At 41.2% G+C, this 121,896-nt stretch overlaps 1 long non-coding RNA gene and 1 other non-coding gene across 5 annotated transcripts; both read right to left on the bottom strand.

The window, feature by feature from the left end:
• Positions 1-15,562: 15,562 nt before the first annotated feature.
• Positions 15,563-114,820, bottom strand: LOC123612975 (uncharacterized). 4 transcript variants are annotated; one of them, XR_006720294.2, is made up of 6 exons: positions 114,551-114,820; positions 96,922-97,033; positions 55,627-56,666; positions 54,791-54,846; positions 16,719-16,839; positions 15,563-16,264 (listed from the first exon to the last, which is right to left on the bottom strand). It is a non-coding gene; the product is annotated as an uncharacterized LOC123612975 (long non-coding RNA). The 4 variants fall into 4 exon arrangements; XR_006720295.2 differs by having other exon boundaries at positions 15,563-16,161; XR_012510658.1 differs by lacking the exons at positions 15,563-16,264; positions 16,719-16,839 and having other exon boundaries at positions 54,744-54,846.
• Positions 96,630-96,702, bottom strand: TRNAG-ACC (transfer RNA glycine (anticodon ACC)). The gene has a single exon. It is a non-coding gene; the product is annotated as a tRNA-Gly (tRNA).
• Positions 114,821-121,896: the final 7,076 nt, after the last annotated feature.

Genomic DNA, 121,896 nt, shown 5'->3' with positions numbered 1-121,896 from the left:
GCCGGTGCCCCAGGTGAAGTGGCAGAATTGGTGCTGGGGACTCTTGGTCGCCCGGAGAGAAGCATGGGCCCCTGGTGGACCACAGCAGGAACAGGGGAAGCAGGCTCTGAGTCGCCTATTACAGCTGCCCCAATAGGAGGTTCCTGAAAGGGAGCTGAGAGTGCTAGATTAAAGGCTAAACAGAGAGAAGAGTGGAATTTTCCTCCTTTCCAGTTGGGGACTGTGGGAGGAGCCGTCTCACAGATGTCCCTCCTCCCTACTCATCAACACTAATGGGCCCCATCAGAGAAAACGGGGCAGCTGGGGCAGGATCCAGTGAGGGAGTCTAGTCTTGAGTTCTCTCTCTGCTCCCTTTGGGTGCCCTGAAGTTCTGGGACCCTGTGGAGGCACCTGCCAGAGTCAGTTAACAGCACTGCGGGTAAGTTTGCTCAGGTGTTGCTGTGGTGAGAATAAACAGACAGACCCTATAGCCAGAGGGCTCCTGGACAGACTGCCAGAGCCAGGATTCAGCAGGCCACAGCCACTGACACAGGGAGGGACCAGAGGAAGGGGACATCTGAAGACTGAATATCCCCCTAAAGATGCGAGGCTTGGTTACCTAGAGACTTCCGATTATTTAACGTAACAGAGTTTACAAGCAGATTGGTTTTTCAGAGGGGTAAATGTTTATGAGGAAGATCCAATAAGCTATAGAAAAATAGGGAAACTATATATTTTTGTACATTTGAGTGCAGTGTGATTTAATAGGCATCTCTACAATAGAAAAATTCATTTAAATAAATAATGATGTTTCTCGATAGCCAACAGCATGTAACGTGTTGTGCTAAATGCTTCAAAGGCTGGAAAGTTAGTCAGACAAGTGTTCTGTCTAGTCTTGGGCAAAGAAAAGGAGAGTCCAGGACTGAAGAGATGGCCGAACCCAGGTGTGGCTTGTTGAATGGAAGGCGTGGTTGATATGTAATGGTGTCCCACAAAGAGTGGGAAATGTAAGGCTGGAGCTCAGGAGAAAGGAGAGATGAAGACGTTGGGAGCCCATCCGCCTAGAGGTAATGACTAAAGCCACAGGATTTCCAAGAGAGTTGGAGAGCGAAAAGGGCTAAGGTTGCATTCATTCATCGATTCCACAAACCTGCACCGATCCCTTTTTGATGCAGGTGTAGCCATCAGTGTAAAGAAGGGTGTAGAGTCTGGAAATGGTCATGGGATTGCCCAAGGAAAGGTCTAGAATCTCACTGTGTTGTGCTTCTGTGTGGCAGAGACTACTTGGGCTGGCCAGTTCCCGAGTCCTTCTCTTCTTAAGCATCTGGCTGGACCACATTTTCCAGCCTCCATTGCACTAGATTGGCTATATGACCAAATTCTGGCCAGTGGCACCAGTGTTTGCAGTGTGGCCACCTCCAGACTAGACACCTATAAATGTCCTTCAGGCCCCTTTTATCTTCTGCATAAAAGCAAAATTGCTTTCTTTCCACAACTGCCAGCTTTGTAAAGAAGATACAAGGAGGAGCTGAGACTGAATAACTGTGTGGGGCAAAGTCCTCATCCGCCCCAACATGCAATGGATGTGAGGCCATGAGTGAGAAATACACTTATATTGTTGTTTTTTTTTTTTTTTTTAACATTTTTTAGTTGAGTTATAGTCATTTTACAGTGTTGTGTCAAATTCCAGTATAGAGCACAATTTTTCAGTTATACATGAACATACATGTATTAATTGTCACATTTTTTTTTTGCTGTGAGATACCACAAGACCTTTTATATATTTCCCTGTGCTATACAATATAATCTAGTTTTTCTATTCTACATATGCCTGTCAGTATCTACAAATTTCAAGCTCCCAGTCTATCCCCTCCCACCCTACTCCCCCCTGGCAACCACATGTTTGTATTCTATGTCTATGAGTCTGCTTCTATTTTGTATTTATGTTCTTTTTTTTTAGATTCTACATATGAACAATCTCATATGGTATTTTTTTTCTCTTTCTGGCTTAATTCACTCAGAATGACATTCTCCAGGGACACCCATGTTGCTGCAAATGGCATTATGTTGTCCTTTTTTGTGGCTGAATAGTATTCCATTGTATAAATATACCACCTCTTTATCCAGTCATCTGTTGATGGACATTCAGGCTGTTTCCATGTCTTGCCTACTGTAAACAGTGCTGCTATGGACACTGGGGTTCAGGTGTCTTTTTTAAGTAGGGTTACTTCTGGGTATATGCCCAGGAGCAGTATAACTGGGTCATATGGTCAGTCTATTCCTAGTCTTTTGAGGAATCTCCATACTGTTTTCACAGTGGCTGTACCAAACTGCATTCCCACAGCAGTGTAGGAGGGTTTCCTTTTCTCCACAGCCTCTCCGGTATTTGTCATTTGTGGACTTTTGAATGATGGCCATTCTGACTGGTGTGAGGTGATACTTCATTGTAGTTTTGATTTGCATTTCTCTGATAATTAGTGATACTGAGAATTTTTTCATGTGCCTATTGATCATTTGTATGTCTCCCTTGGAGAATTGCTTGTTTAGGTCTTCTGCCCATTTTTGGATTGGGTTGTTTGTTTTTTCTTAGTATGTTGTATGAGCTGCTTATATATTCTGGAGATCAAGTCTTTGTCAGTTTCATCATTAGCAAAAATTTTCTCGCATTCCGTAGGTTGTCTTTTTGTTTTACTTATGGTTCCCTTTGCTGTGCAGAAGCTTGTAAGTTTCATTAGGTCCCATTTGTTTATTCTTGCTTTTATTTCTATTGCTTGGGTAGACTGCCCTAGGAGAACATTTTTGAGATGTATGTGAGATAATGTTTTGCCTGTATTTTCTTCTAGGAGGTTTATTGTATCTTGTCTTAATGTTTAAGTCTTTGATCCATTTTGAGTTTATTTTTGTGTATGGTGTAAGGGAGTGTTCTAGCTTCATTGCTTTACATGCTGCTGTCCAGTTTTCCCAACACCATTTGCTGAAGAGACTGACTTTATTCTATTGTATATTCTTGCCTCCTTTGTCGAAGATTAGTTGACCAAAAGTTTGTGAGTTCATTTCTGGGCTCTCTGTTCTGTTCCATTGGTCCATATGTCTGTTTTTTAACCAATACCATGCTGTCTTGATTACAGTTGCTCTGTAGTATTGTCTGAAGTCTGGGAGAGTTATTCCTCCAGCCTCTTTCTTTTTCTTCAGTGATGCTTTGGCAATTCTAGGTCTTTTGTGGTTCCATATAAATTTTACTATGATTTGTTCTAGTTCTGTGAAATATTTCCTGGGTAATTTGATAGGGATTGCATTAAATCTGTAGATTGCCTTGGGCAGTATGACCATTTTAACAATATTGATTCTTCCAGTCCAGGAGCATGGGATATCTTTCCATTTTTTTAAGTCTTTAATTTCCTTCATCAGTGGTTTATAGTTTTCTGTGTATAAGTCTTTCACCTCCTTGGTTACATTTATTCCTAGGTATTTTATTACTTTGGGTGCTATTTTAAAGGGGATTGTTTCTTTACTTTCTTTTTCTGTTGATTCATCATTAGTGTAAAGAAATGCAACTGATTTTTGAACATTAATCTTGTAACCTGCTACCTTGCTGAAATCTTTGATCAGCTCTAGTAGCTTTTGTGTGGACCTTTTAGGGTTTTCTATATATAGTATCATGTCATCTGCATATAGTGACACTTTTACCTCTTCTTTTCCAATTTGGATCCCTTTTGTTTCTCTCTCTTGCCTGATTGCTATGGCTAGGACTTCCAGGACTATGTTGAATAGGAGTGGTGATAGTGGGCATCCTTGTCTTGTCCCAGATTTTGGTGGGAAGCTTTTGAGTTTTTTACTGTTGAATACTATGCTGGCTGTAGGTTTGTAATATATAGCTTTTATTATGTTGAGATATGTTCCCTCTATACCCACTTTGGTGAGAGTTTTTATCGTAAATGGGTGTTGAATTTTATCAAATGCTTTTTCTGCATCTATTGAGATGATCATGTGGTTTTTGTCCTTTCTCTTGTTGATGTGATGAAATACACTTATATTGTTACACCACTAGTGTTTAGGGGTTTCTGTTTCAGCAGCTAGTATTATTATTTGCCTAATAAATACAAACCAAGAGTGATCCAACTCCCTGGCTCACCCTAACCAAAACCCATGGAAGACTCGGGTAGCTACAAGAATGCCTGTTCATTCATTCAAATTGACTAGTAAGTGTCTCTGCCAAGCAGACCAGGAGTTTTCATGCTTGCAGGATCCCAGCCTGCTATGCTTGTCATCAGAGTACTTGGGAGCCAAACAGAATCCAAAGTCACTTAATCTGCTTGCCATGGGAGATCATGGCTCAAGGACTAGAAACACATGGGGTTCATACAATACATACTCTTGGTCTGTATGAGTTCCAGAAAGGAATGAGAACATTGTTTGGTAAGCATGAAGCCAGACACAGGCACTTAGATGAAATGAGGGTTTAATGGCAAAGAGCTAAGAGACTCTGAAGCATCCATCTCTTAAGAATGCTTTCCCAGTGTGACTACAAAGGTTTGAGGCCTGGTAACTAACATTCCCTATCAGTTCTTGGATAGGTCCTGCCACCCCTTTTTTCTTCTTTTTTATTCTTCCCTCAGATGCTTCTTTCCCACTTCAATCCCCATTGGAAGGACACATTCTCTCTCACTAGCTGTGTCCATACATTTAATCAGGACACCATTCTGTCACCTCTCGCTGTGTGTTCATTTTACAGTCCCCTAGATTGTGATTGAGGGGAGACAGCTGGAGAAACTTTTTCAGGCTTACCAGGAGGACCAACTCCTGGCACCATCTTAAATAGAGAGGAAGAAGGTGGGCACTTACCCTCCCAGGGATGACAGTCCAGTAGGGGACACCACAGGTAAGCACATACACACCCAGGTTACGATGCCGTTGTGATTAGTGAAACCATAGGAACAGGTACCAGGAATAGTTACAGCACAGAGGAACATGTGATGAGCTCTTCTTGGTTAATGAGCACAAGAGAAAATTAGGAAAGGTTTCCTGTAGGAGGCGATAACTGAACTGGAACAGTGACGGAGGTGTGTCAGGAAGGAGAAATACTACAACAAAGGAGCAGGCATAAAATGCTTGAGGTGTCCAGGAAACTGTACCAAATTCATTATTTGGTGGGTGAGGGAGAAGTTACAGTAACAAAGTACCGTAAAGTATGTGGCTTAACAGAAATACATTGTCTCACAGCTCTGGAGTCTAGACATCCGAGATCAGGGTGTTGGCAGGGTTGTTTCCTTCCGAGGGCCTCAAGGGAAGGATCCGTTCCAGGCCTCTCCTCTCACTTCTGGGGGTGTGCTGGTCGTCCTAGGGGCTCCTTGGATTGTGGAAGCACCACCCTGATCTCTCCCTTCATCTTCACATCACGTCCTCCCTGTGGACATCTGTGTGTCCGAACTTCTCCTTTGCAAGAGGGAGGGCACCAGTCATGTTGAATTAGGGCCCACACTCATGACCTTATTTTAACTTCATTATTTCTATAAAAACCCCATTTCCAAGTCAGCTCACATACTGAAGTTCTGGGGGGTTAGGAGTTAAAAATCTGAATTTTGGAGAGGGGGGCACAATCCAACCCATAACAACCTACATTTAAAGGACAGGTTAGAAAAGGAACAAGAAGGTAAGACAGGAAAAGAGCAGAAGAATGTGGTGTCAGGGAAGAGCAGGAGCAAAGCTGCTTGTTGTTCAGGGCAAATAAGTGGAGGCCCCAGATCCCAGCTCTGACCTGTATTCTTCACTTCTCTGAGCCTCGCTTTCTCTTCTGTAAGACAGAGGTGACACTACTTCCTCAGAGAGTAGCTGTGAGGAGTAAATGTGATGATGTACATAAACTCTTAGCGTATTACTATATATAAATATTACTATATCTTTAACATAGTGATATATATGGTATATATTTTGTATATATATAGTAGTATATAAATATTACTGTTTTACTATAAATAAAATAGCATTCAGTAATAAGTAAATAGTGGCATAAAAACTGGATTTAGTCACAATAGTGACATCTTCAGTGTGCACATGCCACATTATGCCATAGGGCTTCTAGACTGTCATCAGTTCACTCTCTACGTAGACAACATTATTTAAAAGCTGTCACCCTGGGAGGCTGTTCGTGTAGAGCTTGTCAAATTCTATATTTGCTTCATGTGACCAAAAACCTACAGGAATATAAAAGTGCTAAGAATGTGAATTGTGGCTGCAAAACAGGGACTTCAAAATGTTCCCCCTTGTACTTTTTGTGGAAATTGAACATCTGATTTGACACCTCCTGACTATTTTTCTCCAGGTTGTTTTGTTTTTAAAGTGGTAACTGATCTGCCCAGGAGAGCAAAACAAAAACCTGCCTTGCTCTGTGCATCTAGTTGAGGGGATATCCAAGAGGTAACTTCTTTTTCCTTCCACCAAAGAGATTCCAAGATCCTTCATTTGGCACAGAGACTGGGTTTTCTCGGTTGCAGTATGATAACTTGTTTAGATGCCACAAACGCTCTTTTGGACATGTGACTTCTGATGTTCATGGTATGCTCAAATGATGCTTAAAGCAAGCATCTACATCATGGCTTGTGGTGTTAGACCTGGAGAACTGAGTGGGTTTAATCTGATCTTTGAGGCTCTCCCAGCCTCCAGGCCCTGGCAGTATCGGTATTTTACAGGTATGATTAGTAAGCCCATTGAAAAGGAGCCTTGTTCCCTCTGGTGAAATCCACTGAAGCAATGTTTCTGAAAGACACAAAAGTTCTGAAACATGCGCATTGTCAAACACTTGTGAGATGAGGCACCCCATAAAATTTTCTTTTTTTTTTTTGCTTTCAAAGCAGCTTTATTTTCCTTCATCCCTAAATCTTTCTGTTGTGAGAGGAGAACCACCCTTCTGCTTTACTCATCCTCAGCTACTCCAAGCATATATACAGCAGCCTGTTTGGAAGGGAAAATTCCCAGGTGCTGCCAGTCCTCGCGAGTGACCCACCCACTGCTGCTGGCTTTAATGTGCAGAAAGGACCACGATGCTTGAAGAGAAGCCTCCACGCTGACCTCTTCAGCTGTGTGTCCGTGATGTTTGTTTGTTTCCTCTATCACTTGCTCTCTTCCTGTCACCCTACTCCTCCTGAGGCAGGTCCTCACCCCTCTTGCCTGGATTCCTGCAACAACCTTGGAATGGTCTCTCCTTCCCTACATCGACATCTTTGCTAAACTCTTAAGGCCCAGCCTTTACCTTGGGCTTCTGGACCCTCACTGGTGTCCATTGCCCTCAAAATAAAGTCCAAATATCCTCACATATCTTTCAAGGCCCTTCAAATCTGTTCCCAAACTATAGCCACATGCTGTTTCTTGAACCTTCCAAGCGCCATTTGCTCTTGCCAAGTGGAGCTGCATTTCCATGGGCACTTGTACCTTGGTGTGTGCTTCACTTCACTTATTCTCTTCCCTCTGAGTGGAATGCAGGCCTCCATTGCCCTCAGGGCTCCTCCTGCCTCCTCCTGGAAGCCTTCCTGTCAGTTCTACTTGGTAGGGGTCCCCCTGTGAATTCCCTTAGGACCGTCTCTCTGCCTCTCCTGGGCCTCATGTTGCTTTCTGCTTGATACTGTTCCTAAACATGCAGCAAGCCAAAATGCTGAGACCTGAGGTCTGCAGCAAAGGGAGGGTTTATTCACAAGGCAGCCAAGCAAAGAGATGGGGTAACAGGTCTCAGATCTGCCACCCCAAAATGCAAAGGGCTTGGGGCATTTATGAAACGAAGAGTAAAGCAGCAGGGTGATGTGAGGCTTGAGGGGGCATGGGGAGCATGGAGAAAGGTGACTAAGCCCCCTGCACATTAAAAAATGGAGGTGCTTAACATGATCTGAGGGTGGAGTTCTTGGCCCTCTGGTGTCAACGCATCACCAAGGGGACATTCACGCATGCCCAGTTGGAGGGTCATTGGCCCTATCCAGACTTAACTAGCTCAGCTTCACTAGACACAGTTGACTTCGAGTTCCTGGAAAACAACCTGGGCAGACATCTTACTGGTTAGGCTACATGCTGCTTAGAGAACATGCAAGTCTATTGTAGCAACAATTAAAAAGATGTTCATTGATAAAGGCAGGTGAAATGGACTGGACTGACGATTATCTAGGGTTTCACTACCATATTTACTTGTGCATCTCCTTGGCTCCCTCCTGGATTGTGAACTTCTTGAGAACAGAGGCATATCTGATTCATGCCCCCAAAGTGTCTGGCACAGCCTCTTACACACACGGCAAGCACCAAATAATGACTAAGAGTGACTGAATGCCAGGCAGTGGAACAGGCATGAGGGTGACGAAGACTTACAAGAGATTTTTCTGGTGTCTCAGCAAGTTTTTATATATTGTGGCTGAGTTTTCTCAAATGGAATTGATCTGGATACAGGAGTTTACTGGGCAAATTACTTTCATATGAATTAGACCTGCAGCTAATGGATAGAGTAAAAATCTCAAAACTCTTCATTGTGCATTGCCTACCCGGGTACAAGCTTCAACCACATTTTATAAGCAACACTGCCTGCCATGCAGATCTGCCAGATAATTTACCCCCCGTGACAGCCTTCTTGTGCTTTCTCTCATGTATTCTTAGCACAGTCCCCATGGTAATAGAACCTTACTCTGAAAGCAAGGCGGGTATGTGGGGGAGGAGAGGAGGTGAGCGGTGTTCTTCTGCCTGATTTGTCCTGCTGTTGCTTCACGTTCATCGCATGCATTTTTGTTTTGGTTTTGATAGGCTGAGTTTCTATTCAAGAGTTTTGTTATCTGGAAGTTCTGCTGAAGTGCATTTGAAGGTAGCTCAGAGCTCTTGGTGTTTGAGGCCCCAGAAATCTGCCCTGACTTGGGACCCTGTGATTTTTCCCATGGAAGGCAGGAAGGCCCCACTTAGTTTGTATTCCCTCCTGTGAACAGCTAGGTTTCCAGGAACAGAGTTGGCCAAGAAGAGCAGCAAAATGAAGCAAGCAGCCAGGGTTATGCATCTGTGCCTCTGTGAGTGTGTGTGTGTGTGTGTGTGTGTGTGTGTGTGTGTGTGTGTGTGTATGCGGGTGGATGGAGGGAGTACTAAGCAAGGATGAGACAGTGGGTGGTGACTTAACAGCTATGGGTGAAAAAAGGAAGAGCTACTGTCAGCTGATCCTGAAAAACATCTGGGGTCTAGGTGGTTCCCATCAACTCACACACATCACTCATAAAGTCAGAGTGGAATATGACCCTCAGCCACAACATCCCCAGACTGCGTATTTGACTTGTTGACTTTCTTTCTCTCTTCATGTTTATTTTGGCCTCTGATAGTCCTTATTACTTTCTCTCACTTGAATTAATAGTCCTGAAGATAGAAGAAAGATACACAGTTTAATTTGTGTACCCTTCCCTCTCCTGTCCTTGTTCTCTTTCTACCCATCTCCCAAACTTTAGGGCTCTTCTAGAAGAATTTCAGAATTTTCTCTGTGGTTTGGGTTCTGTGTCTCTTCTTTGCTTCTCTGAGAATCTCTTTTAAAATACTGAATTTCTGAGTCATTGATTATCAATTCACAATGAATATAGTATTCATGTTTCTTTCATAGAGAAAACACAAGGTGAGTAAAATCTAGGTAACCTGGAATCTCTGACACTTCTGATGTTCCCTTCACAGTGAGGCTGCTTAAACTCCTGCTTTGTCTGTTGGTGGTTGTTAAATGCTGGGAATTGAGCGCTTTGCCCTTCTCCCACTTCAAGATGCCCAGTGTCCTGAGATTGCTGCAGGCCCCATGGCACGGCCGTGTAGCATCTCCCACGACTCTCTCCTTGGGAGTACCCCATACTTCATACCGATTTTCTCTTCCATCTTCTCTTCTCTCCCAGTCTCAATGTTCTTGGATGTAGTTCCAACTCATTCAAGTTAACTGGATAGGTAGTCTGGTAAACTCATTCACAATCTGGTTATGATAACTAATGATGAGTTAAGGACTTCCCTTAAATATGTATATAAATCAAGGATCTTCACTTGTGTACTCCAAGTGATATATTCTGCCTGGACAAATTTGTGTGTATGAGCGCACATGAGGGGAGGGGCAGACAGAGAAACAGAGAGAGACAGACAGAAAGAAAGGGAAAAAGCAAGGGTCTTTTGGCATCCTTTAAATTGGACCATGTCCACCATTATGCCACTTAACTTCATAATCTGTCACGGGAAGGCACTGGGTGGTACGAATAGCGCCCTGAGTAGTGAACACAGTGAGGGAGTAAGAAAATGGTTAGAGACCCTTGGAACGAGTGGACAGTCTGAGGTGCCCACACCGATTCCCCCACCAGGTGCCTCCAAGTACACGCCTACTGACACCATGACCCCCTGGAGCCAGGGCAGTGGTAGAAAGGGCGCTTGTGAATCTGCTAAACACATACTCCTTTGCTAAGTTGGCAGCATGTGTGTCCTGTACATCATATGAAAGAATTAAGTTGTTCTTCAAAATTCAGTGGTGTTGCAAAGGACTTTGTCTTGTATGCTCATTACATTGTGAACATCCCACTGCCTTCTACGAAGGAAGCCATCAGTCAAGTTCTCTGCAAAGCTTATAAAAACCCATTTCATTCCAAATGGTGTGAAGCAAAATTTTCTTTTGCTAGTTTTGCTAGAAGTTTTGTAACTGAAGTCCTAAGCAACATCTCTGAGATTAATTACTGGCAGTGATGGAAGTGTGAGTGTGGCATTCTGTCTAGGTTATTTACAAAAACAGCTTTGTACATTTTTAAAACATGATAGCTAAAACTAAGCTAATGGTCTTAGCTTAAAATTAGAAGGCTGGAATTAACGATGCCTGTGGAGAAGACAGAGCTTATCACTCCCACATCTTCAACCTCAAGCACCTGGATCTCAACATTTTAAAATATAAGAGTAGACCAATGCCAAGCGATTCTTTCCTTTTGGTGTCATTTTTCACCAAAAAAAAAAAAATTTCTGATAGAAGTAACAACTATGTTAAAAAAAAATCCTTGAAAGTTAATTTTTTTCTAAGAATAATACCATATTTCATACAATTGATCTAGCATTTCAGAATTATTGCCCGGCAGACATCTTGTTTTGTCTTCACAAAACTGTCTAAGACAGATTTCCTCATCCCCATTTGACATCAAGGAAACAGTCACCAGGTAGTAAGGAAACTAATTCTAGAATCTAGATTTTTTGGATTCCCCATTTTGCATTACTTTTATTAGCTTATACAAGGAGGGAAAAGGAAACAGTAATAGCTGAAAAGTCCTAGCAGAGCTCCACGTTTCCTAGGTGTGGATACGATGTTACTGGTACTAATGAATAACTTAGGGGTTCAAATTCAAATTCTTTTTCTACTTTTAGGTAATTTTCTAGTCATAATTTTGGTAGTTTAACATAGTGATAAATAACTTTTTTAGTTCCTTTAATAAAGCAGCAAAATAAGTTATTTTAGCAAATAAACTTTTATGTAAATAAATGCCTCCCTATACTTTGGGGATTACTGGTTTATAGTAATTAAGCTGATTAAACTTGAGGTTACCTTAGCATTAGATTCTTCTTAAGATATATCAGTGTGTTAGAATGGCAGAACTGTGAACTCTGAAGTGGTAAGTTTGAGGCTTTTTGTTTTCTTCATTTTTGTTTACTTGGATATTCTTATTTTTATGATGGGAATGTATTGTACTTTTATAACAGGAAAATACTTTGATACCATTCTAGATAAGCAAAACTGGAAAAAAAGGAAAGAAGGTAGGAAGGAAGAGGGGGGAAGAAGAGAAAAAACAAGAGAAGACTCCAGCCCAGGCCAGAAGAGTGCTTCTGGGCCGCGGCGATCGTCTCTCTGTGATTGGTTATCCTGTTGAGGCTGTAAGGCCGCGGGTCACCCCCTTGTATGAAAGTGATATTTCCATGTGGAACAGGTGTTCCTCTGTTAGCCGTCTTGGGAAGAGGCTAGTTCTGGATCTGAAAAGCTCCATTTGGGGTCAAGTTAGGAGGTGTGGAACTGACCAGAGACGTCTGGTTGGGGGGAATTGTGTAGCCCCAGCTGCAGGGAAGAAAGAAGGCTGATGGTGACTTGGGTTGTTTGGACTCAGTCACCATATCTGTTAGCAACTGAAGGGGGGAACCCTCAGCTGGGCTAGAGGGAGGACGTAATCACTGCAGATGGGTGGTTCTGGAGAGCAGTGACATCATGAGGATGGTGGGCAGTGGGCACAGCGAGGTGGCAAGGTGAAATGCCAAACTGGAGGGTCTGGGAGCATGTTCCTGAGACAGCAGACTTGCCCGGAAACCCTGCCAGGAGACCCCCTCGAGGCAGCTAGTTCCTGGGAGCTAAGCCGGTAGGGATAGAGGGGTGGCTGACATCATAACAAGTTAGATAGAAAAACAAGACTGACATTTTCTCATGCCTCAGACTTGTGAGACCTGGGACGTTAAGTGGTAGGGTACTGGAGGCATGGGTAGAAAGAGTGGGTGAAAGGAAATGCATCAAAATGTGGAATGGAAAGAGATACATGTAAATTATTGAATTATGGGCAATTTCTTTTTTTTGTTGTTTTGTGTTTTTTTGTAATTTTCAAGTCATGTACAATTTCTGTGACAATTAAAAATAGTAGCATGTTATAAAAGTTATTTGTTGTGCTTGGTTTCAGCCCCAGGCACTGTTCAAACAAGGCATCAATGCCTCCTCTCCTAGGATTGCACTTATGGAATTATTATTATTTCCGCTTATGGACTCACTCCTTTGCCTGCTCTCAGATGCCTGCTTTCTAAACTGACATTCTGTAGGCTCCAGTTCCTTCAGAGCCTTCCTTTCCTCTTTCAGCAGAGAAGAACAAAGGAGACTAAATTGTACCGTATCAAAATACTCAGAAGAGGCAAAGCTGATTGTTATTTTGTAAAACAATCAGGAAGTAACTGTTGACCATACCCCTCAAGGCACCAAGAAACCTCTTAACTTGCACAGCATATTTTAAGGATTCAATAAATACTTGTTGATTGAACAATATAACCAATGAATACATTACTTCTCTAAGTAATTGCATGCTAGGTATTACTTAGAATTTAAATATTGACTCCTCTGTAATAGCTCTGTATTCCTAATATTTTTCAATACTATAGACTGAGGTTCACCAGAAGAGCTTCCTGAGAGACGTGTCATATTGTAGAATTATACTATTCAATATGGTAGCCACTAGTCATGTTAAGAATACATTAAGATGTGTTGTAAATGCAGAATACACACTGGATATTGAATTATCTTATTAATAATGTTTTTAAATTTCAGTTACATATTGAAATGATGGTCCTTTGGATCTAGTAGGTTAAGTGGACTATATTATTAAAATTAATTTCATTGGTTTCTTTTATTTTTTAAAATACAGCTACTAGAAATTTTTCAATTGCATATGTAGCTCATAATATTCCTATTGGACAGTGCTATAGTAACATAAACATTTTTAAAGAGGGGAGGATTTAGCACAGAGTTTTAATGTGATTTTATTGCAGTACTGAAAAATCTCTCTCATCCCTCTGTAGGCTGTAGGTTCTATTGTAAATCCTCATTTATTCTGCTGGTAATACAATGATTATTTGACAGTAGATAAGATTAGGCAGCAGTATAAAAGCAATGCCATACATATTAACTGCAGAACATGGAATAGGTTAGAAGTTCAGGGACTAAAAGTAAGAGTTTTCTTTAGAGGAACTGAATGGAGGGTAATAAGCCCATGGGAGTAGAGAACGCCAAGTATATGAACTGTTGTGATTCTCTGAATATATGTCCAGGAGAGTGGGATGGTTATTAAGAAAGATTATCGTGAGATGGTGCAGTGGAGTATTGTACTTTCAGGTGTGATTTCATCATTTGGTATCTTAAAATCTTACAGATCTGTTGTCAGACAAGATGAATCATCTGCACTTCTCAGAAATCCCAGCCTTAACCGACTGTCAAAACCCTGATAAAAATGAATGATATTTGCAGACTGCCAAAGAGAATACTAACCATCCATCTGATTACATTCTTGTCAACAACTGTGATACATTTGGATTTTATAAGCCCATTGCCTCATCCAGATGTCCTCACTTAACCATGGTTATATACCATGTTCTCAACTACTTTTAATCAAGAGTTGTTATAAGAAATGGCCATATGAAATATATGTGAAATGTTTTTATAAAACTGATACTGGCCATTGGATTTCTCAAAGTCTCAGTGATTAGGATCCTTATGAATAATTTGTCCTTGATTTTAGAACCTGTATAAAAAAGTTGTTCTCTCCTTAAAAACTCATCTTTCCTTCTACGAGACAAAGAAGTCCCATGACACTGTTCTTTTTGTCTTGGGTAATCATAAGCTCAGAATTAATTTAGTACTTAATTGTGGTAATAGTTTAATTTCTGGTTCTTGATAAAATTATCCTTCTCTAGCTCCTTTCTACTCCATTACTTCTATTTGAAATAACCTTGGTACCTAATTATAGAGGTGGCCCTTAGTGGGCTGGGGCTCATTCTCAACCACCCTGGCATGAAAAGTAGCCAGCACCCACCCCAGTCCAGCCACACATGATCCCAGGGGAAGCTTTCACTCTGTCCTCAGTTGGGGGTTCAGCCATGTGTTGATTTTTCTGATGAAATATGTAAGGGGTGTCAGAAGGCACAATAAGTAGAGATATAACATGTTAAGAGGATACCTGACTATATTCTAGCCTTAATTCAAGGTAAAGAATAAACAGCCCTTTTTTTTTTTTTTTTTTTAAAGAATGAAAGCCCTAAAACAAAACAAAACAAAACAAAATCTCTCTGAACTAGTGAGGGAAACAAGGAAGAATTCCAAAGTGAGACAGATGACAGTTATAAAACCATGAATTGAAAGTCCGGTTGTGTAATGAAGTTGTGCCTGATATTTTATACAGAATCCTTACTAGTCTACAAGGCCCTGTGTGATTGATTTCCTACCTGCCTCTCCAGCACCATCCTGCTAGTCTTCTGCTGCAGGCATTCTGATCTTTATGTTCCTCAACTGTGCCAACCTCATTTTTGCCTTAGAACCTTTGTACTAGCTGTGACTTCTACCTGAAGTACTCTCACTAGATCTTTATATGTCTGGCTCTTTGCACAAGTTTCAAGTCAAGTAACAATCAGAGACCTTTTGAGACCAACCCATTTGAAGAAGCCCCTGTACCTTTAATCCCTCTCTATCACTTCTCTTTGCTTTACTCATTGTCCTCATCACTATCTGAAACTACATTCATCCACGTCCCCTCTTTAGAATGAAAGTTACCTGACTAGAGATGTTGTTTGTCTTGTTCACATCTCTATCCTCAGGTCCCGTGACAGTGCCAGACACATAGAAGGTTCTCGATAAATATTTGTTAATCTACTTATTTACTCATCCATTAGTGTCTTAGGTTCCCCATGAAAAGACTTTCAGATGGATAGTTCAGTGACAAGAGGCTTTGGGATCAATATCTGTGGGCAGGGACGGATGTAAGACTGGACAGAGTGTTACCAAACATAAGTTTGTGTGCCCCATGCACAGTGAGGCAAAAAAATACCCAAACATTGGAGTTTGGAGCAAAGAACGGTTTATTGCTGTGCAGAGCAAGGATAACGGGTGGCTGGTGCCCCCCAAGCCCCCAAACTCCCTGAAGGGGATCAGCTGAACATTTTTAAAGGCCATCTGAGGGAGGGGCAGCTTAGGGTATGTGATCAGCTGTGCACAGTTCTCTGGTTGATGGTGCTCAGTCCTTAGGCGCCAGAAGGTATGGGGGCTGCATACTCATGATCATCAACTAGTTGATTTCTTCCACTTGGTGGTAGTTTTCAGCATCTGAAAAACTCAGGAAATAGGCATGAGACACTGTTATCTGGGTATGAAGAGAGGAGCTTCAGCAGAGGATATGGGAGAGGGGTCTGTCCCAGGAAGGCTCCGCAGGGTCTTGCTCAGTTGCAGGAGGGAGGAGAGAAACTGTGACTTAGTCACAACAGAGCTTTAGTCAGTCCCACAGGAAACTGGAGCTGGATGACCCTTCGGAGTTGTCCCACCTTGAGGCAAGAGGGCTGGGTCTTCATGCCTCTGAAAAGGGGATGAAACCTTGGGCCACTCAGCTCTCTTCAGTGAAGGCAGTCAATCCTCGGTATGAGGCTCAGCTGTGAGTAGTCAGCCACCAGTACTCTGTCCTGAAGGGGGAGAAGGAATTCGGGCTGCACAGCACTTCACCGCTACAGTGCATCACGTACTTTGAGCCAAGAATGGGCCTGGATGTGATGATCCAGCAGTGAACTAAAGGAACAAAAATCCTTGGTCTCACAGAGGCTGCATGCTGGTAGAGGAGTGAATCTGCCAATCTGTCAGTCTTTATGTACATTGTATCACAATGTTCTCCTCACTTTAACAGCACATCTTTTGAGTTGTAAACATGTGAAAGACCTTGATCCTAAAGGAGCATAATAAAGAGGCGAAAGCCCCTGAGTCCTTTGATAGATGCTAGCATAAGCTTGTCAGGGCTAAACTCCTTGATGCAGGGAAAGGTGCTAGGGCCACACTGCATCATGCTATCTTATTGAAGTTAAATTGAAAGAGGGGTTGCATGAGCTAATTAATCAATTAATTAATTAATAGTCATCAGGTGCCTTCTCTGTGCCAGCCACTGCCGTGAGATTTGAAGGAGACTGTAAGATTGGTTACCCCCACCCTATCCCACACCCAGCCCAGCACTCGGCCTCACAAGACTTACCTTCCAGTGGATGACATGGAGGGACAGAACAGCAACTGCAGTGGAATGGGATCGGAATTCAGGGGCAATGCAAGCACCCAAGAGGGCTCTGACGGGTGATTTGCTGGCAGAAGGCAGCTTCCTGGAGAAAGAAGCATCTAAGTTGGAACTTGAAAAATGGCTAGGAGTTATCCAAGAATAGAGAGTGAGAGGTGTTTTCTAGACTAGGGTGCAGGAACACGATGGCACTGAAATGACAGTTATTCAAAACCAGACTGTAGTCTGTGATGACTGGAACATAAAGGGTGAGGAGGGAAGGTGGCATGAGATGAGGCTGAAAATGTGGAGGGGTCAGATCATAAAAGGCCTTATCAACCTAGTTGTGGTGTATGAAGTTCACTAAAAGTTTCTCAGAAAAAAGAAAACTTCAGAATATTTTAGAAATAAAAGAGAAGAACTCCAAAGCTCAGGTCCACTGAAAATATGCGCATTCTATCTAGATAGATATAAAAATGAAAAGTTGGATAAAAGACAAATGAAAAGAAGGATAAAATATGGATTAAAAAGGTAGGTTATGTGTGTGGAAAGTCTCCATTTTGAATGAAAGGAAATGACGTTGTTAGTTTGTAGATTTTAGGTGGTGGTAGGACACCCATCTGGAGGTTAGTTCCACACCTTTACTTCTCTTAAAGTTCATTTCAAAACTCATTCATGCAGAATCTTCTTCTGTGTGGTGGCACAATGTTATTTTACCTCTTTCCTACATCAGCATTTATGGAATACTGGAGAAGAGGGTGTGGGTAGATAGTGGAAGATATAACTGAATGGGAATAGTACCTGCCACTCAGTAAGTGCTGTTTTTTTAAGCACTTTCTATGTGAATGACTGATACTAAATATCACGTGTTGTAGCAACAACAGTAAAAAAGATAAGCACATTCTCTGTTCTTAATAAACCTGATTCATGACATCACCTAAGTCAGAAAGGCAAAAAAGAAATTATCTGATCCTAGCATCTTATTTTCAAGATGAGCAGACTGAAGCATGGTGACATTAAATCAGTTGTCTGAGGTCACAAATGGGGCTGAACAGAAGCTCAGGCTACTTCATTCTTAACCCAGTGTCCTTTTCACCTCCCAGGCTAGCTCTCCCAATAACTAGTTGTACATGTGGACAAATGGCCATGCACATCTCTACCTGGGAGGTGCCAGAAGATAAAAGTTTGAGGTCTTCATTAAGGAAAGAGAGCACTTTGGGTGTTCTCTTGGGTAGTATTCAGAGGGAGCTGGGGACAACGGAGACGCAAAGCAAAGGGCTGATACAGTTTAGAAAGATGGAGGCTCTGGGTGGGGCAGGGCAGGCGTTTAATTTAGCTGAAGTCACAGGAAGCAGATGTTTGGAAATGAGAGACTATAAGGTACGCAGGAGGAAGTCCGTAGACAATCAAGCCAGAGATAAGCAATAAGGCTAAAAGAGAGTCTGTCCTGTCTGGGTCCCTCAGGCACTTCCTAATGTGTTAGGAAGTGATGCTTTCATTCTCCCATCAGAATTTATAACTTGACACGTGAAAAGGGTTCTACAGCCATGGCACTAAACATTTGCTTCTAGCAGGAGAGAAGGAGTCATGCGTTCACTGCCACGCTGCTATCACAAAGAGACCTGCTGCTTTTGTTTTGTTTGCCAAGAACCAGAGGCTGGCTTCACAATACCACTTGTAACTTGGCTACTGAGCACTCTTGTCTCTTACTATGAATACTCCTGTGAAAACTTTGCAGCTATTTTAGGTACTTTGAGTAGAGTGGCCTTTTGGATAATGCTGGGGCTTCTTGTATTCTTACAATGAACTGGTAGTGGCAACTTTCAGGGTGAAGTGCTTGCTAGTAATTAAATTCTGATGAACAGTTAAGAATGGAAGTATTCCCTGAGAGCAGAGCTCCACAGGGGTTAAGCGTGTGCTAGCGTTGCAAGTGTGACCAGTTGCACATTCATTTGGCAGACATCTCAGTCTCCATGACCACGAGGGAGCACACAAAAGGCATTGGCATTGAGGGACGCTATCAATGACATTGAATGTTGTCAACAAGCAATGGTCTCCCATCAGAGGGGAAATCCTGCGGCAATCCAAAATCATTCATCAACACACACATCAAAGCCAAAGGGAGAAAGTCATTTCCAAAGTGAGAATGTCTATTCTGTGTCGTTGTTCCCAGACAAAGCCCTTTCTTGTAACATACCAGATGACAAACGATGCAGCTGCTTCTATTGGACGCATGTACAAAACAGGCAAAGGGGAACAGTTGCTGCACATGCCATATGTAATCCCTCTCCCAATTGGCTCAAAGAACTGCTTTCTTTTTATGTGTCATAAATCAGATGACATGGGAAAGTCATTTAAAAAATAGTCCCTGCATGGTAATGAATATATTCAGTTGTCTTAGGAGGCCAAGTGTTGGTTTCAATTTAAAAAAAAATTATCACTGTTTTATATGTGGTGTTAGGAAAAGGGGTGGCATTTGAATGTGATTGCTGAGATTTGGAATTCCAGAAATATCAGGCATTTGAGTAACAATAGGTGAATAAGAGGTATAGAATCTACTGGTCCTTAATACTTTTTAGTAATACAGTAGTTGGAGATTCACCTCTCTGTCTCCCATTTTCTGGATGACAGTGATCATTCAGGTAAGATCCATAGATTGGAAGACCAAGGACCAGACAAGTTGTCTCTGCTCACCCTACATGCACCCTTGACATGCCCCAGGGTTCTCATGGCTTTATTACTAAGAATGAGCAATTCTTGGTTGCCATTATTTCTGGCTCTTCTAGGTCAGGGACACGTTCGTAATAAACCTCTACCCTGTAGCTCATGTGCCAAATTTGTATTAAATCAGCTCCATTAGGTTGTAATTCTAACAACTGGTTTTCTATCTGGTGCCTCTGTGCTTAGGTCCCTGTGTTCGTTGGCTGATTGTCAGTGAGTTCTCTGGGGACTGGGATTCAGTTTCACTCTCCTACTCATTTTAGAGGTAGGGAAACTTCCTCCATGTTCAGATTGCCTGACTGAAGCCCCACAACCTCCTGCTGGATCTCTTGAGGACCTCTGTCTGTGCTCTAATCCTTCCATCTCCTCTCTTTGCCAACCCTGTGGGGCTTCCTGGTCTCTGGGTCAGGCTCTGTCTAACCCAGTCCCCCCGCCATCCACCAAGCTACAGTTTCAGTGGCCAAGATTGTAGGACACAAATACTTCCTTTGTTTTAATTGTTATTCCTAAACATTCTTGAAGCTTTAGCTATCACCTTGCTACTTCCAGTGTTTATTTGTTCATTGGAAAACATTTAAGATTTCTATGTTTTGCCAGGCACTGAAGCTGGTACAAAAATAATAATAATAAGGCATGATTCTTTCCTTGAATTCACAGTCTAAGGTAACATTCTATATAATAATGCCTTACCTTTGTATAACACTTAAGTGTTCACAAAGAACTTTCATATATTATTTCTTGATCATTATGCATTAAGCAATAGATTAATTGACTTTCCATATTCAAGACCACAACTATTCCAAAGGAGTCGTGAAACTAACTTTCCCATGATGTAATTCACATTCACACTGGAGAGAAACCTTATAAAAGTAATGAATGTGGGAAAGCCTTCAGCCAGAATCATCACCTTTTTCAACATACAACGATTTATACAGGGGAGAAATGCTATAAATGTTTCACTGCCTGAGCAAACTGGTTTCTTGACCTATATTAGCTAGTGAATTTTTTTATTTAAAGAGGCCTCCATTCAGGGCCATTTGGGATTTTAATGCTAGGTTCATCTCTTTTAATGAGAGAATGTGCAATTTGTGCTTTTGAAATATGATATATATAAGTAGCTTAGCACAAAGTTGTCAAATTGCAGAAAGGTCGGTGGGATCACATGGTAATATTATTTTTTGCACATTTTGGTGAAAGCTGACACATGGTAAATATTCATTATTGTCAAATAAGGCATAGCTGTGCCTTTGGGAAGTGTGAAAACACCTAAAAATATTCTGTTGTCTATTTGGTCAACTGAAAAATGAACTGAGAATTGCAAGAAAAAGTTGTCAGTGCCATCCGGTGCCACATTAAGAAAGGTGTGATGGCAGTGTCACTTGATGGAGCTGCATTTTTTTTAACCCAGATACTCTAGGTTTTTATTTAATTTTGGATAATTTACTATAATTATAGGGTGAGTTCCTCACCAGCTGTGGGTTAGTGCCGTATATATATATATATAATCTCCTTAAGCTCAGCAGGTGGATGGTAAGAAGGAAAACAGTAACCTAGATCAAAACATCTACTGCATCTTGGCAACCTGGGGATGCTCAGACCTTTCAAGACAGCTTTGAAGTTGATTCTTCAGAAGCTCAAAAAAATATAATTGGCACCCGAATGGAACATTTATAAGAGCACCTGGGATTGTCAGTCATAATCATAAATTTCCATGTTGTTCTGATATGTATGTTCAAGTTCTAAATTTTGAGATCATCCAATAAATCAGTACAGAATTTTACTACTCCTTTCCAACTCTATCTTTAAAAATGGAGTTAGAAAATACTCGTGAAATAGCTTTTAACAAATACTTTAAAAGAAGAGGCATATTCAAAAGCATAAACTTTGGTAAAAGAATCAAGAATTCAGAGACTTAATACTGCCATTGTATCATAGGAGTTTCAGTGTAAAAATGTTCTCCCTTCCTGCCCCCGCCCCAAACGTAAAGCCGTTTCAAATGAGTGCATAGAGGTACGCTAACAGCACCAGAACGCTGTGCCTCATCACATGCAGCAGTTCTGTGCCGGAGTATGTGCCTGCCTGCACACAGCATTTTCCTAGGCACTGTTCTCTGTTCCCTTCTGTGTCATCATTCCAGTCTTCCGGGAAAAGGGTGAATTGAGGAAACTAATGGCTCATGGTTTCCAGCTATGTCGCAGCTGTTGAAAGTCATGTTAAAATATGTTGACTCCTTTAATCCTTCCGGAGACTGTGTCATGTTTATTCCCATTTTACCTGGAGGAGAACTGGAACTGAGCAAGTTCAAGTAGATTGCTCAAGACCACGCAGCTTATTATCAAAGCCCACACCTACCATGTCTGCCCCTCGGCGCTACTGCAGCCCAGGCGTATGCGGTGTTTGCAGTGCACAGACAGAGGAACTCAAGATAGTGAACTGACTAAAGACGTGCTGCCCTCGTGGAGCTTATGTTCTTTTGGAAAAGAGGGAAGAGGAAGGAAGGAAGAAAAGAAGTAAGGGAGGGAGGGAGGAAATGGTTTAAATAGTGATGTGTGCCCTGAGGAAAATGAAACAGGATATGTAAGTGAAGGTTAGGAATATGAGAAATATTAAACAGTAAAGACAGGGAGTGACAGCAGACAAGATGACCTTTGAACAGAGAGAGGGACCAAACACTCAAAGAATGGGGAGAAGAAAATCTTAGCTGAAGGACCAACAGGCCAAGGCACTGAGGCAGAAAACAACTTCATTTGTTTCAGGAACATAAACACAAGTGCAGAAATCCTACAAAATACTCAATAAATTGAATCCAGCAGGACATTAACAAATTAGTGTCAGGTCATGTAAAGATGTTTCCACATTATTACATCTATCAAGGTAACTCACTGAAGTAAACAAGGAAAACCAGGTGATTATATCAGGAAAGCTGAATAAAAAATTCAGTTGAATATAAAACCCATTCATGAGAAGGAAGGGGGACTAAAAGACTTTTAGGAACTAGAAACATAAGGAAATTTCCTTAACTTAATGTAGGATATCTACAGCAAACAGCTTTGGCAAACATCATACTTGGTGAAGAGGAAAATATTAGAGTCAGTTTAGTTTAAACAGCAGTGTCATCTCTCAGGATACTATCCAACATTGTCCTGATGATGGCTGTGGCCAACAAAATAAGGCAAAGGAAATGAGGCATAATTATTGGAAAGGAAAAGATGGAATTTGGCAGGTGATATGATTGTCTACCTTTAAAAATCTAAAACAATCAACTTACGTTCTATTACAACTTACAAATAGTTCATCAAAAAGGCAGGTTTGCAATCAACGTACAAAAAAGCAATAGCTTTTCTTTTTTATTGTTTTATTGTAAAAAGACTTAACATGAGATCTACCCCCTTAACAAATTTTTAAGTGTACAATACATTACCATTTACTGTAAGTACCGTTCTGCACAGCAGATCTCTAGAGCTTATTCGTTTTGCTTGACTGAAACTTCATGCCTGTTGATTGGTAACTCATTTTCCCCTCCCCTCAGCCCCTGGTCACCGCTATTCCATCCTTTGCTTCTCAGAATCTGACTGCTTGCTTTAAATACCTCGTGTAAGTGGAATCGTGCAGTATTTGTCTTTCTGTGATTGGCTTATTTCACTTAGCATAGTGTCTTCAAGGTTCATCCGTATTATTGCATATTGCAGAATTTCCTTATTTTTAAAGGCTGAAGAGTATTCCATTGTATGCATCTATCACATTTTCTTTATGCATTCATCTGCAGATGGACATTTATATTGTTTCCACGTGTTGGCTATTGTGAATAGTGCTGCAGTGAACATAGGGGTGTTCTATCCACCAGCAAGAACCATTAGAAAAGGTAATTTTTAAAAAACGATTTTGATCCATTATAGCCACAGCAACTAAAAAGTAGTCAAGAATAAACTTAACACATATACAGGAACTTTATAGAGAATAAATGCTTTATAGAGTATAAATGTATACTGAAGGAAGTAAAAGAAAATTTGGGTAAGTGGAGAAAGACTTATGAATTGTAAAGACCCAATAAAGATGAAAGTTTTCCCCAAATTTATCTTCAAATACAAAGCATTCCCAATCAAGATTTCCACAGTATTTCTCATAGAAGAGTATGTGTGCAAAATTGCCAAGAGGATTTTCAGAATATGATATTATAAAGTATAATAATGAAAACAATGTGATTTTGGCATAAAATTAGGTAAATAGAACCATGGAACAGACTAGAGGGTCCAGATGGATGCACATATATATAGCTATATAATTTTAGTGTAGGAACGATAGAGTTTTAACTCAGTTGGGAAGGGATGAACAGCTCAGTAATGATGTTGGGATAACTGATTATTCATTCACAAAAGTAAATTTCAATTCACACAAAAAAAGAACCATGTGTGAATATGTGCACACATGAACTGTACACATTTACCCTGAGAAGTACCTGTACATGGGCACAGGGAGGTTTACACAAGGAAATTCATTTCATGATCACTTTAATAATGAAATATCAGAAACAATGTTCATTCTTGATAGAATCATGAAACAAATTATGGCATATCCAAATACGGAATGTCATGAAGTAGATAAAAGAATGCAGTTCGTTCATATGTAATCACAGTGAAAGATCTCAGCGTCATGTTTTGGAGAGTAAAACACAAATTGTAGAAAATATCCAATATTATACCATTTATATAAATCAATTTAGAGAAATTATTCCACATAAAACTCTACTGGTTGATTATGTCTATATATGAATATGTATATACTATATATGTATCTCCATATATACATGTAAAGCAAGGGAAAATGTTTTAATAGATACAGATTATTACATATTATACAAATGCTTTTATTTTATATATTTTTAATATATAAGTATACACACATATATAAAATTGACTACAATGTTTTCTTTGGGGAGTGGACTGATCTGGGTTTTCAAGGCTACATGACAGAATATTACTTTGTGCTTGAAGTATTGTGTAAATATGTCGTATTATGTAAATATGTCATATTATGTTTTATTACATTTCCTAGGCAGAGTAATGTGATGAGTGGATCTTATCTATCTCAGATAAATCTGGAAATGAAAGATCAAAATATTGAGGGCTAATGAATGAAATGAGCTACAGAGGCTAAAATCCACCAATTTTCTGGTTAAATATTTTGGAAATATAAATGAGGGGTAAAAAGGAAAAATGAAAGGCTGATCATCTAACCATATTCCTGTAAAAGCCATAGCTTGCTTTAGCATAATTATTTACAATCTACTTTCCTATTTTATTAGGATATATGTTATTCTAATGTTTAAATAGAATGCTGGTTTCCATTTAAAGATGGAATCACACAAGTATACAGAAACATACTGCTTAGATGGATCACAGAAATATACAGATTGGTTATACAAATTTTTTTTGTTCTCAAGTGTCAACTAATGCTTCATCCAGTGCATAAGTTAGAGCATATTTGTTGACTGATTGGAACAGCATCTTTATGTTAATTTACAGAGTTAGGTTTCAAGAGTTATTTCCCCAACTACACAACTACTAGAGGGAAGAAGCTTGAACCTCCCCTCACCACCCCACCATCCCCAGGAGATGCATCAAAAAAATTCTGTATGCATTCTAAATGCATCCTGTAGAGTTCTCTTACTTGTATACTGTGGACTGCTTCATATAGTGATAACTGTACTTAAGAAATCCAGATGTCCTATTGAACGTTTGTATACTGTATAGATCTCATTATTAAACTCATCCACTCAGTGGAGGCATTTGTCAGATCTCCTGGTTAAGATCCGTGGAAGCTGATTTCTGAAAGGATAAGGAGTAAGAAAAATTGTAGCTCTGACATCCCAGGTAAATAACCTCCCGGCAGTTGAAAACCATTGAAGTTCTACTCTGAAATACAGACCTGTTCTGAAGACTTAACTACTAAATTGAGAAATGAACAAATACTGCAATATACTTAATCCTTCTCAAAAGACACCCAGTTTTACCAGTCGCCTTTGGATCTTGTAGGAAGAAGGCTTTAAAAAATTCAAGAAGTGCTTCTTGGTGTTAAATGAAAAATAATCCTGTAGCCTGCCTGCTGTGAACCATCTAGTTTGTTTTCTTGCAGTGAAACAGCAAGGGGGTATTTGTTTTCAAACAGATCTCTCTCTATTCTTGCCTTCAAGATATCAGATGCTTGGTTTATTTCCTTACCAATTTATTAGGTCATGAGAACTCTTTCTAAGACACCCCTCCCAAATCCTCACACTAAGTAGATAGAACAAACTGATTTAAAAAATTATTTTTAAATTTATATGATGTTTAAAGCTTACTTTCCATTTACAGTTATTACAAAATATTGGCTATATTCCCCATATTTTACAATACATCCTTGAGCCTATCTTACACCCAGTAGTTTGTACTTCCCACTCCTCCCACTCCATATTGCCCCTCCCCTCACTCCCCACTGGTAACCACTAGTTTGTCCTCTATATCTGTAAGTCTACATCTTTTTTGTTACATGAACTAGTTTGTTGTATTTTTTTAGATCCACATATAAGTGAGATCATGCAGTATTTGTCTTTCTCTGTCTGACATGTTTCACTTAGCATAATATCCTCCAAGACCATCTATGTTGCTGCAAATGGCAAATTTTCATTCTTTTTTATGGCTAAGTAGTATTCCATTGTGCATATACACCACATCTTCTTTATCCATTCATCTGTGGATGGACATTTAGGCTGCTTCCATATTTTGGCAATTGTAAATAATGCTGCTATGAACATTGGGATGCATGTATCTTTTCAAATTAGTGTTTTTGTTTCTTTTGGATATATGCCCAGAAGTGGAATTGCTGGATCATATTTTAAGTCTATTTTTAGTTTTTTGGGAAACCTCCATACTGTTTTCCACAGTGGCTGCACCAGTTTGCATTTCCACCAACAGTGTAGGAGGATTTCCTTTTCTCCACATCCTCACCAATATATGTTATTTGTGTTCTTTTTGATTATAACCATTCTGACAGTTATGAGGTGAAATCTCATTGTGGTTTTGATTTGCATTTCCCTGATGATTAGTGAATCTGAGCATCTTTTCTTGTGCCTGTTGGCCATCTGCATTTCCTCTTTGAAAAAATGTCTATTTAGTTCTTCTGTCTGTTTTTAATCAGGTTGTTTATGTTTTTGATGTTGAGTTGTATGAGCTGTTTATATATGTTGGATATTAATCCCTTATCGGTCATATCATTTGCAAATATCTTCTCCCATTCAGTAGGTTGTCTTTTTGTTTTGTCGATGGTTTCCTTGGCTGTGCAAAAGCTTTTAAATTTAATTAGGTCCCATTTGTTTATTTTTGCATTTATTTCCTTTACTTTAAGGATATGGAGCCAAAAAATATATTGCTGCAATTTATGTCAAAGAGTGTTCTGCCAATGTTTTCCTGTAGGAGTTTATAGTATCCGGTCTTACATTTAGGTAGGACAGTCTCATTTTTACCACATATATTTTCTGCCTTACTCATTGTCTAGCTTATTTTCAGGCAAATAGACTGAAGGTTTTGCAGCTCTTTTGTTATACAGAATCCCATGGGATACACTTTAGTTGCAGCTCTTAGCTCTGATGGTCCGAGCTTTAGGAATCTTTTGGCTGTCTTTTAAATTCTCCATTACAAAACTTTTGTTTCCCAACATCGTATATACAAAGGACAACTCTTGTCATTTCCACTTGAACTTTTAATAAGCATCAAAAGTAAAAATGTCAAGACCCAGAGCTCTTGCTTAACACCCTCTCCACCCATCAAGCTAGCTCCTCCAGCACTCCCCGTATTTGCAAAGCCCTCACCAGGATGGGGTCGGGTAACTCAGGTCAATATCCTCAGAGTCATTCTTGATCCTTCTCTTTCTTTCAAACCCCATGGGCAGTTATCAGGAAATCTTGTCATCAGAATATAATCAGGATATCATCCCTTCTCAACAGTTCCATGCTGGTCTGAGCCTCTGCTGCCTCTCAGCTGGGTCACTGACCTCCTCACTGGTCTCCCTGTTCTTTACCTTTTGGAATCTATGTTCCAAATAATTATTTGAAAGACTCTTTTAAAATGTAAACCTGATTGTGTCATTTCCCTGCTCAAATCCTTTCAATGGCTTCCCATGTCATCAAGAACAGAATCAGAAGTCTTCCTTTGGAAACTAAGATTTTGTATGACCTGGCTCCTGGCTTCTCTGCATCTTGAGTCTTTCTTCTCCTGATTCTCCCGCTCACTCATTCTGCTTCAGTGACACCCCTGACCTAAATTTCCCTCAAACAGAGGGAGCATAAGCATATTTCTGCCCCAGGGCTTTTGTACTTGCTACTCCCTGCCTGAATACTCTTCCTCCAGATATTCACATTGTTCACCTCTTCACCTTATTCAAATATTCCCTCCTCAGAGAGAACGTTTCTGGACACCATATCTAAAATGGGACAGCCCATCATTACTGTCTTGCTCTACTCTATTCCTTCCTATCCCCTAGGTTATATACTTTGTCTATTATCTCTCTTCCCTTCTAGATTGGAAGCTCTTTGAAAGCAGAGACCTCATTTGCCTTATTCACCATAGTGCCTAGAACAAGGCTCGGGATTGGCAGCATTTAGTAATATTAGTTAAAATGAATGAATTGTACACTTAAAATGGGTAAGTTTTACAATATATAAAGTATACCTCAGTAAAGCTTTAGAGGAAGAAAAAAAGATCCTCTATTTAAAAGTTGAGGAAAAAAATGGATTGAATGAATGACTGAAAGCAGTAGTTACCTTTAATTGACTATGTTTCCCAAAATAAAATAGAAAATATTAATCTACAGAAAGTAGTATTTCTAGTTGTATATAAATTATCTCACATACTCCTCTGAGGCAGGTACTATTACAGTCTCATGATGAGGAAGGTGTAGCTTAGAGAGTTTGTTTTAAGCCCATAGTTACAGCTATTGTAGGATAGTTCTTGGATTTGAACCCAGGCATTTCCAGAACGAATCCTTCTTAGGGTCTGAGATAAAAAGAAAAAAAAAAAAAAAGAAACAAAGAGGGGAGACTATAGCATGCATGCCTAGCATACACAAGGTCCTGGGTTCAATCCACAGTGCCTCTACTAAAAAATAAATAAACCTAATGAACCCAACAAGAAAATAAGTAAGTAAATAAAATACGAAAAAAAAAAGGACAAAAAAAAGTCAGTGAGATAGATGTCAAACTACCACTTTTTTTGTAAGTGGGGATCCCAGCATGTTTTTAACTCATTTTGTCTCCCTCAAAGGTGTTTCGAGTGCTTACTGTAAAGACATCTACTGAGCAATACTGTGAAGTTGATAGTACCATTGTATTTGAGATAAAAGGAGACTGAGTCACAGATGTTGTCCCTTGCCCCAGACTACCCAGAAATGTAGAAACGGGAGTAGAATAAAGGCCTCTTTTTTAACTTCACCTCAGCACACCACTTGTTAGCATATTGCAGTGGAATGTGGTAGAATTTGTATTATCCATTATGGTAGCTACTAGTCACATGTGGTTATTTAAATTTAAATTAATTAAAATGAAACCAAGTTATAAATTCAGTTCCTTGGTCACATTAGCAGCAACTTAAGTGATCAGTGAAGTTTCAGAGAGTAGCTGCTATGGTGACACCACAGATACTGAACCCTTCCCTCCTTGCAGATCATTCTACTGGACGGTGCTAGCTAGGTCCTTACTATACTATTGATGCTGAGAGAAAAGAAGAATTTGCACTAATCCTGGCTTTCCATCTGCAGTTGCACTGGGAAAGTATGTACCTTGTATTCTCAGGAGATATGGGATCATCTCATCCTAGTAGACACCCAGTTTATTGTTCCCCAATCTGGGCAGATTGTCAGAATTACAGGTGCCTGACCCATTAATTCTTAAAAGAACGTATAGTGCTTGGAAATGGATTATTAACTCCTAATCTGCTGTTATCGATCAATGAAAGGCTCAGAAAAGGTACACTGACCCCAGGTCCCTGTAGACATTAATTGCAATTCTCTTATTTTGTCATTGAAGCAGTTGAAGTCCACAGAGGTAAACTCTTCCAGAGTCTCCCAGTTACTGGCAGAGCTAAGAACAAAATACGCATTTCAGATTCCCTATCCAGTGTTCTCTTCTCTAAACCACGCTATTTTGTTGAGCATTTGTAATCTACCAGACCCTATCCTAGACTAAAATTAGGAAAGGAAGTTGGAGGGCAGCTTCTCCTTTACTCCTGCCTTTCCTTCTGCAATCATTAGAAAATGGAGGGGCTGTTGTTCTAAGGCTGTGTCAAAAGGAGCAGCCATGTGAGGCTCTCAAGACAGCTGGCCAACAGGATTACAGAGCCTCGCCTTGGATAATGAGGCTATGTCTCATGGCATACCTCACACAACTTGTTCCAGAATATATGTCTGCCGAGAGCACCTGCCACATGGCCCTTCCTCCATCAGCCCCTTCACGCAACCCAGAGCTCCTTTCCGCAGGAGTTCTAAATAAGTCAGTGCTGGGAAGCTTGAGAAACGTCCACAATTTTTGCCCACTAAGTCATAATGCAACAGCTGGGAGTAAAAATATAACCCCTGTCACTTTTCCAAACAGCATGAGACCTGGTCTGCAGGGGCCCGAGGAAGTTCTTGGGCATGTAATTCACAGCTGCCGCCTGGAGTAACATTTTCCCTCCTCGGGGTTTCAGGTGGGAGAAGGCGGGGATCTTTTTCAAGTGCTGCTTCTATTTCTTCTGCCCCTTCTGTCCATGCTCCATGGGCGTTTTCACCTCTAGTCATAAATGTTTATATGTGACTGGGTGTGAATGTCAGTAACTCTGGGAGCGTAACATCCTGACTACTTTTCCATTATTCCTAGAAGGAAGGCTGAGAATGAACCAAGTTCCTAGTTTGACATTCTTTTGTGCTTGCAAACCCCAGCTTGCCAAATTTGGTTGCCATTTCTTTTTTTAGCAGGATAATACAAAAGTCTGAATTTCCCATGCAGAGAAACAGCATTAACCAAAGGTGACGCCTATTTGAATTTCTTTCCCTAGCGTCCACTCTGTTGCCACTTCCGATTTGATTTCTCACATATAATGACTAATTAGAGGGTAAAATGGATTATGAGTTTCCTTAACACAAAGCAGAACTGAATAGTTAGCGGCAGAAATCCAAGAGCTGCCTGTGTTCATTTTTATCCTAGGAATCTGATGAACAGAAACAGGAGTGAATACGTTTTAAGTAAACAGCCCCAGTTCAGAAGGGACCTTGATGCAGGGAATGAAATAGAGCCTTGGTCCAACTGAGCTCTATAATCACCAAACCCGCCACCATCTGTCAGGGCTGGTCTCTCCCTCGGGCTCTGGCTCCCGGGGCCCAGCTGACAGACGGCATCATTAGCTGGCGCGTGCGCTAGGTCACCCCACTGAGACAGGTCACCTTGTGTCTTTGGGGGTGTTTTATTTCCCCCTGTTCCCAATTCTGAGCCCGAGAGAGGAAAATTGAATTTTAGTCTTAAGATTAAATGATGACAGTCTGCAATCTGTCATCTCCTTGCTGGTAGCCAAGTGGGTTTGCTAAATTAAAAAAGAAGGGGAAAAGATGAGCCACTGCCTCTTCTCTGGGATCAGAAGCAGGGGAACCCGGCCCACCTACAGTCCATTTAAATGCAAACACCTCCAAGATGCTTCTTGCCTTTACAGTGCTGTGTGGATTAATGAGTAAGCATGGAGATTTTGTATATTCTGACTAAAATGCAGTGGAAAGGAGAGAAACTGGCATGACTAGAGAATCAAAGAAAGAGACTTAAGTTGGTAAGTAGTGGCAGGGTTCGTGCAGGGATCCACTTAGAGCCATGGAGAGAAAATGAATGAAAGCTACCAGCATAAACTCTGCTCCCCACCCTCCTAACTTGTTTCAAATCAGTCATCTGTTTCAACACCTCATTCAGGTGCACAGACTTCCTGTCACAATTTTTTCGTATTTTTTTCCCTTAACCTATGCAATATCGTGAGCCCTGCTTTCTCTAGAGGCAGCTGTCAGTTGCTGATCTCCCCCACTGAAGGATGCTTCTGGCCATGACTTCTTGACCCTGGAGCTGAACTCATGTTTTTCTCTTTCTTATCTTGGTTTCTGAGAGCTTTCTCGTGAGTGACAGTGACCTAGTTCTGGACCTCACTAATTTAGGGAATTTCTGGCAAAAATTTTTTATTACTCTAATCTCAATGTAATCAATATTCTCTTCTGAGATAACTCAGTTACTTCTCTTCAAGAATACATGTTTTGGACAGGGGTATAATTATGAATTTAGCTGCATTTTAATTTGGAAGAAGAATAACTCTTAGAGCCCAGAGATGCACGATGGAGAATTTCTGAGATTTCACTCGTGTACAAAATTGGTGGAAATGTTGCTTTCATCCGGAAACTGATCCATACTGTCTACATAGTGAATCATCCCGCATAATGGATGGATATTAGTTTAAGGCTCTTAAAGCTTCTTAGATCATGGGTATTTTTTAGAAATATAACAAAACACAATGAGGACTTGGCTTTCTCTGCTATTTTCTCAGACAGGTGCTCAGCAACCCCGGAGGAAGTCATACAACAGTGCTGGCAGAGGCCTCTATAACTTGGTTTTTGAATCTCAGGTTTTACATCCTTGTACAGGTTCTAGTTCAGCTTCCTCCCTGTTGCCTCCCAATAGTTATTTCAGACCTTTAAGCAATGTGCTCAAATTGTCCCCTTTTGAAACTCCGTGTAATTATCAGTCAAATCCATTTCACCTTTAACCTGCCTTCACTCATCAAAGTCCTTTCAATTGTTGCTACAAAAGTCTTGCATGTCCTTCAGGCAGAACATAGTCTAAACAATACGTTTGCCCAGGTCGTTTTCTGAGAACTTGGAGTCAGCTTTGTCTAGTTGGAGCTGAGATGGTTAGGACTGGATAGGACCATCCACGCTTCAATTGGGCATGCGCAAGAGCACGGTTGGTGGCCTTTCAACGTCAGAGGACCAAAAACTACATCCTCAAATGGTGCTAAGCACCTCCGTGTTTGAACGTGCAGAGGCCTGGAGCTTAGTTCTGCCTGCACAGAACCACGATTACTGCACCTTCTTCCAATCACCTTTCCCTACGCTCCCCATGCTCCTCACGCTCCCCATACCTCAGACTGCCCTGCTGCTTCATTCCTCATCCTATAAACACCCCAGCCCCTTGCCTCCCAGGAGGTGGGTTGGGTGGGTTGGAGACTTTTCTCATCCTCTTGTTTGGGTGATTTGCAAAAATAAAAAATAAAAAACAAAAAACCACCTCTCTCTTCATTGCTGCCAACCTCGGGGTCTCAACATTTTCTTTGCTGTGCTTTAGGGAAAATGGACCTCCAGCTTTACTGAGAAATTAGAGAATTTCTAGGCATTTCTCAAAGCCCTACTCAAACATACAAGGGCTTCTCCTGTCCTCACCTCCTTCCAGCTCTTGGTGGGAGAAGTGACTCTACTTCTGTCTCACCCCGGCCTGCTTTCTTCAGACTGGGGTCTTGTTTTCTTCTGTTAGTCATAGTTCCTGCCAGTTTCCTCCTCCCAGTCTGTAAGTGTTTTCTATCTTTCCCATCTTAATTTCTACGTCTCCTGAAAAAAAATGAAGGCTTATGCTTGCTGTTTAGGCTTCCTTCACTCTCATGCACTTCTGTGATTCTCTACTGTGAATTTGACCTTCCTGAGACCCTCGGGCAAAGGCTATCACTGACCCTGGAATTTCAGAGTGGAAAGAGTTGGTGGGTAGAGGGTCTTCACTTTTCTGGGTCTGGTGAAGCTGCAGCCCGCTGAGACCTGTGTGGGTGCAGCTCCCTCTCTGAATCTCTGCTAGATGCGAAGAGGCAGTTCTGGGCTCAGATACCAACTCGGGCTTCTCAGGCTACGTATCTTTGGGAAGGTTACTTTTTTTAGCTACAAACCATTGCAGCTTTTTTGTCATTAAAGTTAAAGCTAACATGGGTGGACTTAAGATGAGCGGGGCAGGGGGCAGCGCTAATTCTTCGTATGCATTATCTTGTTGAATTCTTAAAGCAACTCTGTGAGATAGCCATTATTCTTCCCATGTTATAAATGAGGAAATGGAGGCACAGAGAGGTTAATCAATTTTCCCTTTTAATCACTCGGCTAGTAAGTGGTACAACTTTACTATTTCCGTCTCTTTTCTGTCTCCAAGCTCCTGTTACTCAGTTGTGTATGATATGAGCTCCTGTACCAGAAAGGCATTTTCTCATGAATATTGCCAACGATAAGCATTCCTTTTCTCTCCTCTTTCCGTGATTCCCTGTCTTAGTTAATGGATCAAATCCCCCTCTCCAGAAACCTGAGTCCGTCTAGATGCCTTTCTGTCCCTCATCCCTGCACTTCCTGATAGCCATCTCTCCTACAGTCTGCCTCCTTCACATTGCCCATGTCAGACTCTTCACCCCAGCTCAGAACTTTGCAACTGTTTGCAAGGTAAAAACTGTTGACAATGCCTGTCCTCATATTCCCAGAAAATTGGATCTTTGAGGTCTAAAATAGTAACTGAGCTAAGATCATTGCAGAAAAGATGATGACTATACATGCAAAATTAAGACAGTTTCACAGAGAATAGCAGCTAAACTAAATGGATGTGAAATTTTAAGAAACCCAAGTTTGTTACTATGGCAGAAATTAGTTAAATGAACGCTGGATTTAATAGGCCATGTGAGCTCTCTTCCTAGAGTTAATTCTTGATTGCCAGTTACTTTGGGCTTGAGGAATATTTAAGGCTAGATTCTGGTGTTTCATTTCTGTAGTAACAGCTTATAAAATTAAAGATGACAGCCCCACCCAATACCTGGCACACAGTAGGTTCTTGGTAAATGTGAATTTCTTTCCAGAGAATTCTCACCTAGCGCTTACTAGATGCCAAGCACTTTTCTAATGCTTTACACACGTTAACTAATTAAATCTTTACCATCATCTATTTCACTGTCAAGGAACAGATTTAGGGGCGCTGAGTTGCCCAAAGTCACAGTAGGTGGCATGGCTAGTATTTGAACCCAGGCAGTCTGGCAACTATTCACTCTTTTCTGTGACACTCCACTGCTTCTGTTATGTAGGCAAACCAGTTCTGAGAATTTAACATTGCATGCAAGTGAGTGAATTTTCAAGACAATAGAATTTAACATAATTTATCCTTTTCTGTTGGAACTGTTTTAAAATACATCACTTGTATTCCTCACACAGATACCGTATTTTCTGGTGTCAGAAGGTTATTAATGTGAACACCAAGTCTTCTGTTTTGCTTTCACTTTTTATTTTGCCCCACACAGGATGTCCCCATACTGAAAGTGTTGAGGAATTTTTCCTGCCATTTTGGTGGATTGGTTTCCTCTATCATCGTTGGTTCTCTATCACTGTTTGCTGCTTTCAGTTGCGTGAACCCAAAAACATCCTTCTCTCTTTGCAATCACTGGCTTTCAGTATGCTATTAGAATTACATCTAAAACAAAAGTAAATAGATCCTGGAGGCTGCTCTAAGACCTTCTGCTGTGAGTTCAGAACACAGGAGAGCATGCAGCTTATGACATCTATTTCAGATGCTCATGCATCACTTAGATGGCTTCTTGCTTATTTCCTTGGCTCTACTCCATGCCATCGAGATCAAGTCTGGAGGAGTGAGCTAATACATCCCACATCTTGAACATATTTTCTTAATAAAACAAGATAATAAACTACCACTGGTTACTTTGTATTCTCAACCAAATTACTAAATACCATGGCATTTGTGGCAAAAAAAAAATTAGCAGTTCATCTTCTAAATATTAATGCAAACATGATCAATTTGATTATTTAAAGCCTTGTCGCCATCGTCTGAGATCTGGGGCACGGTGGTTTTCCTTTAGGTTAATCGAGAAATTCTCCCCTGTGGCAAATGTTCTAACCACATGTGGTATTTGAGGGCTCAGGGTGGGGTGTGCTTTGTTTCTTAGCAAATATTTGGTGCCTGAGGGACACAATGGTGGTGATCTCTGGTGGGTACCATTTCTCATCCTTACACCTAAATCCTTATCAGGGAAGCCATGAGGTGTTTTCTTTTTGTCTTCCCCAACACTGAAGTTATTCCAAGCATTCTCAGATGGATAGAGTTTTTGTTCCTGGCTCATTCTAGTGGAAACAGAGGAGTCCTCCCTCTGGGCAGGGTTAGGGCCAGACTGAGAAGGAAGCTCTATCAGCTGCTATTTTCAGACCCAGCTGCGTCTGGGAGAGGGTGGCTGGATTCAAAACAAGGTATTTGTTTTTAACTATCCAATCTTCCCTAGGCTTTGGTACTGTTGCCTCTGTGACATCCCAAAGCATTCACATAGGGGAGGAAGCTCAACTGGGTACCACTAGGGAAATTCCACAGGGACAAATTGTTTCCATAGCTAATTTTTTTTTCCACATGGGCACCCAATGACTTGAAACAGGTTGTTCCTAATTCAGAGTGGGAGACTGTTCAGGGATGGAGAGATACTTGGTTCTCAGGTTGTAAATCTAACACTCAAAACTCTCTCTTTATTGATCTCATGCCTGCTGACTATCCTTCTATAAATTGAACTGAATAGCTCCCAAGTCCTTTTAGTTCATCAGTAATAAACACACCTATTAATCATGTGGTGAGTGAACTTCCAGACTGAGACTCCATCAGCTTATTAATTAACAAATTATGTTGAATTAAGAAAGGAGTGCTCATTTCAATTCCTCAACACTGTATACTTCCTTTCCTTTAACAACACCTGAAGTCTTGCCAAATTTGATAAATACATTATCAGATTCATTTTCTAACCAAATTTAACTAGTGTATTTCCAACCTCACTGTCATTTTGTGGAGCACATGCTCGAAGAGATGTTCAATTTTGACACTGAGTTACAGTCAAGGCAGTTTTCTGGTGGATGAACTATTAACATTCAAGATGAATGGAGTTCCCAGGAAACTTTCCAGATAAATAACAAATGCAACTGGGGCTTTCCAGAAGTGGCATCGTGGTCCGACTTATTACCCATCAACTGCCCCTGGTTTTATGTGTGATAGAACACAGACATGAAATCCAGACTGTTTTTGAGGTAGTTATCCAAACACCAGTAATCTCTAAAAATAGCAGTGACCATGTGTTAATAACCAATTAAGGCATCAGTCTGTGCTCATGGTCAGGTTATAACTTTGTCCTCAGTCAGCCTGGAGAACTGGGCTGTGTTTGAGTAACAACAGGAGGCAAAGATCCTGCTGCTGTGTGTGAGTGTGTATATATATATATACATATATATATTTTAGCAGCTGACTCTGGGTAACAAAATGAGTTTTTCTTACAAGGCCCCAGAATAGATAGCTGTCAGATTTCCCTTTGGTGGTAGTATCCGAATAAAGAGTGTGACTGGTCTATTACTCATAATATGGTAACTTTCTCATAAAGAGCAGTTGGCTTAAGAAAATCCCATTTTATAATAAACGAATAAAATTTTAAACTATTGCCCTAAAATTCTTTATTTTCTCCTCCCATGTTTGAGGTTTTTCTTCTCATATCCTCTCATTGACACACTTCTCCTTACCTTTCTTCAAGTTCCAAAGGAGACTTAATAAGGTGTTTAACTCTGCTTAGTCTTATGTCAATTGAGGTGTCACTTAAGGGTTTACTCCAGGGTGACCTGCCCAGTGCCTGCTTTGACTGTCCCCCTCTTGATAGAAGGGGAGAAACGGTTTGACTACAACTGAGGTAGGGGGTAAGAAGGGAACAAGAATTCCTCATTTCCTGCTCTCATGGACTACGTCCTACCATGGTCTCTTCTGAAAGACAAAAGAGGTGAAGGCAGGATGGAGGGAGAAAACAGATGAAAAATTGCTGCAGTATATTTAGGGATTTTTTGAAATTAGAACCTTCACCTCCATTAGCTCATTTGATTTCACAATAACCCTGCGAAGGATGATCATCCTTATTTTAAAGATGAAACTTGTGAGGCTCAAAGTCTAAGCAACTTGTGCAGGGACACCCAGCTCATAAGCTGCAGAGTCAGGATCTGAAACCAGGTCTGTGTGATCCAACATTCAGCTGCTTTCTACCATTCAATGCTGCATCTTCAGAGATGAGAGTGAGGGCAGATTCAGCTCTTGGAGGTGCTCTCCTCCCCATGGGGGTCTCCATGACTAACACAGAATCAACAAACTAGGAGCCAGGGTGTCAGTGAAAACCTTGGGTTCCTGGCTGCTACTTTCCTCTGTTGGGGGCAAAGCACTTCCCAACAGGGCACCTCTCTCCACCTAGAAGGTGTTAACATTCAGATAAGATATAAAGATGACTTTGCTCACTACCAAGAAGACATTTTTCATAAGCATTTTGGGGCCAAAAAAGAAAAAACCCTCCATGGTTAATCAGAATTGATTCAACCACAATTTTTAAGCTTGTGCATGAGACAACTGCTGATGTAATAATCACAAAATAAAAATCAGCTGCCATTCGTTGAGTGCAAGCTGTGTTCCAAGAACTCATTTCTAATGAATGCTAAGCACGCTAAGAGGTAGATATATCTCCATTTTACAGATGAGAAAACAGAGGCTCAGAGGAGTTAAGGAAATGCCCAAAGTCAAACAGCAAGAAGGTAGCTGAGAAGTAATTAGAAGCCAGGTCCGTGGGCACCCAAACCACAGGCTTTCTCCTCTGCCACAGCAGCCCCTTTCTGTGCCTGCCCGACTGGGAGGAATCTGTCAAACTTGCCTTGAAAGTCCATACCTGGAAGAAATCAAGTTCCCATTTGTGATTAAATTGAATAATTAAAGACCTTGTTTCATTCTTAACACTAGGTTTGTTTTGCAGTATTAATAAGCTTTCAGTGGCTGTCCATCATCTGAAATTAGACACCCAAATGCTTCTGTTGGAGATGTTGAGGCCTCCACAATCTGACCTCAGCCTGCTCTCCTGTCTTATCCCTGCCCACTCTTTCACTGAACTTCTGGTCCAGTGGTCATTTTCTTTACAAAACATGCCTACCCACTGCCAGCTTCTACCTGCCCTAAAAGTGGCCGCTTACCTTCCTTCTGAACCTGCTCAAATTTCACTTCCTAAATCATCTGGAAAATTCAGCCTGAAGGACTTACTTTCACCTTCTACTTTAATAATAATTATTGTCAGTATAGGTCATTTGCTAGTTAATGTGTATGACTTAGAGGCACGTCTAGTTCAGGGCCTGGATACACTAGTTAAAACTTAGAATGCTATTTAACTTTCTTTTTTGATCCCAGTTAGGAATCTTATCCTATACCCCGTCACACCACCCATGCAGCACAAAATCTAGTGCATGGCAGACAGCAACCGTGTTAGAGCTTGGGTGTGGTCTCTTTAACGACAGGCACCATAGCACAAGCCACTAAGGTGTGTTTCTTTGAGACTGTCAACAGTTAACAGAGAACCCTCTGCTGACCGACTGACCTGAATGAAAGTCAGTTATGTTATTGATTTAGTGCAAACTTTCACTTAACCTGAAAGGATAAGAATGAAAAGAAAGATGACAAGGGACAGAATATTAACCCTGAAGAACAAAAATGAAATTTGACTTGGAAATGAGTCCTTTTCTTCTTGTCTTATTTACATCACACCATTTTCACATCAGCCTCTACATCTTTGTGCAACTAAAAGGTTGGGGGTGGAGAATCCAATTTTGGATTAAAATAATTCCTTTAAACTTTGATAATTCTGATGAACTGCCTCCCTGAAAAAATATGTTACCTTCAGGAGCAGACAGGGGTAATCAGGTACCACGGGGAGGCTGTAACCATAAACAAATTGGGCTTGGTGCTGCTTCCTTTGTTCTTCTGCTTGTGAGTCAGCGGTGGGGGGCGGGGGGGATCATGTCTCCAGGGTGGTCACCTTACTTGCCTGTGACTCAATGACCCCAAAGTGCCTATTATCTTGGAAAAATGACTGAGGTAAGAACAGCAAACGCACCCAAAAAGAGTGGAAAAAAGTGTGTCCTTCCCAAAGACTGTTTATACATATCACGTTCCTTTCAGCCTCCTCCTCTAGAAAATGAGAGGCTAAGAGGCTTCATGGAAGAGAATGCTAATTATTATTACCTAAAGCAACAAATCTTTTGTGACAAGGGCCAAGCCTGTCAGATATGAAGACGAAAGCTCCGTATTTCAGTTTAGTACAAATTACTTTCCTGTTCCCTTTGACAAATGCCTCAATTTTCATCTCAAAGTTGCTCTTAGAACATGTAATTATCTGGTCTTGTTTACAGCAACAAAGGTCAGGTTCTTTAGCAGATATTAATAACCACTGTGCTAAGAGCATTCTTCCAGCTCACTCCACATGCTGAGCTTTGCCCCCATTTCAACCCGGTAAAATTATCATGGTGCCCATTCTGCACCCCACCAACTTTTTATGCCTGCATATTCATGGTAATAACCACTCTCAGCCAGATTTCCTCTTATTAAACCCAATCATTATGCATTAAAAAGATCAGCGTGTTCTATGAGGGTTAACAGAGTCTGAGTAATATAGAAAATTTATCTAATTGTTTTGAACCTCCCAAGGCTTGAGAGCCTTAAAGAGCATGACGAGTTATAGATGACTCAAAAGGATCATAGTGGCAGTGTCATTTCTGAGGTCAGGCCCAAGGTAGTAGCAAAGTGGAAGACTGACAGTTCTAAAGAAGAAAGCACAGTATAGCACCAAAATAATTTTGCCTCAACTATTTCGCTATTTAAGATCTAAAGTAAGGCCAGTTATTCAATTTTATACCTACTTTTATATTTATAAACCTGTTTTAATAGTCAACGTGATTCTAGACACTGTTCCAAGTATGAATTATTTAATGCTCATAGCAATCCTATGGTGTCAGTACTACTACTATTGTTCCCATTCTATATAGATGGAGAGAGTTAAGTTTCCTAGACCATACAGGTAATAAATGGTAGAAATGGGATTTGAACCAAGATATTCTGTATCTAGGAACTAAGGGCTTAATCACTACATGCTTCTGCCTTTCTAACTTAGCCCATGATTGCTGGATTAAAGCCAGAGGACTCCAGCAAGGAGAAAATTTTGGCCAAGTCTTATTTCCTTTTGGGCCCAGAATCCCTACCTAGGAGCACAATTTGTGATTTGTTCAGTATCTGAGACAAAGGTCAGCACTACTGAAAGCCTGGGAGGTCTGTTCTGGTCCCATCTTTAAGGGGAAAGTTAATTCTCTAAGGAAAGGGAAACAAAAGCTGTTTTATCACCTCACAACAACTCTATAAGGTAGAATTTATTGTACCTATTCCTCTTTTATAGATGAACAACTCAGAAAAGTTGGCTAAGCTGCCTGAGGCTATATAGTTAAGGAGACACACAAGAGAGGGTAAAACTCACTCCATTTTCTCTTGTCACTAAAGCAGCAGTGCCTAAAATGTTTTAATAAGTATTCCATGAAACAGTGACCCAAAAAAGGGAAGGTAGGAGGAAAAAGGAAGAAGTGGGCAAGGAAGGAAGGGGAAGCTCCTGTGTTCAAAAAAGTTTGGGAAACCCTTGACTAATCAAATATTATGTAGCTTTAACTTCAGGACTTCTCAGAGCCTTTAATATATGAATGTTCATTGTAAGCAAATAACATGAACTCCAATTCTTTTTTTTTTTCTTCTTTGCAAGACATCTTATGGTATATTTTTTGTTTTTTCAGAAATGCTGCTTTAGATAGTTGAAGACCTAGGCAAAATATGGTGCAGGAAATGTGCTTGTTTCATTATTGTCTTTAGGACAAAGACCCTGACATACATGTAGAACGGGAGCCCTAACCTAGTTGAGCTTGGATTTTTGTTACCAAGATTAGGTCAGAATCATAAAGTGTTTAGGACAAGGGTATACTGAAGCAAAGACTGTAAGACGAGACAAGCATCCTAAAATTCTGTCTTTAATTTGTATCTAATTTGTATTGCTGTGTACTTAGCTTCTCTTCCTTACTGTGGCTAACTACTTGTGCATCTTTGTTAATGTGACTGTGATTCTGCTTAAAACGCCCAAAAGGTTTTAAACCACTTCATGTCATGGATTATGCCCTATGTTTTTTCTGTCATTATGTTTACTATAGTGCTTCTCTGCCCAGAGTAAGCATGCATATAGTTAATTGACTGTCAGATGTTTTTTAATTTAAGTGATCCAGTAGAATTCTGTGATCAAATAATTCACGAATATGCTTATTTTTAGTCCTATAAAAATGCTTAATATGAATTCCCATTACTTCAGATTTGTGGAAATCTCTGCCACCAGCTGTAAATCAGAAGCTGGGTTTAAAAATTGCCCCATTCCTTGTCAACTCCAGTGTTTAAGCCCTGTTGGGACTCTGAACAATAATGTGCGACAGGTCTGAGATTTGGAAGTGGCTCCTCCACACCAGTTTGAAAATGAGTCAGTTTGTTCCCATATTTAGCCAATTGCCCGCCTTTTTGGTCTGCCTCTTCCCTTCATTCACTCTTTTATTCTCCTTATGTGTGTTTGGTCTTCCCACCTGGATTTCAAGCTCCTTTAAACCTAAAGACCATGAACTATCATCTGTGTACGCCTCTGTTCCAGTTTTATTGCTGTGTAACAATCTCATCCCTACACTTAGTGACTTAAGACAACAATCATTTCGTTACACTTTATGGCCTTATAAGTGTGGGGAGCACTTAGTACAGCAGCTCTGGCTTGGGGGTCTAGCATGCTGCTGTAGTCAGATGGTAGCTGGAGCTGGGACAGTGGGAGTGGGGACTGGAGCAGCTAGGGGCTGGCTGGCATCCATCAAACTTCATGTAGTCTCAGGGCTTCTCCTTGGGGTCTCTCCACATGAGCTGTTTTGGGCTTCTTCCCAGCATGGCAGCAAAACTGCTGACATGGCAGCTAAAAGCTTCACAAGAGAAAATTCCAGTGGGCAAGGTCAAGGCTGTCTCACCTGTTACGACCTAGCCTCACAACTTTGATTACTTCCACCATTCTCTGATCAGTAGAGTCACAGAAGCCCATCCAATTGCAAGGAGGAGGGAATATAGACCGCACTTCCCGATAGGAATGTTAAAGTTGCATTCTAGAAGGCCATGTGGGATAGAAGTTAATTTTGTGGTCAGCTTAGAAACACAATCTCCCACACCATCAGAATTTGATGTGGTGCTTTGCAAAAAGTGGGTACTCAGAAAGTGTTAAATTATTGAAATAAAAGGAATCTGCTTAAAAATGTGGTTTAAGTAAAAGACCAACCCAACAAACTTAATTAAAAAGGCTTGACTGCATACCCTGCCACTCTAGGAAACCAGTATGCTTGCAATTTCAAAAGCTTTAAGGAAAAGCTACCACTGAATGATGTAGCCTGCTAACAACTCTCTGTAGGCTGACTCTGGGTGGTATTATTTGTGAAGGAGTCTGTGTCCTTTTCTGTTTGATGTGTTTGTAGTGGATGTTGAGAGTAAGCTGATCTCTATTCTTCAGTCTGCCCCATGTTCCCAGATGTTTTCTAAAGCCCTACAGACCATGCTAATGGAGTTCACATGTGTTAAGTCTAGCTTTCATTGGCTCTGGAAATAGGAGAGTCAAATACTTCTGCAGAGATGAAGAGGTGATTTATTACAAAAGTGTATTCCCACTTTGGGAGAGAGACAACAGTGGTGTTTGTCAGCTAAGTCGTGGATGGCATCCAAAGAGATACCATTAAATAGACAAAACCTGTTCTACCCAGGACAGAACAGAGGCACAGGATTTTCTGCAGTAGAAGGAGTCGTGGAGATTCTCTGTGAACAATCTTAGTTAAGGAAGAGGAAATGAAGTTATTTGATGTGACTGAATTTGCAAAGCATGTTAGTGCTGCTTGGGCTCATGTTGTCCATGATGTTTTCCTAATAGTGAGTAAAACAATTTAAGGCTGGGGGAAAAAAAACATTCAAGGAAGACTGTTTGAATTTTGAAAACTGCCATTGTGGATTCCAGTGGTTTTCTAAGTGGCCTATGGAAGCAATCACTGTACAAGAAAAAGGCTCTCTGAGCTATGCTGGGCTAAAATATATACTAACGGGTTTTTTTTTTTTTAACTATGAGATGTCTTAGTGCCTTTAAGTTAACATGAAGGATGGTCAAGAAAGTATTTTTCAACTGCACCCTTTTGTTCAAAAGTACTTCTCAGGTCTGGTATATTATAGAAAAAGCTTTGAGAAACGCTGAAATCTCTTCCCCAGAAAGCTATAACATATCAAGATTTCAGTTTCAAAGGGTCCCACAGCCAAAATACGGGATAGAAGCTATGTAAGAGAGTCCCAGGTTCAAAATGATGTCCAAGAAGCCTTTGGTTAGAATCCCTTTCCGATGATATTTTGCCCATTCTTTTCCTTATGAGTGTAATGGATAAATCAACTAAATCTATAAAAGCACATCATGCATCCTGAATTAGATGAGTTACTTGGTAAAATATGTGTATTCTAGAGCTTAGTGTTACAGTCATTAGAAAGTTATAAACCGTTTAGAGATTCTGATCATAGAGTTAAAATTCCTCCTATTTTCTGAATTGTAGGACATAGTCCCTCTACTCAGGTAAAATCCAGACTCTCAGCGTTAGAAGACTGAACATTCAAAGGTGACCACAAAGCTCAATTGCATATAGAAATTTATCATTTTGCAGCAACACAAATTTGAACCTCATGTGCTGAGAGCCTGTGAGTATGAGCAGATCACTTAATTAGGCCGTGAGTCTTCCAGCCATCTATAGCTGAACACAGATTCTTTAGTATTTTATGTACAGTTGATTTTATATTTTATAGAGGGTATAGAGAAATCAGCTATGATTGCATTCAGCTGTGAGTTGCATAAACCGTTACAAAAATCATGGATTAGTTTTGCTCACATAACAAGGAGTCTGGAGGTAGTGAAACCATGGGTAACCATTAGTCAAATCCATTTCACCTGCCTTCACTAAGCAAGGTTGTTTTAATTATTCCTACAAAAGACTTGCATGTCCTCCAAGCTGCACTTAGTCTAAACAATAAGATGTTTGCCTCAGATGTTTTTCAAGAACTTGGAGTCAGATGTGTCTAATTCAAGCTGAACTGGTTAAGACTGGATAGTTGACCCTCCAACTGGGCATGCATGAGTGTCTGCTCAGTGACCTTTGACATCACAGGGTAGAGAACTCCACCCTCAGATGGTGCTAAGCGCCTCCGTGTTTGAACATGCAGAGGCCTGGAGCTTAGTTATGTCTGCGCAGAACCACAATGCCTGTGAGCATTGTGAAGTCAGGAATAGTTTCTTTTGCCTGTACATCCTTAGCACTACCACATAGTCTGGCTAAAATGGATATTCATGGATGTTATTCATTCAGTAGGTATTTATTGATCACCTGCTATTTGCCATGTTTTTTAGTAGGTGCCAGAGATGTAGCAATGACCAAGATAAATGAAGGTTTTCAGTATGGAACTGGTATTCTAGTGGGTAGAGATAGACAATAAGTAAGCAAACCAATAAATGAATAAGATACCATCAAACACAGAGATTAAGGTGTCAACCCTGGGAAAAGCATTTGCAATCTATACCATAAACACCACCTTAATGACCTTACTCTACATGGAGCTGTATACAAATCAGTAAGAAAAAGCCAGAAAAACTTTTCAATAAAAATTTGAGAAAGAAAAAAGAGGTTAGGTATCACTAGTTAGTTGTCTAAAATCTGGAAATTAAAACACAACTTACTAATGACTCTTCAGAGTCTTGTTATGGCTTTTAATAATAGTAGCCAGTGTGGTCAGAGCTTTGGGAAACCAGGCCTTCTCGCAGACTCGGAGGAAGTGAACATTGGTTTTACTTGTCTGGAGGGCCCCATGGCAAGATGTATCCAAATCTTAAAAGCAGTGCATATCTTTTTTGAGTCAAATGAAAACTGGAGGCTAAGAGTGTGGGCTGTGCCAGCCCACCTGGGCTGATGGAGGTGCCAGCTGGTCAGCCAGGGTTCCCTAATGGGGTTGGTCTCGGAGCTGAGTAGGCGTTACTTTGGCACTGTGGGGTCCGGGATGGGAAGTGCTGCAGGCAAAAGTGAAAAACGGAGTCTCTTCCAGGACAAAGAAGCAGGGTGCACATTAGGGACTATGATGAAGCCTGGAAATCGGAAAGTGAGGAGTCTGGAAGATTTGCAGACTTCTCTCTTGGGCAGCTGGCAGATGACAGCCATCTCCAAGACAGTAAATGAGGAAGAAGTCTCACCTAGGGTAATCAGGGGTTGCCAAGCCCTTTGGATTATGGCTCACTTAGGTGAGGTAAGATACCTGGAGGCCCGCCTTCCCCACCTAGTAGGCCTTGGTTTCTTCCATTTTTTTCTAAGTGTATTTAAAAAGTGAATTGCTAAGGCCAAAATGGGGCCATGAAAATGTTAGTACTTTTTATATGCTAATATTTTGCAAATTACCAGTTTCTGCAACAAACACCCGATTGTGCATGCACATTACAATGTCTGTAACCTCATGTAGACAGAACATCCAAAATCTACACCTGAGGTCATTCATGACTGGGAGACCCCAGCAAATGGCCCTCCTGCCTGCCTCCTCAGGACCCCCACTCACACCCACTCCAGGCCAGGCTCTGTTCTCAAACACAAGGATTCTTTCATTTCTATCTCACAAGTGTTCCTCTGCTAGAATTAAGTCCAAAGCAGCAATTTTCCTCTTTACTTCCCTTTCATTCAATTTAAAAGCTTGTGATTTCCTTGAACACTCCGTGCTGAAAGCTGGGATGCAGTCACTGAGAGGACTTACTTCCAACTTACTTTGACTCCTGGGGTGTTGTTCAAGGTCCCAGTCCAAAACCAAAGAGCGAGTTACATGGTTCCCACCTTTGGTGGTCCTTAGAGTTCTTTTTTTCCCCCTTAGCACTGGAAAACCACCAGTATAATTTAGTTTCTCAGCTGCTTCTAGTGGCTCAACAAATGTCATCAGGGCAAAAATAGCTCTGAGTGCTGTGCTCATCTCTCCAAGTCCCATTTCCTTCTGATAATTCCTCACCATCTTGTTTGTCATTTGATTTAAAAGAATTCTTTTCATATATATATATATATATATATATATATATATATCATTAGCCAGTAATCATGAGAAGAAGAGTATTTTGAGTTTTCTAATTCGACATTACCAAAATTTTATAGACATTCCTGTCTCCCCTTCCTCTCTAGAAAATGCTTATCCTTGTGAATGAAGGAGTCAAGCATCCTCCCACATTTTATCTTCTCCTGAAGCAGGGCTGCCAGCTTGCGATTACTTTATATGTAGTTTGTTACTGTTTGGGAAAGAGAATATAGCAGGTCATTGTAACTGCTCTTTCTGTGCTCATAATTCACTGTTTATTCAGTCAGTATTTATTAAGCATTTACCACATAACCAGATGATTTTTTAGGCATTCAGAATACAGGGTGTACAGGGCAGACCCACTTCCTGTCCTCATGGTATTTGTGAAGTAGAATAAAATAACAGTCCTTTCAATATATTTCTGGATGAATTCACTTAAGGTATATAGCTTAAAAATTGACATACTAATAGCCTTCCTAATAAGAGTTCTTAAAGCTAAGCAGTGTGAACCAATTTTTCCTGACTTAAGGAGAAAAGGAGTTGAGTGAATTGACATTAGGTAGCTCACAGAAGTGATGGGAAGGCTGGAGAGCCAGGTTCAGAATGGTGTAGGAACCAGGGGGCCAGGGCCAGTGCTCCTACCAGAGACATAACTCTGGAAATCTCCACAGCACAGCTTACCCTTGCTGCTGTCATTGACTGCATGAGCTGTTAGCTGCCACTCTTGACCATCAAGGCACATTCTCCCCTTCTGCCCATCTGTGTATGTGTTTGATGGAGCCTGGCTCATGTAGCCACCCCAGCCACGAGGGAGGCTGGGAAAGAAAGGGTCTGCTGTTTTCTGGCAGGTTCTATACTCATACACTGGCTGTGTATCCCAGTTAGGCCTATAAAACAAGGAACTCCCCAAATATAGTAAGGTAGTGAAGTTAATGGACGGCCCAAAATAATGGCAAATGCCTACTTCACTGCCACTTAGTAAAAGTGGATTCTCTACCAGACACTGTGTTTAGTACTTTGGATGCATCATTTTACATAATCTTCATGATAGATATACTCTTTATTTTTACAGATAAAGAAACTGAGGCGTAGAGAGTTAAATAACATTCCCGTGGTCCCATGGGCAGTATGTTTCAGAGCCGAGTTGCCATCCAGATCCGTCTGGCCACAGAGCCTAACCTAACCTGTTACCCTGTTACCCTGCCTTCTCCCTGCTGCCTCTCTCCTTGACTAGGTTTAGGCTGAGGGTCCCTTCTTGCCTAGTAGTGAGATACTAGGGCCATCATTAAAATAAACCTCATTGTATATGATGTTTAAAATTATCATTAAGATTCAGGAAGTCCCCTTCCAAATAATTTGTCAACATAATCCACTAATGTGCTAACTGTTGATTAGTGCAGACCAATTGTTGCATTACTGGCAACATAAATACTGTGTGTGTTACTCATTAAATCTTTTGAGATCCCATCTTCTTGGCTTGCTTAATGCCAGTAAGAAATGAATTTCCAGAAATGGCACTTTAATCCATGATATCATTCCTTCATTCCCAGCCAGGAGGATGTAACAGGAAAAGGAAGTGTGACCTAGGATAAAATATATGTATACAGAGGCACAGATGTGATACATTAAGGTATATCCCAGTTCTTTTCCCATCTAATCCTTTTTCAAGATAGCCCTTTAAACACTTGCTGAACGTAAGAGTCAAGAAAGGGTTATCTACTATTTAGGTGGCAACTATGAATAAACCAGATCTTATCCTGAGGGTTCTGAAAATGAAGTTGTCTTTATCGGTCTGGGCAATTTTACAACCAAAATGGAAAAATAAAGGCAGCTTTGAAAGCCATCTCAAAAAGTATGATAGGACAGAAACAAAGGTAGCAGGGAGGGAGATATCTCAAAGAACAGGACGTGCTGTGACAGCCAAGAGCGGAAGTTATAACCTGGGTGTCCTAACAGGGAAGGCAGGTGTTTGCGGCAGCTTTTCAGGTCTGTGGCTCTGTGAGACACAGAACCACGTGTCAGGTAACTCAGGCAGAACCAGAGAAAATAGGAAGAAGAAAATAGAATGAAATGAAAGATGTGAAATGGCAAAGGAAACTGACAGATGTGTGGGATAAGGTTCTCATCCAGGTGTCCACATTTTAAAGCACTTGCAGCATCATAAGTATATTACATGGTTTTATTGTGTGGCATTTTGATACTTTATTATACAATTTTAATGAGATTGTACACATAGAAATAGAGTTATATTGCCACAAGAACTTCAGTTTAGATATTTCTCACTTTTGAGAGTCTAGTGGCTCTCTGATCAATGCCCTAAGCATATTTGTGCATTGATTTCCCTAAGAAGGTGATTTGACTTTCCTGTCACTTTAGGATTTGTTCCAGAGGAACAGTGGCCCAGGGGAGTCACCACCACAAAATCTTGGGAGGAAGGGGTGTCTTCGAGAACAGAATTCACCACATAACGATTTTTGCCCAAAGAAACCCTCTTAAATGTTTATTGTGCAAGAACTTTTCTGGGCTCTGTTTCAAACTGAATTGGCCTGGATTTTCATGGGGTGCACTGACAAGTGTTTAAGGCTGGACGGTAAATCAGAATCTGTATCACCAGGGAAGCTGTTCAGCACAATGAACAGTGCTTCCCATCCCACCCCAGAGTGAGCATTTTTCCAAATACATGGTGCTAGTGAGTTAAAAGAGGTCACCTATTGAAACTTGAAGTCAATTAACACAAAAACAGGCCCATTCCCTTTGGCATTTTCCACACCCCTGTAGGACATGATGAAACATAACCGTACTATGACCAGGTATAAACTTTCTTTTTTGTCTGGATTAGTCTACCTTTGTCCTTGGCTTCCACAGCTCAGAAAACCTCTAGGTTTTTTTCTTGTGACTTTGTACCTTATGTAACCTGAACATCCTCGGGCTCCACCGAAAAGTGGATCCAAATGAAGTCATTTTAATATTCATGAAATTGGTTTTCTGCTTTTGCCCGGAGCTGCTGGTACAGGCAAATCAACTCCCCCCTCTGCTCTCCTCCCTCCTACCCATCACCGTGGAGTCTTGGAGTTCCCAAGTATCTCACATGTACTGTGACCAAGTTGGCACCTCTGGTCCCAGTGTGACGTGATTTTCCTTTTTCTTTCTTGGATCCCTCTTGTCTTCTTCCCATGAAGCCACTTAAGAACTCCTTTTTACTGCCAAGGTTAGTGATGCCCACTGCCACCAGCGATGTCCAGGCCAAAGGCATGAGTTCCTGTAGCTCCCAAAGACAGCATTCCCAATGTTTCAGGGTTTTGTCTGTTCATCAGGGTTTTGTCTTACCAAGTGCCCTGTCTTTGAGACACCATGCAAACACCTTCCCCATCCCTGGGCCATACTTTGCCTTTTGGGCCCCTAAGTGACACTACTTGGGCTGAGTATTTTGGAAAAGTCTTGATGAAACCAACTTCTTTAATTTTGACTAAAACTTCACTGAGCAGATTCAAAACCTGTCCAGGAGCCAAGACAGAGGAGAAAATTATTCTGCCCCTTCCACCGACCTCAGCCCTTCTCCATCAGGAGTCCTTCCAAGCAGGCTAACAAGAAAGACAAACATTCCTTTATTCTTTTCCTAGAAAGCGCAAATTGATGCATGTTCATTCATGCAGACTGAGTATCAGAGAGGTCATAAACCCTCCAGTTTCAGGAATCGCTGAGTTCTCGTTCCTAGTCTTAATTTAGCTGTGACATTCTGCTGTGATAGTCTGTTAACATAATTAAATATTTCTTAGCTTTTCCTGCTGGATTACCTTAAGAATTTATCAATTTTATTCTCTTCTCTCCTCACACAGTACCTAAAATAGTGTCTCACATCATTAGTAATTGAGTTGATAATGACCTTTCATGTGTAATCCTAGTAAATCCCAAGGGATGTGGCTCGGTCTCTTCACGGAGTCACATTCAAAGGAAACACAAGTCGGCCTGCCTAACTTGAGAATTTATTATCTTCACTATTGGGAAAGTACGAGAGTTTTGTATCCTGCATTTGCTCTCAGAAATTTCCCAGAAGGCCTATCTTGCTTATCATTCCTGCACATCAGAGCTCCACACCCACAGCAATTAGAAAAAACAAAAAAAATCAAACCTCTTCTACTCTGGTTTCTTGTCCCATCTAACCCACACTCCCAACTTGTGATACCTTGTTCTCGGCTCCCCTTCCTCCAGCCTCTCACTGTGAAAAGCCACCTGTGAAGTATGTTGCACTTCCCATTTTGGTCACTTTATAATGACAATCATCAACCTGGAGGGAAAAAAGGCTAGTTCAGGAGCTGACTTGGAAGTAAGCCTACGAGAATGATCAAGTAGTAATTTTTCCTTGTTACACAGGTAAGACAGCTTCTTTGCTTTTGTTTATTATTTTTAAAACAACTTGAACTGAAAAGTATTTCTTGATCTTTTTAGCAATTTTCTCTAAAGACAAAAAATTCTGACACAAAACATGAGTGGCTATAGAAGCCATTTTTCTGCAGTATTTTGACAAGCTATTTTTGTGGTACTTTTGCCCTTTTAAGCTCTTGTGAATTCAGTCAGCATAGAATTGTCAGAGGGAACCTGAGAACAAATTTTAAACACTACACTCGACTTGTGTTTAGAAGAACAATATAAAATGAAGAACAGGCCATCTGGATACTTTTCTTTGCACCCCTCTACACTATCCCTCTATTACTGTGATCATCTATTACTGCATTAAAAACAACAGCAACAACAACACTACAAAATTTACTGGCTTTAAATAACAGCCATTTTATGATCCCATAATTTTGGGTTGACTAGGTTCAGCGGGGCAGTTCTGCTTCATGGGATTTGGGTCAGGGATACAATTACCTGAGGATTTGACTGGTCTGTAGGGTCCACGTTGGTTCTCTGGCCTGTCTAGAACCTTGACAAGCATGATTCAAAGGTCAGTGCTTTCCATCTATCTTTTCTCCGTCTGAGCTGGGATACTCAGATAGCTGGGCATCTCTTTATCCCTCTGCTCAGTCTGAGGGTCTCTCCTGCTCTCTGTGTGGCTTTTCCAGCAGAATCCCCATGGAGACTCAGGGCTCCCCAAAGCACAGGAGCTGCCAGGCCTTCCTTAGACTGAGGTGCAGAACTCCACATTCTGTTGGTTGATAGGCAGGGCCAGTCCAGACATAATGTGGAAGGGAGTGAATACTAGAAGATGAAGTTAGGAGCCACTAGAAGATTAGGAACCATCTTTGGAGACTAGTTATCTCCACCACACACAATTCACTGGAACAATTCAGCGTCCCTTTTAATAGCAAACATTTTCTTCTATCACGATCTGCTTTAATCTGATATTCTTTTTTTCAGTTGAAAATTTCCCTGAAGTGTCCAGTAGTATAGCATTGGAGTCATTACATACATTTTTTTTTCTGAAATTATTAAAACTGTATGTGCTTTTCTGTAGAAACGCCCATATTCACTCTTTTAGGTGATTTAGACAATTAGAGGCCTGAAATTAAAGCTTAACTAACAATCAATAAACTCAACAACTCTCATAAAATAGAACTATGCGCTTAATCCTAAAGACACAGATCAGGGTTTCTCAGAGAATGTTCCATCGCATGTTGGTGCTACAGATTATAAATATTATATGGACAAGGATTTTGGAGGAAATGCTAGATTAAACAAAGTTAAGGTGATTTTTTTTTTAAAGAAGAAATTTGTTAGATCTTTAATATGCAAAGTGGGATAGAATATTTTGTCTCCTTAAGCTATCTGAATGTGAGACATTTTTATTTTATAACATCCTGAGGGACTAATGTTCCACCAAACACTATGGAGAGATGGTTCTCTTAAAGCACCATGTGCTGTGAAGATCACATTATGCCCAGTGCCTTTATTCTCCATACTTTGAAAAACATTTATTGGTGTGAAATATATCCTGAAAGCATGGGAGTTACATTCATTATAATGGCAGGTAACATTACTGAGCATTTACTGTGTACCACGTAATGTGCTGAGTACTTTATATCCACTTAGTAGTGCACCAAGTGTATTACACACATCATCCCCTTTAATCCTGATAGGTGCACAAAATGGATATTCTAATTATGATTTCCATTTTATAGATGAGGAAACTGAGTCATAAGAAAACACACCATTAAAAGGTAGAAAGATGATTTGAATCTGCTTACATGATTCCATGGTCCACGAGCTTAACTACAGCTCTATCTTACCTTCCCTTCTGTACATCAAATCCAGTTTTCAGCTCCTAAAATTAATGCTTCAGTTTACTTTGATTCCACAACTTCAGAGGAAACTAATTTATCAAACACAATGTGCCAGTCCTTACGCTTCTATACATATTTATTAGGTGGTTTAATCCTTACAATAACCATGGAGGAACAGTATTGAGCATTTTGTGAGGGGAGGGAATAATCTCCCTTGCTTTGATATTGAATGTTTTACCAACATGGGATTAGCATCCCATGAATCCCTTCAGATGGGTTCTTAAGAACTCAGTTCTGAAGCACAAACTATCATCCCTCGAATTCCTCTGAAATTTCCCATTACTTCAGTGAATTACCTAGAACATTCAAACTGACTTACACTTAAATTAACGCTTCCTCCAGCCCATTAAATATCTACTTGGAATCCTGGTGAAAATTATACAGAATAATCTGTTTGGAACCCATACTTATAAAATTTGATATCCAGGTGATAGTGTATATATTTCTTAATTATATGTAAATATAAAATAAATGAATGGAACTTAACAGTACAGCTTGGATGTCTACCTTTTTGCCCAGTGCCACTTCAGTATAGAAAAATAGCAAAATACCCATAGAAACATACTTTTGAAGTCATTTCAAAATGGGTACAATACTTCCATTTTAGGGTCATTAAACATGCGAAGGGCTTAGTATAGTGCCCGGCACACGAAAGGCACAAAGTGGATATTTGTTTGACTCCTTTCATCTGAGTCTGTGGTGAGCACGTAGGTGCATTCTCACCTGTGGTGGCATGAACCTATTCCAGTTGCTCTCTGTGAAGCCCTCTGCTTGAGGCCCTCTTTCCTAGAGAAGCAGTTCCACTGTCTGATTATGTGCCCATCAGAGCAATAGCCTGAAAGAGTCCCTCTTAGCAAAGCTTTTTCCTTAGCAAATGGCTGCTCCGTATCTGTTGGGTTATAACCAGTGTTAAGTCAGTCAGTTTTCCCCTGAAAGAATTGACCACGTTATCTTAAATTAATCTGCTTAATAATAATGTTAATAGCTAGTATTTAAAATAAATCTATATGCAAATCAGAAACAGACTCACAGACATAGAAACTAAACTTATGATGACCAAGGGGCAAGGAAGGAAGGGAGGGAGGGACAAATTAGGAGTATGGGATTGACAGATAACAAACTACTATACATGAAATAGATAAGTATCAAGGATTTACTGTATCACACAAGGAATTAGACCTACTATCTTGTAATAACCTATAATGAAATATAATCTGAAAAAAGTATAACTGATTCACTTCACTGTACACTTGAAACTAATGCCATATCTTAAATCAACCATACTTCAACAACAAAAAATTAGCTCTGCTTTGTATAATACTCATTATGAGCCAAGTACTGTGCAAGAGTTGGTTTAATCTTTACAGTCTTGTGAGAAAGGAAGCCTTGGACCCATTTTGCAGAACAGATCATGGAGGCTTAGAGATGTAAAATAACTTGTCCAAGGTTCCAAAGTTAGCACGTGGCAGAACCAGACTCTGAACAGTGTGGTGTGTCCATCAGAATCTAAAGCCTATGCTCTCCATCGCTTCTCTAAAATAATGATGTAAATAGCAATGGGGCATAATGAGAAACTAGCTTCTGTACTTTTTGTTTTCCAACAACTTGCATATTAATCAACAAACTGCATATTAATCTAAGTCACATGTTCCACTGAGTCTTGTTATATAAAAGCAATGACAGCAAAATAGAACTGGTCCTAGTAGAACTGTTTTCAAGACCGAGGAAAAGAAAGTCCTACGAGAATTTTCGATTATCTGAACATGTACAGAATCTTTTAGAAGAATACACTTAAAGCAAATTTTTGAAACTTGGTATGCCGGTTTTAAATTTTCAATTCCTGTATTCACTGGGCCTCTCCAGCATAGTGATAAGAGATAGTCCCCAGTTGACATCGCAGTTAAAAAGAACACCAAATGTTCTAATGTGAAATATTCAGTGCTGATTTATTTCTCCATTGGTGTTTGCTCTAATACCTGGTCATGTGGATCCATTTGGCCCATTTCCCTTGGGGCTTCAGTTAGCAAACTTCCTGAGGGGATGGAGGCAAAAAAACAAAAAATAACAATTTAGATTCCACAGATAAGTGACACATCACTGTTTATGAACTTTATGGCTTTAACAAAATAGAATCCAATGCCACTCCCTTTTATAGACCTGATTAACAAGAAATTTTCTCCAAGCAGATGGGTCATGAAGACTACTGCCCCTTGGAATCAGTTGTCTAACTGAGTTTAATATTTTCATTTGGTTTTCCACTGTTGTTATTATTTCCATTTTAGCTTATGCATTACAGCCATAGCATATGCCTCTGGGTATAAGAGGAAGGAAAAATTCAATTTTAGTGTTTGTCTTATTTGTACTTTACTTGAAGCAATTTGGTTTGCCACATGGAGTGAATAAAGCTGTCATGTTATTTTTTTTTTCCAAAAAGAACACAATAACTATAATGGACTATGCATTTTATTACTGAGCAGATTAATTTTTTTCTTCCATTGAATGACATAAAAGGGAGGATAATTTCAAACGGAATTGTGCCTGGTGAATTGTGATGTGATTTCCATGGCATATAACAGGTCCCAGCTTTTCTACCAGTGTTTTCCAAACACATGATCTTTTTAGACATACCTCGGAGATACTGTAGGTTCAGTTCCAGACTACCACAATAAAGCGAATGTCACAATAAAGTGAGTCACACATTTATTTTTAGTTTCCCAGTGCATATAAAAGTAATCTTTACAATATCTTGTAGTCTATTAACTGTGCAATTATGTTTTTAAAAAGTACATACCTTAATTTTAAAAATACTTACTGCTAAAAAATGCTAACTATCATCTAAGCCTTCAGTGAATCAATCTTTTTGCTGGTAGAGGGTCTTGTCTCGATGTTGATGGCTGCTGGCTGATTAGGGTAGTGGTTGCTGAAGGTTGGGGTGACTGGCAATTTCTTAACCTAACACAACAGTGAAGTTTGACATGTCAGTTGATTATTCCTCTCACAAATGATTTCTCTGCAGTATCATGCTTTTTGATAGCATTTTACCCAGAGTAGAACTTTCAAAATTGGGATCAGTCTTAAACCTTGCTGCTGCTTTATCAACTAAGCTAATGTTATGTTCTAAATCCTTTGTTACCATTTCAATAATCTTCACAGCATCTTCACCAGAAGTAGATTCCATCTCTGGAAATTTTTTTTTTTGTTCATTCATAAGAAGCAACTCCTCATCTGTTCAAGTTTTATCATGAGATGACAGTAATTCAGTCACATCTTCAGGCTCCACTTCTAATTCTAGTTCTCTTGCTATTTCTACCACATTCCACTTGCTACTTCCTCCACTGAAGTCTTGAACTCCTCAAAGTCATCCATGAGGGTGGGAATCAACTTCTTCTGAACTCCTGTTAACGTTGATATTTTGACCTCTTCCTGTGACACGTGAATGTTCTTAACAGTGTTTAGAATGGTGAATCCTTTCTAGAAGGTTTTCAATTGACTCTGCCCTGATCCATCAGAGGAATCACTACCTATGGTAGCTATAGCCTTAGGAAACATTTCTTAATAAGATTTGAAAGTCAAAATTACTCCTTGACACAAGGGGTGCAGGATGGATGTTGTGTTAGCAGGCATGAAAACAGCCTGAATCTTATTATACATCTCCATCAGAGCTCTTGGGTCACCACGTACATTGTCAGTAAACAGTAATATTTTGAAAAGAATCTCTTCTTCTGAGCAGTAGGTCTCAACAGTGAGCTTAAAATATTCAGTAACCATGTTGTCAACAGATGTGCTGTCCTCCAGGCTTTGTTCCATTGACAAAGCACAAGCAGAGTAGACTGAGCATAATTCCTAAGGGCCCTAGGATTTTAAAAACAATAAATGAGCATTAGCTTAAAGTCGCCAGCTCCATTAGCCCCTAACAAGAGAGTCAGCCTGTCCTATGAAGCTCTGAAGCCAGGCATTGACTTCTCCTCTCTAGCTATTAAAGTCGTAGGTGGCATCTCCTTCCAGCACGAGACTACTTTGTCTACACTGAAAATCTATAGCCAGCTTCCTTCATGATCTGAGCTAAATCTTCTGGAGAACTTGCTGCAGCTTCTACATTAGCACTGGCTGCTTCACTCTGCCCTTTGATGTTATGGAAATGGCTTCTTTCCTTAAATCTCAGGAACCAACCTCTGCTGGCTTCAGTCTTTTCTTCTGCAGCTTCCTCAACTCTCTTGGCTTCATAGAATTGAAGAGAGTGTGGGCCTTTCTCTAGCTTAGGTTTTGCTGTGAGGGAATGTTGACCACTACAACTTTCCCCAGATCATCAATAAGGCTCTTTCACTTTTATATCATTTGTGTTCACTGGAGTAGCACATTTAATTTCCTTCAGGAACTTTTCTTTTGCATTCACAACCAGGCTGTTTGGCTCAAGGTCTAGCTTTTGGCCTACCTTGGCTTTCAATATGCCTTCCTCACTGAGCCTAATCACATCTAGCTTTTGACCTAAAGTGAGAAACATGTGACTCTTCCTTTCACTTGAACACTTAGAGGCCATAGTAGGGTTATTAACTGGCCCAATTTTAATATTGCTGAGTCTTGAAACAGGGAGGCCCGAGGAGAGGAGGAGAGATAGGTTAATGGCAGGTTGGTGGAGCAGTCAGAACACACGCAACACTTACAGATTAAGCTTGCTGTCTTATGTGGGTGTGATTTGTTGTGCCCCCAAGCAATGACAATAGTAATATCAAAAAAATCACTGATCACAGGTCACCGTAACAAATATAATGAAATATTGCAAGAATTACCAAAATGTGATACAAAGACATAAAATAACCAAGTGCTATTGGAAAAATGGTGCCAATAGACTTGCTCAACAGAGGGTTGCCACAAACCACGATAAAACAAGGTTTGGCTGTACTTGGGATGCAATAAAAAGATGTTTTCTGGCTTATGTATACTAATATTCTGCAGGGCAAATGTAAATTAAAATACAACCTTTGACTCCTAGAAATTACTCTGTTAAATTTTCTGCTTTCTTCATTTCTTGGGGACTTGAATTGTCTCTTCCTTTTTCTCTTTTTACAGAGTCTCCGTTACATTCCCTGCTAACATCTAGCCATTGCCAAGTTCTTCTTTATGTGTTAGAGATCTTAGCTGTGTTCATACCAGGATTCGGACATGCCTGGCCCTGCCTGGAGGTTCACTGTGGTCGACCCTTCAGAGCTATGTTTGCATGAAGTACTGAAGATCTCCTTAGGAAATAGCTCATTAGAGGAGAGAGTGGAGGGCAATGTGTTTGTTTCAGGACAATGGGATAGGGTTGGAGGACAGGGCCATTTGAGCAAAGCATGATCATTCATTCCCTGTTTAGTCCCCTTGGAAGTAAGGGCTATGAATAAAAACTTTTCAGAGCTGTTTGACCAAAAATATCTTTATACAATGAGAGCACAAAGAAGCATTTTTGATAATGTAGGTCACAGATGGTAATAATAATAAACATTTATTGTACTCTTTGTAATCACAAAATACTTACCATATATAATCTTAATCAAACACATTACTATAATCATCACAGTGACCCTATGATAAGGTCATTTTTCCCCGTTTTATAGATAAGACAACTGAGGCTTAGAGAGAATGGCTATATATCTTGCCTGTGGACATGCAGCTAACAGGTGGCAGATCCAAGATTCTAACTCAGACCTCTCTGATTTTAAAATCTACACTCTTGACCACATTGCAGTATTGTCTTCCCCCAAGACAAACTGGAACACAAAACAAACTGTAGGCTGAGAAATCATTCATGTCAGCCTACATTTGCAGTGTAGGACAGGAGGCTAATGGGCATTGATGCCCGCTCAGTGTGGGGATCTGATGCCTTCTGGCCCAAATCAGAAGCCTCTGCTTGGTTTCTTGGCAACCTCTTAGCTGCTGAGTAAGACAGGAGGAAAGTGGCTCTCGGCAGATGTAGCCTAGATGACCTCTCTTAGAATACAAGTGAAGTTAACTCCTGGGTTTCCAGAATCATTAGGGGGAATGCCTCTTTTCCCCTAACTTCAATTATTACTCAAAATCTATTGCATAGTACTGGTCCTTTACAAAGTGAAAAAGTGCTCAATCACTAATCATATTGGGAACACTGACTCTGCACATGAGGCACAGACAAGGTCCTGGGGTCTTCAAAGATGACTAAGTTGTGGTTCACTGCTCTTAATTTCAGTCTCATGGAGGGAGACAGCAAGTATACAGCTCATCACACACAAGACACAGTAAAATGGCTAGATGGAGGCCAAGTAACAATGTCAGGGAGCTTTAGGCATGGAGTGCCGTTCCTGCATGAGGTTGTTGGAGAACAGGGGCAATGTTTTGGGTAGGCACTATTTCCCATGATTCTTCCTGGCTTTCCTACTCCGTCTCTTCAGTTATTTCATCCATCATGGGCTTTCTGTACAGATACTTCCTTTCTCCCCTTCCAAATCTTTTCTCAGACACCCACTGAAATTACTGAGCTCCTCGGAACCACCTTCAAATCAAGCTACTAACAGCACGTTTTTGCCAACCATTACACGTTAGGTCCATCTGTTGCCTAGTCTGCTCAGAAGAGTCCAAAATATTTCTAGATCTTTAACAATCTTGAAGTCACATGGGGGAGAGGCATTGAAACTTGTTAGAAAGACTGCAGGCTAAGGGCAAAGTGCTAAGATCAACTTTTATGTGCCCAGTTACCACCTTAGATGTCAACTATGCACCAGGGGATTCTTAATGAGTTATGGGAGAAAGAGCATCTTTGAAATAGTTTGGCCTTTTCTCTTTCCTTTACAACCTAGTGTCTATCCTACTCTACTGAATGAGCAGCTACAGAATGCAGAAGAGAACAGGAGCAGTAAGGGAAAACTTCCATGATAGAGCAGCAAACACAGACAAATCCTGGCTATCTCCACTACCTAACACATAGGACTAAATGAATATTTGCTGAGAGAGGGAGACTGAGTTTAAACATTAGACTTGGCTTACTCAGTGAACTCTAAGGTCCCTTCTTACAAGGATTTTTATGACTCAGGAAGGGGGAAAACTTAAATTTGAAAAACTACATTAAAGTCATCAGGTTGCATTGTTTCCTAACGCAACCTTCCTGTATACACAGATTGCTAAGCGATGTTATGGCCAACACTGCGATCAAGTAAGGGAGAACAGAATCTGGGCAACGGAAAGAATTTCAAAAGGCCATTTATTTTATCCCCAGTTGGCAACTAAATCATCCCATAAAAGGAGTAGGATAATATAATGGAAAGAGCACAGGCTGTGGAGCCAGACAGAGCTGGGTTTGAATTCCTGTTCTGCTGCTCACAGGCTGCATGTTTTCAAACAATCTAATAGCTTTGAGCCTCTGTTTCCTCTTTTATAAAATACAAACCAGAAGAAAATATCCTAGAGGGGTTTTATGTCTAGCACAGAATGACACATAGGAAGACCTCAAATTATGTTAATCCCATTTCTCCCCGCAAAGCTACATGCCCATGATTAAGTAATTGTTTTTTTAAAGGTATACCTCAGTTTCCCTTAGGATATCAGCATCTTATAAATCTGTAGTCTCTTAATTCTACAAATTTGGTAATTCTGGCCTTTACTTATTTTTTAAAATGTTTTACTTACTATTGGTTGAATGTCGATTGAAAAATAACACAACTGCCAAATCCCATTTGTACGATAAGCCGTCATAAACTCCAAGATCATTGTCAAGTCCCTTGTGTGTCTGTTGTTTAAAAAAAAAAAAACCAACCTTTGCTTTGCTTTATTTGTCAGAGGTTTTTGAAGAAAAGAATTTCTTAAACACTTAGAGTATCACTACGTCTTAAGCTGTGCTGAGACAGGCAGAACCTCAAACATTAATAGGAATTCTAACTATGGAAGAAATATATGAAAGCTGGAGTAAAAGAAAACAAGTATTATCTCCTTCTACTAAAATGAAGGTTAAACTCTCTCCAAAGACGTAAGTTTAAAATAGTTATAATGCAGCCAGTCAACTTGCAAGGTGACTGGAGACAGAGGGAGAATCTTTGCCTCTAATGAAAAGTGTTTAAAAATGGAGTAAAGTCTTCTAGACCGGGGACAAACACTTAGTTGTTGGTGATTCTCAGGGACCAGGGCCACACCTGGCGCCCAATACTAACCAGAAATCTCCATTAAGCCAAATTAAAATAACTTTATCACTTTCATTAAAAAATATACATATATAAGCCTATACAGCAGTACCTTTAAATAGAAAACCAGAGAATATAAAAGTTAACCTAATAATATTATTAGTGTAATTATTATTTGTAAAGTGGTCCTACTATTACCTTAAAAAATGTTTCCTTTTTAAAGCAAAGAATATCACTTTATTTTTTTAAAGCTGTTAAAAATATTTCAGAGGCTATTAGTTCAGGGTCATAAACCTATCTCTTTTCTGGCTCCAATTAAAAATACTCAAGATTTACAAAAAAATTGACTTGTCTCTGGAAAAGATTCATGCCCCTATGCTTCTGCCTTCAGTAGACAGAGTCATTCTACCATGTTGGCTCCAGAGGTGCCATTTCCTTTGGTGGCTGGCACCCATTCATATGTATCTAGCAATGCACAGATTTCATAAATGGGTGAGGGAAATGTATTGAAGACATAAAATAATCCAGATACTTCAAAGTCCTCTCTCGTGCAACTCGGTAAAAATGCCAGTAACCACCTTATGTGGTTGCAGTGCTGTGTAAGTGGGATAATGAATAGAAGTCATTCCACATTTGTCTGGGACATGGAAGGTAGTTAGCACCAAATTAATGTTCCTAGTGATCATAGGAGCAATAATAGTAAAGACAACCTATTCATCTGTCAGACAGGCCTAAGTTCAAACCCCCACTCAGTCACTTTACAGCTATGTAACTGGGGAAAAATTTTTTAATCTGTCTAAGCCTCAGCTTTTCCATTTACAAAACCTGGACACCTATGGGATGTATTTCAAAGCATTTTTGAACAGGTTGAAAAAGATAATCCATTAAAAGAATTTAGCACAATGTATGTTGCTTGGTATGTATTCATTAAATGCCTATTATTATCACCATAATCATTATTAATAGTAATTTTTTCTGTACTTTTCTCTAGGGAAAAATGGCTAGTAAATTATATATCAAGAAAAATACTCTGTAAAAACACTCTGTAACATTCTATCTCTGAATACTTCAGGTAGCATGGTACTATAATTCTTTTAAATTAATTTTTATTTTAATTTTTAATTGAAGTATAGTTGACTTACAATATTTAGTTTCAGGTGTACAGCACAGTGATTCAGTATTTTTACAGATTCTGTTTTACAGAGAGAAGAAAATGCAGCTGTAATCTGCAGACATGAATCAAGAGAGTGAGGGGAACATAAAATTCGAGGAAATTTTGCTTGACCAAAAACAAACCAGTGTTTGTATATTAGAACTAAACATTTAAATTCAAATTTTTGTTTTAATTTTTTCAAGTTAGAACATATTAAAAAGTATATAATTACATTATTTTATATATATGAGATAAAATATGTATTGTTATACATAGCCTCCTAGTTGATAATTGGATATTTTTATTTTTTATTTTATTGAAGTATAATCAGTTTACAATGTGTCAGTTTCTGGTGTACAGCATAATGTTTCAGTCATACATATACATGTATTCATTTTCATATTCTTTTTTATTATAGGTTACTGTAAGATATTGAATATAGTTCCCTATGCTATACACTAGAAACTCATTTGTCTATTTTATATATGGTAGTTGGTATCTGCAAATCTCAAACTCCCAATTTATCCCTTCCCGCCACCTCCTTACCCCACTGGTAACTGTAAGTTTGTTTTCTACGTCTGTGAATCTGATAATTGGATATTCGATAAACATTTTTGCTTCCTTTTTGTCTTGCTCTCCTGAAATACAGGTGTGAAAGTTTCTGATTCATTTACTGTAGCTCATTTCATCAAAAAAGCTAGAAATCCTTAAAAATGTAAATGTGTCCTTTGGACGGACTTCTCATTCTTTCTTTTTTCCTGGGGTATTATTGTGCTTTTCTAGTGACTTAGCCACCAAGGAATGATAAAAAGAATGATCTAGTTCAAAGATTTGTGGCTCATTATGGGCACTGAGGGACAAAGTTGAAGTAAAAGGTTACAAGGAGATTTGATTGTTCTTTGTGTTCTGAAACAGATGGGGATAAAGGCATACCTTGAAAAAAAAAACTGTATAGGAACAGAACCTTCCTTTGTAAGTTATGCAAAAAGCAGAGAGAATGTGCATTTACGAAAAAAATGTCTTCAGGATGTCAAGCATGGTTCCAATTGTGCCAAGAAAATGTGAAACAAAAGCTTTTTAAAAAAATACATGGACATTACATTTCTAGATGTTCGAGATCTATGAACCCAGGAATACATTTTTTTTTTCCCAAAGGTTTGGGATTAGAATGGGGCAGTTGCTCATTGTATTTTTTACCTGTGCCCATTGACCTGATCAAAGGTGGGACGACATGGATAAAACCATATACATATTTGTTCACTCACTGAACAGCTATTTACGGGACTCATTCCACATGTCAGAAATACAGCACTCAACAAGAGGAAGCCTTTACCTAGTTGAAAATCTAGTGGGTAGACAGAAGTTAAATAAAAATATATTAAATTATGATCATAGTAAGAGACACAAAATATAAGCAGGGGTGTGATCGAAGTGTCCAAATAGGATATTGGAGTGGTTTGGGATGGAAGGAGTGACATCAAGTTTGCATCTTGAAAGAAGAGTTAGGTAGGGGAAGTGAGGGGACACGACCAATGGCAAGAAGAGAAAGGAGTGATGTTTTAAGCAGAGGGAACTACATCTTTGAAGGCTCTGAGATGGAAGGGAACACAATGTGTTCCATGAGCTAAAAGAAGACCCATATGAAGAAGCCAAAGTGAGAGAGAGGTTTGAAACTGGAGAGGTACGCAGAGGCAAGAGTACAAGGAGTCTCAGCTGCATAAGCATATGAAGCTTTATAAACTAACAGCATTGGAAATCCATGCAAGAGGTGTTTTTTAAAATGTATGTCATTGTCATTTTTTTTTTATTTTGAAAGGTTCCCTTTTTCACAATTTGGGAAATTGACTAGAGAGAGATAAGCACAGGTATAAGGAGACTGTGTTTATTTTTATGGTCCAGAAGCAGATGATGGTGACTTTGCTCACCAGTGGTGGTGGCAAAGTTGATAGAAAGAAATTCAAGGACTTGAAAGATATTTAGGAGAAGAGTCAATAATACAATGGGTGAAAGTGACTCCCATGTTTCTAGACTGAATAGAGGTGATTCTGGGACTTTTGAAGGCAGAAGACGTTTTAGGAGAGATTGGGTTCAATTCTGGAAGTGGTGTTCGTGTCTTACCCAAGTGGAGATAAAGAGTTGACAGTTGGGCCTGGATTACAGTGGGAAAGTCTAGACTAGTTATATTTCCAAATTTATTTAATAAACACTTTCAAATGCTTACTAATGACCAGTCACTATCAAAGCACCTTTATAAATATTAAATTGTTTAATCATCCTAACAGCCCTCTGAGGCAAGTACAACTGTTAAACCCATTTTACCTATGAGAAAATAGAGGCCCAAGTCACCCAGCTAGATCATGCAGAGCCAGAATTCAGACCCGGGGCCATCTGGCTCCAGAGTCCACACTCTTAACCACTAGACTGCCAGACTGAGCACAGGAATAGAGTAGGTGTGGGTGAGACTATAGAGTAATAAGAAGAGAAAATGGAGCCCTGAGGAACTCAAACTATTAAAGCGCAGGAGAGGAGAGTGAACTGGCAAAGGAGACAGATCATTTCTACAAATCCATAAGGCCCGTTCATCCCAGCAGGTTTGTCCAACAAAGCTGTCACTCAAAAGTAAGCAGAGCCCCCTGGAGAGTCAGGTGATTCTCATCACCAGCTCCCCACCAGCTACAAAGTCTCAGAGATTCATCCTGCTTGAGAAACTAGGACAGAGCGACCACACCACTTTCTAAACTCTGCACAATTGGTGTTCCTCCAAGGCTGACTATTTTGCCAATAACTTGACTTGCATTATTTTTAGGGAACTATCATGTAGCAAGCTGCTCCTAAAATATTTCTAGGCTGGAGTGCTGTCAAGACAAAAATCAAAAAAGAAGAAAGCTGGGAGTGGAGGAGGGCAGTGGGAAAAGAAAAAGAATACGGAAAGAGGTTGGGGGAAGCCATACCCAAAAACTATTGAGGAAAGAACATAAGCTTCTAAGTGAGAAGGCTGGAAAGCCATCAGCATGTCCAAGTCAGTCTTCATCTCAAGGAACTGCCACCCACTCATGCCCACATCATCCCTAAGTAAGCAATCACCCAGTTCTTTTTCAGTGATGTTGTTAGCTTGTTTCCACTAGCTGTAGAAATTCACAGTATCTCAGCATCAGAAAGCCACGTAGCATCATATTTAAGAACACAGGCTTTGGAACCAGCATGGTGTGTATGAATTCTGCCTCTATGCTCAGTGTAGGACTGCAGGAAGTTACTTATCCGTGGCTTTGGTTTCCTCAGCTGTAAGACAGGGATGATGACAGAACCTATGTCATAGGGTTCTTGTGAGATATTTGAAATAGTACCTGATGTACAGTATAGGAAATATTCAAGAAGCATTAATTATGCTTATTTTTATTATTATTATAAGGGCTAGTGTTCTTCAAGTGCCTCTAGCAACATAAGACCATGGCATTTTTAAGAGCAAGGTCCCATATTAATAGTCTGTCATGGTCACAAGCCATTAAAGGAGGATTTTTTAACTTAATATGAGTATTACAAGTTGAATAACTCTCAACTATTGTCTGTATCATAGAGCATTTGGAGGAGCAGAAATAGTATGTGTGTATGCATGCACACTACATGCATGTGTGTGGACAGAAAGACAAAGATTGATGTTTTGTCATAGAGATTTGACTTTATATAACCGTAGGATCTGGTTCCTCAGTCTCTGGAAGTCTGTTCCTTCCTGTCTGACACGGGCTGGATGCCACAGAGCAGGCTGTCAGGAAGGGAAGACGGATGTAGAGTCAGGGACAGCAAGGATAGTCTGGAACCCAACAAATAGGAGCTGGAGCCCACAAGGACAGAATGAAACTTATCTCAGTTCTCGTTACCACTGACAGTGACTGTATGGCTGTCCCGCAGCAGTGGGGCCCCTTAGTCAGGGGACTAAACACACAGATGGTCCAGGAGTCAGCTACACAAGGCTCAGGGAGGAGGCAGGCAGTTGTCAGCACATCAGCTGCTTCATGCCAACGAGGGGAGGAAGCAAAACAGCTAACAATGTGCATAAACTGCAAAATGATGGCTGCCTCACATTGCCTCCCAAATATCCCACTTAAATCTGTGACCAACCCCAAATGGAAAGGGAATTCTGGGAACTGTTCAGTTGAGCCAACTATCGACACATGATAAAGCCACTGAAGAGTAACTACTGTAGATGCTTGCTAAACTGGTATGTGCCCAGCACTGTGCCAAATGCTGTGAGGAAACTAAGGAAAAGAATTCCTCTTGGATAACTTGGCCAAGGCCAGTTGAGATTTATTTGTAAGTGAAGAAATGCACAGCTAAATTTTGGAGTTAGTGTCTGTATTAACCAGATCTATATCACTAGAATTGCTCTCCCAAACAGCTTATCTAATAACTGCAACAGATAATCATCAGAAAGTTCCTACCCTGCTCTTGTTAAAAATAATAGGGGAAGATTGGCCCAAGGCACTGATGTACCTAGCAATAATATTTCACTCTTGGAATTTTATGGAAGTGAAGTAATTTTCAGGCACTGTTTATATATAAATAGAATCTTTAAAATGAAGTAGATATCGACAACAAATGGAATTATTCCTTAGGTTCAATCTATTTTATTTCAAAAGCTATAAATTAATTTTAGTTAATTCTAAATGTAAGACATAGCTAGTATACCATTATCTTATATGTGGACATGTAATTTGCATCAGTTTGCACTGAATTTAATAAGAATTTAAATAGAAATCCTCATTGCCACTTAGTTAAAAGTAATCAATATCTGTGAAGCTGAGATCCCTGTGGGCAACCAAGGGATGCCACCCACACAGGCAAAATCTCAATTTACTAGTTAAAAGCTGGCTATAAAGAAAATATGAGGTAATTGCTAAGTAGGATACAGATCCTGCTGCAGATAATAGCTATAAAATCTGGGCATAATGTAAAAAATAGGTAGTTGAAGTCACTAGAGAGTGAAGTGATACAAACTGATTCTTATGGGGAATTCATGATCATAAGAAAGGAGTTGTATTAAGTGAGTTTCCATTATTGTCCTTTTAGCCTGGGACCAGGTAAAGTTGGTAGAGATTCAGTGACAGTGGGGACACTGGTGGAAAAATTGCAGTCTTTTTGTCCTAGGAATTCAAAGGACCAAATCTGAGGAAACCAGTCACTGAAGAGAGAAGGGGAGTCCTGTAAAAATGGTCAGAGAGGGGTTCTCCAAACTCTCAATGACTTGAACCATTCGTAACAGATTCAAAACAATTTTGCTAAGACAACAGATATGAAATGAGTGCAGACCTGGTACACAAGAAATTGAGTTTCTAGTCCTAGTACAAACCAAGGTAACATCTTAATAGAAAAAATGATAGTCATTTCAACTAATAGTGCTAAAGCAAATGGATGTCTGCATACACAAAACAGAAACCTCAACCCTTTCCCCACAACAAACACAAAAATTAACTCAAAATGAATCATAGACATAATGTAAGTGCTAAAGCTATAAAATGTCTAAAAAACACTTTTTTTGTAAAATGGGATTAGGCAAGGATTTCTTAGGCAGCATCAAAAAAAAGCATGGAAAATAGGAAAAAATTAAATGAAGTAGAAGAAAATTAAATGAAAATGGACTTCAACAAAAACTTTTTTAACGTTGACTTTTGAAAAATACAAGTAACTAGAAAGCAAGTAACTAGGAGAAAAGATTTACAAATCCTAGGGCTTCTATTCAGAATGCAAAGAACTCTTATAACTCAATAGGAAGGCAAAGAATAAAACTTAAAATGGGCAAAATAATTTGAATTAGCTCCCTGTAAGAGAAGATATGCATATGCCAAAAAAACAAGTGAAAAGATGTTCAATATCACAAGTCATTAGGGAGATTGCAAATTAAAATCACCATGAGAAACTGCTAGACAACATAGTAGAATAGTTTAAACTTAGAAGGCTGACAATACCTAGTTTTCACAATGATATGAACTGATCAGAACTGTTACACATTGCTGGTGGGAATGCAAAATGGTACAGCCACCTTGGACAAGTTTAGTCATTTCTCAAAGTTAAACATATGCATGACTGAACAATCCTACTATTAAGTATTTACCCAAGATGAATGAAAATATATGACCACACAATAACTTGTGCCTGATGTTTATAGTAGCTGTGCTCATAATAACCAAGAACTGAAAAAAACCAAATTTCCATCAACTGATTAATGAGTAGACAAACTGGTCTGTACAATACTATGAAGTACTACTCAGCTGTGAAAAGAATGAAGTATTGACATGCAACAAAATGGGGAATCTCTAGAGCTTTATGTTATATGAAAGAAGTCAAATAAAACCGACTACATACTGTGATTCCATTTATATAAATTCTATAAAAGGCAAAACTATAGTGACAGAAAGCAGATCAGTGGTTTCCTGGGTGGCAGAGCTCAGGGAAGGGAATCTACTACAAAAGGGAATACGGCTACTACCTGGGGTGATTCTATATTTTGACTGTGAAGGTGGTTATATGACTGTATACACTTGCCAAACTCATCAAGCTGTATACTTTAAATGGGTGAATTTTCTTAAAAGTAAATTATGCCTCAATAAAGCAGGGGAATAAAATTTAAAAATAAAAACAGAAAATATGAGATCAGTTTGAGGACCTACTTGTGAAATGTCTGTAGGGTTTGCTAGTGTTGCTTGTGAAATAAGGTATCTTGCAAAAGAAAAGAGAATTTGATTCAGATCATTGGAACTGGGGTTTGGGGATTCTTACCCAATTCTGTCTTTAGAAATTTCTTCTTTCAAGAGAGAATTTCTCTGAATGTGTTTATCAAAACAAACAAACAAACAAACAAAAAACAAAAAAAATGAGCACATTTAGATGGTCTCTAATGTCCTGTACAGACACATGACTAGTTGGTATGCTTCTTCTACTCTATTTTCTTGCTAATGTCAAACATCACTAATTGATCACAGCCAAACTCTTGTGGAGCCCAGAATTCCAGACTCCTTGTCAGCATAGCACTCTAGGCAATGAGTACCAACTGCTGAATTGTGACTTGTGAGAAATTTTGTGTGCTGTAGCTACTCTAGAAAATAAGCAAATCTCTATAACCAGTATAAATGGGGTCTTAGGACCATATCTCAGTTGTTGCTTATTGTAGTGCTAAATATTTCTACTAAACTAGCTCAAGATGGAGAATGACTAGCAACTTCTATATGATAAGCTAGTGTAGAGCAAACCAGGGTGCAAGGAAGATGGAAGAAATGCTCTAAGTTTCCATTGAGTCAAGCTTTGGAAATGTGATCTAAGTGTAGAATTCAAATAAACCCTACCAACATCTCATGGGCTTGTGGTCATGCCTTCCTCCTGTATGAAGCCTTTCTTTTCCAATTACTGCGCGCAGAGTAATTTATCATCTCTGAAATCCTTACTGTTTCTGATCACTCATGCAGCATGACCCTGATACCGTCTTGTAATAAAATTACTTTCCTGTAAGTATCAGCCCAAGTTGGGTCTGGCTCAGCAGAAAATTGTGCGATAATCAATTAGTAATGTCTGCATGGGCAAGGGAACTATGCCTTGTGTCACCCAACTCCCCATTTTCTGAGCATGATTAAGTGTTTTACAAGTGTTACCTCATTAAACCTTCGCAGCAATACTCTGAAACAGATAGTTTTCTTCTCTGCAAAATGGAGAAAATGTTGAATTTCTGAGAGGTTGCTTGTTTCCCAGAGTCCCTCCCACCCCATTGTAAATGATGGAATTGGACTTCAAAGCCCAAATTTCCCCACCATCCCATGTTATGTTTCTCTGTGTAAAACACCACCTTCCACCCATTCAGTTCCTGGCAACTGCCTAGCACTAAACATGTTCTTAGCAAACGTTTTTACAGCCTTAATAAATGAGAGACATGCCAACCTGGCACATAGCAGCGTTAAAATGGCAGGGTGGTGGTGGTTAGTTTTTAGACAGCTGTGTTGCTGAGGGCAAATCTGAATCACAATGACAGAATTTTTTAAATGGCAGCAATGTTGGAAAATACACAAAGGATTTACATGTCTATAGGTCACAGAGGGTTGTGGCTGGATAAACATATCTTCAGGGGATTAACAGGAGCATTTCATTTTCAGTACACATAAGACAACAATGTCAAGATCCATATGATGATTAATCTATCATTTTTTCATGGCAAGAATTGTCATCAGATGAAATTTTAACCCTATTACCCCATGCTTAAAATTTTTCATTAGGTTATCATGCATATGGAAGTCCACAACTCAGTCCTAAATGTTCATGATCAGATCAATATCTTTACCTTTAGCCCCATTCGTACGTTCACTCATCCAGCCAGCTTCACCTCTGTCATACGACTAACCTTGTTCACATATTGTACAGTTTTACATCTTTTCTCTTCACATACAGTGTTCTTTCTCTCTGAACTGCCCTTTACTCTTCTTCATTCTTTGACACTAATTTAAAGTGTCACCTCTTCTCACAACTCTCCTCTGACCCTCCCTGAGCCTACTTAAAGGTCACTCATTCTTGCTCAGAGGAAAACCCCGGGTTTATCAGAGCACTGTATTCATTTTACTTGTTGATTGCATTCTCACTTCTCTACCTGACCATAAGTTCTTTGAAGATAAAGATCACTTTTGATTTTATAACTACATCACCCAGCATAATATCTGGCACATAATAGGAGCTCAAAAATAATTATTATTTTTTTATGAGGGGGGAGGTAATTGGGTTTATTTATTTATATTTGGAGGAGATACTGGGGAATGAACCTAGGACCTCGTGCGTCCTAAGCACGCACTCTACCACTTGAACTATACTCTCCCCCTCAATAATTATTTTTTGAATTAATATGAGTTCTGTTCCTAGGTGACACATGGAGGTAAAGGACATGAGGAAAAGAATGATTATTTATCATTGGGGGTAGGTGAGGGAAGGTCTGTGTTTCTAGGAGATGCAGCAGTTTATCTCCAAGTTTCTATTAGTCAGATACTAATCGCCAAATTACATTTCCCAATCTCACTTGCAGTTTGGTTAATCACGTGATGAGTTATGGCAAATGCAATATTTGCAGAAATGATGTAAGCCACTTGTCAGTATGGCTGAGAAAAATCTCCCACTTGTAATCCTCCATTCTCATGGTCTTCCTCCTACCTGCTGTTGGATGATGCTAGGGTGACTTTGATACCTCAAAACAGTGGAGCCACAAGATGGAAGTAGCTTGGATCACTGAGTCACTGCTTGGGTGACATCTGGTGCAAAGCTGCGCAGTTAGAAACAGCCACACTGAGTGTTATCGCTGAGATTTAGGGGTCATTTATTGCAGGAGCTTATGTCATTTATCATGACTAATACGTCAAATAAGAAATCTATTTGCACCCATATTTCTCTTTCACAAGATTCTATAGATATCTGAAAATGAAGCCTTTAAGGGAGAATCATTCCAATTAAGTAACACATTAAATCTTCTCACTGTAGTGTTCACAAAAGAGAAGCTGGAAATTGCAAAGGAAAATATTTCTGAGTAAAGCAGGGGGGATGCCTACCCAGTGGGGCCCTGAGATGATGTGTGTGCTGTCAGAGGTACTTGTAGAGAGGGATTTCGAGCCAGCTGCCTTACTGTCCCCTTCGGGCCTGTGTAGCTATATGGTCAGCAGAAATACAGCTTGTCTGGCTCTTTTAGTGGCTAACTAAGGAGAGAACAAAGTTAAGACTGTAATTTAAAGGAATCCTGAGACTTTTGTGGGTGGGAAAGCCAAAAAAAAGCAGGGGAGGGGGACTCTTCTTCCTATCAACAGGCCCCTTTTCTGATCCTTCCTACTCCCAAGTCCTGTTTTCCACCCTGCAAGCAGTAGTGTCTTTGCCACCAAAGCCACACTCTGCCTGTTGAAGTAGCAGCCAAAGCTAACTCCAGAGCTGTGATTCCTGGCAAACAAAGTGGAGAAAACCAATGAGTGAGGGCACTTATATAAGCAAACAACCTAAGGCCGTTTCCTGTAGGTATTATTACCCAAAGGATGACTTTCCTGTGATACTGTAGAAGGACATCTGGTTCAACTCTATTTCACTTGTCTAGGATCTTAAAATAGAATGTGACAAAACAGGATCATGCAAAGCTGAATGGATAGTGTAGGAACGTAGGAATTACTGAGTGTGATCAGACTAATGGCTTGGTACCAAAAGAGCCCCAAACAGTCATCACTCAATTCTCAAGAGTTCTTCTCAAAAAGCTAATGCAGAGGACATCTCTTTGGGTGACCTCCCAGTTCTCTGTAATACTCTCTTATTGAGGGACAGCTCTGTGGAAGCCATGGAAGTGCACTACTCAGATCTCTTGCTGTGAGGATGTAACTGGCGAATGGCCCCAGTCCATCACAACATTCATGCCCAAGGCCACCCTTCCTGTGGGCTGCTCTCAGCTAGTAACTGAGGATGAAAAGGGTGCTAAGGCTGGCTACTTCTTGCAAGGTTGCAAGGATTTTCTGATTCTTGACTTTGGCTCAAGGACTCCCATTGGCTTTGCCAAATCTTAATGCTGCAGGCTTAGATTCTGCTGATTCGACCTTGCTTTCTTCCTTCCCTTCCTCACAGGGATTAGACCTGCATGAACAGTGTCTTCTGTCCCACCTCTTTATCTTTCACAGGTGTTTTGTCAAGTAAATCTCTTGCATGTCTAATGCTGTCTTGACATCTGCTTCTTAAACACCCAACTAAAGCAAGATCACACCTACAGGTGGGGTTCCAAGACTGAGTCTGTGTTCTAGGGTCCTGCCATAATTGCCTTAGAACTAGACAACTTACCAAAACAGGACCATGGGATCCTCAGTTCCTGGAATTTGGGGTGTAGAAGACAGAGACATGAAGACTGAGGTCCATGGAGCTCAGGCATAGTCAAGAGCTCCTTGGAGAACAAGTCAATGCATGAGTTCAAATGTCAAAATCCTGTAGCAGCCTTCATACCTTCTCCTATATTTTTGTTTTTAGCTATTCCTTTATATTTTTGTGATTCTTCCATTTCTGTCCACTGAATTCTGTCTTTTTCCTTTTTTCTCAAGTTAGTCAGAGTTGATTTCTGTTGCTTACAGCTAGACAAGTCTGAAGGATGTGGTGAAACACAGACCAGATTCTTCCTAAATCTTTTATGGTGCTGCAAACTTTATCCAGATCCTTTCCACACTCATTTATGTATCAGTCCTCTGATGCCATCTCTTTGGTGTTAAAAAGTTTTGCCTTCTGCATGAAGTAGGCTTTATTTTTAAATGGTGAAAATCTTTATTTTTCCAGGGTCTTGAACATAAATCTAAAACTCCCAAAGTGAGGTTATAACCAAAAAAACAAACATGACTCACAGAAACAGTATAAGTTATGGGAAAAGATTTGTTGAGCATCATTCGCTAAGTCTCACACATAAAGAGAAGGCTCAGAAAATATGAAAAGGGGTATCTTGTCCTACATTAGACAGCTAGTAAGAAAGTTCAGAGAGTAAAATTACTTGAAGCAAAATATTCTTTTCTGTCTGGGTGTTTGAGAGATTTTCACCTTTGAATATTGAATTGCTAATAAAATAGAAAAGATCTCAGAGAACAGGGAAAGAAAAAACACTGCAAGAAGACACAAAGTGAAGCAAAAACAGAAGATGATTACAGATTATGTTCTTTGAAAACACTTTACACATGCCCACAGCTCTTTGCCTGGCAATGTCAGCATGTTTCTAAATGCCCCCGAGGCACACCTAGGAGGATGGAACTCCTCAAAGTGCAAATGACAAAACGACACTAAATCATATCACTGGTTTGCTGTTAACCTGGGAATCAGTCAGAGCTGAGCTTGGAAGCCCAGCATTTGATAAACTGAGACATCCATGTACCAAAACAGGTCACAGCACCTCTGAAACATGCTGCTATGTTTCCAGTTTCATGAAAAAAAGTTTGTGTTTCTTCACTTGGTTTTCTGAGTGATCCAGAAACAAGACGGCAGAACTTTTAAGGATTGTTTTTAAAGGCTACAGAAATCTTTTTTCTTTCTTTCTTTTTAGTAAAATAACAGTCCATTAACTGGACTTAATGGAGAAAAAGTGAAAAAAGTTACAAGGATGGTATACACACAGAGACATGGAACCTTTGTCCCATAAAACGCTGTGGTCTAGATACTCAATCTAAAGAATTAGGTGATAAGCTGAGAATCTATTTGGCCTCAAGAGTTCCCAGATATTTTTCCAAACACCAGACAAGCTCATCATTCCTGGTCTGAGTGGCAAAGTCTAGGTGTATAGAATGTCATTACGTGTATCCAGCGCCCCGGAGCTCTCCTGGAGAATTTCAAAAGTTTTTTATTTGGTTTGGAAACAGAAGGGAAGACAGCTGATTAGTCATCCTCTGCTTAATCTCCAATGACAGAATTAAAGAGCACAATTTTATTTCTGGCCTGACTTCCTTCTGTCTTCATCTTTTTAGAAGCAGAGGAAAGATGGCAGGCATGCTGTGGAACATTCCTTCCTGTGTACTCTAAGCAGAGATCAAAGCATACCTTTCCCTCCAAGGCCCAGTGACATATTTTCCTCCACTGAGGATCTGGAGCAAGGTGAGGTCGCTGCCCCATCTCTGTGTAGCTACTATGTCAGCCCTAACACTACTAGGGCTCCTAAAATTACTTCATAGTGACAGATAAGGTCTAAGTCACAAAGGTTCCATCCTCCAACTCGCATAATCCTGGGGAGTCCAAGCTTTGACCTGATTGCCTCTCCAGTGAATTCGAGCAATCTCCAGGGAAAGCTTCTGTGTTCTACAAATTCATCTTATTTTGTCCTTGACCATTCACTCACTCTGGGCCTCTGATTTCTTCTCTCCTTATAGATTCGCAGCTCATGTGACAGCTCAGCTCTTCCCGCCAGTGGGCTCCGTGGTCTTTCCTCCCACTGTTCCATCAGCCATTGCCCGAACAAAAACAAATCTCTTCCAAGGGACAAGCAATAATTTGTGATCCATTGAAAGGGCAGTCTAAATCCAGATGGAGAAGAGATCTAGCCAGCCACAGGAACAAACAAGCCAACATTTAGAGGGCATCCTATGAGCCAGTCTCTCTATGATGCCACTTATTTTATTCCTGCTACAATTCTAGGAGTCATATACTACTCTTATCAACATCAATTTAGAGATGAACAGATTGAGGCATAGGGAAAGTTGGGTTTTTCTTTTTTTTTTTTTAATTGTTAAAGTCACAACATTTAGTAAGAGGTAGAGCTAGGATTTGAACTAGTCGAGCTGGTGGAAAACACCAGGGCTCTTCACCATGATGCTGTATTTCCTCCCTGCCTCCTAGTTAAGAAAACATAGTCTGCAAAGATGCACCTTTGTCCATTGTTAAAGTAGCACATTGCATTATCTTTTCAAACCTTTTGGCCCTTGGGAGCTCAAACTTTTCCACTCCAGAGTCTTCACTCGCCATTTTCATACCTAACAGAAACCCACAGGGATTGTCCGCCCCAAAGATAAAGTTTGCAGCTCTTGGTGAAACATGAACCATTCTACTCAGAATTCTGCAGTTACATGGTTTTGATTCTGTTGCCTTGCTCTCACCCAGTTATGTTGGTTTTCAGCATCTGCCCTCTCCAACTAAAGAAAGTGCATGACTCTTCCCTGTACAAAAGGAAGCTGTTGTTACATGAGGCAGCTGGCCCACCTCCATTCCAGTGGACTTGGTCTTACATTTTTAAATCCCTTCTTGACTGCCTTTCCTTGGTAGAGGATGCTCCAGGTCAGTGCTGGCAGCCACTGATAACATGCCCACTTCCTTCCACGTGGGCAGCCCCTCTCCCGTGGCCTGTCCTACCTAGTGAAAGGTATTGTTGTGTATATTCCTTTAGGAGGAACCAGGACCCTGCCCCAACATTGCACTATTGTTTCTTGACTGTTCCTCCCCTGATTAGCAACTGTTTGAATCTGCCCTTCAGAACTCAGGGAAAGTCAAGGAAGTTGAATGATGCCTAATTCCTCCAAATGAGAAATGGGGGACATGGAAAGCATTTGTACCCAGGAGGGCCCCACAGGGTCCTGCTCGGTTTCAGAAGGGAGGAAAGACTAAATAATGAACAAATCATCTCCTTGCTCCAATCTCAGGTCCTCCTGCCCTAGCGACTCTGCTTCCAATGCAAAGATCTGAAACTGCACATCTGGTCATGTGGGTCATAATTTTAAACAAATCTTTCAAATCCCTCCTGTACCCATAAATATTTCACGTGGCTCTGGCTTTACATTCTACCTCTCACCATCCTCACCAGCCTATTTCTGATTACTGTCCTATAAGCATCTTGTGCTCTTCTCAGCACTTCCGAAAGAGATGGGCCATGAACAAATGGTCCTGTGGCCAGAGAAATCTGGACAACTCATCACACTGTAAAAGATAGACTGAGGCCTATAAAATTTGTTAAGAGTTTATTTGAGCAAAAGTCAGTTAGAATCAGGCAGTACCAAATCAGAAGTAGTAGTTAAGAGGCACTCCACCAACAGTAGCCAGGGGCAGGGTTTTTATAGAGAAGACACTGAAGCAAAGCAAGGAAAGTATTTGACTGGCTCTAGCTTCAGCAGTTACATTATTTGGGAAATCCTATTTGGCCATCTACACTGGTTGTTTTCTTACCCTTGAGGCATTTGCAGGAATGACTCTGGCTTAAGGTTTCGTTTGCTTAGGCAGACAACCGAGGCCTGAGAGCCACCTCAGGGTACTGGCTTCCCTGTTTGACTTCTTTCACAATACTCTCTCTCCATTTCAAAGAATCACAAAGCACGTTGGCATATTAAGAAAATCACGTCATTAATAAACCAAGCATTTAAAAAGGGAAGCTGTTTAAGTTTGTTTGGTTCAGGTTTCTCAAACTTTTTTGTCTGAGGACCCCTTTTTCCAAGGAACAACTATAAACAGGGTCTCAGGGAACACAGTTTGGGAAATACTGCTCTATAAAGCCCCTGACAGTTCCCTGAACACCCCCAGCTCTCTCGTTCTTCCAGGCTTTACTATTGTACTTCCTGTGTCTAGAAGGCTCTTCCTATTTTTGATGCCTGAAGAATTCCCATAATTTCTCTAAGCCTACCCTATGAAACTGAATGCAGGGTCACTTCCTCGCTGAAAGCTCAGGGAGAATTACTCTCCTTCTGGCTCCCCACTGTGTCTGGTACTCCCTTCTATCACAGCTTTCAGCTTGTTAGTTATTCCTGCTTGTTTTCTGAATCCCCACCAGGCTGTGGATGACTAGGGATCTGGGGTCATTCAGGTCTGTACCCTCCATCCTCTGTGTGGAAAATAAATGATGAAGGAATAGCTTATTTGGAGAACATTCCATGGAAACTCATGTTTATGGTATCAAACGTGACAGTGGGTAAAACTATGAGGGGTATAGAAAGAACTACTGACTCTGACTGAATTATGCAAAGTGTTTCACCTCCTTTGGTGGGAAAGTATAAAGGAAATAGAAGGCACAGCCCAACAGGAGGTGGTCTGGCTAGGACCTACTCCCGACCCCGGACTAAAATGCCTTCAACACACTGGAAGTGATTTAATGAGTAGTCAAGAGTCCTAGAGTCAGTAATTTCCATTGTTGCCACTGCACGCTGCTAGAGACGGGAAATAAACAGCCCACATAAAACACAGATGCCTCCCAAACCACAAGTTTACCCTGGAAACTGGTCGCAGTCATGCCAGCTGCCTGTGTTATTACTTTCCACAGATGCTGTCCACAGACAGGGTGACTTTATTGTTGCAGGAAAAAAACAGCCCAAGGAAGCAAGCAAAAAAATAAACATGTGATCTTTCTACTTGAATAATGAAAAATGTCAATATTTGTTTCAAATTTCACATAAAACAGGAAGTCAAGGAGTTTGGGTCATCCTCATACCATCCAGCATCCGTTGTAGATCATGGAACATAGCAAGTGCACAAAAATGTGTGATGAGTGAATTTCTGTAAAATGGGTCAGATCAAAAGATTTCAAGGTGTGCATAAAACAAAGCTATGAACTAGTTATAGTGCAAAGTTGTTTAAAAATGAGAACTAGCCCTGGCTTCCAGTCCACAAAAGAAAGACTATGTAGGCTAGTGCTTCCAAATATGTTAGTCTACTGTTGAACCAGTGGATCAGGTAAAGGGGGAAGGGCAAGTGGAGGAGGATGGAGATTGCTAAACAAAGCCTCTTGCCGTTCAACTGATGATTAAGCCACCTCACTGTGCAACCAGCCTGAAAGTTTTGCATTTCCATGCAAAGTAATTATCCCTGCCTCTTTCTTTTACCAGTCCATTAGCTAGGGTTCTATCTAAAATAAACGTAGAAAGGCCAATCATTTCTCAGGTCTTTCAAAGCAACTTAGTAAGTGTGTTGTCTAAAAAATTAGGTAGGGGACAGTGATCTCTCACCAGTTTTTAAAAAAATTTTTTAAATCAATTTCAAATGACTTAGACTAACTCTTTATTTCCTAGTGTTGCCTAGGAAACAATGCTGTCCTATAATTGTACCCAAATCAATATGCTGCCCTTCTCTTTCCTGCTTTCTGTTCTGGAAGGCTCTCCCCGTGACTGCATTACCTGGCCTCTGCCCTCTGGCTTCCCATTTTGTTTAGCCAGTGAGAGGCACCAGCAGGAGATCAAAAAGTGTGGGAGGAAAGGAGTCTAGCATCTCTTCCTGACCCTTCCAGCTGTACTGGGATTCTGACAGTGGCCAGTTGCTGCCTAACTACACCTTTCTCATAGGTCCAGCTCCTTCCCTCTTTGGCCTCAGTGTGTAATTCCATAGTCATTTTCATTGGTTGCCTCATCTTTGCTTGTCGAGTCCCTTAAATCTTCCCCCACCAGTACATTATTTTCAGTCAAACAATTTGAGTGTGCCTTCTGACGGATCCACCATGTTCAAGAGTTTCATTTTTATCCTAAGTATATCGGGAAATCATAGAAATATTTTAAGCATTCAAAGAAAAGTCATAATTTGAATTTCAAAAATATAACTCCGGTTATGGGTTGGGAAATAGATTAGAAAAAGGCAAGAGTACATATGGGTAGGCCAGGTAAGAGATGACTGTCATGGTTCCAGAGGAGAAGTGATGGTGGCTTGTACTATGATGTTGATAAAGGTGAAGATGGAGGATTCAAGGAATGTTTGAATGTAAAATCCACAGAACCTAGGGATGGATTCAGTATGGAGAGAGGGAGGGAAGTGAGAGACTGAGATGTCAAAAGTAACCCCTTGGTTTGGGGTTTTGATCATGCTGTATGATAAGATATGCAGCGTTTGAAGATTTCTAGGCTAATGCTCATGATTTTAATGTTCATTTTGAATTTTCTGGAAGATATCTAAATAGACAAATAAGTGTGCAAATCTAGTAACTCAGAATAAAGGTCTAGACTTGAGATCTGCATTTGAGAGTTGTCTCTGTATTGGTGTTAATTAACCCTGTGAATTATGACCCCTGGGAATGATAAGTGCTTTCAGTGTCCCAGATAGCAATCTTCTGAAGACTCATTAGGGACCCTGAAAATGAAGACAAATGAACAAATATGTGAAGTGAACCTGCCAGTTGGTTTTTTATTGCCCAAATCAGATGTAAGCATCTTAACACAAGTATTAAACTTTTTAAATAATAAAAAGCTATCTTTTATTAAGTACATATTATTTTTCATTCCCCAAGTCTGATGCAAAATGTTTTAAATGTTTTAATGCCTTATGATAGGGCACATGCTAAGTGAACAAAGTGATATACTTAAAAAGCAGATATATATATAGATAGATATACATATATATAGATATAGATACACATACACACATACACATTTATTTTTTTTACCCTGAAGTGGTAGGATTTTATATTGCACACATCTAAGAGAAGTTGTCATGGTGACTAACTAAAGAGGATTGCTATCCTGACTTGTGCCATTCCTCATCCCAGCAGTATGACCTAGGTTCCATCTGTCTCACCCATATCCAATTCGAAAAACAATTTCTTCTTGACCCAGAGTTCTTTCTTCAGCAATTTCCAGAGAAACTTTCCTAGATTCTTATTTATAAGCCTCTAAGCATATTTACTGGATCTAATCATGCTATAGGATCCCATTTCTATCATCTGATAATAAAAATGGCCAAATCTGAACATGGAGAACAAAAATATCCATTTTGTAATATAACCAAACAGGGCTACTTTTTGGCCGAACCCAAGACACTGTTTTAGTTATAAATGTACCTGTGTCTATAATCCATTCTTGGGTTCCAGGCTCCGGGTTGGAAAACATCCTCTAAATCCTGGTTCTTCCACCAGTGTCATAGTTCTGTTACACCATCAGGGCATCAGTGGACTCTCACAATGACCTAGTGGTTGTCACTGACCTTTCCTAATTTTTGACTGAAGGTCACTAGGCGAAAAATGCATAGGTGACATTAGCAACTGTATGAGGATGTGCCTCTGTGTGCGTGTGTGTATATACATGGGTCTTTGTTACAGTCCCAGGGAACTCATCCTTTTGTCTGCTCTAAGGGAGTTGATGGTTTTGTTATCAGGAGGCACAGTTAGGAGAAATTCTTGACTGGATTTAATTACAAAAGAAGTGTTTCTACTGAGCAATTGGCACGTGTTTAACTTAAGGACACAGTACTTTGTGAGGATGACCAGCTTTCTACTTTCTCATTGGCTGCCAGGAACCTTCAAGCTAAACACAAATGGATATTCTCTTCATTTCTAGATCCACGTTCCATTCTTCTTATTTTACCTTCATCCCCATCTACATGCTGTTTTGTATTTCGTATACCTTTGAAAGCTCTCTCCTGCTTTTTTTTTTTTTCCCCCTCTCTGGAATGTTGCAATATATAAAGGAACAAGGGGTATAAAGAAAAATGGGAAGCCCTGCAACAAGGTGGTTAGGAACATGAGCGCTGGAATCACGTGGCTTGAGTTTCGTGGGCATGTGACATGACCTCTTTATGTATCAGTTTCATTATCAATTAAATAAAGAAAATGAGAATGTGTTCCTTAGAGGTATATTGTGAGGACTAGGACATGATGCAAGCAAAGTGCTTAGCAGAATTTGTCCCGTGTAAAAGTGCTCAGTTCATGTTAACTATTGCTGTAGAAACAACTGTATTTGAGTTTGTATGTGACTGTTTGGGAACACAGACACACATGCACACATCCCACTGGTACACAGGCATTTGGCACGAAGAAACAACAGCAGTTCTTATTGATCCAACGGGAGTGGGATGTGTGGAGAAGTGGCACTTTCATGATGTTCTAGTGCTTTCAGAAGGTTCACGTGAAATTTTTGCTAAGTAGTCATTATTCATCAACTCAGGCTGTCATAACAGAATACCACAGGTTGGGTGGCGTAAATAATAGAAATATATTTTCTCACAGTTTCTGAAGGCTAGAAGTCCAAGATCAAAGTGCCAGGAAGTTTCCTTTCTGGTGAGACCTCTCTTGCGGGCTGGTAGACATCCACCTTCTCACTGTGTCCTCAGTGGCCTCTTCTCAGTGTGCATGCAGAGAGCAAGAGATCTCTGGAGTCCCGCTCCCTTATAAGGACACGCGTTCTGTGGAATCAGGGTCTTCCAGCCTCATTTAACCTTAATCCACATCCTTAAAGGCCCTGTCTCCAGACACAGTCATGTTGGTGGTTAGGGCTTCAACATATGAATTTGGGAGGGTGGAACACAATGCAGTTTATAACAGTAGTTGTTGGCAGAAGGAAGTACAGGAACTGGGAATGAGAGAGGAACCAAACAAAAACTAGAGAATGAGATTTTCCAGCGTGGAAAGGGGAGGAGAGGGAGAGGAAAGGGGATCATGTCAGGGAGGCCCATGTGGACCAGAACAAACAGTTCAGAGGAAGGCAGGGCTGCCTATTGACACTGTCATCGAGGCTCTGCTGGAAAAGCCCTGCTCTGCTTGAGAATCACAGCTTCAGACAATGTGAGCTAAGCCAGGGCATTTGATGAGACATGGCTTTTTCCCATGCCTTACAGATCAGGCCAGAAATGGCACAGGAGCTGTTTATCAGGGGCCCTGCTTGCCTCAGGATCGCCAAGTATTCAGTATCCTCAAGCAGCCCCTCACCATCTTGTCATTTTTCCTTGACCAGTCATCTTTAACAAGAGCATATTTCTGATTAATTTGTAAAAATCTCTAGGTAATAGCCTTGAGATGAAATCACAATAGGGAGCCAGTAATGACTCTGAGTTAACAACCTGCCAATGCCTATAAAATTAGGGAAGCCAGTGTGAGTGGGTGTATGTGCACAAGTTACAGTCAAGTTTTATTATAAGGAGATCCTCAAATCAGCCAGTTTACTTAAAATGAGTTGATAGGAAAGCTGGTATGAAAACTCTTGAGTTCAAAATATCCTTCTATTCAAACTCCAGCTAAAACTAAGATGAACTGGGATTAAGATGGGACAGTGACCAAATTTGACCAAATCTTACATAAATATCATACAAATTTAGCTCATTGTTTCTACCTTTACCCAACAAATAGAAATATATAGAACATGAAGATGGAGAAGGCAGAGGAGAAATGAGGGAGGGAGAAGGATGAAGAAGAGGATTTGGAGGAGGGGAAGGGGAGGGATGATGGAGGGTCCTGGGTCCAACTTTCGCCCTTGAACTAATAGCCTTTGAACTTAAGTGTGAATTTTTACGCTTTCCAGGTACTCACAAGCTGTTTCGTGTCAGTGGTTTTGAAAGCTTTGTTGTTTATTTCTGTACTTGTTCTTTCATTACTTCGTTTTTTTGCAGTGAAATTCTTTTTCCTAAACAAACAGTTATAGATACTCAGTATGGCATTGAGACAAAGGCAGAGGCCCTGGGAAGGTAGAAGAGGGTGCCGAGCTTGTTGCATTAGGCAGCTATTGCTTGGAGGGACCCCAAGGAGTACAGGCAGACATCTGAATGCTGGTACCTAAGCCCTCTCCAACCTGACTCTCTCACCCTTGCTACTGTCCTTAACCAATCCTCGACCAGGAAGTTTCTCTAGTGCCCTCCACGGAGCCCACGCAGTCAGCCTGCTCTATGGTGACTGCTGCCCACGTGACGTTCTGTGGGTGCCTCAAGGATTGAGATTTTTTTCAACAGGAATCAGCCCACTCTAAACTGAATTTTACTCTCTAAGAAACAGCAAGATTACAATGCAATTCCAAATGTTTCCCCAAATTTTCACAAATTAACATCTACATCCTAGATGTAAGATGCCCCTAGCAGGGGAGACACTCTGTGTCAACAGATGTAGTGGCAAGAGTCTAATCACAACTCCAGTTCAGACCTCTCCACCCTGGCTCTCTTTGCCACAGCACAGCCTGACTCACCACCATGGAGAAGACCCACACTGAAAATTCTGGCTTGAAATTTTTACTGGAACAGTCCTGGGAACCCTTCCACCACCACTACCATGCATATGCACAGTCTCTGCGAAGCCTAATCTGAATTCACAATACTGCAAGGAAGAGCTCGCCTACGAATTCTGTAACCCAAACCTCAGTCCGGGAGCCAAACCATTTAACCCGCTGGCATCAGACAGCTCTGAAAATGAACTAAATTTAGAACATCCAAGTAAGTGTTGAAGTTCTTTCCTTGCTGTTTGGGTCCAAAGAGCTATTCTGGACATTCCGCCATTAAAGAAAGCTATGTAACTGACAAGCAGCAATGGCCAAAGTGAATTCTGTTTTGGAAAAAAGCGAGGCTCTTAGCTTCTCCATGGGTTAGCCCTGCAGCTGTCACCCGCTGGCAAGCGACAGAGCCTGACTGTATCAATCAACACATGTCTTGGGGGTGACTTCCAGACTCCCCACTTTTGGCTACTTTTGGTTACAGACCTTCAGAAATGGTCTGTTTTGGCCATTTTTTTTTTTAAAACTACATCAGATTAAAACCTTGTTCTCTAGCAGTTTGTTCCCAGAACAAGGTATTGCCAAGTAAAAAGCAATTATGTGGAATTTACCATCAGGCCACCCAAAACAGAGTAAACATTTGATGTACTTAAACAATCATGCCTGTATTCCTATTTTGTTAGCCTGAAGCAACTCACTGACTCTATGATTTATCCCCTTCAACCCCAGCCAACACCAGGCAGCTGCAAAAAGATTGGTCTCAAATTCTGAGATTTCAGAAAAGCTCACAGAAAGAATATTGCTCCCCAAGATAAGACTGCAAAGGCCAGTTGGCACATCAAGGGTCTTCGCTTTAGGCTGGAATTGTATCATCTTAATGTAGTAAATATTTAAATCACACGTTGATCCAATGTTTTGATTAGCAGTTTATCTAAGTCTTTGATTAGTTAAAAAAAAATTTTTTTTCCATACCAAATGTAGTTTGGTAGATTTCTATCTTTTCATACATGGGACCCACCAGGGGACAATAATAAAAGGAGTCCTTCAGGGTGAAAATATGGGAAACTACTGAGAAATCATTCTAAGGAAGTAATTAAGGAACTGTAGACACACACACACACACACACACACACACACACACACACACACACACACACACACACACACACACACACCCCAATCATCCCAGCCCTGCCTGTGATGAGAGAAGTTTAATGCAACATAAAAGACCAGTAACAGAAGATTTGTTAAAAATTATGATTCACCTATATAATACAAATACCAAGTCATCATTAAAAAGATGCTGCAAATGTGAATTTATTGGAAGGAAAAAATGATCATAATATACTAGATAGTGAAAAATAACAGGTTATAAAGCAGTTTAATGATGAGGGTAAACCCTAAAGAGGGCTTGTTTCTAGATGGTAGGATTGTGTGTATTTTATTATTTTCATTTGATAATAATTTCTAACTTTTCTATATGCTTTTGTAATAAGGAAGAGAAATGAAGTGAAAGATTAAAAAAGTAATAATAAATGTCCTGGGCAGCAGAGAAGAGAAATTACAATGCTGAACAACAGACAGCTTTAGGGTCATCACAAATGCAAATGAAATAGAATAAAAGGTTGTTTAAATAGTGAATCCGAGAAAATCCAGCGTTTTGAATCTGAATGACCCATGTCTTCTCTCCTCTGGTGTAGAATTTCTTGCCTACAGCCTACTTGTAATCCCAGAGGCAATAACTCTCTCTCTCCAGCCCTGCTTTTGAAGACAATTCCTCTTGAACTGGTTTTCTGAATCATGTTAAAGATTTTATTATACCTTTTTTTCAGTAGTCGCATTTAGCTGTGTACTAATGTTAGCCCCTCCCCCCCCGCCTTTTTTTCCTTGTTCTCTCCTCTTTTTTTCCCCTTATTCTCCAACTACCTTGAAAACCCTTTATGCCCAGGAAATGGCCTTATTTTTTTTTCCGGTGGGCCTTTATCTCCCCTTGGGTCTCACCCCAACATGGAACATAACCAATCCAGTGTCTTGTAAATAGGATATGGTCCACAAACCATGTCACAGTTGTCTATGTGACCTCTTCTTGTGTAACCAGACTGTGAATGTCTTGTGAGCTGGGTTATGTCCTGATTATCTGTGCATCTCCTTTAGTGCCTGGTGATAACTTATGCACACAATACGAGCTCAGTAAATATTGATGAACAAAATTTGTGACCAAATTATGAGTTCTGACAACTCTGGCTTCTCTTCTGTTGACTAGACAATTCTAAGCCATTGCTCTTTAGCTCAGAAGTTCTCAGTGGAGGACGGGGGCAATTCTACTCCTCAGGGGACATTTGGCTATATCTGGAGACATTTTTGAATGTCATGACTAGAGGGAAGGGAGATGTTCTTGGCATGTTGTGGGTAGAGACCGGGGATGATACTAAACATCCTACAGTGCTGAGGGCAGACTCCTCTAACAAAGAGTTATCTAGCCCAAAATGTCAGTAGTGCTGAAGTTGAGAAATCTTGCTTTCACCATACATGAACTTCTTAAAGTCATCAGCACACCATACCTATTTTTTAATTTTCTCCTCTTTTACTCCCCTCCACACACATACATAGCTTTATAGAAAGAGTCTCCAAGGTAAAGACTGAAAACTGCAAGCCCATCCGGGCCCAGTTTTGTCATCTATTTACTGATGGATAAGACTTGCCCCACCTTATCTTTCAGGGTTATTGTGAGGGTAAAATAAAAGAATCAATCTTCCAATGCCTTTTGAAACAGATGAAATATATTAATAATCTCTGCCAAGATACATTCTGAGGGGAAATTGGGAGATTTAGTAGAACATGAATCTCACCCCCTCACCAATAAACACATTTATTTTCTGAGTCATCCAATAAGCATTTATTAAGCACTATCCATATAGAATAAAAAAAAAATGCTACCAGGTTTTTGATAGAGAGGCATCATGCAGTTTTAAAACATGAAAATAAAATTGCAATAATTTCTGGGCTATAGGCAACTAGAAACATTCTTGTTAACCTGGGAAATGCTCTATATGGGCATGAAATAGGGTTGCAGAAAGCGTGTCTGAGTTAAGCCCAGGACTCATTACTATGCCCATGTAATCAGACAGTGATCGTTTTTGTTGAAGATTTTGCTGAAGCCTTGTTTACGTGAACTCTGCCTCTTTTGGTTTAGCTGCCAACATTTACAGCTCGAAATTCCTCATCTATAGATCACATGGGTTGGGGGCTCAGTTCCAAGGAGCTGCCCAAAGAATACATCAGAATCTTCTGAATGGAAGGAGTTCTCAGAACTTAAAATTTTAGATCTTAAACAGAACGTAACAATGTTGAAAGGCAGGAGCAGTTGTTTTAAAATAAACCAGGTACACTGACTCCTTGGTTAGGCTCCAGAGTGTTGAATTGACCTGTCATGATGGTCTGAAACATGCACAGTTGTGTCTCAGGGAGCCTCATGCCCGCTGCTCCTAGGGCAACAGAACCAGAACTACAGAACTCTTTCTTACACTCATGCTTAAGAGACGTGTTGTGTTTTCCAATTTTCCCCTAAATGTATGACCTTGGTTTTGCAGATTGGATCCCTGTGAGACTACGAGCCAGTCAGGGAGCTCTGGAGGAAGAATAGCGGTTTTAAAATGTCTACGAGAAAACAAAATGTCAGACACACTTAGGACAATTTTGAGTCAAAAGTGTAGCTGTGTGAATTGATAACTTTGTCATCTATTCAGTGAATATTTATAGAATGCCTTTTTTGTAAATACAGCCCAAGTGAGTTATTGTGTTAGATTGCAAACGCTTCTTTACTTCTTTGCCTCTATCTGGGAACATACGTGCATGAAAATGTGTCATCCGAGATATGTCATCAGACACTGAATGAGACATGCCAAGTGAGCAGCAAGGCCAGTCATTTCTGTAGGTGAGAAGAAAGCTATCACGATTATAGAGTGACAGGAAAGAATTCACAGGGATAAAAGACTTATTAGCCTTGAATGACAGGCAGACCAGTCAGGTGAAAAGGAAGGGAAGGGAAAACATTTCTGCGAGGAGCAAGAATGAGGGAAAAGATAAAGAGGTGGAAATTCATTCATCCATTCAAAATCACCATCACTAAAGTCATTTTTATGTCCAAGATGCTATGCTAACTTCGATGGATAAGAAAACTGAATTAACCATGTGCCATATACCCTCATAGAGTACACAGTCAAGTTTAAGGACACAGTTACACCAGAGTTATAGTGTAGTGATCTCTGAAGAGAGGTGCACACTCTCCAGGGAATTTGCAAGATGCTCTGTTGGGGTACAGAAGAAAATAACAGATCTTTTCATTATATGTATTTTCATGTAATCATTTTAATTTGCATATGTATAAAAAGTGCTACTGTAGTAGTTTACATAGTTTATAACTACACATATATTAGAGATGAGTCCTCAAAAATATTTGCTTGGACTCATGCATGATCAAAAACTCATGGAGCCCTGTTATAATGTTGTCCCCGTCCCACTGGAAGAGTAAACATATCCTCTGGGAACCAAATCTCTGAGGTTGGCCAACATCCACATGGTACCAGAGTGGGGGCGGGGACAAAGGGATGGAAGGTGTTGGGAGATAGGGTGGATAAGGGAGGATAGGGGACTACATTTGGGCAGTCTTGAGTACCCTAGTCTCATGAGAGCAGAGAGACAATCTAGATGAAATGCAGGGGCTAAGTTAGGCTGTGCAAAAGCAAATTCATTGGCAGAAGAGGGATGTCTCATTACAAAACTACAGAACTTCTAGCTAGAGAAGAACTAGACAACAAAAAGGCCAAGACTGTCTGCTTTGTGCCACTTGGCTGATTCACAGCTAGGTATAAAAGTCACCTTTTGCAGTAAGTTAACCATTCACGGCACCTACCTCTTGGAGGTATATATCCACAGACTATTTTTCTGTTCAAAAAAGTAGACTTCCTTTAAGAAACCATGTGAGGTTGAACTCCTCTAGCCTATTATTTCCAAATTAGCCATGCTCTGAACAGAAGTCACTGCCAAGATTAAATCACCCCTGCTGTCTACTAGTGTCCCCTAAACTTTCCAGAGCAAAGACCATAGACACATTAATCCTCATTTGTCATGCTCAATTTAGATACTCAGGTGGAATTTCAAGTCCCCCATATATCGCTGCTTTAGCCCTAATGCCCATGTGGATGAAAATCAGTTTACAAAATACTGCATCCAAGCCCAGAGGAGACACTGCTCAACACCTTTATTTGGTGACCATGGACTATGAGAAGTGCTAGAAATGAGCCCTGGAGACAGAGAGCATACAGATGGAGCACTGTAATTATGTTGTACTAATGTACTATTGGGTGTTAGGACACAGAAAGAAATCAGTGTCACTTGTGGCTGCTGGTTTGCCTGGCTGCTAATGTATTAAATGCATTGTATTCCTTGTCCTTTAATTCCAACCAGAACCTACAAACCTGAGAAGTACAATTAGAATACAGACTACCACCAAGAAGGTTGTTTAACCTGCTACTATACCATGAAATTATTTTGGCCACTAGTAAGGAAGATATCCCTCTCCTGAGAACTGTAGGTTACTAATTATCTGTGCCCTCAGCAAAACGTTAACAGATAGAGAGGAAACTCCAGGTTATTTTAGAATGAATCCTTAAATTTTCATGGCTGATCATAAAAAGGAAATACTTCCTAAGAAAGATGAAATGTTACTAAACCCTTGATCATCATAACATAGGTAAAACTTTCCCACAGAGAAGTACAAGAGTTCTAAGATTCATCTCCCTCACACCTCACAGTGAGGAGCTCTCTGAGGGTCCTCGAGGTTCCTGTAAAAAAAATGGTTCCACTGGACTGACTCCATGTCTCAGTGTCAGACTGGAGTGAGCTAGTAAGACGCACTGGAAAAAGTAGAAAACAGCACAAGCTAGATTTCAAAGCTGGATTAGAGATGCTTCCGATTGTTTGTGTAAAATGGAACTCTACAGTTAGAAAAAAAAATTACAGCATGGAGGATTATTTAATTAAAAATTAAACAAAATGGTCCATCCTCTTTCAAGTTTAGCTTTCTTTGGACAGGAAAGGTATATACCTAATTAAAAAAAAGAAAAAATATATAAATCAAAATGCTTTTATTCTATGTCTCCCAGTGAGATTTGGAAAGAGCCATTTCTGCTTTCTCTTCGTTCAGATAGTACTCTTGCTTCATTTATCACCTGTCTGAAATTTCTGGAATACCTTTCTCTAAGAGATAACATAGGAATCCATTCAAGTATCTCAAAGACAGCTGGACCACCCTCATAATCTAGGGGACTCAAAAGTTAGATTTAATCAAACATAACCTCATGCAGAAAAGTTCTAAGTTTTGCACTAGAACACGTAATAAATAACAGGCTAGAAGCTGGCACTTCCCTTAGTGGGGCTTTGACACTGTAATTTCCTTTTTCCTTCTAGCGTCAGAGCAGTTTCTTAGGCTTCACAATATGGATCTCAGTTTGGGGCTACAGTTATCTAGGCTAGTTGTTAGTTAGCTATTTGAGAAGGTTACACTATTCTGTTAAGTACAGAACAGTGTCATAATTTACATTTACGAGGATGGATGGATAGATAGACTGATGGATGAGCGTAGACAGAGATGAGGAAGTTCCATGAGAAGCGTGATGGTTTGTACGCTTAGCAGCAAATAAACACCCCCATTAACTCATTGTGTGGACACTAATGACAGCAATGTGTATCCAGCAACAAAGAGCCTTCCCTTTTGCTTATTCAGATAAAATTTGAGCCCACTTTAAATGAAGCACATCTGAAACACAGAGTGGTTTAAATTTTCTAGAAATATATCCCCCAAACACTATAGTATAGATGATTGTATTATAACTAGTCCATATATTTTTTAAAAATCTATCTTTAGTGAGTGAAAATGTAATGTCCTAAAGCCATGGGATGAGAAAAAAATCTACCACAGCTATTAATAGTACATGTGTACTGTGCATGGAATCTGTGAGCTGGAAATATCTTGAGAGAGAATCTGGTCTGAAGTCCCACCCGATGCAAAAATTCCCAGTAAAACATCCTGGACAGATGGTTATCCTGTCTGTCTATACCTACCAGCAACCAGGAAATAGATTAGAAGGCAGCTCATTCACTGTGGAAGTCTCCGTTTTCTCAAAACTCTTTCTTTCTGGTGGGATGTGTGTTCTTGTAACTTCTTAGTTGCCTACCAGGCTACTAAATCTGTGAGACTGTCCTTTATGGGATCCAGGCTCAGATCTAGTGACGGCCACGTCCTCTCAAGTGTTCTCCATTCATTGAATATGAGGACAGGGACAAGATGGGAGCGCCAAAATCCTGGATATCGAAGTTATCACCCCAAAACACTAGACTCTTGTGAGTCATGTTGCTTCCAACACTGTGACATTTAACTGGAATATGTGCAAGACTGTAAAACAAGTCAATAATCTGATTGCTTAATAAATGAGAGAAGAGACCTGACTTAGCCGAAATGCAGAAACATGTATAAAAAAAAAAAAAGAAAAAAAACACCTGCTGCTTCTCTTTCCATTCAGACTTCAAATGAAGCTGCAGCTAATTAAAAATAATGAGAAACTACACGTGAGTCAGTAATGTGTCATGGCCAAAAAAAATCTGAACAATCTTAGCTTGATGTTAATAGAAACATAATTTTCTAGAAGGAGGGAAAGTAAGATTATCACTTTTTTTTTTTAAATCATGGTCCAAACACATCCTTGAACTCTGCCTCAGAGAATTTTGGACAAGCTGAATGTGTCTAAAAGAGAGATCAGGATGGCAAAGGATCTGGAAACCAGATTAGGTGTGAAAAGAGAACTGTAGTTATTTAATCTGGAGGAGACAGACTCAAGATTGTGTTATAGAAGTGGAGTTAGTCTTGGGAACAGAGATCCAGGGACACAGCTGAAAACTCAGGAAGTCAGATTCCAGCTCACTGTTGAAAAGGGGGTTTTCCAATGCAGAAGCTGCTGGGAGACTAGCGGGCTGTTTCATGAAGCACGAGGAGCCTCCAGGTATCGGTGGTGCTCCAGCACCATCAGATGTACGCATGATGGAAGTGTGGTTGAAGGAAAGCAAGGATTGTAACCACAGAATCAAGTGTTTATCAAATGCCTGCTACCTGCCAGCTTCTGGGCATTTAGCCTCCACTAAACAAGACAGATACAAGGGCTGTGCTCACAGAGTTTATCATCTAATTGGAAGGGGTTTGGACTACATAGTCTGCATATTTCCTTTTGGTTCTGAGAGTCTAGAATACTATTAGCTGTTATACATAATATTACAGAGGGCTGGGAAAATGTGTCAAATGAGACTTTACAAATCCTTTGAGGGAAGAAAGGTTTTTATAACATTTGTTCCTTGATTCAACACTTACTGAGTGTCAGCTATGTCTTGGGTACTGAGGTGCCTCGTAAATAGTCTCTACCCTAAAAGAGGTCATAATCTGTAATTTTAACCACCCTTTAAAGACTCTTTCCTCCTATACTTTGGGCAGGTCAGAATCATAGCACCAATTTATAAGACAGCCGCCTAACCTAGCTTCCAAATCAGGAGATTTGTGAAAGTGAAAAGGGTACTGTTAATAATTGCATCAAGATAGCAGGTGTTAAAAAAAGGGGGGTGGGGGACTGTCCAGACAAACTAGAACATCTGGTCACCCTATTAATAAGCCTGTAGAGCAGAGGGAAGCCCAGGACTTCTGAGAATAATAAATGATCTTTGAAGTTGAATATGTAGACTGAGGATCAATTGGCTTGTCCACCCAGCCCCTCCCCCATCTCCTGGAAGGTCCTTCCCCTGCCTTTCTCCATTCCAGAAATGAGATTCTTAGTTCCTCTTGATTCATCTGCAGGTGGGCACCAGACTCAATCAGAGTCAGTCCTTGGAATGCTTTTAGAACTGTCCCCCTCCGGTAGTGAGAACCACAAGATATCAAACTTCATTGCAGTTGGTGAGAATGTGTTCTACATCCAGAGAATGAAGTCATCTCCAAGCAGTGATGGGGAAAGGATCAGAGCGGAGTTTGACTCGCCAGTTTCAGATTCCCTGATGTTCTGTCTACTGCACACTAGTGTTTCCTGTGATTCAGTTATTCAACCTTTGATTTGTGAGAGAGACACCAAAATTCTTCTAATATTTTTCCCCCTTTTACTTTTGCTAGTTTGACTTGGGTTTATGGTACTTTGAACCCAAATTGCACCGACTAATCTGGATGCAAAGAAGTAATTTAAGTAGAGAAGATGGCTCCCCAAAAGCTTGTCATTTGCCTCTTGTCTGTAGGTTTGGGTCTGTTCTAGTTCCCAGGACAGAAAATATTTAAGCCATTCTGAGGCTGGACCTCAGTTCACCTTTGCTCTTCACTAATCCCCAACCTTGAGCATATGTTTGAAATATGTGCTCTCACCTGGCCTCTGAGACCCTCTTCATCTTTGCCACCAACTTGTGTCATTGAGCATCTTTCTTGGTCCTGAATCTCTGTCCTGGTAATTTGCGCTGATCACAGGTCTCTTTAAGGCCAGGGTCCCTGCTGTGACTTTATCCATTTCCTTCCCTGGGGGCTCACTCCTTCAGCTGTGGGTGTGGCCTTGTCACCTGCAAAGGATGCTTATTAGTCTTTATTGTACTTGGATTTTCTGTAGCATTGATGCTGCTAGCTCTGTTTTCTTTCTTATATTTGTCTTTTGGCTTCCATGACATCAGTTTCTTCCCATTCTTGTCCCATTGCTTGAAGCTCTTCTTAGTGTCTCCTGAAACTATCTCTGTCTTTGTCCTTTGAGAAAATGTTGGAGATCTTGAAGAATCCATCTATTCCCTGTTTTCTATTCTTCCTAGACAATTTGATTGAATCTCAGTTTGTCAACCACCACCAATAGGCTGATGACTCTTAATTCTCTTTTTCTAGGCCAAGTATTTCCTGATTTATAAATCCAGCTGTCTATTGGACATCTTCTATTGGGTGGCCCATTAAATGCATCAAACTCAAAGCATCCAAAACCAAACTCATCTTTTCTACAAAACTGTTCTACTTCTGATATACTCACTTTTTCTTGAAATAGCATTACTATCCACCTAACATCTAAAACAGAAACCTGGGAGACCATCCAAGTTCCTTCCACTCTCTATCACCTATTTTACAAGTCATTACACTCTTTTGATTCTACCTCCTCATAATTCTTGAAGCTGTCCCTATCCATCAAGTCTCACTGCCAATGCCTTAGTTAAGGTCTTCCTCCTTTCTTGAACTATTGCTATGGTATCTTAAATGATTTTTCTTTATGCAGTCCCACTTCCTTCAAATCACCTTCCTTCATGCTGCCATCTTAATATTTCTAAAATACTCTCAAATTCAAAATTCTCCAATGGTAATTCTGTATTACCTACAAGATAGTGTACACACTCCCCGGTAAGGCACATGAAGTTACTCTTGATCTGGCCTCGCCACATTTCCTGGACTCTTGTTCTGGTACATCACCAGCCATAAATGGAAGGCCAGCCACACTGAACAGTTTGTCTTCTTCTTAATGGGCCGCACCCTGTTATCTGTTCACGTAGGTCATAAAAACCACATGACTCTGCCTGGCTCTTTTGGAATGTTAACTCTCAGTTTGTTCCCTCTTGAAACTCACATTATAACAGGCTCAAGTCACCTGGAAAGGCCACATGTAGGTGCTGTGGTCCCAGCTGAGCTCAGCTCAGGTGCCGAACATATTAATGAAGAAGCTTCCAGATAACGATGGCCCCAGCTGTCTAGGTCATTCCAGCCATCCCAGCCGAGGCCCCAGACGTCAGGAGGCAGAGACAAACCATCCTGCTGTGCCCTCTCTGAATTCCTGACCCATAGAGTCAATGAGCATAGTAACATGATCGTGTTTTCCATCACTACATTTGAGGTGGTTTGTTACACTGCAGTAGATAACTAAATCATATTATAATATAGGGTGTTTCAGTTATCTGGAATATTCAATTCTAGAATACTTCTCTGTGTCTTCCAGAGTTTGTCCCTCAGTTACAGTACATTCCACAGTGCTGTGATTGTTGCCTTCATGAAGAGTATGTTTTATTCTCCTTTTTTGCCTAGTGCCTAGCACCCAGAAGATTTGCAGTGAGTGTTGTTGATAGAAGGCAGGCTCTGTGATCCCATCTAGATACTCAGTACTGTGTCAGAGGCACCCGGTGGGACCTTCCCCTGCTCTGTTTTTTATTCTCAAGTGCTGATAGTTGCTGATAGGATCACCATTGCCTCTCAAAATAAATCCTTCAGCAACCACAGCTCCAGCAGTTCACCCAGGCCCTTGCCTACTGCAGAAGCCACTCTAGTTTTAATTGAGCTTCTCAATTAAAGTGAGCTCGGAGTAATTATGGAAGGCTTGGCAGGGATCCTAAGAAATGCCCTGAATGTGTGTCTGCTGGTTCATATAAGGAAGAGTTGGGGAGAAAGACATTCCTCTTATAAATACCAACCGTGTGTCAGGGTCTGTGTTAGAAGTTCTCCATATATTATCTGACCTAATCCTCTCAGCAACCCTGGGAAATAGACACTTCAATTTTTATTTTACAATGGATGAATGCTGAGGTTCAGCGAAGTTCAGCGAGCTACAGAGGACCACTTAGCTGGCAGAATGAAGGATCAACCCAAGCCTGCTTGCTCCAAAGCTGATATAGTTCCTACCGTCCATGCATTCTGGGAGACTCTCCTATCCAGAGAAGCACTGACCCCATGAGAGGGCTGATGGATACAGTGTCACACATTGAATTGTATTTTGATGACTTTAACCACAAAGGGGACTTATTCTCTGATCAAATGCTAAATATCTGAAAACAACAATCAGTAATACTTCAGGATGCTTATATTTATTCCAGGGCAGGTCTCAGTGAGAAGGAGGATCAGGGAAGGGAGAGGAAGGAAGCAGCAGGACACAGGGCCTGGGGGAGAGGAAGCAGTCGTCTCAAGGTAAAGTCAGAGGGAAACTGCAGAAGGGAAGGCCTGGAATCTAAGACAAAGGGCCTTTCCCTGGAGACTGGGGTGGGGTTGTGTCCTGGGGAGGAGCAGAGGATTTAGAACATCCTTTTGTATAATACAGACAGGAAGGTGAAAACTTCTTCTTTTCCCTGTAAACAGAAGAGCTTTAAAACTTTGTTAAACCAAAGACAACAAAGAAATAGCCCCAAATAAAACTTGGTCAGTAGGATTCTGTTTTTCCATTTTCCTTAATGTTCATTTGTTATCATTCTTTTTACTTAGATATAAATTGATTTTTTAATTTTCATGCTTGTCAAAAGATTTATGCACAGAAAAGTTCAGATTAGGATCAATTTCTATTTTTTTCATTAGATCAATATATTTTAATGGAGGACAATTGATTAATATTTTAGGGGACAAATAAGACTCCTTTCCCTAGGCATCACTGATCTGTGTCTAAGCCAAAGAATTACCAAAGGCTAGTCTCAGTTTTTCTTACTGAATAAGTCCCAAGATCTTGGGTCGTGCTGCCACTTTGATGCATTAGAAAATCAAATAGGTGCATTTTGGCAATCTGTAGTGTACCTAGCATCCCCTACCTGCATACATATAAGCAACCTAGATGTACATGTGTGAGGAACTAGGAAACAAGACTATATGTTTGAAATCTGGTTTCCTAAGCAAGATCTTAGAGGTTGCTCAATAAGAACTGGTTATACAAAATTAGTGGGTTTCCCTCTAAATGGGGACTCATTCCTGTCTTATCACACTGAGTTGAAGTTACAGTTTTGCCAGTGCCCCTGCTGGGGCTTGTTCTATAGTTGAGTGGAGATGTTATCTATTTTAAGACACACAGACACACATAACTTAGAATTCCACAGAATTTCTTTAAATGCTGTATAAACTGTCAGAGATCAAAGACTCCAATGCTAAGTCATCCAGGTAGAGTCAAACCAGCTTGTAGGACTCAGTTCTGTTCTTTGCTGTTTGCCACAAACAGCTATGGAAATCCTAGGATGACTTGGTCCAAGAAGAGAGAACTCCATCTCATGTACTTTGTATCAGTCTCTCACCCAAAAAGATATTTGAAGCTTCTGTTATGTGGTAGGGACTTTACCAGACTCTGGAGATAGGGAGGTACGATCAACTGGTTCCCTACTTTAATTTATTTTTAAATGGAGGTACTGGGGATTGAACCCAGGACCTCATGCATGGTAGGCACACACTCTACCACTGAGCTATACCCACCCACCTGGTTCCCTGCTTTTATGAAGCTTACATTCTAGTGAGGGAGTCAAGATAAGAGAAGCAAGTAATTGATCCAATGACACACTTACAGATAGTGATCATTGTCATGAAGAATATAGGGAGAATAATGGGATACAGAATAATTATGGTGGGGAAGGTGTCGATTTTAGATACAAATGACTGGGGAAGGCATCTCTGGGAAGCTGACCATTACACTGACCTTGATGGAGAAGAAAAAGCCAGCTTGTGAAGAGCCAGAGTGGAGCACTGTGATCTGGGGCTGGCACGTGCAAAAGCCCAGAGGCAGGATACACTGTGGCATGCTTTAGAAACTGTTAGGAAGAAAGAGATGAAGACTTCAAAGTACATGAAGCAAAAAACTGACAAAACTTAAAGGAGAAAGAGACAAATCCACAAATCATAGCTGGAGATTTTAACACATAGCAAATTACCATAAAACAGCAACCTAAAACAGCAAGTACATATCCTGAATGTATTCTATACGTATTCTGTAAGGCAGTTATTCTGAAACAGCTTAGCTGGGTGGTTCCAGTTTGGGTTTCCATGAGGTTACCATCCAGACGTCACCCAGGACTGTAGTCATCTGACTTGACTGGGGCGGGTTTTTATCTTTATTTCCTCACTGGCTGTAAGCAAGAGGCCTGTTTCTCACCACATGGACTTCTCCATAGGGCCTCTTGAGTGTCTTAAGAACATGCAGCTGGTGTCCCAAAGTGAAGACTCCACAAGAGAGAGGAAGCTAGATGCCTTTTTATGTGGTCTCATAAGTCACACACCATCACTTCCACCATATTCTGTTCGTTAGAAGCTAGTCACTAAGTCTGGCTCACACTCAAATGAGAGGGAAAGAAGGACTGCCAAAAATGCATGGCCATTTTTCAAAACCACCACAGATATGCTAATTTAAATACATGCTTGTGTGACACCCAAGCGGTAAGACCACAAAAGCAGTGGGAAATATAATCCAAAGTGAGAGGAGAGAGGTCTGGGCTAGAGATACAAATTTGAAAGTTATCAGCATAAAGGGGGGGGAGATGCAAATTTGAAAGTAATCAACATCGGTGGTATTACAGATTGAGGGACTGGATAAGGATAACATTATTTAGAAACAAAGTGCAGCAGAGGGAAGAAGGCCTAGCACTGAGCTCTGGGGCTCACTCTGATGTTCAGCAGTTAGGTAGAGGAGGGAGAGCCAGCGAGGTAAGAGGAAACCATAAACGTGTGTGGTATCATGGAGGCAGAGGGAGAGAGTTTCCATAGTAACAGTAATTAGTGTGAAGAGTAACGACTGATAACATTTATTGAGTACTGTCTGTTCTAGGCACTGCTTTTTTAAAAAAATATTCTCTGTATTTATCTTTTTTGTTTTGGGGGGAGGTAATTAGGTTTACTTATTTATTTTAATGGAGATACTAGGGATTGAACTCAGGACCTTGTGCATGCTAAGCATGCGCTCTACCACTGAGCTGTACCCTCCTCACTTAGGCATTGTTTTAAGTACCTTTAGTCTCAATGGAGGGTTAGCACTTTATGATTCCATATTTGTTAGAAAAATTGACAGAAATTGTTAATTCTTCCAAAGTTATATGGATAATTGTGGGAAGCTGGGATAATGAAGTGGTTGCTGGGAGAAACCGGGCCCTGATTAAATCCAGTTCTCTGTATATTCATGTCTGCCCCCACGTGACTAAAAGGTGTTAGATCTTCTCTGTCGTTATCTTACTCATCCTGTTAACAGTTGAGCAAAGACCTGTTTGGTGCCAGGCACTCTTCTAGATACTGAAGGTACAGTGGTGAGTGAAACATTTTAAAGATCCCTGCCCTTTGGAGTTTACCTTATAGTGGGAAAGACAGATCATAAGATAAATAAATAAAACATACAGTATGTAAAATAGTAGTGAGTGTGAAAGCCAAAGATAAAGCTGAGAATGGAGACCGGAAGTTGTGGGGGTGGCAGGGTAGGCAATTCTAGACAGGCTGGTGAGGGAAGGCATAAAGAGCAAAGCAACATTTCTGTAAGACCCCTGGGTGAGGGATGAGGCATGCAGATGTCTGGGGAGAAGTTTTCCAAGCCGAGGGAAAGATGGTTGAAAAGGCCGTGAGGCAAGATTGTGCCTGGCATGTGAAAAAAGAGCCAAGGAGGCCAGCTGGTCAAAGAGGAGGAAGCAAGAAGGATATCAGGAGAGAGTGGAGAAGGAATGGGGTCAGAACAGGGATGGTCCTGTCGACACAGTGTGAACTTTGACTTTTATTCTGAAAGATGTTGGAAGTGTTTTTTTTGTTTGTTTGTTTTTTAAGCATAAAGAGCTTTTTTCTATTTCTCTTTTCTTCTTTTTTTTTTAAATTAAATGGGAGATGTTGGGGGTTGAACCCAGGACCTCCTGCATGCTAAGTATGTGATCTACCACTGAACAAATCCCCCCCACCAACAACCCCATTGCAAGTTTTTAATTAGATGATTTATAGGACCTGATTGGAGTTTGAAATGGATCATTCTGGCTGCTATGTTAACAACAGACTATATGGAAGCAAGAACAGAAGCAGAGGCCAAAAAATAAATTAAAAAGAGTAGAAACCAGTTAGGAAGCTCTTGAAATAATGTAATTATTGCAATAAGTGATGATGGCTGGCCTGGATTATGAACAGTGGAGGTGGTGGTAAGAAGTGGTTACACTTCAGAAATATTTTGAAGGTAGAGCCAACAGGTTTTGCTGATGAACTGGATGTGGGATGTGAGGAAGAAAAGGAAGTCAAGAGTGACTTTGGTCTGAGAAACTTAAAGAATGGAGTTGTCATTACTGAGATGAGGAAGCCTGCAGAAGAAGCAGGGTTTAGGGAGAGAAAATGAAGAATTCAGTTTTGGGCTTTTTAACAAGCACTTCAAAGTTAATTATCCCCATGGAGAAGCTGAATAGGCATTTGGACACTTAAATGGATCTGGAGTTCAGGGAAGAGAACCAGGGTAAGATACGAAATAGGAAGTCATCAGAGCACACATATGGAATTTAAAACCTCGAGACTGGATGAAACCACCAAGAGACCAAGTGTAGAAAGTAAAGAGACTAGGTTTACACACTGAACCCTGACCCTTTCCACCATCTAAGGCAACAAAGAAGAACCAGAAAAGGAGGCTGACAGGAGAGTGCAGAGAGGTCGGTGGAAAACTAGGCAAGTGTGAAGTCCGGGTTGCCAAGTGAACTGAGTGTTCCCAGGAGAAGGGCAGTCAAACACTGTTGATCCATCAAACAAGAGCATCAACCTTTGGATTTGATAACATAGAAGCTATTGGTTGATCTCGTTAAGAGGTGTTTTCTTGGAGTGGATCGAGGGATATTGGCGGGAAAAGCCTGACTGGGGTCGATTCAGGAGAAAATGAGGAGTGAATCTAGAGATATCAAGTGTAGCCTGCTCTTTCAAAACAGTTGGCTACACAAATGAAACTGTGGGTAATCATCAGTCAAATCCATTTTACCTGTAACCTGCCTTCACTCATCAAGGCTGTTTTAATTATTGATTGCTACTAAAGATTTGCATGTCCTCCAAGTAGCATGTAGCTTAATAAGATGTTTGCATGAGTTGTTTTCCCAAGAACTTGGAGTCAGCTATGTGTAGTTCAGCAGAGCTGGTGAAGACTAGGCAGGACCACTCACCCTCCAAATAGGCATGCGTGAGAGTCTGCTCAGTGACCCTTTGACATCACAGGGCTGAGAAATTCACCTTCAGATGGTGCTGAGTGTCTCCATGTTTGAACGTGCAGAGGCCTGGAGCTTCGTTGTGCCTGTGCAGAACCACGATTACTGCACCGTCTTCCAATCAGTCCCCATGCCTCAGACTGCCCTGCTGCTTCATTCCTTATCTCATAAATACCCCGAGCCTCTCACCTCTTCTGGGGAGGCTGATCCAAGATTTTCTCCTGTCTCCTTGCTTGGCTGCCTTGTGAATAAACCCTCTCTGTGCTGCACACCTCTGCATCTCAGCCTTTTTGGCTTGCTGTGCTTTGGGCAAAATGAACCTGGTTCAAAGAAATGGGAGTGGTAGCTGGAGGAGTACTGGGGCCCAGAGAAGTTTTTGTTCTTACCACGTTGCTGTTGTTTTTCACAGAAGGAACACATTTGTAGGGTGCTGGGAATAACCTAGTAGAGAAAAACATTGATGAATCAAGAGGACAGGGCAGAATTACCAGGACATTGAATGAGTGGGTAAGAGAAGATGGGATCTAGGGCACAAATGGTGGAGTGGGCCTTGGTGAGGACCATGGACACCTTAGTTAACACGACAGAAGTTTGGACACAGGGACAAGTACTGGGTCGATTCAGGTGTGTCCACTGTGAAAGTTCTCTTCCAACTTTTTTAGTTTTCCGTAAAGCAAGAAAGTAAAGTAGGAAGCAAGGTCATCTACCAGAGTATGAATGGGAACATATTGGAGGTCTGAGAAGAAAAAGTATAAAATACTCCGGAGACTGGGAGTGTAGATAAACTAGAGAAATGTAGTGGAACCTCTGGGTAGCATTAAGGACCTGTTAGTAGTAATAACAAGCTTAAAGTCACGTCAGTCAGCATGGTTGTGTGTTTTTCTCCAAACCCTTTGAGCTGTATCAGTGCACAACAGATGCGAGAGCAGCGTCAGTAGAATAATGCGGGAAGAAGCCAGGTTGGGAAGACTTGAAGGGGAAGAAGGAGGTAAGGAAGTAGAGATTCCAGATTTAGATAACTTGTGCCAGAAATCTTACTGTAAAACTCCACTCAGAAATGATACACTGTTTGGAGGGGGATGTGAGATTGGGAAATGTAAAATTTTTTTTTAAGTGGGAGATACTAAAGCACATTTGTACACTACGGACTGAGCAAATAGAGACTAAGAAATCGATGATGGAGAAGAGGGGAGCAAGGAAGGGGGAGGTCCATAAACAGATAAGGGGATGGAGACCAGGGCACACAAGTGCAGGAGCTGACCTCTGATGGGCACGGGTGTGAGCAGGTTTGTAGAGAAGGCTGGCAGGAAGGTCAGGTTTTCCATTCTTAATAAGATGAGGGCGTTAGTTGAGAAGAAGGCAGGTGTGGGAAGTTGGAGAGAGGAGAAGGTAGGAAACAACTCTCTGGAAGAAGACGAAAGTGCACTTTCTGCAGAAGCACAGTAGGATTCCTGGTCATTGGCAGGTGCCCATTTGAGGTTTTTATCCTAAACTTGAAGGAGTCAGTCTGGTTCTGTGATTTTTCTTCAAGTACCTACTAAGAAGGTGGAGAGTTGGGTTCACCAGGGAAACCTACAAGTTGACAGAGCTTCATCCATGAAAAATATCCCCTCTCTTGAACCAAAGGAGGGTGGCAGAAAGGGAACCAGAGGGTGACACTGTATGTGTTATTCTGACTGCTGATCCCTTTAAATGAGTTTCTATTTTAAGAGCCTGGATGTCAATAGTGCTTAATTTAATCAGCTTCTTGCAGGTTAAAAGGAAATTGAAAATCTTTGAGTCCTAGAACAAGTTTTCATTAGAAGCTCAGACTAATGTGCTAAGGGTGTTGTAGGGCAAAGGAAGATGGCTCATCTATTTATTCCAAAAGACAGTTATGACCCTGCAGGGCAGATTTTTTGGCTTAGATCCTGTTTATCTGGATCTAATCAGGCTATGCTGGTTGCTTAATTCAGGATTTCTCCTTTACCCCAAGCTCAGGTTTCTAGCACTAGCCCGCAGACTCAGTCCTGACCTTAGTACAAGGAGATCTTTGGAGCTCTAGTTCAAAATTCAATGGACCTTAACCTCCTTACTCTGGGATGTAAGGCTTTTTATTATATGCCTTCAGCCTACTTTCCTAGGTTCATATCCTATCCCTCCATCTACACAGGGCCGCTTATCGGTCCCAGATGAGACAAGCAGTTCCCTCTCCCCACCTAGAACAGCCTTCATTGCCTGTCAATGGGGAGCTGTAACTCTCCCCTCAAGGCTCCTTAAATATCACCTCTTCAAGCTTTCTCTGGCTCCTTTCATCCTTAACTCCCCACCTAGTACTTAATATCTGGCTCTATAAGCACTTACCCTGTTGTGCTGTGATTTACGCATTTGTCTATCACAATATTCCTTGAGGGACTGTGTCAAATTTATCTCTGTCGGCCCAGCACTTAGCCCGATGCCTTACAAATGATAAGAACTGTAATATATAACAGCATCTGATCCAACTTGTAGAGCTAAAAATAGCAGTTCCAGAAACAGCTTCCTTTTTTTTTTTTTTTTTTGTCTTAAGATCAAGCCCTAAACTTGTTTCAAGATCTCTAGCCTTTAGGGGATTAGTATGGTGAAGTAGTTAAGTTTGGGGGTTCTAGTCAGATCAGGATTTGAATCTCTGCTCCAGTTTCTTAACCAAGTACCTCTGTGCCTCCGTTTCCCCATGTGTTTAATGATGAAAATAAGAGAATCAACTTCATAGGGTTACTGTAAAAATGACACAAGACAATGCATATAATGTGCTTAGCTCAATGTTTTCCATGCTTGGCACATAATGGGTAATAAACATTAGTTATCGTAATCATTATCATGAACTGTAATTATCTGGAAGCTAGATTCTTGCTGATGTGTCTGCCTGACTGGTCCTCTAGAGGCAGGACCCTGGCACCCAATTAGCCGACCTCAAAGCACTGCCTCCCTGAGGTTCCTGTTACCATGTCCCCCACCATGTGCCTCTACGGGCACCGTCATCTCTGGTGCGTCTCATCCTGACTCCTGCTTCTGCCTGGGCTTCTGTCTCTCACTATCAGTACACAAGTCTTAACCTTCCTTCCCTCCTCTGTTTACCCTGCCTCTATCCTCAGGACCTGCCCCACCCCAGCTTTGCCAGCACCTTCTGGGTTTGCACTGAAGTGGCATGGTTAACCCTTTTCTCCGTCTCTGGAGAAGTTTTACATTTTACATTTGCTGTGCGCACTTTAGCTGAACAGTAATGATCAGTCCTGTGACTGCACACAAAAGCATGTGCTGCTGACCCAGTTAACTTCTTTTCCTGAAAGGATCCCCAGTATCCTTTTGCAGTATCCAAAGGTCTTCAGTTTACCAGATTGCTGGCAGTTCTCACCAAATCATGCATATTAGATTATACTACAACGTGTTAGTTTCAACCAGAACCATCTGAATAGCCCAATTATTTCATCCTAGCTGGAGCTCTGAAGCAAAAGCATTCCAGCTGTAGTGGATGGTGGTTACACGTGCTATGGCTTTGGCTTTATATCCAAATGAATTTCCCAACCAGAAACTTCAAGCCTATGCAATATTGTATCTAGAACTCTCCACCCAACCACCAGATAATCTGAGGAAATTAGAGGGGTTGTAGCAGATGTAAATATGTGGCAATAAGGAGAATCCCATATTATAATGTTTCCCAAGCCTCACAGTCAGAAATGACCTTGGCCAAATCTGTCTAAAGTCTCGGTCAATTGAAATGGCAAATTTAGCAGAGAACAAGACCTGCCCCTGGAACTGATGGTTCCTGGATAACTGACCCTTAAAACGGAGCTACCATAAGTCAACTAAACAAGGCACTTACTTCCATATCATCAAATGAGTTAACAACTTATAAGACTATCTTTCATTTATTTTTAGTCTCGGAGAATGTTACTATATTATGTAAATTTATATGGACTTACAAGAAATCAATTCATATGTAATAATTATGTTCTATATATATGATTATATTTTATAAAGGAAGACATAGTTTTAGACCCAGGGGCTTCTATAATGTGAAATAAAATCCTTTTAGTACCAAAGATACATTTCCTGCAAAACCAAAGGGAGGCAGTTCCTTTTATTTCCTAAGTAGAGAAATCATAAGGCAGTAACATGATTCCACTCATATTAGTGATTAGTTAACTTGATATGAGAGAAGAAGGGAGAGCTGGATGGAGAGAATTCACTGTTTACAACGTTTGCGGTGACCGTTTATTCAGCAATCATGATCCCTTACCTCCATGTTAAAAAACAAGCAATAGAGATGAAGGGACTGACTTCTTCCCTGACCTCAAAAAGATGCCCTGAAGATGAAGCTGGAGGAGGTGGAGGGAGGAAGAGCCAAGCTCTCTTCTAGGGCTTCAGCTTCAAGCCTCCTTGGGGACTGGAGTAGAGATTCACTACGCAAGTGCATTCCAGCAACCCACTCCCACTCAGAGCTGCTGTTCCCCAGGGCCTGTTACTAAATATAGTGCGGGTTTCAGACTGACAGCAGAGCTCTGCTGTGTAAGCTGGGAGCTGAATCTTCACTTCACACACTCCTAATATGGTAAGCCCTGCAGCCTATCAGCCAGGAGAGGGAGACCAGCCTGTGCTGACACCCGCCTTAAGGTTAACCCTTTCTGGGGAAGTTGGAATGGAAGACAGACTGACCACTGATCACTGCAGATTCTCTAGTTCCAAAATCTGGAAACCAGGCTCCAGACCCCCTTGCACATCGCAGTATTTGCAGACCATGAACATTAGATCAAGGAAGCGCGGGACAAAATAAACTGCCGCAACCCCAAGTTTCCCTGAAATAAAATAGAAAAAAAAAATGGAAAAAGAGACATTCTCTGGAGGGTGGGAAAGGCAGGAGAAAGAGGACAGCAGAGGGACTGATGTGTGTGCTACTCCCTACCCCACCCCCACACCGTGTGTCACTGTCACAGCAGCTGTGCCCACCACCAAGGGGCAAGCAGGTGTCCTCCGGGCTGGCTTTTTATAACAGACTCAACAGCGAGCAGAGACTGCAGAGGGTGGGTCCCCCGGTCACTCACTATTCTTTCCAGCCCCGCCTGCTGGAGACCCCGCAGTCCCAAGGACTGGGCATTCAGCATCTCAGGGTGTCTCCCAAGAGCCCGAGGACCATGACCCTTGCTGGAGTTATAAGGACGAGGCAGCCAGTGGTTAGACAATTAATGTCCCTAATAACTTGCAAAAGTGTTAGGTTGAAATACTAAAAGCCTCTTCCTCTTTCCCCATGAGGGAGGAAAAAAAGGAAAACCACTGTGGCAGCTTCCCAACAAGAGGGTTATTAGGGCTGGCGAGTTCCTTTTTGAGTGGGGATGATGAGTAAGACAACAGGGTGAAGTTTCAAGACGTCTTTATCATGCTCATCGCTGCCCCTTCTCAGTGCCCTGCTGGCTTCCCTAGTAGGGAAGTGGCAGGTGGGTTATGAGTCTACAGAGACTAAGGAGGGTACAGACTCTTAAGCAGAATAAAGTATTTATTCCCTTGAGGGTCAGATGTGGACTGGTCCCACTCCTCACCCTTGGACAGTGATGACATCAGTAGCTGGCCAACAATGATGCAGGCTTATTTACCTTCTGGAACTCGAGATCATAAAAACTGCTTTCCATATTTTATTTTGTCAAGGCCAGAATCCCCAGGAAGTACATTCAGGAGTTCTCTAAATTAGAAGTGACATGTTGGTTGGGCTTCTTGTGACATAAGGCACGGGCCCTAACTCTGGTAGTTACCGTCTCCTGCCTAGTGAGATGTGTGTGCACAGAGTGAATCTCCCCTCTCCCCAGCCCCACCTGGTCGGGTCTGCGTCAGGTCCACCTGACCCTGCCTCTCCTAGGGCACCAAGGACCTCACCCTGTGTTCCCAAAGTGGCTTTCAGGTGGGATAGTTAGATGCTACGTCTCAGGGTACAGATGGGTGCCTTGTTGCTGAGGGCCAAGCTCCAGACAGCTTGGGGAAGAAAGCTGCCCTCCTTACACAAGGGAGACCCTCCTCATCGGCCCTTTCCCTGAATAAAGAGAGGTGGCCACCCCCACCTGTAGCTTAGCTTCCACGCGGCTCTCTGGCCACTGGCTGTCCTCTGCCACCTCTGTACTCTCTCCTCTCCCCTGGACTCCCCAGGTCTGGCCCTTCCAGGTCACATCTGGGCTACATCTCTGTGCCCCAGGAAGGGCTGAATTGGGCAAGATCTGTTGTCTCCTCCACCTTTAGACCCGGACTCTGTTTTTCTTTTCAAATTTTGTTGTTGCATAAACCCCTAAGTGGGATGCTGATCCCCCTCAGATCCTTTGCTTTTGATTCAAAGTAAAACTCCATTAGTAACTGGGTCCTGACACAAGAACCAGTTTAGGATGTTTGAAGGGTAGAAACAAAGAAATCTGCAGTTAACTAGATCTTTCCCTTCTGATTTTTGAATACAGTAATCCTAATTATCTTTGTATGAATGTGGACCCTGTAGCAACTACAGGAAAGCATCAGGAAGTGTGGAAAAAGAAAAGCATAAAAATTTAATATATAAGATCTTATACCAATTGAAATGTCTATAGACTCTATTACAAAAGGAAGAAATGATATCCAGTTGGCAGAAGAGGAATGCCAGAAGTTTAAAAAGCATTACTTCGTTTTCAATAAAACAGATTAAAAATTCTTTGTCAGAACTATTACCACTGCCCATCTTTGCACCCAAAGTGGGGGAAAAAAGAGGAGAGTGAGTACTTCTCCAGAGTTCTTCTTTTGGTGGTCAGTTAATTTCACTAATTCATAAACTAAAGCTGCAAGTTCACTCCAGCCCACCTGGCACCCCCACTCATGTCAGGGGAGACGCCTTATAGCAAAGACCGATACTGCTGTGATTCTTTGCATTTCAGTAGTCTGAGGCTCTAAGAGAATGTGGACTGTGAACCTATCATTCTCATCTTCACAAATGATTTATACTGGAAATTAATATTAACCAACAGGATTCATTTACTTCATTTAACAATTTTGAGTTCTGCTACATGTTATTGTCTGTTCTTGCTGATGGAGACATGACAGTGACCAAGACAATAGTACTACCCTTTGGAGTTTTTAATGGTGGAAACAGACCAAAACAAAAAACAAAAAAAAAAAAAACCCATGATTGTCATCATTAGTACGAAGCAAATAAACAGGGTGATATGGTGAGTAAAAGAGTCCTTGCAACACAGGCACAATTTTAGGGAACATGGTCTGAGGAGAAAAAGACCTCTAAGAAGAGGACATTTTGAGGTAAGACAGGCCTGGAAGTACAAAGGTCCTGATGAAAAAAAACAGTTAAGGATGCTTGAAGGACGAGACAAAGCCAGTGCATGGCTGGAGCCTTGCAAAACAGAGGGAAAGAGAAGAGAATGAGACTGGCCAGTAGGGAGGGATCAGGAAAAAGCCAGGAAGAAGTTGAGATTTTTTATTATTCTAATTTCAGTGGGAAAGCGGTGGAGGGGCGGGGGGAGGACTGTAGCAGGGAAAGGATGGGATCTGACTTCCAGGTTAAATGTCAACAATTTCGAAATAGTGCTCTAACAATTAGTGACTCTGTTTATCATCGAAGAGACAACAACACAGAGATCCCGATGCTTGCCAGGTGTCTGCTCATCAGCTTAGCAACTCAGGAGGCTCTCCCAATTTCAGCCTCTTGAAGTTTGAAAATTCTGTATTACCAGGAGCCAGAGTCATGGCAGGAGGGGCTCCATACCCCAGAAGATGCCAGGCTGGGATGCTCTTTTCTTTTCCCTCTGGGTCGGGAACTGGCAAGAACTTCCTCTGTTTATATCCAAGAAAGAGAGCATTTCCTGCCACCAACCTAGATAGACAAACCACCCACCCACCAAGTTACAGAGAAGGACTGTTCCTCTGACCTTAGGACCACATCTGAGGTTCTAGATTTGCACAAAAAAAGCCAGACTGGGCAAGACAAGCACATTTCGTGTTCCAGACATCAGACCTGGAAACAGACAGTTAATAAAACAGCACGCAGGAATGCAGGGACTTCAGCGGCTGTACTTGGGGTGGGCTTTCTTCCCTCTGCTTTTGGCCACTGTGTTGATGGCTCCATTATAGCTTCTTACGCCACAGTTCAGCAGCACTTATATGACAATGTCTCCACTGGATTCTTACCTGCCCCCAGCTAACTTACTTAATTTAGCAGGGGTGAGGAGAAAGGTGACTGATTGCATTTAACATGAAACAGGCTGAGGAGAGATTTTTGTGGGTGGAGATCCTCTCTTCAAGGTTGAACACCTGAACTTTCCAGAGCTACAGATAGAGGTGACATGACTCCCATGCCACAGTAAAGCCTCAAGGGTCTCAATGAAACATCACTTGATACCAATGAGATTTCTTTCGCGCACGCCTTAACTAGTCTTGAGCTACAAAGACCATGAGCTGGAGGTGTTCGTCAGGCGCTATCCAAGGCACAGAAACATAAATCCCAGGTCTAATCAGTAATGCTATTCAGCTTTAAGATGATCTGACATGCCCTTTGTAGGGCTTTGGGTTGGTAAAGCCCGTGGATCAATATCAGTTTAAAGGTGGTTTCTCTCTGTTCATATATGGTATGCAGCAAAGGAAAGGGCTCTTCCAGGGAAGCAACAGGCAGATCTGTTTCTTCAAAATGGGCAAAGATGGAGACAACAACCATTTTTCTCAAATATACATGAGCTGAACCATTACATTTTTTAAACGCAGACTTAGTAGGTAGGTTTGTGTGAATGTGTGTCTTTGGCAGAGTTCTCAAGGGTTGTCTTTTTCATAAGAAAAAAAAAAGAACACTCTCAGCCAAGGCCAAGGAAACTATTTCAGCTCAGAAAGGAACTACTATGGCCCATAATATAACTCATGAAATAATTGTAGCCAGAGCCAGAAAATGCAGTCATTGGAAAGGCTTCAGCAGGAACCAGGCTGTGACAAGCGCTCCCCCACCCCCCAATCACTGAGCTTTCATCTTCCTGGCTTCTACTACAGGAAAATGACCTTAGGATGACTTTCAAGTTCTACATTTCTTTATGAAAAAAAAAATAATAAGAAGGAATAAGAAAATTAGAGGCAGTCCCTTCATACAAATGGAATAGAAGGGGAAATTCTTAGGAGTTTACTTAGAAAGGAAATCATTAAATTCTTTTGAAATGACCTTTTTATCTTCAAGTACAAAAGAAGGGCCTGGGAAGGGGAGAGACCACAGCCAGGACACACACGGCCAGATTAAGTTCTTCACAGACCAATCACGGAAAACAGATTAAATGAAAACCTGGAACTGAATGAGGTCACCTTCACACTTTGATCAGGGAGACCATTTACGAAATGTGACGTTGCTCAATATTTGGCTGTTAAAACTGAAGGAAGAAAAAAAGCTCAATGGTTGTAGTTACCACTGTGGACACACATATAGACAGGGCATCTCATAAGCAGTGAGCAGGGGGGCTCCACATTCTGCATTTGCTCTCCTCTGACTCCTTTCTCTGTCCTTGCTTCTTACCTTAGGGCCAAACTCTCTAGGCTCCTGGACAGATGACTTCTGGTGGGTTGAGGCCAGAGTGTGGGAGGAGAGACTGCCTGCTTGGGTGTTTCCTCTCTGCTCTGCCCTGGCTCCTCGCCTCCCCTCCAACAGGCAGCACCCCTCAGGTCACTGCCTCCAGGACTCATGTCCTCAATGGCTCTGGGAGCAAATTCTCCTTCCCCTGGCCCTTCAGCCCTGGAAGTGCTAATGGCTTTCTGTTCTCTAATGTCTGGCCGCTTCCCCATCCACTGTTTGTTTCCTTCTCCCACCCCACCACTCACAATCACCCAACTGTTACATTCTCTTCACTTAAACCCCTTGCATGGAACTGTGATTCCTGCCAGGACACTAAACCATACAGCACCATCGGTACCTCATTTAGAGTCCATGCCTTAATGTGGAAAATAAGGTGATATTAGTACAGAACTTAGATTGGTGGTGTTCCATTTTCTTTAGGTGTTTTTAGCAGGAGACCCATGTTTATATGTACATTATAGGAGGCCTGGGCCAGAGCCTGCAAATACCCACTGTCAGATCTACACTATGGGGGACCCGGCAAGAAGGGGCAGGACAGCAGAGGTTAGCTGCTGCAAGCTTTCCTATTGGTCTTAAGAGAGCTTGGGACTTTAGAAATATCCCCCAGTGTATAAAGGGATAGGAATGTTTTGCATTTGTTTTTCTCCTGGCAGTGAGTAGGTAGAAAAGATAAGAGAAGGACAAAAGTGGAAGGGGGCTGGGGGGGAAACGGGGACAAGGAGGGTAGGGAAGTCAAGGTTGGTTGGGGGGCGATGGGAGGGGCTATTAAATTCTTCATTTTCAGCCAGGGCTAAATCAGTCTCTATTTTAGAAAACCAGATAATTTTACTTGCAGAATGAATGCCAAGATTTTGTTTTGGAAAAGGGGCCAACCTACATAGACACTTAATTTACAACCTAGATCTCAGAGGCCTTTTGAAAATGCCCTATCTCTAATATATCCCCAGTCCTCCGTAACGGACTGCCCCATGATGTGTATTTTGTTTTTTTCTTGTGGCTTTTAGCACTACCTGACATAACATTAGAGGACTTATGTGGATGTCTGTTGTCGGCCTTGCCCCCTGGTGTGTGAGCTCCCTGCGGCCGTGTGTTTGTTCCCCAGTGCCAGGGAGACAGTGGGCCTCACGATCAGTGTGAACGTGGGAGCCCAGAGAGTCGGGGAACCTGCAGCAGCCATGCCTCCTGCAAGGCAGATGGATGAGCAGTGGTCACCCAACCAACAACCGTGATGACATTTTTGTCTTGGGAAATCTAACCTGGGGACACTTATTTATTCAGGAGCGATGGTCTCCCCAAATTACTTTTTGTGAACACCCGAGTCTGGGCTTGATACATGTGTCATCATTGGTGGAGACTGAAGTGTCTCTTTTTCTCTTCCTCGGTGCTGGATTTTCTTCCTATGAAAATAAGGAAAAAAGCCTCCAGATGGAGAGCCTCACGTTGTCGGCAGATTTAGAAAAACTCCCCTGGAATGTTGTATTGGTGAGGCAGTTGGGTGCAGACTGACAAGTGAGTAATCTTCCAGCTTATTGCTTTAATTTCAGGCTCCAGAGATGCCCAGCTCTGTTGTTCAAAGAGTTTTATTAAAAATTTGTGAGGAGGGAGAAGAAGTCTCCGCAGGCCTGTCTGATGTCATTATCTCTGACACAGCACACAAGCACAGCAGAGACACAGAGGGCTGAAGATGGCCGTCTGTGGGGCTGGGGTGAAGCAGAGGCCTCTGGAACCTTCCAGGACTGATCACAGATGTTCTAATCTGTTGGAGGATCTCTCACGTAATCACAAGTCTCAATATATAACTCAGTGCATACTTCTCGGTCATTAAACCACCAGGATTCTGGTCAGAAGACAAACAGCCACCTACTCCCAACCTTTAACACTGAGTCTATCTTGTACGATTGCTCCTCTCATCAGCGCAATTCCACTCTCTGCTAATTGTCTCTGAGTCCAGGTTGAGCAACAAGATGCCAGCCGTTCCTCTGTGGCTTTGATGCTGAGCACGAATCCAGCATTCCACAGAGAGGTGATGCTGCTGTACAGATTGTGATCTAGACATTTGAATCCTCCAAAGTCCTGAAAGTCAGGGATTCACTTGAAGGCACCAACTAAGATGGAGCCCCGTGGAAGGAGCAGACAGGCTTGTGTGCTCCAAGGGAAGGGGCACCAAGTCACATGGAGGTAGTCGGCACGGCTAAATCAGCTGCCTTCCCCGCTGCATACTTTTCTGGTTGCCAAGAGAGCTCTCCAGCCTCAAGAGCGACCCTGTGGAAAGATGCCTGATGGAGTTTTGTGAAGATCTGGGATGAATAAGGAGGTGTGTGTAGGGGGTGTATTGGCAACACAGATGGACACCTAGAAAGTAAAGAGCCCCAGCAGGGCCATCTGGATTCCAATCCAGTTCATCCAGGCTCCATCCAGCCTTTCTCAACCTGAGATAAATGTTAGGATGGAGTGAGAGCTTTTTGTTTCTTTTTGGGGGGGAGGTGGTAATTAGGATATCTTATTTGTTTTATTTTAGTGGAGGTATTGGGGATTGAACCCAGGACCTTGTGCATATTAAGCATTCTCTCTACCACTGAGTTATACCCTCCCCCGAGAATTTTTTTCAAAATACCAGTGCCTGGGCACAATCCCCGGAACCATTAAAATAGGATCAAATCAGAATTTTCTCTCCTCGCCTAAAAATTCTAGTAGAATGTATAGTATAAGCGTATTAAAAGTTTGGGGAAACTTTAAGTGCAGAAATGCAAAGTTAATGCCAAGGATGTGTGTGTTTGTTTCCCCTGGCCAAACTCACACTCTCAGAGGGGTGGGGGTGGCATTGCCACAACTGAGAGTTCACAGCCAAGGAGGAAGGTGGATCTAGGATGACCCAGGAGAGGGAGGGCCACCTCCAGGGCTCAGACCTCAGTGTTCTGATTCCAGGGCTACCTTGGGAACTATGGAAATTCCTGGGCCAGCACCCAGGGCTAAAAAAACAACCATGCCTACCTAAGCCCCCAGACATCTACCTTTGATTCTTTAAGATCACACCTACCACTAAAGATAAAAAGATTTCTCACTCCCTCTACCTCATCCCTTTCTACTTACCTAAGGATTTTGTCCCTGCTTAACCTACTTCCCCTTCTCACAGGGGTTGCTCCTTTTTCCTTCGATGTTAGGTGTCTGTAGTAGACTTAGCAGTGGTTCTGATTTTCACTCTCAGCATCGCTGCCCTAACCAGTGATGCTGCACAGTCCACAATCTGTACGGCTGTAGATGGTGACCCCGAGGAGGCAATGATGAGACAGACACGCCACAGACACAAACATGCCAATGGGTAAATACACACACACCATCATTAAGCCACCAGCCTGGCAGAGAAAGAGAAATAGCAAGGACGAAACTAGGAGAGGACTCACTTTAACCTAGACAGTGATCAAAGGGTCCCACGTAAACTGTGATTTTAGTTGCCTCTTCCTCAGCCCTAGAAATTATGCTTTCCTCTGAACAGCTGAGATAGCACTCTAAATGATACACTCAGTACTTGCATTCGGTGTTCTGTTTCTCTCTAGGATGGTAATAGAGACTAGATACATGTCCTAGTGTCTAATTCTCAAGGTACATAATTAGTAACTGTAAATCATGCAAAAAAAATTTTTTTAAATCCTGCTACAAGATAACATCTCATTGGAGGCAGAGCTGGAGTTGTTCAGCAGCTTTAAATTTTTTTTTTAAGTCCTACCACTTCTTTTAGCTCCAAGTCGCTGTTATCTGTTTCTTCTTTATTGCTACCCTGATTATTAGTCCTCTTTGACCACTGTTAAGAAAATGTTGCTCTAGAAATTTGAACGTTAGAGAGGGTGAGAGAGAGGAGGAGGAACATGACGCTGAAATCGTCTCAAAACTGCAGCTCTTTGCCTCTGCCGGGAAGCCTCTCAGAGAGGGGGGTTTCTCCCTCTCATTTTCACGATCGTGATTTCTGTCTCAGAGGGGTGATTAGATTTTTCTCTCTCTAAGGTTAAAGTGGCCCCCATGCATGTCACGACTCACTCTTTGGTAAATAACCCTGTGGAGAGCAGGACAGAGTGGAGGAGAGGAGAAATCCAATGACACGAACTAGGAGGCACTAGGTCTATAATGGGATAAATTGACCAACTCCCTTTTCTTTTCCTTTGGGTTCTTCAGTTATGTAATTATTATTAGCCACAGGCACAATCTATCTTTTCCCAGAATATGTAAACCTACAGTTCACCGTAGGTATCTGATCTTCTGAAAGGTTGTTTTCAGCTCACTGACCACCTCAGGAGACCGACAGAGGTCTGCTCACCATAGGTCACAGTTAGGGACTGACTGGGGCACCAACCGGATTCAGCATCTTTTTAAAATTGCATTTTCCCCTAACAATGAGAAGTTGCTCCTTTGGGGAAAGGCATCTCAGCAGAGCTAATGGTTCAGGTTGATCTGTTATTTTAAGGGGCACTTTATCTGGAAGGTACCCAAGAGCTGTCCGTCACAGTGGGGGTGTCATCCCCTCGGCACCCCGCTTTCATTCTCCCCTTGACGCAAACACATGTACTTACTTTTAAGCTCGTTCACTGCCGGGGGTGCCCTTTTTCTTCAGCACACACAGAAGATGAGAATAGCATCGCCTTCAGCGGACACGTCTCTGAAACTTTGAGAAGCAGTGTTGGCAACTGCAACCACAACAAACAGTCCACATCGAGGGCCCCCAGTTCTGCCTTGCACATGGGAACTCAGGCCAATTCAAATATTTCCGAAACACCTCTCGGAGCCAAACGCTCAGCTCTGTGCCCTTAAGGGGCAAACACTCCAGCCCTCATCTTGGGGAGCTGTTCTTAAATGGCCCTCTACATTAATGTTTTGGTTAGGTTTATGTAAGAAAATCAGCACTTCACAGATTGCCGGTCACCTCAAGATCTAGTCTGTGAGATTTGGGCTGTGCAAACACTGTATACCGTAGCTGTGTCATTCGGTGTAGTCTGGTGCTAATAGTAATTAGCATTTAATAGGACCAGACAATGTACAAGTTGCTTTTGCACCCATTGTGTCAGATGTAACTCAAGGAATAGATAAATGTAAAATTACATAATTTTTAAGAGATTAAAATGGTCCATCAATACTGAGAAAAAAGATGACTTATCTCACTGGGTGTCATAGAGTGAGCTGCACTTTCCAGAAGAAATTTCCAAAGATCCACACTTATGACAACATTCCTTCCAGATTTTCCAAAATAGTTCTAATTTTGATCAATTTGGCCTCTTGTTGCCATAAATATCCTCGTACTTGTCATACTGGGTACCATGTATTTTGGGTTTATAGTCAGCATAATTAAAGCTTACTGCAATTTTTGGGTGCATATCCAGGCCATTGAAACATACGTCGCTCTCAAATTTGGAAGCCACAAGCATACTACATTTAAAAAAAAAAAGGCACCAAATCAAGGTTATAAAAGTTGTGGTATGATTTAAATATTGTTGTTAAACAATTTAATACCTTTAACCACCCCTCCCATACAATGTAATATAATTGTTCTGTTTGTAAGAGGTTAGTATAATTCTGAGTACACACATACGTACACACACCCTCTATGTCTGGTGTGGGTTTCATTTCTTATCCTTGGATCCTCTTATCTCTGGGTAGAAGCTTGTTTGGAAATTATGTTAAACATCTCAGTGAAAGGTGCCTCAGGACTTTGATTCCATAGGGTAGGAAAAACTAATTTTTCCTCTACCTTTCTAGGTTCTTGGCTGGGGGCTCTGGAACAAAAGGTAGATTACCAAGAGAAAAATAGCTGTTTATTCACATATCTATCTCACGTACCTGGGGACAGCCAGGGAAATGAGTGAGTCAAGGAGGTGGCTTAGAATTTAGGCTGAAATACATCTTCAGCTAAATCAAAGAAAGGACTGTTGGGGGGAGTTTAGGTGTGGAAAGGTGACCAGGAACGTAAACACGGTGACCAGGGTCAAATCCATCATGCAGATTTCAGCCTGTGCCTTCTCCAGGGATAAGCCTCTTTTGACTTTGTCATCCTCTTCCTGGTCCAGAAAGGGAGACCCCCTTACAAACAGAGATTTTCTTTATAAATGTGAATTTGCTTTACAGAAGGGTAACTTTTATTCTGTTTTCAGAGCTTCTCTTAGTCTGGTGTTTCTCAAAACAATCCTTACGCCTAGAGGCATATTTTGGGTTGGCTGGCGTATTCTAGTGTCCTACAAAAATACGAAATGCCCTTCTGGCCTCCAGATGAGAGGCCTTACAGTATTCACTAATACTCATGAAGCAGTGCTGAAAATTAGCACAGGTTCCAGTAAACACGGTCATGGGCCCCAGGGGAGAATGAAAGTCCCCAGAATCAGGGTGGGAGCACTGTTGTCCCACCGCCTGGCTTTGCTGCTCAGTCTGGGAAGAGCTGGGCGAAACCCTGCGTCCTGGAAACAATTTCATAAGCGGGTGCATTTTGGAAACTAACTGCAGGCTTGTTAGAGCTCCAACTGGGCGCCCTTTCCACAGTAGTGTTCAAGGGAGCAGCATGGAAAGTTCAGACAAGATCGCCTTTCCAAGGCTGTCCCGCTCCCCACCTGCTGCTGCCGAGTGTCCTGAGGTAACTGGAGAGAGGAAGATCTACTCCCGACCCCATCGCGAGAAAACTTGTGAAAAGCAAAATAAAAACTTCCCACGGAGCCGTTACTGACTCAGCCCAGCTCTGAGCAAGACGCTGGTGGTGTGTTTTAGGGAAGTTTTAAAACACAGAAATGGAAAGTTTGGCCTCTGTATATGACCAGCATTTGCAATCTCTGTCCTCACAGGCCTTACTCCTGAGGCCTCAGCACTAACTCAAGTTGTGGCCACAGGCTTCCTACTCAATTAAGGAAAAGCAACATAACATGGCAACCGTTTATAAATAAGGTAGAAGAATCCCTGTATATTCCTTCTCTTGAATCACTCCCTCCTTGTAAGCCAGGATTGGTGCTGGTTTCATGGAATATCCTTTCTAGATTTTTCTTTTTTTTATAATGGAGGTACTGGGCGGTTGAACCCAGGACCTCGTGCCTACTAAGCATGTGGTCTACCCTTGAGCTATTCCCTCCCCACTCCTTTTGAGATTTTGAATGCAACCCCTCCCCCATGACTCTGTCCTTCCCAGCAGCTGCCCAGGGTTTGGGGCACTTCATTAGGTGAAGCCTTGGGTCAACCGTCTGTCTGATCATTAACCCCACATTTATTTTAGGGACTAAAGCTTGGAGGGGTTGGGGAGTGAGTGATGCTCAGAGTTTAAATATTGTCTTGGATCCTTCGCACCAGGTAGCGTTAAAAAGCCTGAAAAACAAATGTGCACTGGCCACTTGGCCTGCATCTGTGAGCTTTAAGCCACTGGCAGATCAGAGCACTGAGGAGCAAATAAAATTGCCAAGGTTTAACAGTTAGAACAGATTTTATTTGGCACCATTATGTCACAGTGCTAAATCCTCCTTATACATGAAATTGCTTAATCCCCTCCAGTCCTGAGAGGTTTAAATTATTTCCCGCCTTTCTGCAAGAGAAGAAACTGAGGCTTTAAAAGGGCAAGTGACTCGTCCAGGGTCACACAGCACAGTGTTGATGAATGCAGGGTTCTGATCCAAACTGTCTAACTCCAAACACCAAGGTGACAAAAAGGGAAATACATGCTTCAGAAATTCTTAGAGCCTTTACTGCTTATCCCAGTCATTTGGGACTTCACCGAATCTAAAATGTGCCAATTTCCATTTCAGTTTTCATAATCCCACTAAGACTGCAAATTCCTTGAGGTCAAAGACTGGGTTTTCCACTTCTTCGTGTTCTTCAAAGTGCCTAACGCAGCAATTTGCACAAAATAGGCAATTGAAAAATACATATTGATAAATCTAAATGTGGAGAGGTACATTACTAATTATCAAGTGAGTTGAAGGAAAAAAATGAGCCAAAATAAAGAGGGATGAGGATTTGTCTTCCCCATTTCCCAGGATGCAGGCCATTTTTAAAAAGCAAATTTGAAGTCTATCTCGAGTTCCAAAGGAGGGAACTTTCATAGGTTAATTAACTTTCTGAAATAGCTACACTGTGAATGAGTAACAGAGGAAGCCTCCGCCAGCATCTGAATATGTCAGTGGGAAATGATCCCAGCAAAGCTCCAATGGAAATCAAGCTTGGTTCCCATAAGCCCCAGATTCTCACAACTTCACAGGCACATCCTTTCATCTTTTCACTCCCTCCCGAGGGCTTATAACTTCTGCAGCAGCCGGAGGGCAGGAGCCACAGAAGCTCAGCCTTGGTGCACACAGGAGCAGAAGAATCTGTGTACAGTCAGGAGTGAGCAAGATAAACAGCAAGACCCTTGAAGCAAAGATCCTTGGGGGCTGGAATGTTTTATAGATTGCTATCTGCAAGGAGAAAGAAGCGTTCTAACATTACAGCCAAAAAGAAAGCCAAGTACAGGGGCCATGCTGCTTTCCTCCCACCTGGGCTGCATCCTCTCCACTGTCCCCTTTTGAGCAGCGAGCCGCCCACATGTGCGCATGCACGAGCACAAGCACATACAATACCCTAATCGTGCTCAATTCCCTTGTTCTTTTCTGTATCAAAGTGCACAGCTGTGATTCTCCTCAATCATGCTGGACTCCAGGCTGCCATCGCCCTTCCTGAGGGTAGCTGCACACAAGACAGTGTAAGATGATGACAGTAACACCAATGTGTTCAAGTGAATAAAATCCCCGTTTTCCCTCTGGCTCTCTCTTAATTTGGCAGCATCCGTCACCTAGATTTTGTTTTTTCTCCTTCATATACACAAGTAGGAGGTGTCCTTTGATCCTTTAAGACATCTTTCTGGGGATGGAGGGGACTTTTTTCCCTCAACATTTGTCTGGCGCCATTTCTGGCTACAGTCTGTGGCTGAAGGCAGAGCCTGGCCTTTGCAGACCATTTCCCTCCCAGACATGGGTCTCAGCCAGCAGTGCACATCTGTGCTCATGGCCCAGGGAGGAGAAGGCCGCCCTCCCAAATGTTCCCTTAGTGGAGAGCACACTGCTCCTCTCCCTAAGTTGCCAAAGCCTGCCACCACCGGGTTCCAGTTTCTCCCACTGTAATGTAATACATTGCCAATAGGGGCCTGGTGCTGTGTCTGCCGTTTTGAAAATGAAAATAATCTGCTAACTCTAGTTACCATCTGTTGGCAACCTTTACTCCTTATCCACATGCCAGAATGAAACTGCCACTGTAGCCTTGAGGTCTCCTGGACTTTGGTGACAGCCTAGCCATCAGCTTCCTCTTGGAATCTTTCGAACAGCCAAGAGCGATTGTCATGAGCCACTCATCACTACAAGCGTAGTCCCGATTTTTAAAGTGCTGCACGTGTAACCAAAGGCAAGTTTGTGTGCCCAACCCACTGTGAGGCCAAACTGAAATGTCAGAGTTTGGAGCAAAGCAAGGTTTATTGCAGTGCCAATCAAGGAGAATGGGGTGGCTCAGCCCCAGAAAACCCGTAACTCCCCCGAAGGGTTTCAGCAAAGCATATTTAAAGGCCAGGTGAGGGAGGGGAGTCGCAGGGTACTGATCAGCTCATGCACAGTTCTCTGATTAGTTGATGCTGAGGGAACAGGGCGGTCAACCCTACCAACCCCTAGGCGCCAGAAGGTCTGGGCGCCACAATCATCAAGTAGTTAAATTCTTCCGTTGGGTGGTGGTTTTTAGCATCTGAAAAAACTCAGGAAATATGCATGAGATACTATTATCTGGGTACATTAGAGAGGAGCTGCAGCAGAGACCCTGGAGGAAGGGTCTGCTCCAGAAAGGCCCTCAGGGTCCTGCTAGGTTACACACATTGTATGTACCTTCCAGGCTTCCACACTGAGGCCCAAGGAGAAGGAGAGGATCAGAAATTAAAATATGAACATTTTGAAAACTCATAGAGTTCATTATACCTTTCAGAATAGAACTGGGTAGCTTGGGGGAAAAAAAAAGTTCATGTTATCAAAGAAAGCAAATGGAAGAAATAAAATAGGATTTGTTTAATATTTGTGGATAACAATGACACACCAGAAGAGGAAGGATCCTCTTTAAGGAGGAGTAAAACCTGTGGGAATTTAAAAACATCTGAGGATGTGTGACACCTAACAGCACTATCTCTGGAAGAAATGGGATGCTAAGAAATACGGTAGTGGTATTGGTTGGGATATTAATAAAACAGTTCTAGCTTAAAACAAGTGTCAAACAGAAATGTTCAGTTCTGGGTAGTTGGCATCTTAGCAATCAAAACTGTAGAAGACTTTTTTTTTTATTTGATGCCAGCATAAGATATCAGCCCCTGGTGGTCCAGGCAGTTGCTCATGTGTGTCATTCATCATTTCTTTGTTACCAAGATAATTAGCAAAATATGAATTCACTCTGCCACAGAGCAAGCAGGAATTTCCATATCCTGTGTCACTGGGGAAAAGGTATAAATCTCGATGGGATGGGTCAGTGATGGGAGAGAGAAGGGACCAGTCCAGCCCACCCCTCACGGGTAGCTGAACAGTCAGATGTACAATGTAAAAGAGGGTGTGAACCATTCAGAAGCGATTCAGCCAACCTGGTGCAGGGGGGCCCCTGCCAGGAATCCAAGCATCAGATAACAACGGAATCTTACAGGAAGTGGCATCGCATTTCTAGGCAGATAAAGTAGAAATAACATCTAGAACCTGTAGGTGTGACTGTTAATAAAGATAACACACCTGCCAGGCTCTGTGCCAAGAGCCTCAAACATTTTATTTCATTGAATCCTCAAAACCAGACAGTGAGACAGGCACTATTTTTACCTCCTATTTTTAGATGGGGAAATTGAAGATCAGAAATGGTAATCCCAGTGGTAATTGCTGGAGGAGGAATCTGAATTGAAGCTCAGGGTTTTCACCCTGAGTCTAAGGAAAAGCGTATTCCTCCTCTCATACCATGAGGTAGATACTATTCTCTTCACTGTATAGATGGTTTACCAGAGGCTCAGTTGGTTGACTTGTCCATGGCCAACAAGCTAGCAAGAAGCAGACCTAGAATTCCAGCCCATATCTTGTTTGAAACCAAAGCCAGAACATTTAAGGTTACAAATGGTCCTTACTGGCCTCTGTCAGTCATGGTAATTCACTGATGGTGATTCCAGTGGTGGTCAGGAGCTTAGATTAGTCAGCATCTGACATTTCCCTATTAACAGTTATTGATACAAAAAGCACATATGACTGAAATTGGTCCAAGCAAATGAACAGAAAGGACTGGGGTTCCAAAGATCAGGGAGAAATTTTCTCTCTCTCTCTCTCTCTTTAGGAAAAGAAATGAACAATACATAAATGTGTTAGAAAATGGCAGTTATTAAAACGACAGCGAAGGGCAATAATGAAACCATCAGAGTTTTAACTGGTATTTATGGTGTGGCTCTGAAGCAAAGATGATGGACCTGGCCCTAAACTGTCTTAAGAATAAACCTACCACTTGAGAGGAGGCAGTTTTTCAAGGATGTCTTTGGAATATGCCCCCCATAGCTGTCATCTCATTTGCGGAAAATTGTGAACAAATTGTCTTCAGTGGAGGAAGATAAAAAAAAAATGGAAAAATTAGAAGCTGAGTTCAGAGGCAGGCTGAGCATCTGGGAGGCAAGCTTCAGAAGCTCTAAAATATTAATGTTCATCTTGGAATATTGAGCTCATTATCGCCTCCTGCTTGTCCTGCCTCCTCCCCACCCAGCTGTCCCGTCATCTTATCTCCAGGGCGCCAGCCTCCCTCATCCCTTAAAAAAGGAAGATCCCAGTTAAAAAGCTTCCCCTTCGAAATATTCTCCTCTCTTATGCTGATTTTTGTATTGCTTTAGCCCCTCCTTTTTGCATTTATTCATCCATCCACCCATTCATTTATTCATTCTTCA

Source organism: Camelus bactrianus, chromosome 12 (genome assembly GCF_048773025.1).
Source record: "Camelus bactrianus isolate YW-2024 breed Bactrian camel chromosome 12, ASM4877302v1, whole genome shotgun sequence".
NCBI lineage: Eukaryota > Metazoa > Chordata > Mammalia > Artiodactyla > Camelidae > Camelus > Camelus bactrianus.
The sequence above is the reverse complement of the archived record's forward strand: the minus strand, read 5'-3'. Positions and strand labels throughout refer to the sequence as shown.